Source organism: Xenopus laevis, chromosome 2L, assembly GCF_017654675.1.
Source record: "Xenopus laevis strain J_2021 chromosome 2L, Xenopus_laevis_v10.1, whole genome shotgun sequence".
NCBI classification, from domain to species: domain Eukaryota; kingdom Metazoa; phylum Chordata; class Amphibia; order Anura; family Pipidae; genus Xenopus; species Xenopus laevis.
Window position 1 is genome coordinate 80,700,084 of NC_054373.1, and position 144,179 is coordinate 80,844,262.

General features: G+C 38.9%; 1 protein-coding gene across 1 annotated transcript; it reads left to right on the forward strand.

The window, feature by feature from the left end:
- Positions 1 to 29,361: 29,361 nt before the first annotated feature.
- tspan7.L (tetraspanin 7 L homeolog) lies at positions 29,362 to 98,267 on the forward strand. The gene is given in 8 exon segments (NM_001086823.1): positions 29,362 to 29,465; positions 74,475 to 74,663; positions 75,261 to 75,335; positions 88,435 to 88,530; positions 89,252 to 89,407; positions 90,173 to 90,256; positions 97,032 to 97,104; positions 97,289 to 98,267. Coding segments are annotated over 7 exon segments (750 nt in total). The 5' UTR covers positions 29,362 to 29,384; the 3' UTR covers positions 97,101 to 97,104; positions 97,289 to 98,267.
- The last annotated feature ends 45,912 nt before the right edge of the window (positions 98,268 to 144,179 follow it).

Genomic DNA, 144,179 nt, shown 5'->3' on the forward strand with positions numbered 1-144,179 from the left:
ATGTGCGCTTAAAATTCGGACCGCACCCGACCTTATTGCTCCTCCACCAGCACCCAACCCTAACCTGGCATGTTCCCCTCTTTATGTACCCGTGCCTGCCCCACAAATATATGATGAAACTTGCTAGTTTAAAATGCACGTAAAGCTAAGATATACAGTATATATAATAATGTAATGAATTGTATTTTTCTACAAGATTGGCCCATGTTGTAGCCACTCAAATGCTGTACTTAGAGTTTGTGAAGGTACAATATCATGAGATACAAACAATATCATCAGACAAAAATTATGACTCATAATGGGGAAAAGTGCAAAAAAAGTCCCATGTTTTTGACCAAAATGATCCTGCAACCCTGGGAGTTGCACCTGCCCACTAAGGGGCAGATTTATCAAGGGTCGAAGTGAATTTTTAAAGTAAAAAAATCTGAAATCAAAGTAATTTTTTGGATACTTTGACCATTGAATAGGATACTATGACTTCGAATTTACTTCGAATTCGATTCGAAGTAAAATTCGTTTGAATATTCGACCATTCGATAATCGAAGTACTGTCTCTTTAAAAAAAACTTCGACTTTAATACTTTGCCAAATTAAACCTGCCGAAGTGCTTTGTTAGCCTATGGGGACCTTCTACAACCATTTTCTAAGTCTTTACACATCGAAGTAAAATCGTTCGATCGCAAATTGTTTGATTGAACGATTTTACTTCGATCATTCGATGGACAAATTCGGTGAAAAATACTTCAACTTCGATATTCGAATTCAAAGTATTTTAATTTGATGGTCGAATTTCGAAGTATTTTACACTTCGAAATTCGACCCTTGATAAATCTGCCCCTGGCTCTGTATGCAGTGGTGCTTGCAGCTGCCAGCAATGCATATAAGATTAACTGTGCACGAGTGGAATATGAATGTTCCTTGGATACCTCATGCATATCAAAGAAAAATGTGCCCAGGGACACAAGGTGCTCCAGAGTCCTACCATTACAACTCTTGCTCTGGGCAAACATTACCGATAAGTGCATTTTGCTTGTAAGTGCTGTGCTCTGTACCTCGAGCCAGATGTGTAATTAAAGGCACAACGAGCACAAGAGTGCAGACTGCAAGTCTGTGCCAGCTCAGGAAGCAAGCGCATTTATGCTGCATGTTAATAGTGGTCATTCTGCTCCAGCTGGCACATGAAATAACAAGCTCCATTGCTTTCGTTTGTGCATTTTAATCACAGTTTACCATGTTATTGAAAAAAAAAATCAGTTATATCCTCACTTTTTACTACTAGTTATCCCATATTTGCACATCAGCTTTCTGTAACCACAGAAGTTCTCAAGGTACTCACCATTCTTTTTCATTTATCAAACAGAAACAACAAGGTTGTCATATGCCATTTGCCCTCTCCTTAAACCATCACCCTTTTTTATCTCCACTACAGTAAAACATACATTTTTGTTATTAACACTACACGAATATATTATTTTTTGCTCTGCAGAGTGGAGATTAGAAAACCATCATAAACTGTCTACTTCATACAATAATCATTTTGTGTTTTGTCCATGACAAGGAAAATAAATTCCAAAGTAATTGTTATTTCCATGTCATATAAAGAAAATCTTACATAAACAACATCTCTCTCTCTCTCTCTCTCTCTCTCTCTCTCTCTCTCTCAATCTCTATAGTGTAAGGAAACAGCAGATGGTGGTGCTTTTATTATACTCATATTAAAAATAATGGCATCATACACATCAGCTATTACTTTGTCATGAAGGGCCTGCTATTTTTATCTCATGTACAGGAAATTTGGACACACAAGATGGGGAGAGTTGATGTACCTTCCATCTGCCTATAGCAAATGTTAAGTTCAGGGATCCCCCGTGCCTAATAATGCTGAGCTTTGCATCTTGCACTGGACAGCAGACCCGGACTGGCAATCTGTGATATCGGGCTAATGCCCGAGGGGCCGCTTTGTATTTTGTTCAAGTGGGCCGCTGCAATGTCTCTGCCGCACTATTGACTCGCCCCTTCACTGACACTCGGCACGTAAAGATGGTTTCCTACAGCAAGCGTGACAAGCCCCCCCTTGCAGCCCAGGAGGTGAAGTTGTGAACTGAAGCTGACCCAAGTCGCCCAGGCAGGGAGGGAGGTGCGTGTCTGGCAGCTGCAGAGAGAAGGCAGCCAGGCACGTAACAACAGGGGAGGCAGACGCCGCAACCTCGGGCGGGGAACAAGGGGCTCTATTTTGAAAGGCTCGGGAGAAGTATAGGAGACTTTATACAGGGGTTCCATGTGTTGGGGCGAGCGCCCTCGATCCATCTCCACCCACACGCACAGACGGCACACCGCAAGCTGTGGCAGCGCGTATACTCCGGGACTCAACCATTGGCGCATGCGCAGCCCAGCCTTTCCTGCATCATGCGTGCAAGCTCAGCCCAGCCTCACCTTTTCTACAGACAGCTGCTTCCTTTTTATAAAAAGAAACAAAAAACTTTATTTGGTGTATGGCTACCTAAGACACTGGAATAAACTGATCCAGGTTTATAGCAAAAAATCATATTGAAAAGTTAGTATATAGAATTTTTGCTTTGTTTTGTTATGAAAACGACATCCTAAATTACAGATGTCAGTGGAACATATAACCGTAATGGTAATGACCATATCTTTAAATAACAATAAAACAGACTGAGAGTAAAATAACATTTAAAATAATTACACAAAAAAGAAAAATACAAGAAAATAATTAGCACCTTACTAAAGCACTAGGCAATGTTGGGTTGAAGGTAAGGGCGGGTAGATGGCCTACCTTTCATTTGAGGTTGTTGAGTGATAAAATTCTCAGTTTGCCCACACCTCATCATATTTAGGTCTCGTTATTTTGTTTATTTTATCACTCATGTATTATAAGGGATAATGTACCCCCTACTGTAAATGATAAGAATATTAGAAGTCACTGAGGGGTTCTGTGACCATATAAAGGCACAAGGCTGCAGGCTGAGTTATACAGGGAACTGGGAGTATCACTCATGTATTATAAGGGATAATGTACTCCCTAATGTAAATGATAAGGATATTAGAAGTCACTGAGGGGTTCTGTGACCATATAAAGGCACAAGACTGCAGGCTGGGTTATACAGGGAACTGGGAGTATTACTCATGTATTATAAGGGATAATGTACCCCCTACTGTAAATTATAAGAATATTAGAAGTCACTGAGGGGTTCTGTGACCATATAAAGGCACAAGGCTGCAGGCTGAGTTATACAGGGAACTGGGAGTATCACTCATGTATTATAAGGGATAATGTACTCCCTAATGTAAATGATAAGGATATTAGAAGTCACTGAGGGGTTCTGTGACCATATAAAGGCACAAGGCTGCAGGCTGGGTTATACAGGGAACTCTGAGTATCACTCATGTATTATAAGGGATAATGTACCCCCTACTGTAAATGATAAGGATATTAGAAGTCACTGAGGGGTTGTTCTGTGACCATATAAATGGGTATAGAATATTTAACATATTTTACATGAATTACACTTAAGTGAGAAAGGCAGCTCTTTATGCACATATGTTTTGCAGTTTTACTATATATATATATATATATATATATATATATATATATATATATATATATGAATGGATGAGTACAAGACCATCGCATGTGTACATGTGGGCTGCTTTGATTTTTTTTGGCCGGGCTGCTTTTTTCTCCCAGTCCGGCCCTGCTGGACAGTGCACAACTAATGTTATGGCAAATGATTCCACTAATTGGATCCATATCATTGGTAAATGAGCCTTCTTATATTTAAAGAGATACTGAAACCAAGAAGGTGGGCCAAACGCAATTGGCTGTTATGCTAAAGCATGTTATTTTGCGGTATCCCAGACTAGTACCCAATATGCTTTCTGTACAGTTTTATAAAAGGCTAAATCGCAAAAATTATGATGCCTTTATTTATTTTTATTAAAGAGCAATCAATGGAAGAGCTCAAAGCAGTGAAGTGTGGAGCTGGCCCAATGGAGGGCTTGAAGTACTAGCAGGGGTAGCTTAGTGTAAATGCCAGTTAGAGTGAGATATAGGGACAATGTCTATATTCTCTCCTATATATATTCTGAAAAACCAAGCTTAGAGGAAAATTAGAGTGATATTTTGGGTTGTGTGATGCTTTAGATATTCTTCTAACTAGGGGTGAATGACTGATACACCAGTGTTTTCCTGTGGTACCGTTATTTCCTGAGTGTCGCCCTGACCAAAAATTGGACGTGGAATGAAAAATTGGAAAACGAATAAAGAAAAAAGGTAAAATCTTCATAACAATTAAAAATGAAGTTGGCCTATTAAAAATTGTTTAATCCAAAAGAAATATCATTATATTTAGTAGTAAGTTAAATTGCCACATTGCACTTCGGTGCTAAAAATTCCCAAAAGCATGGAACTCGAAATAGAAAGATATCACCAGAATTTAGCCAATTGCATTTGAGTCAATGGGCATTTTTGCAGTGTTTTTTCTTATGCCAAGCACATTGCATTTAATGCTTATGCATTAATTGGCTATTTCCCCAAAGTGAAAAACACTTTTTTCATTCTATGGTTGGAATGGTTTTCATTCTATAATTTTGTAGAGAAAATGGATTAGTACATTTAATTTGCATTTAAATGCCATTAGCATTTTAGCCTTTGCCACATCTGTGTGTAGCCTAGTTGAATCATTCTTACTGCAGAGTGGTTCTTTTTTCAGTGTCTGATGATGTTTCTTTAAATTATGTCACTGCATCTGTGCAATGATATAACTGATCTACATAACACATCCACTGGGGGGCAGTGCATTCTCAGGCAATAATTCTGTTTTTACTAAATGCATGTTGCTGCAACAAGCAATGGCAGTCAGCAGCAGCAAGTGGTCAGCAAGATACTGTCCCTTTTAAAAAGAAGAGGGAAGGGGCCAGGATAATTCTCCATTTTACTAAGTAATCTTAAATATAAAGTCCATATTTGATCTCATGTAGGGAAAGTTGGCATTATAAAACTAAGGAAATTCAGTGGTTAAGGGGATCTCTTATAACATATAGCTGAGTTGGGATCTTTTTGAAGAGATGCTTAAAGGGCATGTTTAGCCTACATTTTCCTACCATGTATATAAATTGGGCATATCTTCCCCAACCAAGCCACATCATTTGTACTGCATATACCCCCTCCATTTGCCAACACCATCACATTTTCCTAAAACAAATAGCAACTTTAACCCTGGCGGCCATTTTCCCTCTGACACACTATCGGTTACATTGACATGTGCAAAAAGGACATGTATGCTGTAAAGTTCATGCAATGCAGAATGCAGGTTTACACAGAGCTCTGCTGGGGTTGAGCACTGTAATGGTTAAGCTGAGCTCAGGAGAGGTGGTTAGGAGAAAGAAATACCTAGAGTAGCAATGCTATATCTTCATTGGCTGTTAGACTGGAGGGTCTGTTTTGTAATCTGAGCTGAGAAGAACTGAACCAACAGCTAATGTAAATTTCTGAGGGAGGGGGCAGAGTGGGTTAGAAGAGGAGAAGGATTTCTCAGTGATTAAGGGGATTCTGCAACCTTACTGTTAACCTTTTAACAACCAGAGTGGCAGGTATCTAAAGAGTTCAAAGAGGCTGTTCACTAATTAAATTTTTTTGTGGGGGGGTTTACATCTTCTTTAAAAGAGGGGTCTGATGAGGATTAAAGGAGCAGTTTAGTATAAAAGTAAATCTATAAAGGAGTGACTGGATGTGTAACATAATAGCCAGCACAGTATGCAGCTCTCTTGGAGGCAGATTTGCTAAACGGTGAAGTGTATAGCGAAAATTTGCCAAAATGACAATTCGCAAGGGCAATTTACTAAAAGGCGAAGCAGACAATTTTCTATTGAAAAAGCTCAGTGCTACAAAAGTTTTGCGTGGTTTCACCAGGCAAATTTTTGCTCAGGCGTTACTCTGCAAATTTATTTAAGTTTGAACTTTCCAATAAGCTGCTCTTGTTGCCAGTCTGTTTCGCAAGGTTCTACATCCTCATCATTATGTCAGTGACATCATATCCTGTCATGAAGTCATGAAAAAAATTGTGGGATTATGTTTACAAGTTGTAATTTAGGATGAATCTTTTTCACTTTTTTTTTTTTTTTTTACTTTTTTAACTCCATCATGCATGGGCCAACATGGAACATTAATAAATGAAATATTCTAACAATCCCTGAACTGACAATTATCTATAGTACACATGTATCATGCAGTGGACCAGCATAATATATTGACCTTTTTTAACTTGAAGGGGGGGGCTGTCTTGGCCACGAATTAAGTTTTTAAACTTGTAGGGGCGGCCCTGACCACCAATGAAGATTTTTTTTAACTTTTATGGGGGCCCCTGACCACCAATTTACTTTTTTTAACTTGTAGGGGGACCCTGGCCACCAAAGGTTTTTTAACTTGTAGGGGGGCTGGCCACCAGTGAAGTTTTTTAAACTTTTATGGGGCCCTCTGGCCACCAATGGGTTTTTAGCGTTTATGTTTATCACCTATGTTTTTGTGGCTTTTTTACTGTGGTGTGGGGTCTGTACGGGGCCCGTGATTTCTGATGGTGGCCCTATCTTTTAGTAAGAGAGCACAGATGCTTTACAGGTTTCTTGAATTAAAGGGCACATTTCACCAAAAGTGTTTTTTAAAGTGTTACAAATGTATCTAAGCGCAGGTACTGAGTATTCTGGGCTTTCTGCCAATAAGTATCTTTTACTGAAAGGGGTTATTCACCTTTGCAATAACTTTTAGTATGTTATAGAATGTCCAATTCCAAGAAACTTTGCAATTTATCTTCTTTATTTATATGTCTTTCCAGCTTTCAAATGGGGGCTTGCTGACCCCATCTAAAAATAAATGCTCTGTAAAGCTAAAAATGTATTCTTACTGCTACTTTTTAGTAATCATCTTTCTATTCAAGTCCTCTGCTATTCATATTCCAGTCTCTAATTGAAATACAGCTCAAAACCCACTTGCAAATTGTCTCAGAATATCACTCTCTACAAGTCAATTTAAAGGAGAACAACCTCTTCAATTAAGTTTTAGAAAATTTGGGCCAGATTCAATTCAGTGAGAAAAATTTATCTCATGGTTTATCATGTGAAAAGTCATGGACGAGATTCAATATAAGGAGAAAATCAGGACTGTCCCATGAAAAATTGGACAGTTGGGAGGTATGCACATGCATACACCCTAATTTGCAGGGGTGCTTCTCTGATTTGATAACCTCCCCCCCCAGTGGCGGAACTACCGGGGGAGCAGGGGGTGCGAACGGACCAGGGCCCGCACCCCCTCAGGGCCCCCCGGTAGTCCGTGTGCCACTAACAAATGCGGCCAAATGCGGCCGTACGGAGGGGGCGGGGCCCGGCTGAGCGTCACGCACCAGGGCCCGCCCCCCTCTAGGATCGCTACTGCCCCCCCCCAGGTGCTCCCCAGTGCTTACCATTTCTTTGCAAGAGCTGGTCCGAGGGGAGCAGCATCACTAGAAGAGACAAATTTACCAGAAATTTGGCTCTTAAAGTTACCAGGAGCGTCTTTTTGCTGTCCCTGGTAACTGGGGGCAGCTGCTGCCTGTGGTGAATTTCTTAACTTGCTTCATTGCAGCAGCGCCCCTGCTAGTAAGGCTGCCTACACTGGGAACTCCCTCCTGCTTCAGAGGCCAGAGCATTCTATAGGCTTTTATTAAAATAATTATATTGTTTCTACCATCTGGAGTTCAGACTCTGAGGGAAAAAATGTAAAGGTGATAGGTGCCCTATAAATAGGAGGCCCTACTATCAAGTTACATTGTTGTGGGATCATTTCAAATGCATTGTAACCTGTTATTTTATTAGGAAAAAAATAGCTTTCATTTCAGGGCCATTGGTAAATTTGCCCAGGGGCCACCATCAGATATTTCTCTGTTTCCTTTTTTTGTTTGCCCTTACTGTGTTGGAGGCAGTTTTGTAGAAATGAGATCTTTGACCAGGGACCACCAGTACCTTTAAAGGAACAGTTCAGTGTGAAAATAAAAACTGTGTAAATAGATAGGCTGTGCATAATAAAAAATGTTTCTAATATAGTTAGTTAGCCAAAAGTGTAATATATAAAGGCTGGAGTGAACAGATGTCTAATAAAACAGCCAGAATCCAACTTCCTGCTTTTCAGCTCTATAACTCTGAGCTAGTCAGCGACTTGAAGGGGGGCCACATGGTACATTTCTGTTCAGTGAGTTTGTAATTGACCCTCAGCATTCAGCTCAGATTCAAAAGCAACAGATATGACCCATGTGGCCCCCCCTCAAGTCTCTGATTGGTTACTGCCTGGTAGCCAGGGTAACCAGTCAGTGTAAACCAAGAGAGCTGAAAAGCAGGAAGTAGTGTTCTGACTGACATGTTATACATCAAATCACTCCAGCCTTTATACATTACATTTTTGGCTAACTAACTATATTAGAAACATTTTGTATTTTGCACAGCCTGTCTATTTACCCAGTTTTTATTTTTACACTGAACAATTCCTTTAAGCTACCCTGGCTCGTTTACTAATAAGACAAATGTGCAATATGCAAAAATATAAAAATATGTCCACAATTACACCTTGTACCCCCTATTTGTCCCTGTCATGTAACAGATGTGCATGGTTGTTATAGGGGTATTCACATGCATATCCAGTACTAGAGTACCATAAGACACTAGAAGGAGTGTGTGTAGAGACTAGCTGCAGCAGTAATTCTATAGCAGGTAGTAAGGAGCAATAGACCCCCCATTGTTTAACGTGGGTTCAGTGAATAGAGCTGTGGCTGAAACATTATATGGCAATGCTACAGTTTCATAATTTCACTTTGCATTGTAAGTCTGAATGATTCTGAAAATGTTTCAATCAGTTTTTCTTTGTTACGAAAAGCCAGCAAAGATCCACATGTATGTCCATGCCCTTATGGTATCAGCTCCCTTAGGTAGAGACCCTCAGGAAATAATGTTATCAATTAACTCTTTCTATTGCCAAGCAGTGGAATGCATGAAACTAACACACATACACACAGCAAGTTGCTGTTTAACCTCCCATGGGTACGTATCCTAATAAAATAACATTTGCAATACTGATGGAAAATTTTATTACAGAAACTACTTAAGCAACTGTAAAATTAATCATGATTTAACAAATGTCCTTTCCTTAGCACTAAAAATTGATCGCCACAGTCGCAGCCATTATTAATTACACGCCGTTAAACAATTTTAATACGCAGAACAAAATGCTTTCCAGTTAAATGCAGCACAGGTAAGTATCTATCTGAAGGGTGTTTATTTATGACCCTCTATAGTTAAAAATCAGAAATTGTGGAAAATGTCTTTAACACCATTAAGAAACTCAGACTCATGCCAAGATTTTTTCCTGCTTTATTTTAATTAAGGACTGTTAGCTGCCTCTATCAGGGAAGTCATTTGCTTTGAGCTGTGACATTCTTGTGAGCAGTGAGAAGTAGCATCAAAATTCAAAGCATAGCTGTGAAAATAATATACATATACAGAGAAGTGTGCACCACGATGTGGAACCATTAAAAATCTGAGCTTTGACTAAGTTCCAAAAGCCATTATTATTATGTATTTTATTATTTGCATTGATAAAGAACTGATATATATATGTTTGTTTTTACTGTTATGTGTTATCTAAATTATAACTGAAAAATGCCATTGTATCAAAATATTATGTTAATATATATACCTGGAAATAGTGTCATCAGGTCAGTCATTACTGTAAGTCACTTTTTTGTTATTTTATGGGAAAATTTATTTTCAGGAAGTTACTTGACTGTCTCTAAAAAAAGGTTGGAAGTATTGTAACAGCATATGGCAGCTTGGTAGCTAATAACTATAAAATAATCCAAAAACATATTGCAAACACTATTCTAGACAAACAATACTGAGTGACAAAGTGACAAATGACTCTATTACTGCAGACAAATATTGGATGAGTGGCACAGTGTGATGTTTGAAACCAAGTTACTAAGTAACTATGTAGCCAATAACTGTGCTGTATTCAGACATAACATAGGGGTAATTGTTCAGATCATGGATACCCAGAATTAAAGCTTGTTTGGACAGTAGTCCTACAGGACAAGCTATCTCAGAGAAAAGGAAGTTGGTCCAAGTATTTGCCCTCATTGTACTGCAAATGGATCAGGTCATGAGCCACAGAAATTGTCATTAAAGGAGAAGGAAAGGTACTGAAGCAGTTTATTGTCAATAGATTAGCCACAATAGTACAAGCTATAACACTATTTATTCTGTAGAATGATTTACCATACTTGAGTAAACAGCTCTAGAAGCTCTCTGTTTGTTTAGGATAGCAGCTGCCATATTCACTTGGTGTGAAATCACATCTGGCCTGAGTTCCCCTGCTCACTCATAGCTCTGGGCTCAGATTACAGCAGGGAGGGGGTAAAGGGAGGGATAGAAGCAAACTGAGCATGCTCAAGCCCTAGCCCTGAAGGTTTATGCTGAAAACAGGAAGTCTGATAAAGAAGCCCATGTATACACAATAGAAGGAAAGAAATGCTGTGTTTCTTTTGACAGAGGACTCAGAGCAGCATTACTTTGAGAGTTTACTGATGTATTTATATAGACCTTTCTGAGAAAGCTTACTTAATATTAGCCTTTCCTTCTCTTTTAAGAAGAATCCCATTACCTCCAATGTCCTGGTATCAAATCATACTGGTCAGCAATTTGCTTGTTGACAAATAAATCATTACAATTACAAATTAAAGACTCAGATCATCTACCCCTACTACTATTCTTTTTGATACAGAAAATAGAACTAGCTTCCCATCTTCTACAAACAACAAATGCCCTAGTCCCAAGGTTATAGAAAACAGTTGCTCCCCTATGTGTTCCTGAATGGATAAACCTTGTGGAGGATAAGAGGAAAATGGAAGAAATTAGTTTTCAGTTGCATAACAAAATGTCTGTGTTTGGGGTTACTTGGAAACCAAGGTGTGATGCCATAAAAATGTTCAATTGACATTCCGCCCCCCGGTTTTGTATGCCCTCAGCCCTACACAAATAAAATTTCAAGATCATTATGAGTCTCTGATGAATAAACCTAATTTCTGGTCATAACTACTGTATAATTGTAATTATAACTACATGAAAATATCAGGAATTTGTTGTTTACATGCTATATTATTGCTCTCTATACTCCAAATACCTCTCCCACCCCCTTTTTCTATTATGGACCCCTTCCCTTATTTTTCACTTTTTATGAAAAGACAATAAAGATATTGTTTAGATTTAAAAGATTTTGTTTAAAAAAAAGAATCCCATTACCAATGCCTCACAGCACAAATTACAGCATTTTCTATGAGTAATTTTAGTCCGTTTGACCATGGACAACATTCCTGTCCGCTAAACATCCTTCATTTGCTGCATGGGCACAGATCACAATATAATAATGTTTCAGGCCACCAAAACCCCATTGTGTAGATGATGGCCTACACCAGTTATCACCAGTGCCACAATCTTTATGAGATAATTTTAGAGCTAATCATATATATAAACCTTGCTTGTAAGCCACACTGTGGCATAGTGGTTAGTATTGCTGCCTTGTAGCACTGGGGTTTGATTCCAACCATGAAACAACAATTACTATACTATACTAAACAATAACTACGTGTTCTCCCCATTTCTGTAAGGGTTTCCTTTGCCATCTCTGTGAAGAGCTGCAAAATGTGTTAACACTAAAATGAAGGATCAGGTACGTCTGCCACTTTGGGTCCCTATACTGGTTGATCTCTCACCGAGGTACTGACCCAGTAATTCTTGTTGGTGTAACATAGAAATGCTGTATTATCCTTATGTCTATAGTTCTATTATATCATCTCAACTTGGCCCTTGGTCTGGCATTTACTTAAATTTTTCTGGGGCAAAAATAACTCATGTTATGGACACATTTCTACCCTTCTTAGAGGCAGATAACTTTACATAGATCCCTCCCTGGCTATTAATATATTTCCATCTTTCTATTAACATTGTTCTGAACCAGTCTTACTGGTAGTGCCTCTTTGCTGCTCAAAATTAACTAATTATAAAGAACTTTAAAATGATAAATAAATGCATTGGAAACACGTCTTAGTATTTAAAAATACAGACTAATTTAAGAACAGGACAGATTTAATGCTTTAACATGTTTGTTCGTTTTTTTGCAGGGGCCAAATGATCAATCATTGCATGTATTAAAGCAATTTGTATCTGCTGTTAAGTGCATATCTCATATATAAATATGAAATATTGCCTATTTTCCTTTGTTGAAAAAAAGATGCCTCTGCACATCGCCACAATTAGAAAACCAAATGAAGAATTTGCAGTTCTTGCACATTTCAAGTAGATAATACATCCATCAAGCCTAGTGCGCATGCAATTGTCGCATCCGCTACCCTGACTATGAACACATTTTGTTATAGGATGGTGCTACTGAGGAAATACAAAGCCTATTGTGTGAAAGCACTAGGGGCTGTGTGACCATGATGACCTGAATAGTTACTATGTACTGACAGCTTTAGAGGGATTGCAGACAACCGTGCACAAAGGATCAGAATCATTTGTCACTTTGCAGGGCACATGAATGTTGTTTACTTTGTTTTCTATCAGATACTGATTTATGTATGTCATTGCCCATCTATCACTATTTAGGTCAATTCAGCACTAATGCCTTCTTAGTCTTACAGTTTGCAAGTGTTTTATTCAGTATCAGGGAGATCCAGGTTCATTAAAACACTATCTCCAGTGTCAGACAATTCTCCTGTATGTGAATGGGGAAACAAAATGGGGGTTATCTAATAGAAGGCACTAAGTTTGCCCATGAGCAGTAACCCATATCAATCAATCAGCAGGTAGCATTTACTGGTCACCTGTTTAAAAGCAAACATCTTATTGGTCGCTATGGATTACTGCTCCTCGGCAAACTTAGTGCCTTTTATTACATGTCTGATGGCAGGTAGATACTGTTTAGAAATGTACATCTGGTTGTCTTTCAGGTCCACTTAGGGATCCTTAGAATCCTCTGCTCTAATGTGGAAGCTGAATGCCAAAGGGGTCTCCCCAAAAGAAAGAGGGCAGATAAAGGCAGAAGAACATGCCAAGACAATGTTGCATAAGCCTTGTATGTTAAACAATACTGACACGTTCCTTTAAAAATCATAGGAACGTGCCAGTATAAAGTAAATGCGGCACAAGGAATTGTTTCCCTCAAAGTCCCCCCACAAAACTGCTCCCAGCCCCCGCAAAGGAATGTGTCAGAATGTGTCAGTAACTATTAAAAAGTGAATATGCCTAAATGCAATGTAGAGCTTTCTTGCCCAAGCATTACTTAAAACACATCTGAAATCAATGGAACAAAGACTTAATGGGTGTTAATTCAACAGATAAAATATACAGTGTTGGACTGGCCCAGCGGGATACCAGGAAAACTCCCGGTGGGCCCTCCTGCTTTTAAACATTTGGCCTATTTCATGGCCATTCCCTATTTGTATGAGAAAAAGAGGCTAAATAGATGGAATAATAGATTATATTGTGTAAAGAAAAGAGACTAGGAGAGGTTGAGTGAGGAGAGGAGGAATAATAGTACTGAGAGTGGGCCCCAGGTCTAATATTTTTGGGTGGGCCCCCCCTGGTGTCCCAGTCCAATACTGAAAATATATCCCCATACATTACAAAATCTCAACCAAACTCCCATCCCAGATTTTGCCTCATTTATCATTAAAATAACTTAAAGTAATCAGATCAGGAAAAAACTCGATAAAATCTAGCAAAGCCCCGAATTGTATGATTTTTTCAGACTTTTTTCCCGAATTGCTTGATTTTTTTTCTGGATTATCAGCCTAAATTCAGAGCAAACCACAATATCTTCAAATTGGGATTGGGACATCTCCCATTGACTTATACTTGACCTCGACAGGTTTGAGATGGCGGATTTTCATATTCAGGCTTTTTGCAGCATCGGGGTATAATAAATCTTGAAAATTCATGTTTTTGCCCCAAAAAGCCAGACCAGAAAAATTTTAGTTTTAGTAAATAAAATGGTGTGGTGCTACTAGTCGTTTAAGATAGAACTGTGCTGTACTTACACATTTTTTGTGTTGTTCCACCAAATTCCCAAATTAAATTAGAAATAAGGATATACAGTTGAAGACCCAAACAGAAAGATAAGCAATATCCTGCAAGTAGTGTTCCATATTTACTCCTAGAGGGTCACCACTAATAAAGGGTCATTTTATTACATCCCTACACTACTTATGAACAGTTTCCCTTACTGTTTTTTTTTTTACCTCTCAGTGCATGTACCCATGGGAATATTATTGCTTGTGCTTAGGAGTGATCCCAGTTTCCTAGCAACATGCAGTTTTGCTGAGAAATTCTTTCCTTAAAAACACATGAACTGATTTGCATGTGATTGTCCAGAAACCTTTGTTCTTTGATTCTGTTTCAAATATAGTCTGTGGAAGGCATTAAACAAAATTTAAAAGCTTCAGATAGATTTGACTTACGCAGCATTTCACGTTTGAAATGTAATTCTCAGAAAGAAACGGGAATTATCAGATTTCCTTGGGGCCCATATGTTACACACCAATTCCGCTTCAATATTTTTTTACTACCTGATATAATTTATCTAATATAGATATCTTTTCCTAAGGCTTCTTATCCCACAAGCATTTAAAAGTGTGCAGGTGGGCTGCCACTTTCTCTAGGTCATCAGAACACTTTAAAGGAACAGTAACTCCAAAAAAATCAAAGTGTTTTAAAGGAAAGACCATATAATGTTCTGTTGCCCTGCACTGGTGTGTTTGCTTTAGAACAAGTTGCTGTGTAACCATGGGGGCAGCTATTCAAGCACAGGACACATAGCAGATAACAGATCGGTTCTTAAGAACCCCATTGTATACTACACAGTATCTGTGTATCTGTGTATCCTGTGCCTTTTCTCCTTTTCAGCTTTGAATGGCTGCCCCCATGGCTACACCTCAACTTGTATATATAAACTATAGTAGATTTTCTGAAGCAAACATACCAATTGTACCACACATAACAGTGCATTATATTTTCATTACTTTAGGACACTTTTATTTTTTATGTGACTGTTCCTTTAAGAGAACATTAAAGGCACACACAAACCGTGACTTTCAATGATTTAAGGTACTGACAAGCTTATTTTACTGTCCTATCATGTCTCTTATTAATTTTCACATTAATTTAGCATTATCTTAAAAGAAATGTACAAATATATTTTAAAAATTGCTTTACTGAGCACTAGGTGATTAAAATACAAATCTCAGTTATTTTTCAACAAATTCAGTATTTGTATGCACACAAGAGCAGTTGAGGTCCTTGCAGTTTCCCCACAGTCACTTTCAGTGAAGGTATTTGTGTCAAAATGCAATTTTCACACTTATGTATAGTTGCGCTAAGCACCCCTCAGTCCTTCCTGCTTCTGCGCCAAATTGAGCACTGCTGAGCCTATTGAAACAGAGTCACCATGTAGCTACAGCCACCTCCAGACCAGGCAGTACCTCCAGGGTACCCTCGGTGCACTGCATCAATCTCTGCAGTTCATTTGCACCAAAAGAATAGCACGTATGCATCACACCAGAAATGATGCCAGGTAGACTTTGAAAATATTCAGTACAATCAGGGAGTTATTTACTAAACCTTGATCTTTTCTGATCGAGGTTTTTTGGGGAAAAAAACCTCGAATTTCTAGGGGGAAAAAATTTTTAAATCATGCATTAAGACAAAAAAGTCACCATAAGAAAAAAACACCCATTGATTTTAATGCATTAGGACAAAAAAAGTCGCCAAATTTTTGGCAAATCAAAACCAGACAGATTCGCTCATCATCAATTATGTTGACTCAATGGGTAAATGTGATACGAATTGGCAGATAAGTTGGCTCTGATATACGAGATCTGGGTAAGTCTCGGCCCAGGTTTCAACCTATGTCCCCCCATAGGTATGTACACAAAGGGCAGGAATGCCCACATGTTAAATTTAAAGTATTAAAAAAACACCAGGCAAGACCAAGTGAACTCACCCAAAGGGTACTGTTTATTGTTTGCAATGTTTGTACTGTTTATAAAACTGTTTAATTTGTGTTGGTTGCTCAGCCATTCAATCCAAAGGTTTAAGCGTTTACACTTTAATAATGGCTAATCGTACAATTTGCTCCTATAATGTCTGGGAGTTTAATTCACCAAACAAAAGATCACAGATCCTAGCAGAGTTGCATAAGCAAAAGGTAATGATAGCGTTCCTTCAAGAGACTCACTTTAAAATGGGTCACAGACCACAAATATCTAACAGATATTAACAAACTGGTTATTTAGCGACAACCTATACAGCAAAAGCAAAGTGTGGCATTAGCCTTTCACCACCAACTCCCCTACAAGCTGGTAGATACATTAATTGACCCACAGGGAAGATATATTATTGCTAAAATTGAAATATATAAACATACAATTACTGTGGGGAATTGCTATGTCCCAAATACAATCAATCTATATTTGTAGAATCTCAAAACTTTTGCAGAAGGTCACATAGTATTAGGAGGTGACTTGAACATTGCAATTGAGCCAACTCTAAACACCTCCATGGGTAAAGGTGGCCATACACTATAAGATCTGTTAGTTTGGCGACATTGCCAAACGAGCAGATCTTTTCCCCGATATGCCACTAACGGCAGGGCTATATCGGGGGTGAGCTGAACGTTCGCCCCTACCTTCATGTCCAGATATCGAACGGAAAGACCCGTCGGAAGCCTCCATAGAGATTAGCTGTCAAATTGGTCTAAACAACCGATATCAGCAGCATTATCTGCCCGTGTATGGCCACCTTAAGACAAGTTTGCCATATAGAAAATTAAAACACTCCTACATTCAGCCCAAATGATGGACACATGGAGAATATGCCATGCATCAGATAAAGTTTATACCTACAGTACTTCTTACAACTTTATCAGCAATATAGCAAAATTGATGTGGTTATCTCCCATTACACTTTAGATTGGGTACAGGACTGTAATATTGGATTACAATTATTCTCAGATCATGCACCAGTACTCTTACAACTCCCCATACCTTTTATTAGCAAAAGGACATGGAGACTGAATGTTTCTCTGCTCCAAGATAGCGATACTGTACAAGAAATCAAAAAAGAGATACAAGCATACATAAAGAGGATATAACTGAAAGTGGTTCTTAAGGGAATATTAATTAAAAATGGAACCAGGGTTAAAAAAAACTTGGGCAGAATACTTAAAAGGACCAATCACAAATCAATAGAATTGGAAGCAGCAATAAAAACAACTAAATAACAACATACTGCAGGAAATACCTGCTACGCGAGAATTAATCAAAACTGAACTAAACAAAAGAACCATATACTCATTGCAGAAATGTAAAAGTATGTATTACAAACATAGTAATAAACCAGGCAAATTCCTAGCAAGAGCACTGAAACAAAACAGGCAGACTCGTTCATACATGCTATGAAAACTAAGCGGGACAAAATAGTTTTTAAAACCCAGGAAATTGCTGATACACTGCAAAACAAAGCCTAAATAAAGATAGTATAAAATAACAGAAAACCAGAAAGTAAGCACCTGGCCAAAATACACTACCAAATGGGAAAAGAGTTAAGGACTACATATACTGATAAACAATGGGAAACCTGTTTCTGGCTAACCCACAAATTCTCTATAGCATGTAAGGTACAAGAAACCAATTTTAAAGTAGTATCTCGATGGTACAGGTGCCCTGAGATTCTTCCTAATATATACCATACCTCATCTGCCTTGTGTTGGCAGTGTAAGAGGTAGATTGGCTTTATGTTACATATCTGGTGGACCTGTAAAAACCTGGAACCATTCTGGGAAAAGGTGTTCCAGGCAATTAACATGCTGTCTGGGGTGAGCATAACAAGAGAACCATCTATTGGCCTATTATCAATGCTACCGGGAAAAAAATCTAAAATAAAAGAAGTCAATAATAGGTTACTGTCTAGGAGCTGCAAGGTCAGCAATACCGTGGCATTGGAAATCTCCTTTTCCACCAACCTTTGGAGAGTGGGTAACCAAAGTGGAGCAGGTAATGTGCATTGGAAGAGCAGATATCCTATTTACATGATACACAGACAATATTTGTTAAAACCTGGATGGTTTGGGTGCAGTTTTTGGAATCAGGCACCATTAAAAATAATTAACCAGAAAGGAGCATTTCTTAACCAGCAACTCATACTAAATAAGAATAGGAAACTGCATACTATATAAAACAATGAGAACAGCTGAGTTTTCCCATGTTTTGGTTTTTTTTTGCTTTTTGTTACATTTGAAAATGTTTCTTTTTGTCTCCTTACTGTAGTTATCCTCAGCTACTGTTACATCACATTGGAGCCCAAATGCTTATGTAAAATTAGTAAACTCTCTGGATAACAAACCAAAAGACCTTACTCATAACCAAATAATGGCTAACAAATATAACACTGTACAGGTCAATGTAAGTCTCCTGATCTGAGATAAACTAGTAATAGATGAAGGACTGATAACATTAAAGGGACAACAGAACCCACACGAATACTAGAGAAGTGTGAATTGCCTCGGATAGCCCAAGTCCCAAATGAAACTGGATAAATGAATAATAATGACACAGAGATTTTTGTTATTGACTACTGGTGTATTGTCTCTTGAATGCCATTGTATTAAAATATAGAGAATATTTATTATTATAGCAACCAAACTGTGCTAATTGCAAATATCTTGGGGAAGGTTTGTCGGGCCTCTTTTCCTTTTGTGTTCTTCCTTTGACTTGTTTTTTCTTTCCAGTGTCCAGTTAGAAGATGGCATTGGAATAACAGTGTAAGAAACAACTGACTCATTAATATCTACAGTACAGAATAATGGTTAGTAACCAATCTATGATAATAGTTTTGTAATAGTTTTTGTTAAAATGCAGAAATCACTGGGCAGTAAGTAATTGCTTTAAGGTTATATTTGCTCTATGGGTTGATAACCAAACAAAAACAAATGGGCTGGCAGTTTGTTTAAGCGTTATTATTAGTTATGCTCTACTGCAGCATGTGCTAATGGTTGTATATCCACCGATGCTTTTAACACCTTTAGAAAAGAAAAAAAAATGATTTGGGCTTAAAAATGTATAAGTTCTAAGCAACACTAAGAGCTGTAAGAATCTCAAATAGGGTTACAGATTGTGTTCAGAGAAGCCCAGGAGAGCCATATGAGAGAACAGACAGGTATCAACTGATGTGAGTGCTGCATTTTAATGAATTTACTATTGATTTGCACTGGTATAGCAAACCGCCTTAGTGTTCAATAAATAGTGATTTGCTTTAGAGTAAGTGGTTTCCAAAAACATATTTGTGTACAAGTAAAATTAAATTTGTGCATAGTGTAATTTTTAAGTGCTTCATAAAAGTGTCATATATCACTGGTGCATAAATGGCAACTTTTCCAGTAAGGTATTTTACAGATGAAGCCACTTGGATTTGTGAGTTAAATGCGTCATGACTCAGAGTTAATTGAAGAAACTGTGTTATCTAAAGTTATCTTAACTCATTTAATGCATTTAACCTTTTCATTAGCATACCAAAGCACCATTGTTCACAATGGTGAATGCTTTAATTAGATGGGATGTTGTGTCACAGTTTTCTGTGTTAAATGAGATAAATGGGATATCTGTGTTTAGTTATTCTGTGTCAAACAGACAAACCAAAGTGGCTGCATCTGTATGTACACTATACACTGATGGACAGGTCTGTAAATTCTATTTGCAACAAGTAAAAATTATTTGTTTAAATGAAAAGTTGTTGCACGTATTGTTTCCATTAATTACTTTAATGACATTCTCCCATTAGCGTACCCTGAAATATAGCCCCTAATAAAAATAATGTTACGCTAACTAGGGACTGGATATATTAGTTCCTCTGGTATCAGATAATTGTCTCTGCCAATTAATCAATACAAAAATTAGATGTCACTTTTCGAGCTACATTGATTGTATACCTAGCATCAGGATTATGACGAGGCCACTGCAAATAGATCTTCACATTTAAAGGTGCATATCTGCTGTTTTTAACTGGCCTAAATGTATTACCTAAATACCTACAAAATGATGCAGTGTCACTAAACTGTGAGTCATTTTGATTCCAAATGAAAGCACTTTTTTCTGTGACTTTTTTATGACTTTTAGGCAAAACTATGGGGAATGTGATATATTTGTTCCTGGTCTAGTAACCAGATCTCAGGGTTTCACTCCTAAAGGGCTACTATACTCACCTTTTCAGCATAAGTGCAATGAATTTGGTATGTTGAATTTCAGCATAAGTGCATGAGAGGCCTTATAACTAGCATGGCAGCCTTTCTATTATTTAGATCTTTCCTACAGTGCGAATGATCAGAACAGGAGGAAGTGAAAAGGAAATGCTATTCTGCCAACACACTATATACAGTATTGGAAGTTTATACCTGTAAAAATATTTCTTCTGAATATTGTTGCATGCATATTCTGAACACGTAGGTACAAGATCTGTAGGGGTATATACAGGCCAGGTTTTTATTACCTCTTGCTTTCCATATTTGAAAGGATATTCTGTAGTTCTTTACAGAATGTGTATTTATTATACATTTTGTGCGATAGACAGTAACCAGTGTTGTGATTCCACTTTTGTGATGTAATGTCTATAGATTTGAATAAATGCTGAGTTACTTATGCTGCAATATAAATTGGTGTTACATGCATCAGGGGCTATTATATTTTGACTGCTGCTATTTGGACATCAGGTCCCCCATTCTGGTGCAGAAACAAGATTTTGAGATGATGCAAGGCTAGCCTTAATAACATTATCCAAAAATCGCTCCTGCCGGTGCAAAAATCAGATGCAGAGTCCACATTGCGCACATACTGACACGTGAATGTATGGGCTTTGTGGAAAAAAAACATGGATCTTGCTTCTGAAAATGCACTTTGCTCACTGCATCAGAAATGTTGGTGTAATCGTGGGAACATGCCCTCTTTCCTATTTTTGCATGATTACATCAGGGAAGGTATTTGTGAGGTATTTTGTCACTTGTGGGACTTGCCCTAAAGCACAGTGCTTGAAGATACATAAAAGCCCTATATTTAGAAAACTCCAGGTTCCAAACATTCCAGATAATTGATCCCATACCTATACTTTATCATGTTACTGTCCCTTTAACAAGGACATTGTGGTTGCTGGGTAAATAGAGACAGGCAGTGTGTTGTCAACTTGAAGGCTGCAGATGTGAAATCAATCCCTGTCAGGCCATGTTATTCTGTCAGACCTTGTCAAATGTGATTGCTTCATCAGCTTTACCAGAGTCATATGATAACAGAACTACTGTGCTCAGAGTGACTTAACTTCAGAAAGAGGATTTCTGGAAAAAGACACTTTTGGCAAAAAACATTATGGCTTTGTAAGATATGAAATTGATGGTACTGGTTTCCTGGGAGGAATGATTGCAAGAAGGACAAATATTGGCAGATGTTATTGGTATGATGCGTTTGTTTACTACAAGTAGAACATTTTAGATTTGGACAATGCAGTGGCGGAACTACTGGGGGAGCGGGGGGTGCGAGCGGGCACCGCACGCACCAGGGCCCGCCACCCTCTAGTTACGCTACTGGGACAATGCACACAAAATGTTGCCAATATAAAGTAATACATAGGAGCACCATATTCAGTACTTTCAATATTTCTGCTCCAGAGTTTGCTTTATGTCCTCCATGAAAACATTTTTGCAAAGATGAAAATTACTTTATTGGTACGCTCCTTACCAGTATCTGTAACATAATGAACTGTGGAGGACCCTGAATAAAATAGTCTTACCATTGTTTTGGTTCTCCTACACATGAGCCGATGTGTAATTACAGATGAAACAGACCATGCAGCTGCAGGGGGGCCCAGGAGGTATAGGGGCCCCTTGAGGCCCTAATTCATATACAAGCTCAATAAATATTGGCAAAACAAGTCAACCTCTAGACATTTGAGGAGCCTGAAAAAGTTTTTGCTGTGGGGCCCAGTAATATCTAGTTATGCCACTGTCATTGGCAGTTTGTATGGGAATGCATGAGTTAAAGGAGAACTAAATCTAAAAATCAATATGGGGTAGAAATGCCAAATTTATATATTGAACTTTCTGTCTATACAGTGAACTATTCTATCTATACAGTACATAGTGTGTCAAAGTAGTTTTAGGGTAGAACTCCACATGCGATTTTACATGTGATACCTTCTGTTCCGACGCAATGAGGCTAATCGCAGGCATTACGTCATCGGACGTGATGCCTGCAATTAGTCTCATCTCGTCGGAACAGATGGTATCGCAGGTAAAATCGCCCATGGAGTTCTACCCTGAATTGCTATTTTAATATGTTAATTTAATCAATCAATTGGATAGAGACCAGGAATCTCCCATTGTAATCCATTTTCTCAAAAAGTCACAATGTCAGGGCTAGCATGCTTAAAATGGTTGCTAGGGTCATTTGGACCCTAGCAACCAGATTGCTGAAATTGCAAACTGGAGAGCCACTGTATAAAAAGCTAAATAACTCAAAAACAACAATAAAACATGGACACCAATTGTCTCAAAATATCACTCTCTATATCATACTAAAATGTAATTGAAAGGTGAACAATCCCTTTAACAGTGTACTTGAATGCTGAAAATACACTTCTACTGCATCTCAAAATTGCAATCAGATAAATCTTAAAGAATTTTGATCGAGAATCTTCTTAGGAAGGTCTGAGCGAAAAAACATGATCAGTGTTTTTCTTGATCGCAAATAACTCAAATTGTTAATTCTGCAAAGTGTAAGGATTTTAGATGTTTTTCCATGTGCTTGCGTGGGTTTCCTCCCACACTTCAAAAACTTACAGCCAGGTTAATTGGCTCCTGATAATATTCCCAATGCTGTGTGTCAGTGTCATATGGATTTATACTGTAAGCCCCAGCGGGGAACCGACTGATGAATGATGTATAATCTTTGTACAGTGCAGCAGAGTACGTCACTATAAAAGCGCAGATTCTGAACTCGTATTTTTCATCTGTTTACACAAATGAAGAACCAGTAAGTGAAGGTTTCCTTCTTAACACTCCCAATTCTAGTAATACAACTAATGATGCATGGTTCACACAAGAAGAAATTCAAAAGAGACTTGAACAGGTTAAGATTAACAAAGGTCCAGGGCCAGATGGTATTCATCCCAGGGTAATTAGCGAGCTTAGCTCTGTGATTGCCAAACCTCTTTACTTAATTTTTCAGGATTCATTGAGATCTGGTATTGTGCCAAGAGACTGGCGAATTGCTAATGTGGTGCCTCTATTCAAAAAAGGATCCCGTTCTCAGCCTCAAAACTATAGGCCAGTTAGTCTGACGTCAGTATTAGGAAAGCTTTTCGAAGGGTTAATAAAGGATAAGATACTGGACTTCATAGCAAATCATAATACTATGAGTTTGTGCCAGCATGGTTTTATGCGTAATAGATCTTGCCAGACTAACTTAATTTCTTTTTACGAGAATGTAAGTAGAGACCTCGATTCTGGGATGGCAGTGGATGTGATTTACTTAGACTTTGCTAAAGCATTTGATACAGTGCCACACAAAAGGTTACTGGTTAAATTAAGGAATGTTGGCCTGGAACATAGTATTTGTACCTGGATAGCGAACTGGCTAAAAGATAGACTACAAAGAGTGGTGGTAAATGGAACATTTTCTAATTGGACCAGTGTTGTTAGTGGAGTACCACAGGGCTCTGTACTAGGTCCCTTGCTTTTCAACTTGTTTATTAATGACCTGGAGGTGGGCATTGAAAGTACTGTTTCTATTTTTGCAGATGATACTAAATTGTGCAGAACTATAGGTTCCATGCAGGATGCTGCCACTTTGCAAAGTGATCTGTCTAAACTGGAAAACTGGGCAGCAAACTGGAAAATGAGGTTCAATGTTGATAAATGCAAGGTTATGCACTTTGGCAAAAATAATATAAATGCAAGTTATACACTAAATGGCAATGTGTTGGGAGTTTCCTTAAATGAAAAGGATCTAGGGGTCTTTGTAGATAACACGTTGTCTAATTCTGGGCAGTGTCATTCTGTGGCTACTAAAGCAAATAAAGTTCTGTCTTGCATAAAAAAGGGCATTAACTCAAGGGATGAAAACATAATTATGCCTCTTTATAGGTCCCTGGTAAGGCCTCATCTGGAGTATGCAGTTCAGTTTTGGACTCCAGTCCTTAAGAGGGATATAAATGAGCTGGAGAGAGTGCAGAGACGTGCAACTAAATTGGTTAGAGGGACGGAAGACTTAAATTATGAGGGTAGACTGTCAAGGTTGGGGTTGTTTTCTCTGGAAAAAAGGCGCTTGCGAGGGGACATGATTACACTTTACAAGTACATTAGAGGACATTATAGACAAATGGCAGGGGACCTTTTTACCCATAAAGTGGATCACCGTACCAGAGGCCACCCCTTTAGACTAGAAGAAAAGAACTTTCATTTGAAGCAACGTAGAGGGTTCTTCACAGTCAGGACAGTGAGGTTGTGGAATGCACTGCCGGGTGATGTTGTGATGGCTGATTCAGTTAATGCCTTTAAGAATGGCTTGGATGATTTTTTGGACAGACATAATATTAAAGGCTATTGTGATACTAAACTCTATAGTTAATATAGGTATGGGTATATAGAATTTTAATTAAAAGTAGGGAGGGGTGTGTGTATGGATGCTGGGTTTTCATTTGGAGGGGTTGAACTTGATGGACTTTGTCTTTTTTCAACCCAATTTAACTATGTAACTATGTAACTGCTATATAAATAAAGAATAACAATAAAGTGCGACTTTAAAGCTAATGATCCTGATACATTATTTTGATTGTGAATAATAAAGCATTGCAGTACATCAAAGGGAGACCCTGGGTCACACACAGCAGCTCCAGCATAGGATCTGAATGCTGGTTACTATGGGTGGTTACACGTGACCATGTGTGTGCCTGTGTTAGAAAACTCACACCTGTTTATCTCAAACTCATTTGTTCACAGGGTAGTGCAAAAACATCTGCTAGGGTTCAGCAGCTAGTATACTATCAAACTCTATGGCAGAATGTGTGGCAAACTTTGATAGATTCATTCTTACATGTGGCTTGTTGGGATGTTATAGCAAGCAAGCCTACTCTGCATTGCTAATTCTAAAGCATAAAATATTAGATATTTAGCCTAGGTAGAATGAAAATCTGTTTCTTACAGATAATATCATGCCTATTACGTGTTGCTACATACTAGCAGCTGATATACTTATTGACCACTACTTACCTAACATATTTATTACACATTTAATACACATTAAAACATCAATCCATAATATGTTGGAAGGGTACACCCAATTCACTTAGGATGATGCATTACTGTGGATTAAAAGGGGTTGTTCACCTTTAAATTAACTTTTAGTATGCTGTAGACACTGATTTTCTGAGACAATTTGCAATTGGTTTTCATTTTTTGTTATTTGTGGTTTTTCGGTTATTTAGCTTAGATTCCAGTTTGGAATTTCAGCAGCTATCTGGTTGCTAGAGTCTTGTTTTACCTTAGCTACCAGGGATTGGTTTAAATTAGAGATTGGAATATAAATAGACGAAGGTCTGAATAGATAGATAAGGAATAAAAAGTAACAATAATAATAAAATTGTGAGCTCACAGAGCAATTGTTTTTTAGCCCCCGGAGTCCGTGACACTGGAAAGATGTAGAAGAGGAAGCAAATAATTAAAAAACTATAATAAATAAATGATGAAGACTAATTGCAAAGTTGCTAGGAATATGAACTAATTGCAAGTGGAGAAGAAGGACGCAGCGAGTTCAAGATGCCCCCATTTGGACATCTTGAACAGCTAGTAGATGCTGTCCCATTTGGACAGCTCTGGTCTAAAAAGGATTCTCATTTAGTTCTGGTATAAAAAATACTCATTTTGGATACTTCTCATTTGGACAGCTCTGGTCTAAAAGATACTCCTTAGAACTCCTTAGAACATGCTGAGCAATATGACACTTTGTTGAACAGTGCATGTGCCTTACTAACCTAGTAGGGTCCCAGGCATATGGCTAGATCAAAGCTACCAAAGGACTCCACAATGAGCTGAACTTATTGCTAGGCATTGGTAGGGATTGAGAAATAGAGGGATAGTGGGGCTCTGACTATTGTGAGAGACCGCTGAGGTCTAGAAAGTGAGGAGAGCCATAAGAAGTGGCTGATGACTATAAGATAAAAAGAGTAGTCAGCTCCTATAAAGTCAAGGTAAAAAACAGATTGGAAAAGAAGCCTGGGCTTAGGGTGGTCACACAGATAATATAGTACAAAATTAATTTTCGTACGATTTTCGGTGCATGTATGGTAGAAAACAAGCCGACCGATATTGGCAGAAAACTTGGATATCGGGCGGCTTGCCGGACGGGCTGGACAGAAAATTTTGATCGGGTGCCTTCGAAGGCCTCCAAACATCAGCCATTGTTAGTGCTAAATCGTCAGATACAGGTAGAATTCTATTGTTTCCACCTGTTATCTGACAATTCAGCTCCACACGTGTGTATTGAAATGAACGATCTTTCTTGGAAAGAACTTTTCCAAGAAAGATCGTAATTGTTACGTCTATGGCCACCTTAAAGGGGACGCTTCAACCCAAAAAAATATTCAAAATCCTAATTTATCACATTAGTCAAGCAAAATGAACTTTAATGACACAATATAAATTATTTGAATCTTGTTTCCTTCAGTCTGGTAATTCATAATTATAGCAAGCAGGCAGGAGCCATATTGTGGACACTGTTATTAAGGCTAGCCTTGCATTATCTCAGAATCTGGTTTGTGCACCAGAATTGAGGACCTGATGTCCATCCCCATGCACTGGTTACACAATTAAACAGACAATATTTGATTGACAATTGAGATTTTTAAATGATCTTACAACGCTTTAATAAAAATTAGAAATTGGATTTCAGATTTTTATGTCTGGGTGACAGGTCCACTTTAAGTCTGGAACAGCGGGAGCATTAAGAGACAGGTTACACCTTCAATCCAGAGGGAATGGATTGGATTAGGATGGAGGCCCCAGCTGAAACAAATTGGCCTTAGGCTAGGGCCAGGAGTTGCACATCTTGGCCTTTGGAGAAACACAGGGCAATAATCAACTCCTCTGCTGCCACCCAAATACATGCCTTGGCTCTGTGCAGGCAGATGAGATGCAAAGTCTCTAGTTTATGTACCAAAATCCGGCATCTCTGCTTGCACCTGAGCCGAAGTAATGTATTCTGGTGCAGAGCAACAGCAGAGGAGTGGATTCATCATCTGGCACTAGCCTTATGTCTTGTGTCAGTCTCATTCCTCCACTCCACCCCCATCCCCTGTTGCCTGCCCAAGCTGTCTCTGTCAACCCCCGCCAAACCGCTCCTCCCACATTGCCTGATAGAAACACCATTCAGTATGTTCCTCTTGTGTGTCACTGAATCCCAACACTTGTGCCTGCCAGATTAAGCAACCCCCACTCTTCTCAGAATGCTTAACTCTTACTGTTCCAAACCATTGCTCCTGATTTACGGTGCTGATTTTCCCTCGAACTGTTACAAGCTTTATTATTTGACCTGCTTGGATAGCCTAACTATTATAATATTATATTATTATATAAAAGCCTGCTATTATAATAACAGATCAGTTCCCAGTTGCACAAACCCCTTAGATTAATAATTAGATTAATAATTGAAGTACCATGGTGCCTGGTCTCCTAGACATAATAATGTGATCATATATTTACATGAAAATTACTATAATTGGGGAAGAGGGTCTGGAAGTACTCCCTGGCCTGCACCCCCTGAGGGTCCTCCGGGAAGCTCGCAGCACCAAAATTGTGTGTGGAGTGGTGGTGGAGGGCCTGGGTGCACAACCAGCAGGCCCGGACTGGCAATATGTGGGTTCTGGCAAATGCCAGAGGGGCTGCTATAAGATGCCATAGACACTCACTATTTAGTGGGCTGGTGGGGGGCTGTTTGAGCCACTGTGTGGCCTGTTGGGGCTCTGGGTGCCTGAAATGCCAGGGCCTATTTTGAGTCTCAGTCCAGACCTGACAACCAGCACCCGGGAACTACTAGTTTTGTTATTGTAAGGCGATCCTGTTTCTGATAAAAGCTGTGTAACATTAATGTGAAGTAATAAGCACTATGTTTGCCCAGGTGCAATATCCCACAGCAACCAAAGAGATGTTTGTTGTTAACAAAGCGACCAGTAAAACTTCCAGCTGATTGAATGCATATGGTTTACTGCACCTGGGTTAAGTTTGGGCCCTATTTATCATGCTGTGTAAAATCATCACTGGTGGTGTTGCCCATAGCAACCAATCAGGTGCAGTAAACCAAAATGTCTTTTATTACATATTTTTCGGACTAGCAGCAGGGCCGTGCAGTGGCATTATTGCCGGGGTTGTAACCTGCACCCATCAGGGCCTGCTGGAGCCACAATAAAGCATATCATGGGGGGCAAAGCAGGTCAGAGTGGTGGGGTGAGAGTCCACAAGGTGGCTCAGTGGGGAGGGGCCATTAACACCTGGACTCAGTGGTTGCTAGTTAAACTATTGGGGCCATGTTAATTCCTGTCACTTTTGCTACTGGGCCTGACAGGGCCACACTTTAGGGCCAGTATAGCACTGCTTACAGACAATATTAACAAGAAGTACTGTAGATTATAAAGGACAACAATGTACCCTCTACTAATATGTAAAAGGCTATTCGGAATCACAGACAAGATAAGGGCCATCTTTATGAAGCCTAAACAATTCTGGGGGATATCAAACTGACTGCTCGTAGTTAAAATTCTCTTAGCTCGGGTATCTGCTCCAGGGCTGAAAAGAAATTCCTATTAATTACAGTACATCTCTCTACTGCAATGAAAAGTGCCCAGCCCTTGTGTTTCCACAACTGACACTATGAAGAGAATATTTGTCAGGGACAAAACGATTTCACACATAGTTTTTGGAATGTAGAACGCACAGCAGAATGGGAGGGGGTGCTCTCATACACCTTGCTGTGGCATTTCTCCTGGATTCCACCAGTCACCTCGTGCAGCTCTATGGTACTGCCCTGCTGTGGAAGCAGAGGCGTGTCCGGCTCCTGCCTTATCTGCATAAGGGGCGTGGCCTGACGTGTTTGAGAGACAGGCTCTTTTCTTTGCCTATTTTTTCCCACGTCTTGCGGATTGGGGATAAACTGCTGGCAGGAGGGGCTGTGAGCGGCAACAGTAACACCCGGCTACCGGATCTCAGTAGCATGGCATCAAGGAGAATGGAGACCAAGCCAGTTATAACGTGTCTGAAAACGCTGCTCATTATCTACTCTTTCGTCTTCTGGGTGAGTCTGATCCGTGTGTGCCCGCGGGCCATGTTGTCCCAGGCATTGAGAGAAGCAGCAGAGAGCTGACAGACAATTCTTAGATGATAATTAAGAAGCGAATTTGTTGTCCCTCTGTCGGGTCTCCCCTCCCCTTTTTTTCTGTCCAGTGTTTCTGCATCTCCCGAGTCGTGTTTACTGCGCAAAAATAAGAGCTGGGCAGTGTAGGCTGCGGCTGGAAGAGGGGTTTTGGGGGGTGACTAAATCTCGGGATGTCAATTAAAAAGGCTCGGGAAAATCTGGTTGTTTTAAAGGAAAGCAATTTGCAATAAGAGTAGCAGCCCTGCTAATTGCATTTTCCGCTCTCTTGCAAAGATCAGGTGCTGTGGTTGTGCCTGCGGTGCCCACTTTGCCTTTATTTGGGAAATGGCAGGTTAAATAAAAGCGAGGGGGCAACTCAATTATTGTGCCAGTCACGTCTGCGTGTGAGGAGAGCTGGATTAGATGTGTGGGCAGCACCTACCTCTGTGCCCTCCAATACCTTCAATTCACCGGACAAGGAGAAAATACTGAATTGTTATAGTATTATATTGTTATAGGGAGTTCCCGTGTCATTTTGATTTTACTGATCTGATGATGTTCTGCTGGCAAATCTCATTTATATATATATATATATATATATATATATATATATATATATATATATATACCCCAGCCATTATACAATTCATGCCATATATATACCCCAGCCATTATACATTCCATACCATATATATACCCCAGCCATTATACATTCCATACCATATATATACCCCAGCCATTATACAATCCATACCATATATATACCCCAGCTATTATACAATCCATGCCATTTTACAATCCATCCCATACATATACCCCAGCCATTATACAATCCATACCATATATATATATATATATATATTATATATATACCCAGCTATTATACAATCCATACCATATATATACCCCAGCCATTATACAATCCATACCCATGTTATATAAAGTGAATAAAGTACCCCCATCTTGTAAAATATAAGGATATTATAAGTTACAGAGGAGTTTCATGACTGAAGGCCAAGTGTTTTTATACATATATATATCTTCAGGGAGACAGCTTGCGTTTGGGAGCCGGAACGTTGAAATAAACCACTGAATTTTTCACAAAAGACCTGTGAGTGTGGTTCCTTTCTTGGGACCTGGGGTTTTCTGGATAATGGATCTTCTGTAATTTGGATCATACCTTAAGTCTACTTAAAAATCATGTAAACACTAACTAAACCTCCAATAAGGATTAATTATATTTTAGTTGTGATCAAGAACAAGGTACCATTTTATTATTACAGAGAAATACATTTGTGTCCCTTCTGCTAGCATAAATTCCTGTCATTCGGTTCTGAGAGTTGATTCCATTAGCTAAAAAGATGCAGTTGGGATTTCACTATTAAATATATATATATGTGTGTGTGTGCTTAAAGTTTTTACCTGCCCTCTTACAATTTACAAAGATCTGACTTACCGAGTGTCATAAAGGAGACAACTGTACAGTGCCATCTAGCACTGCTATTTGTATTGCTTGTACCCTATGCTATAATCATTCCCCTTTTGCGGACAGTGTTCTGATCAGGCACAGTGATTTTCAGTGGGTGAATGGAAGTGAAATGTGTCTATACCCAAAGCTAGACATTGTAGCTGAGGACCTATTTATTATTAGACCTCTGTGCTGGGCACATATGATATACCGCAAAGGCTTGGCTGTGATGAGTTCTGAAAATGCAGTCTTACAAATATATATGAATGAACATATATACATGATAGTTCATAAAAAAAACTTTTTCTTCCTCTCTTCATCAGTTGGTAAAATGTTTGTGTTTTGTTATAGTTGTGTAATATATATTTTCTTCAGTTTAATAAAATAGCTGGTGTTGTGCAGACGTAGTCTTTCATTTCATCGTTTATAACAGCCATGGTTAAGAGGTTGCAGAGCAGGCAATGAGCGTATTAATAAGATGCAGACTAGTGTATAAGCTATTGACTGTTTAAAGGGGAAATGCTTCACTTAAAAATGTCGGCATAAATATTCATTTGAAGAAAAAAAAAAAAAAAAAAAAAAAAATATATATATATATATATATATATATATATATATATATATATATATATATATATATACACACCGAATCCACTATTCTGGATTCGTCCGAACCCCTGAATCCTTTGCAAAAGATTTGTCAGAATACCAAATCAAATCCTAATCCTAATTTGCATATGCAAATTAGGGGTGGGAAGGGGAAAACATTTTTACTTCCTTGTTTTGTGACATAAAGTCACGCAATTTCAATCCCTGCCCCTAATTTTCATATGCAAATTAAGAGTCGGATTCGGTTCGGCCAGACAGAAGGATTTTTTTTTCTTTTTTATTCATTCCTAGACAAACAGTAGAATTTGGATATGTTAAAGGAAACAAAAGATTGCTGCCCATCTGTTGTAATGGTTAAGGTGAAGATGCCTGCAGCATTTCATGTATAAGAAACGTACGTTCTGTCCCTATTTATGCAAGTACATTATACCTCCACTTAATGCCTTCAGAGCAATGAATTAACTGTTTCTCGCCACTGAGCTAATGATGCTCTGATGTTGGTAAGACATTAACTTACGTATGTAATGAAAGGCATTATGTTTCCCAGGTGCAGTAACCCATAGCAACCAATAAGTTGGTTGCTTTAAAACAGGTGAATTCGTAAATACTTCTGCATATAATTGGTTAGACCAGTAGCAAACATTGCTCCTTTTATTACATTTGCTTACAGTTACAACTCAATATAAAAGGATAGGTAATGTAGTTGCAAAGTTTGCCCAGGTGCATTAATCCATAGAAACCAATACAGGTATGGGACCTGTTATCCAGAATGCTCGGGACTTGGGGTTTTCTGGATAATGGATCTTTTTGTAATTTGGATCTTCATAACTTAAGTCTACTAGAAAATCATGTAAACATTAAATAAACACATTAGGCTGGTTTTGCTTTCAATAAGGATTAATTATACCTTAGCTCGGATCAAGTACAAGCTACTATTTTATTATTACAGAGAAAAAGGAATTGATTTTAAAAATTTGGATTATTTTGGAGTCTATGAGAGACATCCATTCCGTAATTCAGAACTTTCTGGATAACGGGGTTACAGATAACGGATCCCATACCTGTAGTTTTTTGTTATGAGCTACTGCACCTGGGCTAATTTAGGGGCCTAGTTATCATGCTCTGTAAAAACATTGGAGAAAAACATCACCTGAGATGTTGCCCATAGCAAACAATCAGCAATTAGATTTCAACAGTCGCCTGATTCTGGACATGGAATGCCAGTACTTGCAGAATGAGAGGTTACTTTGCTTGTATGTAGGGTTAATTATCTCACTTATGACAAGCTAGGTGATACTTCTCTATTTGCATGCAGTTTTAACTAAATGTATCTATCCATGAGCCAGTATTAACTGATTGATAAGCTTAATACCCACAAGTGGATATTTGGATTTCCACAATATCTATACATGGCCAACTGGTATCCATCTATTTGCTGGGGTGAGGGTCACATCAAGTATATTTGAATCATGGAAGTGAGAGTTTGTTCAGTCTGTAGCCTACTAGTCCACATAGGGGATAGCAGTTGGCCAAACAAAAATTACTTGGCACCATCCCTGGAATTTGTTCCATTCTTGTGTGGTTCTCAAACTTACTTAACATTTCAATGTGACTCACAGGTAAAAAAAAAGTGTGGGGTTCCCTGGTCTAGATGGTTGCCCTCTCCCAATATGTGATAAGAAACAAAGGCCAAAACCAGAGCATTTACATGCAGGGTAAGGTCAATGACACATGAAGCGTTCACCAATGGGAGATCACCTTTTGGACAAAGCATCCAAAAAAAAAAAAAAAAATTAAATGCAGAAGAATGGGGGTTTAACATGTGAAATGCTTTACTTGTGGCGATTGGCTTAGTAGTGGGAAAATGCAAATAGTGTAAAACACCTGACATGCAATGAACTGTCTGTAAAAGTGTTTTACATATGGCAATCCCCATTATTCTGCATTTTCGAAAATGTGGCAGGAGAAAGATTATAATCTTTCAGAAAAAAAAAACTTTTTTAGGTCCATTTTTTTTTTTTGCAAAGTGCAGAAAAGAGAAATTAGTCAGCTGGAAGAGGGAAATTCTAGGCAACAACAATGCTCGAGCACTTCTATGCATGCCTAATCTCTTCATCATTTATTTGCATATCATTCATCCTTACTGACTTCCAGTAATGCAATGCAAATGAATGACTGCTGGGCATCATTCACCATTGCCTTCAATCACTTCATTCTTGCCCCCTTTGCATTAGTGTTGTACCCAGGTATTCGCTAAGCTCTAATTGTAATAAAAATAGCACATAAAAGAGCCTTTTTTTCTTTTCTAGAAAACAGTAACATTGGGTAACATTGAGTCCTGTCACTTTGGGACAACCCTTTTAAGTGGTTTTAAAGTTATTTGTAAATGTAAGTTATATTAAAAGCAATTGTTTATGTTATCTGCACTACTGACTCCTGAAACGATGTTGCCAGTTGATTAAGGGCCCTAACGTGTGCATTTAACTTGACTTTGAAATGCTTGGAAGGCTTTGATGTAACCAGAGAACAGAAAATGATAAAAAATACTGCTTTCATTTGGAATTACATTTTCAAATATTTATATATATATATATATATATATATATATATATATATATATATATATATATATATATATATATATATGGGATCCGTTATCTGAACACCTTTTATCCAGAATTACAGGAAGGGCTTTTCCCATAGCCCCAATTTTATTCAAATAATTCACATTTTATAAAAATGGTTTCCTCGTTTTTCTGTAATAATTACACAATACATTGTGGTTGATCCCAATTACCGGTAAGATATATAATTAAACCTTACTGGAGCAAAACAAGCCTATTGGGTTTATTTAATGTTTACATGTGGTTTCTTTTTTTAGTAGACTTAAGGTATATAGATCCAAATTACGGAAAAATGCCTTATCTGTAAAACTCCAGGTTCCCAGCATTCTGGATAACAAGTCCCTTACCTGTATGTGACCTATATATAATGTGTATTAGGGCTTTGTTTAGGATTACATTTTCATTGTACAAAAACCAAGCAGTGTAGATAACTTTGTTGTAATAGTTATAGATATACACAATGACCTTGAGAATATAAGATGCATGGAATCATATGCCTTGTCTTTCAGAATTCTGAAGAATAATGTGACTGTATTACTCATGTCATAAAATGTTTTAGAGGGAATATCAAATTACCAGTTCTTTACTCTCTGCAGAAAGCTATCATTTGCAGTTGGAAGTAAGCAAGTCAGCAAGACTTGTTTTATTCTCATTGGAAACAACAAAGAAGAGTGTTCTTTGTCAGTCTAGCTTTGTATAGCCGGTACCACGCCAAGCATATCTATATACTTCCTTATGCATAATAGGTAACTTTGTATTCTTTTACCTACAGTGCATCTTGTATTCCTATATGAGTGATTCTGATCTTAATTCTAAATTCTGGACCAGGGCCCATCTGGTTTTTTCCCAGTGTCCCACCAGCCTAGTGTTGACCCTGCTGTCAGGATATGATACTAGGGGGGTTATTTACTTAACTAATTTATCTAATTATTTTATGTAAAAAACTACGACCAAACTCCCATGCCCTATGTGACCTTATTTATTAATTTAAAAACTTGAATTAATTTGAAGAGTGGGAAAAAAATCGATAAAAGCGAAAACCCAGATCGTCAGAATTTTCTCCCGAATCGCTAAATTTTTTTGGTGGTTTTTGCCCGTAAACTCCATAAACCCATCGCAAACCATGATAACTTCAAATTGAGATTGGTGCCTCTCCCATTGACTTATACAAGACCTTGACCGGTCTGAGATGCCGAATTTTCGGATTCAGGCTTTTTGCAGAGTCTGGGTATAATAAATCACGAAAAATTTACTAAACTTAATTTGGCCAAATTCTGCTTTAGTATGTTTAAGTATGAAGTTTTTCAATATTATTGCCTTTTGTTCTCTGTAGCATTTGGCACTGAGCGCCCACCAGCAATATGATTGGTTTTGTGTGACTGTATTCAGTAAAGATGAGAGAGTGTTCTTGTATTCTTGTGCAGTTTCTTTGGTAAAAAGTAAAGGGTTGTGGAGCATGTTGGCTGGAATATTAAATCATACCATCATTTTGGTGTATGTAAAGTCTAAATTTCTGTTGAAAAAGGAGGTGGTTACTTTAACAAAGTATGTAAAAATGTTTTATGGCAGCAAATTTCTTTTCTTGAACCAGGGGATTCGATCACTTCTCTCTTCTAAGGTTGGATGCTAAATACGGACAGGGCAGACCTACATTATGATTTTAAAGCTATAACACTATTATTTAAAGGGGCTACACATGGAAACTTAGCTGTACTTCACCATCCACCCCCAGTGTTTCCCAAGGGATATTTCAGCTGCAATGTTACATGTACAAATGACAAAGTTATTTGCTTGTATCAGAGCTGTGTCCATCAGATTAGTAAAATATATTTGCAATCAAAATTACTGTTTATTCTCAAATCCCTTGCAGGTACACATGGGGACTTTGTAAGAGATTATAACAGGAATTTGGTGAATTTACATGCTGTGGATCCAGTCTATGATATGTTTTTATTATCCTTGTAAGATGACTAGGGGATGGTGTAGAAAGGCTATAAAATCTGTTTATGTATAATTACAAGCAGACTCTAAGCCGCATACAGTTAACTGTGTAAACATAGGGATCCAGGCAAAGTGTCACCATATGTACGTATACCTTTTCTCAAGGTCAATATAAAAAATGATGGCACCCACATCGAGCTCCACGCTTAAGGTTGATTGTACTGCAAATGTTAAAACATGTTCTGGTGTTCTTGAAATAATATATTAGTATCTCTATTTAATGTTCCCTTTCACTTGGAAAATAACTTGTAATATAGAGGTTTGCTCTCAGAAGATATTAATAGAAGTCTCTGTCTTCCATGTTGGAAAAATCAAATGTTTGTCAGAATGTATCTAAAATGGTCAAGAGACATTACATTGCGTTATCTAATCTTTATATGTTTTAAACCTTAATTTTCCTCTGTTTAGTGGGTATTACTATGGGCGCCTAATGGATTTGAAAGCATTTGAACTGTTACAGATATTTGTATAGCCTTCAGGTACATCTTTGACTGAGTAGTATCATTTCTCATTGTGGTTCAGACTCTTTAATCAATATAGCAGACTCCAACAGTAACAAATATTTGACATTCTAAAAACCTATTATAATGTGTGTGTATGTATATATATATATATATATATATATATATATATATATATATATACACATTTGAATACAGGTATGGGATCCATTATCCAGAAACCTGTTATCCAGAAAGCTCTGAATTACAGGAAGGCTGTTTCCCATACACTCCATTTTATCCAAATAATCCAAATTTTTAAAAATGATATCCTTATTTTCTAATAAGAAAACATTACCTTGTATTTGATCCAAACTAAGATATCATTAACCCTTATTGGAGGGAAAACAAGCCTATCAGGTTTATTTAATGTTTAAATTATTTTCTAGTAAACTTAAGGTATCTGGAAAACCCCAGGTCTCAAGCATTCTGAATAATAGGACCCATACCTGTATTATTAGTGTTTTGGAATAAATAACATTATCATGCATGTATAGGGCAAAACAAAAAAAGGTGATTGGTATCCTTTAGGCTCCAGCTCACTAATGCACTAGAGAGGAACTTCTCACTAGTGCAGTTCCTTTGGTCTGTGAAAGGTGCCAAATTGCTTTTTTAGTTTTTCCATGTAAATTTTGGACTTGTGCATTTTGTCTATGTGATTTAATTCTGAATCCAATAGCACTCCATAGAGCTCAATAAATGGATTACTTAATCACAGTTTGTAGAATGTAAAGAAAATGGCATTGTGATGTAAATATTAGTGCTGTTCCAATCTCACCCCAACTGACTTTTTAGTTGAATCCCCCTGAAGTCCCACTGGAGGTGGGCAACCTCAAAGACTGGAAAACACTGATATGGAATAAAAATTGCTAAAACAGCTTAATAATTAAAAATTATTAAAATGTTAAAGTTTTTTTTTTAATGAAAGCTTCTTTAGTTTGTAATGAAAATACTGGGTTGTTTCATCGTCCAGTCTAGTGTGTATAAAACTGCTCCAGGGATTTGACTGGCTTTCATCTGTCTGTTGCCGGATTCAATTTCTTCTGAAGGGACTGAGTATCTCACTCTCTTGTTTAATCTAGGCCAGGGATAAATTGTGAAAGCGTGTTAGATAATCTACCTAGTAACCAGTTATCTGGGGACAGGTCTATGTAATATTTTCCATTTAAGACTGGAAAGATTTTGTTAAAATCAAAGATAAAGCCTATAATTTTGTTTGTTATTAAAGCTGTTTGTGTGTAATTCATTTAATTACACATAAGCCTAGAATTTTATAGAAACCGTACGATTACAAAAGTATCAAATTTGCCTCAGTCTGCAGCTTTTTTGCAGCTTGGAGTCAATAAAATTGCTGGTTTTTTTTATAGTTCTTCTGGTGTGAAAATATAGTTACCATCATGACAGACCTGGGTATTAGGATATATTGTATCAATAAATATCACATCCCAGCAACGCAGTCATGGTGTTTCTTGAAAATATAAAACGAGTCTGCCAGATTTATATTATAATATATGGCTTGACGTTCTAACTACAAAGCAAATGAATATAACAATTGCATTAGAAAAAGTAAAAAAATATGGTAATCATTACACTTCTATATAGTATGCATACACATTATTCAGCTCATTGAGATGGCAATTTTATTCTGTGACACTTCAGTCCCAGATATCCGCATTAGATTTGTCTGTTTTATAATAAGACTTAAAGGGCATTCTAAGGTATGGAAACAGTTGCAAGTGCTTCCCAGTACCAGAGTCGTCAACACTGTGGACCTCTAGTTGTACCTATGCTCCTATAAGGAAGCTGATGAACAACTATAGAGCCGCAGGAACCTCTACCCTAAACTACAAAATTATAAGGCTTATTAATGTATTCATGAAATTTGGAACTTGCACATGGGTATTGTTTCGTTGCAGCACTGGGTTCAATCCCAGCCAGAGCACTTTTGTATATTCTCTTAGTGCTTGCATGGGTTTCCTATAGTTACTTTGGGTTTTCTACCACATGCCAAATACAGGGAAGCTAATTGGTTTCTAAAAAATAGACCTTATTTGTGTTTGTGCAAAATACAGACCTTAGATTGTAAGACAACAGACAATTACTTATTTAATTGTTTTGTAACTTAAGTGTATAAAAAAAGAAAGAAAGTTATTGTTCATATATATTTAAATATTTGATTTTGTGTGCCACTGGGCATCATTCAGTTAAAGCTTACTATAAGCACTTTTAGTTTACAAAAGTATGAAAATTGAACATTTGCTGTGTTAAAGGCAGTCGTGAAAGGCAGTCAATCTAGAAAGACTGACCTAAAGAACAGTATCATGTAACCTCAGGAGACCCAAATGAAGCCTGGTTAGTCGATTTATGGAGTTAGTGTGTAGTAAATTACAGGACCATTTATCTGTGGGCCCGGCCAGAAATGTATCCTTGTAATACACAAGACTGGTAAATATCCTGTAAAATATATCCTCATAAAGTGCTTAGTGATGTCATCAGTTATAATCAATGTTTAGTGATGTAATTTGTTTCACGTGACTCACTAAAATGTGTGTATTACATTACAATGTCCCATGGTGTAGATGCTTCATTACATGTTTGGTGTCTTGTTTTTTTGTGGTCATGTGACTTTTTGGTGATCAAATATACGCATATTCTTTACTGATACTTTCTGATTCAAAATATTTATTGTGCTTGTGTTGGACAAAGTTTTAAATAGCTCTGCACTGTCAGATGACTTGTCCCTTTTACATGTTTATGGAACTTGTCATAAATCATCTTGTTATTATATAGTTTCAGCAAGTTACGTAGTACCTTATAATAATTCTATAACAAACAGGGATCTTACAACAAATGAACAAACAATGCATCCTACTGTTTTATAGTGACTAAAACAGTAGGTAGTCTGTCTAGGCACTAAAATGTTGCAGGCAAATAACCCTGTTTTACATAGTTAATTTAGTACAGTATAAAAAAGACAACTGTTTATCAGGTTTAAAACACCCCCCCCCCCCCACATGTCTTCCAGAATCATTGCATCACTGACCCACATTGGAAAAAAAACACTTAAAACACATTGCAGCCCCAGTGCCGCCACCCCTCCTCTCACCCAGATCACATACTATACTAAAGTGGCTCCATTTTCCTGGATGTCAGGGCCCAATGGGGAGGACGACCATTTTTCTTTCCCAAACCATTCCCCTCCTCTTCACAACAGGCAGGGGTGCAAAAAGTTTAGTGGGAAAGGTCAATCAGTGGGAAAAAGTTTGCCATGAAATTAACTTAGGGGCCAATTTATGAATGATTTTATCGGATTTATAAAGCTTTTTTACACTGAAACTAATCATTCTAGTGTTGAAATATAGCACTTCTCAGTACCAGTAATCTCATTATTCATTTGCATTGTGTTAATTGTAGCACACTTTTTTATACATTTATCAGGATTGTTAATTAGTAGAGCTCTAACACCCAAAAGAATGTGTCAGTTGTTTTTCAGAACAGTTATTAATCAAGCCACAAGGTTTTTATGGTGGGTCACCATGATCCCCTGTAACAATGTTTAAATTTTCCTAGGTCTGTATTAATTTCTTCATTCATTCCCACAATCATTTGCATTTGTGGTAATTTCTGTCCTATCATTATATGCCCATTTCTCTTTGCCTTTTTGTGCCTTGGTGAAGTTTTATATAGTGGACTGTGGTTACTTGCTAAGAGGACATGACTTATGATGATAGCAGCTCAGATGGCACTTCTGGTAATATAAAACAGTGCATTTCTAAATTTGATATATCTGTATTTGCTTAAATTTATGCTACAGGAATATGGTGAACAAGATGTATAAATGACCTTTGGATGCTTGGGGTACTAAACAGAAAAGAAAACATAATTCTCTGCAATCTCTTGCCTTTATTGCTGCCTTGGAAAACGATGCAAGGCCGAATATGTTCCCAAGAAGCTAATATTTGAGTTTTATTGGAGTCCATGTTTCAACATGACTTAACCATAATTTCCAGTTAGCAGTTTAGTAAAAGCTATTTACTGTGTGTATAAATAAAACACAGGTTAGAAAATATTTGTTCATGTCATGTAGGGATTGGATTCCTGCTTATTCTAGTTGATAACCATTTTAAAGTTTTATAGACAAATCTGTACAAAATGTACAATATGTATCCGTCTTTGTAAGATATGTTTGGTGAGGAGGTCACCAAAAGTTTGTTAAAAAAGCATCCTCAAAATGGGTATATTAAAGGCACACTATACCTTCATTTTATAATGTTATATTATAATGAATTCAGGACTAAATGTAGTGCAGCAACATATCCAGAGATTGTCCTGTTTTACCAATATATGTTGGAATTGCTCATTCTTTGGGTCTCATGGGGCCCCATATACCTCCTGGGCCCCCCTGCTTCCTCTGTAGTTATGCCCCTGATGTAGTGAATATAGTCTATGAATGCCTTCCATTAGTTCATGTGCCACCTGCTGTAAGATCTGACCCACCACAGTGTAATATGTTCACAAAAGTGGATGGCCATCTGCAACCACTGGTTGTAGATGTCCATTCAATTTTATGAACATATTACACTGATCAACCATTTGGGACACTGGACCAGAATGTATTTTGGGGGCTAGAGTCCAAATGCCATCAGGCTTTGATACACAAAACAAAACAAATTATGCAATAACATGCTGAGTTGTGTGATCTAACTGAGCCAAAATGACTTGTTTTTAATTTCATTTGCTTACTATATATTGCTTTTTTACAGCTTTTATCTGTGCATCAGAAACAAATGGTTCCTAAAATTATCTGCAAACGACCATGCTATGCTTGGCACCAAATGACTTTTACATCACATGGCATAAGGGACTGAACCCTACTGCAACAAATTTAGTACATGTTTTATTCTGTTAACACTATTTATACAATATGTTTTGATCTATGATTGAAAGTGAAGCAGCTGGGTAAAGGTCCCCATAGACGCAAAGATTTTTCTTGCCGAACGACCGATTTTAGCGAAGTCCGACCAATCATTCGAAATTAATGTGCGGTTAGTGGGATTCGTACATTTTACGATTTATCGGTCGACATCTGTCAGATGATTGATCGGCCAGGTTAAAAAATCTTTATCAGTCCCAGTGCAATCTATCTATGTTTGCAGGGACAAGCCGACAGCTACCCTTTGTTTTCCTGGCAAATGGTCTTTTTAGTTGATGGACAATTCGTACGATTGGACGATCGTTTCGAGATAATAGTGGTCTCACGATGACGATCGGTTCTTTTAAAAATCTTTACAACTATGGCCAGCTTAAGTCTACAAATCAGAAAAGTCCTTGCAAACATTACTTGCAATAGCAGAACATTAGTTAAAGGGGTACTTTTTACTATTTTATGCCGACATCAGCATCTGTCATAGCAGTACTTTTGCCATTCTGCAGCGTGCAGAGATTTTGGGTGTTTTGTTGGATCTTGTGTTTTGCCTCAGAATACAGTAAAGCTGGCCATAGACATGCAGATGTATCCTTATGTCTGACACACAATCGTTGCAATCTCCCTGACCTACCACTAACCATTCAGCATAACTAAAGTAGCATAAAGAACAAATCAGCCGATGTTCTGGCCATTAATTCAAAGACCGTAATCATACGAAAGTTATGTCCAACAAATAGTAGTGACAGTCACCCATTGATATCATGAGATATCATCAGATAGGCAAAACCTGCAGAGATATTATCGTTAGCCAACAGAAATCTTTTAACCTGTCCGATTGACTAAACAACCGATCGTCATGGCACGAAAAATGCTGTTCCACACACGGTCCGAAAATCGTAAGAAACGAAGATTTGCATGACTTTATCTTTGCGTCTATGACCAGCTTTAGGGGTATATTTATGAGTTGTGCAAAAAGTGGAGTGAAGTATTAACGTTGGTAATGCCGCATGTTGATTTATTTTTTTATACATTCACTTGTGCAAATATTGGTCATATAAAAGCAGTATTTTAAACCGAGTAAAGTAGGAACAGGAGCTTAAATATGTATATGCAATGAATGCTTTCCTGTTTTTTAATGTTATCTGGAAATCCATTGAATTACATTTTATGGTCGCCAAATCTACCATTTTAACCGTATCTAGTTCAGGGCACTAAACATTTCCATTACTTTTCCTATCAATGTTATTCTTGACTGGTTAGAATGATAGGTAGGCTGCTGGTTCAATGAGATCACAGTAAGGAGAAGGCCATCATTTAAACATTATTCTCATACTGCAAAACTGTGAAATGCTAAAGATTGCCATAAATGCTATATAGTAGCATGCAATAATAAAGCAGGGAAACAACCCATAGGGGCCCTTCTGCAGAAACCTGCAGGCAGCAGTCTGAGAAGTAGCTGCATATGTAGAGAGAGAGTGTGATCTTTGTAGGATTTTGTACCATGTCTTACCTATAGTGGTGCCTAAAAGTTTGTGAGCCCTTTTGCATTTTCAATATTCTTGCATAAATATTATCTAAAATTTTATCTGTGGACCTCTGTCCTTATTTAAAAGCAGAATTTGGGTTCTTCACTATCCAAGTCTGATCTAACAACAAGTTTGTTATGGCTCGAACAAAAGAGATTTCTAAGGCTTCACTATCAAAATACTGAAGAGCAATGCAGTGCATGCAGCAAGCAGGTTGTCCTACCTTGAGTTCTACATTTTTTAGGGTTCCTATAGTCCATTCTAACCCCATGCAAGGGTAATATATTAATATGGCAGAAATATGGACAAAACCCACAGTGCTTATTAAACTGCGATTCCCTTTATTTGGAACAGACAACACATGTTTTGATCTTGGTCTTGAAATATGTTGCGCTGTCTTGCATGAACAACAGATCTTTATACCTCCCAACTGTCCCATTTTCTGCAGGACAGTCCCGATTTTGACAGCTCACCCCCCAGTCCTGGGTTTCATACTGAAGTGTCCCGACTTTCTCTTTTATCTTCTGCACTGATGCCAGAAAAAGATATAAATTGTCTGAAACCATCAGCTGCACTTGGATACTTTTGTAACAATTTAGGATAAGCAAACAGACAATTGTAACTATTTAAGATAAGCAGGTCTCTTGGCAACCTTTACAACCCGTGAGCAACATTCAGAAGTAACAGGAGTTGGGGAGCAACACAAGCATGAAAAATGTTCCTGGGGTGCCAAAAATGTGCTCTGATTGGTCATTTAGTAGCCCCTATGTGGATTGTCAACCTACATTGAGGCTCTGTTTGGCAGTACACCTGTTTTTTATACAACCAAAACTTGCCACCAAGCCTGGAAATTCAAAAATATGCACCTGCTTTGAGGCCATTGGGAGCAACACCCAAGGGGTTGGAGAGCAACATGTTGCTCACGAGCTACTGTTTGGGGATCACTGGATTAGCAGCTTAAAGGGCAATTCACTTTCTTTATCAAAACTGTTGTAGCACATAAAACATTGCACTAAAACTCCCAGAAATGTGTTTAGACTTTCATAACCTGCCAAATCTAGTAAAATGGACATGGTGTGGCCATACAATGGTCGTGGTCAAAAATGTAGCCACACTATGCACGGCACACAACTTTTTGTCCCTCTTTCCACTTTTTGAATGTTGGGAGGTATGATTTATGCAGCGATATTTAAAATTCAAAAGGGTTCACAAACTTTTTGCACACAGGTGTAATATACCTTAAATATTTCCAAAACTTTTTTGGTTTACATTTATACTTTAGTCCAGTTATGACCAGTGTCAGGAACACTGTATAAAGGTATTTTGCTAGTTGATTGTATAGTACTGTATTTCTCAAAGAGACAACAATGATGGACTCCTTGACTGATTTATTTGGTGGGGAGCAGAGGTTGATTTATATAGTCTGTGGGAAAAGATATACAGATGTTGATATGTTTGGTATTGTGAGAGAAGAGAGATGCAGAGGCTTATTATTGGGGTCAAAAGTAAAAGAAGTATGTGGAGTGAGGAGAGAGGACAGAAACTTTTTCATTTATCAACAGTGGGGAAATTTGCCCATGGGCAGTTACCCATAGCAACCAATCAGTGATTAGCTTGTTAAAGGCAGCTGCATGCATGCATGCAACAATCTGGTTGGTTTGCAAAGTGAATGCAACAATCTGATGGCTGCAATAGTTTACTGCCCATGGGCAAATTTGCCCGGTGTTGATAAATGACTCCCAAATGAGACTATTGTGCAGAGGGAAGACCCTCAATAAAATGCTGTCTAGTTTGTATTTGTATTGTTCTGGTTATGAATTCTTCTATGAAAGTATTCAACAATAATAGGGAAAAAGAAACAAAATGCCTGCAGTTTACAAAACTGGTGGGGGGGATTCTGGGGGCCATGGCCCGGCCCCCCAGTTCCAAGTCCTATGATGACAGATTATGTCAATTTGGTAGTATAAACCATTATTATTTGCCTCGTCAGCAGTGTAATGATCCATTGGGAATCTACAGCTGGCAGTATATGGTGAAAATGCAAAAGGAAGAACTGCTCAAGTAAGCTTAAGTGAAACTAAATTATTATGGCATATTACAGGTATGGGACCTGTTATCCAGAATGCTTGGGGCCTGGTGTTTTCTGGATAAAGGATCTTTCTGTAATTTGGATCTTCATACAAGTCTACTAGTAAATCATGTAAACATTAAATAAACATTAAATAAACTCAGTAGGCTGGTTTTGGTTCCAGTAAGGATATATTAGTTTGGATCAATTACAATGAACCGTTTTATTATTACAGAGAAAAAGGAAATATTTTTTTAAAAATTTAATTATTTGGATAAATTGGAGTCTATGATAGACAACCTTTCTGTAATTCTGGATAACTGGTTTCCACACAATGGATCCCATACCTGTATATGTCCACATATAGCCTTAGACCAGCATTAGATATTAGAGTTGAGTGCACAACTATAGAAACATAAAAGTATAGCACAGATGCAGGGTCCCTGTGACAGTGAAGATCCATTTTATTTGTGTTTATGCCAGGCCCTCTCTCAATAGACCCAATGTTTTCATGGGACAAGAGTGAATGCTATTTGCGTGTAAGTGTAAATTCTGGTAATGTAATATTTAGGTTCAGATGAACTAATGAGGCTTGCAGCATATGAGTATTTTTAGTTGCTGTTTAGGTTAACAGATGTACAGTACACCAAATGCTTTTGCACAGAAGCTATTGCAATTTACATCATGCATTTGAACTAAAAATGTATTAGCTTATTATGTCTGTATAGAAATGCAGAGTCCTACTGACTAATGCAGTGTACTCATTTTCTAGCAGGGTAAACTAACTTGAGAGGAGGCAAACTCTAATTCCCAGGTTGTTAAGCTCTGATCAATCAATATAGTTTATAGTTACACACGAACATGTGTTTGCTATATGCGGGTTGGAATATATATATCATGTTTATGATCTGATGCGGCACTGAACAGAAACCTGCAGCAATATTTTTCTTAAAGAAAGCCCCTGCTCCCCCCCTGCATAGTTCTTTACCCCTGAATACATTGCTCATGCATCGGTGAAGAGTAAGCGCAGCGGAGCTCATGGGAACCATCTTCCAGATCTTCTTCAGGTCCACTTCCTTCTCTTCTGGAAGACTGCTCCAACTGCACATGCGCCAATATGGCACTCCCTTACAGATGAGGACCAAAGATCCGGAAGATAGAGCCCATGCTGCACTTATTCTGCACCGATATGTGAGCAATGTATTGGGGACACTTTCAGGGGATACTATCTAGGGTAGTAGATGGGGGATTTTCTTACTGGGTGGGTTTAGTTCTCCTTTAAGCATATTACAACCAGGCCCATTTGGTAAACTTTGATTCATGATTTTCTGTGCGGATATCACTGAAGTCTTTCCAGTTCTTGCTCTGTTTAATCCAGTTCAACAGCAAGGTACAGTAACAAGTAGTGACACCTCTAGCAACTAGGGCTGCACCAAATCCAGGATTCGGTTGGGGATTCGGCCTTTTTCAGCAGGATTCAGATTTGGCCGAATCCTTCTGCCTGGACGAACCGAATCGAATCCTAATTTGCATATGTATATTAGGGGTGGGGAGGGAAATCATTTGACTTTTTGTCACAAAACAAGGAAGTAAAAAATGTTTTCCCCTTCCCATTTGCATATGCAAATTAGGGTTCGGATTCGGTTCGGTATTCAACCGAATCTTTCGCAAAGGGTTCGGGGGTTCGGCCGAATCCAAAAAAGTGTATTCGGTGCATCCCTTCTAGCAACAACCTTTATCCTCTGTGAACACAGTTGGAGTTGCTAGTAATCCTTAGAGAAAGTCATATCTGAGTAGCATATTCTGAAAGTGTAATAGGGATGCTCAGCAGCAATGCTAATTGTACCATGTGTTTATGTGCAGACAACATAAAAGTCTTTTAAGGTAGTGGCAGAGGAGGAGACTTATCACCTGCGGTTGCACCTGAAAATGCCTTCCTAATCTTCAGATCGCCACAATTTGCTAATTTGTGGTCAAATGCAAAAGAAGGAAATTCCCTGCAAACTTAAATTACATAAAAATTAGAGCATTATAGGAGAAGTTTACCAAATATTAATTAAACAATCTGCTTTACTGTAAATGTTAAATGTGTGTATTTAAAACTTGCTTAAAACAACTTGTTTTTCTTTCACTTGCTGTGCAAACAGCAGTTTTTGTGTAGAAAATAAGCAGAACTTTGCAAAACAACTGGAAAGTTCTATTAACTATAGGTTATATATAAGACATATCAAAGTAGAAAAAGTGCAAACCCAAAATTGTCATTTATCTTGTCATACAGCAGTGATCCCAACCAGTAGCTCATGAGCAACATGTTCCTCTCCAACACCTTGGATGTTGCTCCCAGTGGCCTCAAAGTAGGTGCCTAGTTTGGAATTCCTGACTTGGAGGCAAGTTTTGGTTGCATAAAAAACAGGTATACTGCTATATAGAGTCTCCTGTAGTCTGCCAGTCCACATAGGGGCCACCAAATAGCCAATCACAGCCCTTATTTGGCACCTCAGGAATTTTTTGCATGCCTGTGTTGCTCCCCAATTCTTTTTATTTTTGAATGTGGCTTATGGGTAAAAAAAGGTTGGGGACCCCTGTCATACAGCATATTTTCCCATTGATTTAACCTTCTGGGCTAAGTAATGTTGTTCTGACTCATAATTACAATTAATAATTAGTTTAGAGTCACAATTCTATTGCTACATTAAGAAGCAATTCTGTGTACAATTAATATTCATTATTTTACCTTTAGGGGCAATACAAATCGCATCAGCTTATGTGAAAGGTAATTAGAATTACAAATATAATTTATATGCTTATATTTGTTGGTAGTTTTTTACTACTCAAATGTACTTTCTTAAAGATTTCATTAAATTTTTATATTTTAGTGTTTCATCTCATATCAAAGTTTATTCCATGTCTCATAACTTTGTGCTGACAGTTCTACTGAGATAAGGGGTATCTCTGCCTGCCAGTGTTTTATAGTTATCAGTGATGGGTCTCCTGGGAGATGCCTAGCCACCATTCAAAGCACAGAGATTAGGTGAATGTATCTTTGAAAGTAACAATAATAGTTTTAATTGAAGTGTGCTGCCTATATCCAACACAAAAGTACTGTACATGTGTATCCCAGAAGTGTCCTGGGTCCAATCACAAACAGAAGTAATGGAGCTGATTATACTCATTTCTTGCATGTGGCTGCCCAGGCCTGGATTTGTGGAAAGGCCACCAACGCCCAGGTCTAGGGCGGCAGGATTTTATCTTTTGGCATATATCCAAAGTATAATGTTTGTCAAGTAGTTACGTATTATGTTGCAACATTTACATTTTAAGCCAATGAAACATATAGCAATTTGTTTCCCATGGGAGAATGCCTCTCCCGCGTGTGGCAAAGTGTCCTTTTAATCCAGAAGAATATGCTGCATGTAAAACGCTCTACATTCAGCAAACTCCTTAACTGCGGGAAATAGCATTTTTGGGCACTTTGTTGCCTACAGGTGAGGCAATCGCCTATAGAAACAAAGTTCTGTGTGGGTCATTCCTCTTATATTTGTATGGCTTTCCCACCTTTAAATTACATTTATTCAAGCTGACGCCTTTAAAATTGTGAAGAAGGAATAGGTTAAACAGTGGCAATTGTTATACCTTACCTAATAACTAATGAGCTTTCCATAGCTGTTCATTAATTATAAAATGCATGCTTGACTTATTTGCACCACATTTTGCATTGTTTTATCATTAAAATGATAAGAATTGAAATGAAATGAGGATTTGTGCAGTTTACAGTACAGGTATGGGACCCGTTATGCAGAATGTTCGGGGCCTGGGGTTTTCATATAACAGATCTTTCTGTAATTTGTATCTTCGTACCTTAAAGGAGAAGAAAGGTTAAAACTAAGTAGGACTTATCAGAAATGTCCACCTAAACATACCAGTAAACCCTCAAAGTAATGCTGCTCTGAGTCCTCTGTCAAAAGAAACACAGCATTTCTTTCTTTCTTTTGTGTGCAAATGGGCTTCTGTATCAGACTCCCTGCCTTCAGCTAAAAGCCTCCTTACTCAGTTTGCCCAGAGCTATAAGTGAGCAGGGAGAGACTCGGGCAGGAAGTGATGTCACACGAAGCTAATACTGCAGATGCTATTCTAAACAGAGAGCTTTTTACTCGGGTATGGTAAAACATTCTACAGAATAAATATATAATTTAGCTTGCGCTATTGAATCTAATCTATTGGCAATAAATGCCTCTGTAGCTTTCCTTCTCCTTTAGGTCTACTAGAAAATCATGTAAACATTAAATAGACCCAATAAGCTGATATTGCTTCCAATAAGGATTAAGTATATCTTAGTTTGGATCAAGTACAAGCTACTGTTTTTTTTATTATTACAGAGAAAAAAAAATAATTTAAAAAAAATTGGATTATTTTATTATAATGGAGTTTATGGGAGACTGCCTTTCCGTAATTCAGAGAGGTCTGGATAATTGTTATCCTAAAAGAAAAAAATAGATAAAGATTTATCACTGACTAATTACTGTAGGTTAATGCCTCAGTACATATTAGCCTGGTATTGATATATGAGCCCAGAGGAGTGATAAACACCCCATGCTGACAAATCCAGCTAGTGTACAATAATTGTTATAAATTAGAATAATATTACAGAGCTGCTTACATCAGCTTACAATTTGCACCTGTATCTAGCTGTTAAGACCATTGATGAGGACATTTTGTTCTGCCTAAATTGAAAAATAATGTCTAAAATACATTTCTAAATGAAAAAAACATACATCCATGAAATAGCAATTTGGTCTGCTCTTTAAGTCTACCTTTATGAGTGAATTGAGAAGGATACCTAAAAATGATTTTGCAAGATAGTTAACCATTTCAGTATGCATTTTGTTATTGAAGCCCATAAAGTATTTTCCTGGATTCCCGTGCTCTAATACAGTTATGATTTGGACAAGACCTAGATAAATTATGAAAGCAATCTTGTAGGCTTCTGTGCTCAGAATTGTCTCTGTTGACTTATGGATTTGATGTTTTGGGTACTTGGCAAGGCAAATATTGTCTCATCTCCCAAAAGGCAAAGCATCTGTTGAAAGGTGAATACAATTTAATCTGATGAATTAACTTTTCTCCTTCGAAGATAAAATATGATGCTTTTGCTAGCAGAGACAGTTTGTATCGTGCAGATATTTGTTTCTGAAACAAAATATATTCTTTTGTAATAAAGCATTTCATCCATGCTCATTTTTTATCCGAGTAAATGAATATCTCTTTTCTGTAAACATGAGATCTGAAATGGAGAAACAAGAACAAGATGTTATTCACCTTCATGCAGCCTGCAAAACATGCACTCAATAACCTTGTGAAGCTTTTATTTATTAGCCTTAGAGTTGTGTGCAAGTTGACTTTATTCTACCATTATATTTCCCCCTCCCAACAGTCTATTTTCCATACCCTACTTCGATCTTTACCCTTTGGTTAAATAAAGACAGAGTCAGAGAATATTTCACAACTCTTTCTTTCAAATACAAATAATATAAAATGTTTGTGTGCTGAAATTTTTGAATTTTGAAGTCTTGCTAACTAAAGTCATACGAAAACAGAGATTTGGATTTCTCTCAATCAATCAGAGGCCTACAGCACTCATACGATTTTCTTTTTTTAATACCTCACATCTTTTAAACACCTATACACATTCGTCTAATAAATGTTTGAAAACGTTTTTCACTTTCTTCAAAGATATTTTAAATAAAATTAAACACAGTGCAAGAACTTACCAAACAGATCATGTGTTTTAGATCAGAGCTGCACGTAGAGAGGAATCAAATTTAATGCTCAAAGCAGTCAGATCAGTTCAAATCAGGCAAACTGATCCATAATAAATAGTCTGATTTAAATTTGGCCTAAAATAGATTGTTACACTGCATTATTTGGTGCTTCGCATAGATTCCTTATTTTCCCCCCTGGTGTTCTACTTTTCTATCAATCATTTAGAAAGAAATGTAGGGTTTGGGTAATCAATCAAAGCTGTGCCCTTACAAACGGAAGATCTAGTCTAATATCGGGGTCAAGCTGCTGATTGTCCACCCACCAGATATGGATTGACTTGCATTGTACAATAAAATGTTCAGCGTGTTGCCAGCTCTTCTGAACAGCCTGGTCATACTGCCAGCAGGGTTTAAATATCGGGCTGTCTCTAGTAAGAAAATTGGGGAAATTATATTTAAAGCTACATTTTTTGGGTTGTCAAATGCAGTCACTTGTTCTATACACCATGACCCCATTCATTTTTTTTAACTAATGGGTTACATATACTTTATGCTGTTAAAGTATGGAGATCCTAAATATAGGAAGACCCCTTATATGTAAAACCCCAGGTCCCAAGCATTTTGGATAACAAGTCCCATACCTGTACTTCATTAATGGCTTGCTTTACAAGTTTCTCCAGGTAGCATCAGTAACAGATTTACACCTTGGCATAGTGAAAGATTCAAATAAATCCAAACTCTGTTTTTGTGTTTTTAATGAACAAAAATACATAGACTTTTAAATTAAAGGATGTCCGAATTCAAATATGCTTTCTGTGACTTGTATAAATGTACTTGGCCTGTGTTGCACTGCTTTTATTTGGTTAAGAAATCCCTCACTGGCTTCTAATATCCTTATCCTTAATGGTTTACATTATGAGGTTTATTTATCAGGTTGAGTTTTTAGAGCTTTGTGAGTTTTTTTATACCTCGAATGAACTCACAATTCAAATGGTTCCTGATTTAAGAAAGTACTTGAATGGAAAAAATGTGAATTAATCGAGTTTTCTGTGGAAAAAAACTCAAATCGTTACAATTAATAGAGTTTTCAAGCTAAACCCACCAAAAAAACCTCAAATATTGTAAAAGCTACAAGCATCTTCAAATGGTTGAAGGGACCTCTGCCATTGATTTCTACATAACCTTGACAGGTTTTAGCAGTAGTATTTTCGGATTCAAGGTATTTCCAGGTTCAGGATGTAATAAATCTTGAAAAATTTGAGGAAAAATGTGGGGTTTTTTTATATTCAAAAATGTTAGTTTTGACTGAAAAATGCTCTTAAAAACTTGAATTGTTCGTAAAAATCATATAGACCTTTAATAAATTAAAAAAATAACCCCCTATATAGAATACCCTGAATTTGAAACATGTTTTAGTGTCATGGAGTCCTGAAACTCTTATCAAAAAATTGGAATCTTTTACTGGCATGTGCTTTTTTCTTTGTTGCATATTTTCTGAAATATTTGCTTGAAATGTTTTTGCTTTCATGGTTTTCTGTTTCATAAACACGTTATCTATTCAGCTCTCTGTTTATGAAATACATGAGGTCAAAACCCAAACTCTGTCTATTATAAATGTCATAGATTTTGTACCTGCTTACTGAAAATAGACGTTGAAGCATAGCAAAAATACTTCTTTACCTCCTGTCAGTTATTTCTAACTTTTCTGGTTGAGTTTACATCACAGGTTGTATCTTTGCTTATTACAAACTTTTCCTTGAAACTGTTTCTCAAAAGCTAATGTCATATATAGTGGATTTTGGTGCAGAAACACAAGAGTTTGCACCGAAACACAAGAATTTCAGCATCGATATCCGCTGCATGTGTCTGCATCCATTCCGACATTATGGTTCCGGGTATAGACAGCCCAAACAGACAGATACTGTACAGGTATTGGACCTGTTATCCAGAATGCTCGGGACTTGGGGTTTTCCGAAATACTGATCTTTCCTTAATTTGGATCTACCAGAAAATCATGTAAACGTTAAATAAACCCAATAGGCTGGTATTTATTCCAATAAGGATTAATTATATTTTAGTAAAAATTTGGATTATTTGGATAAAATGGGCTCTATAGGAGATGGCCTTTTTCGTAATTCAGAGATTTCTGGATAACGGGTTTTTCAGATAATGGATCCCCATATATGTACATGTATGGCACCTTTTCACTGTTTCACTTATTTAAGTCAAGCTCCTTTTGACTCACTGCAGATGCACCATGCAAAGGACTACAGTCCATAGTGCATTGGCAGATGAAATGTCCAAGTTTGCAAATTACATTTTCAACTCAAATCCAATTAAAGAACCAACTAATATTCAAACTATGTAGATTATATTCGTTGTGATCATTGGGCCAACCAAAGAGGTGAAAATTGTACAAGACTTTATCGGTAGGTGTATAGCCAGCTTTTCTTATTATACTGTTATTAGCTCGTAATGAAAACTGTGTAGTTCTACATTTTGGCACACAGTGAAATGTTCAATCACTGATTTGCTGCTGCTGCAGTTCAAGTTTGGCTTTCACAGCTGCTTCTAAAGTCATCTCTGCAACATCTGCACAAGGTGTTAGCTGACTTAGAGTCTTCATGTTATTGGAACTCCTATATATGATGTGAAGTGTCACTGCGCCTATAAAAAGGGCCACTTTCCACAGTTGTGTTAAAAATAGATTTTATTAGCATCTGCTTGAGAGTTCCATGTCGGCTGCACACCACATTGATGCCTTTTTCAGGGCTGAGTACATTCAACAGAAAACAGCAGAGCTTTGTATATACTGCAGACTTCACCCTCTCTTAATTCCTTTCAGCCCAAGCCATGGCCAGCCTGTGAAATGTTTCTCTGAAATCCTACACCTCATTACATCCTTTTCACCTTTTGGTAAGATGTTTGTGGTCATGGAGTCTGCAGGATTCAGTTCACAAACAGACGCTTGCATTATTTGGAAAACACGCACATATATTTTATGGCTTATGGAGAATGAATATCTTTAGTTGATGCTTTCTGCCTATTATTAGGTTTGGCAACACAATGTGTTCTTGGTCTTATGAATGAGTAAGGTTCAGTCTGCACTTCTGAGCTGATTCTATGCTTGCTTCTCCAGAAAGATGTCATATGTAATTTTATAACTGAAACCTTTGAAGCCTTTCTCAAGTACGCAGTAGATTTGTCTACACACAAACAAACTGCACATGTGTTTTTTTTAACACTGAAAAAAAATGTGACCTTGATATTTATAAATACCACAAGGAGGAGCACTTCTTTAATTCAGAAAGAAACTTGCCTGGTTGCAAGTAAACTATCCAATGGGCCGCACTCAACAGGTTTTAAAATTTAATTTGATTTAAAAATATATGTATTGTGGCCAATTAGCAGTGTAGATAATAAGTAGGGATGCACCGAATCCAGGATTCGGTTTGGGATTCGACCTTTTTCAGCAGGATTTGCATATGCAAATTAGGGACGGGGAGGGAAATTGTATGACTTTTTGTTACAAAACAAGGCAGTAAAAAATGTTTCCCCCTTCCCACTCCTAATTTGCATATGCAAATTCAGATTTGGTTCATTATTTGGCAGAATCTTTTGCGAAATATTTGGGGGTTCGGCCAAATCCAAAATAGTGTAAAGGAGAATCACAGGGCATGCTCTGGATCTTTCACTGTTATATACAAAAGTTTTTTATTTGAAGATATCTGTAATAAAAAGAGTATATATATAAACATGCATACAAAATAACAAGAAAATGCTTTTTTATTGCTGTTTCTACAACCATGAGTGCATAATTCTTACATGCAGTAGCTGAGCTGTTAAAATTAATAACTGCGTATAATTTTATTTTTTAATTAAGATTGTAATGATTTTGATGTTGTGCAGGTTGGTGGAGCTGGCTCTTGATAGGGTTGTAGCCCCAAAACAAAAGTAAGTTTATTTTAATTGTTCTCCTGAGAATTTTTTTTTTTGTACTGCATTAAAATGCTGCATTTTTACTTACTTGGGTCTTGGTCAGCAGCTGCCCTAGAAGTATGCTCTTTGGATAGCTAAGGGCTCGTTGACATCTGTATGCTGCATGGTTTCATTGGAAACTTCGCTTTTTAATAGTTTTCCCCATAAGGTCAGCTCATAAAGCTGAAAGCCATTTTCTATGGTGCTCTGCACACCAGCAGGGCAGCTTTAACTGTGTTTGTCAGTAGTTTGGCATGTAATCCAAACAGCAAGCATGCCTTCAAAACACAGAACTTGGAGTTAGGAAGGCGACAGAGACTGCAAGAGAGAGAGAAACTTTACCATTTTCCTGCTTATGAGCTCTAAGAAAGTAGCTTTGCTGCCAAGTATCCCACCTGCCTGACTGAATAGTTGCAAGTTAAATTCTAGAGGACTAAGTTCCAGATATTTATAAAACAAACAAGACGTGAATTGTTAGAAGTTCCAAGAACCACAGCTGTTTTTCCCCCCCAAGTATCTAACCCTGTAGGGTCACACTGACCATGACAATGACAAAATGTTTTTACATCCTATGTTGTAAAAAATATTTTGATCCTAGTGAATCAAATTTTTTTTGTTTTTTATTTTTTTACAGATACTCAAATATACAAATATGGCGGACTTATAAACTTACTACAACAATGTCTATCTGCGGTTTCGATTTGTTCTGTATACTCATTATTCATCATGGTTGATTTATTGACTAGGGTGACCCTTTTATTTATTTATTTTTACCTACTTTTTCATGCCTCATTTTAAGCGTCACCAAAATTCATGATTGCAAGAGTAAATGTTACTACAGGTATGGGACCTTTTATCCAGAATGCTTGGGACCTGTGATTTTCCCGATTATGGATCTTTCTGTAATTAAGGCTTCTAGACAATCACGTAAACATTATGTAAACCCAAACTTTTGCTTCCAATAGGGATGAATTATATCTTAGTTTGTATCAAGTACATGGTACTGTTTTATTATAACAGAGAAAAAGGAAATCATTTTTTAAAAAGGTGGAAAAAGGAAATCATTTTTTAAAAAGGTGGATTATTTGGATAGAATGGAGTCTAGGTGAGAAGGCCTTTCTGTAATTTGTAGCTTTCTGGATAATGGGTTTCTGGATAATGGATCCAATACCTGTAGTAAATATTTTAGTAAACAATCATGGATCCAAAGCAGTGTTCCCTCTAAGCTGTGCGCTCGTGCGTGGCCACACACATTATGAGGCCAGCGCATAGAAATTGTGGTGCACACAAAAACTTTTGAGTGAAAACACAAAATGTTGCATTAATTCTGACCTGCGCACAAAATATTTTTTTTTTGCGCGCCGCACATATCTGAGAAGAAATTAGAGGGAACAGTGTCGGACTGGGGGGGTCCTGGCCCACCGGGGTTGCCACAAATCTCGCTCTTCCAGACCTTCTTGCCACCTACCAGTGCTTGTCATTTGTTTGATCAGAAAGGGGGTCTGGAGTGCAGGCAGTCTGTGTGGAGTGGGTCTGGGCCAGCGGGAGCCCACGTGGACTGGCGATCAAAGTCCTCGCTCCAGTCCCCAGTTGTAAATCCAGCTCTGCCCCTCTGCATCCTACCCCACCAGCGTGTACTGGTGTGCGTCAGGCAGGGGGGTGGAGTTTTCAGAGAGCACTCTGTGTGGAGTGGGTCTGGGCCGGCGGGGCCCATCCGGCTTTTTCCCGGTGTCCCACCGGCCCAGCCCGACCCAGCACTAGAACAGAAGCAGATTAGTATTTTAGATATTGGTATAGGTAAGTATAGCAATGTAAGCTATGGCTGCTTTATGTTAATGTAATCTGTTTTATAGATGGTACAAAGATTAAAAAAACAATTGCCCTGAAGCAGTGAAGGATTCTCAGAAGTGCCCATAGGCAGACTTGTTATATCTGCCAGGAATCTTCTAGAAGTTACAGATGGCCAGACTGCATGTACCTGTCACAATAATTTGCTGTACCTTGTAACCAGATCTGGGAATGCAGTTTTATGTGCATTTTTCTCGTGCTTGTTCAGAGTTAGGACAGAAGGGTCAAACAAATTAAAGATGGGCTACCAATATGAAGAAAAGACTGGTAAATCACATTACAGTAAATAATAAATGAAAATCCTGTACTAATGGTTTGAATTTAATAATTGAACCAAAATCTAAACATGAGAGAATGTCTCCCGGATGCTGGAGTGTTATCAAAGCAAAGAACAGGTATTGTTTCCTTGTTTATGAACCAGACAATGCTTATAATTAATCATTGTAGAAAATACCCACCAATTTTATTCTAGTTAATTGCACTTTGTACGTTGATACACTGATAATATGCGCAAGGTCACAGGGTAGTGAGAGTGAGACACCTACTCTCAGTATAGATACGTGGCTGCCATTTCATTCTCACCATTCCATTTCAAGTCAAGCAGTGCTGACCTGTTAAAATGAGAATTCTGTTTTATAATACGTGCTATACTATGTATTGTAGTTTTCTTAAACCCATGTTAAGTATTAAACCTATGTGCTACTTCTGTGGTTAAAAGAAACTAATAATTGAAGGAATCTCAAGTGTTCTCTTTATTTAGTATATAAAATCAGTAATAGTTTCAGCTTCTAAAATTCTGAACAGTTGAGTTTAGCTCCATTTAAACACATAGATGTCCAGCACCCTTTACGGATTTCTATTTTCATAGTGAATCGAACTCTCCCCAATGTAATTATTTTTTTGCTCGGCCTTTGCGTCTCACCGTTCAGTCTGCGTGGCTCAGGTGCACTTGGCCCCAAGCCCTGCACAAATATTTCACCCTCTCACTGGCCTTCTCGTCATTCATTCATTGTTAGAATAAATCTGTTGGCTTACCCGATATGTAGATTGACCCGGGTGTTGCTGTCCTGAGTCTGTCGCTAAGGGAGGCAGTCAAATCACAAAAATCCAAAGAATGTTGCAGCGCACTCCGAAGGTCAAGGATAACTCAATTCAGCTTCAGTTTAAGAATAGTTACCTTTATTATTACATTTGATTGCAGCATCCAAGGTCTAACTCGTTTCGTAACAACGTACTTCAAGTACTTTGTTACAAATAACATAACATAATAGCTAGAACACTACTTCCTGCTTTGCATCTCTCTTGGTTTCCATTAGTTAACAGGCAGTAACCAATCAGTGACTTGAGGGGGGGCCACATGGTTAACGGTTTGCTTTTGAATCTGAGCTGAATGCTGAGGATCAATTGCAAACTCATTGAACAGTTATGTCCCATGTGGTTCCCCTTCAAGTCACTGACTAACCCAGTGTTAGAGAGCTGAAAACCAGGAAGTAGGGACTACTAAATAGCCAATCACAGTCCTTGCTTGGTACATCCAGGAACATTCTGGATGTTTGTGTTGCTCCCCAACTTTTTTTACATTTGAATGTGGCTCATGGGTAAAAAAGGTTGGAGGCCCTCGCTGTATAGGCTTGTTGGTTTCAGTGCAGCCTTATAACCTAAAGACACACATACACACAAAAAAACATAAAATAGAAACAATGCATGCAATATAATAAATAGCACAGTTATATTGGGGTTCCCACCTTTCCTGAAAAATTATAAATACAGGCCTTCATATCTCTGTGTTTCTATAATAATATTGGAATAAAATGCCAGCCATATGGCAAATCTGCTTGCAGGGGAAATTCATGCCATTCTTATCCTGAAAGAAAGTCTACTCACCCCATGCCGCCCTCTCCTATCTCTGCTTTAAACACCCACTGTTGGTTACACCTTCAATAGGCTGATTCTTTTCATGCATAAAAATATACTGTGGAAATAGTTATAGCCACCTAATAATGATTAAACTATATGAGACTTCACTATGAAATAAAAGGGTATTGTGAATTGTGCCACTTTCATTTTACTTTTCCAGGTTTGGCCTCAAATTAAAAAATTTGCTAAAAAATGTTCAAGCCATTTAACTTTGAACCACTTTGACTTTGGTTGTGTAGGGGCAAATCCCAGAATCCTCTGCCATTAGTCTATTTAATGGGGATGGTTATTACGATGTAGGACATTGCAATGAAACATAATCAAATAGTTTTATTCAGACACATGCTTTCCTGTTTGTATTGTTGCTATATTTGCTGCTTATGGATGGATGTTTTGTTTTAAGCTGTGCTTTGAATAATATATTGTAGAGAAAGTAAATGATTATTGTGCAGAGCGATGGCCGCTTACTGCTGGGTTTGCATTCACAATCAAGACTTTTTTATGAATCTTTTTCCCACTTGGCTGCACTGTTTGCCAGCAGTTTGTCAGTATATTATAAATTAAAACTGCTGCACTGATATGGAAGATTGAACTACACATTTGGAAGAAATCCCTGGAGAAGTCCAAGACACAAAGTAATTGTGTTTTTTAAAGCCTCCTCCTGCTTTCTCTTTGATCATAAGGCATTTCACTTCATCACTTCTATATTGTGGTACCAATATTAGATTGCATGAAACAAGACCCCCCATATCTTTATTGATTTTCTACCAGTAGTGGATAAGTGCTAGTGATGATGGTCTTGTAATAAAAAAACTATTACTAAAAGTGCTTGTAATAATGATCTTTATATCTTTATCTTTTTGTTTTTGTCAGCTAACATTCTTAAAGGAACAGTTCAGTATAAAAATAAAAACAGGGTAAATAGGCTGTGCAAAATTAAAAATGTTTCTAATATAGTTAGTAACGGTAGCCAAAAATGTAATCTATAAAGACTGGAATTACTGGATGTCTAACAGAACACTTCTTCCTGCTTTTCAGCTCTCTTGGTTTCCACTGACTAGTTACCCTGGTGACAGGCAGTAACCAATCAGTGACTTGGGGGGGGGCACATGGGACATAACTGTTGCTTTTGAATCTGAGTTGAATGCAGAGGATCAATTGCAATCTCACTGAACAGTTATGTCCCATGTGGCCCCCCTTCAAGTCTCTGACTAACTCAGCGTTAGAGAGCTGAAAAGCAGGAGGTTGGATTCTGGCTATTATATTAGATATCCAGTCACTCCAGCCTTTAGGGTAGAACTACACGCGTGTTTCCATCCGACAGTCGTGCCGTGTCTGATGCACACTGAGGCAACGTCTGACATTTCTTACTTACTTACACGATGCCTGAGCTTCCTCGCGTCCCGTCGGAACGGGAGGTGAAGGATTTCAAAATGCCCATGTAGTTCTACCCTTATTCATTAGATTTTTGCCTAACTAACTATATTAGAAACATTTTTCATTTATTTTTACACTGAACTGTTCCTTAAATCAGTTGCAGGGTGTGGTACTTTGCATTGAAATGGTCCTTATATGAGGTAAACTGCACACCCATGGCTTATAATAAAAGGTCTTCCGTAATGTGCAGCCCAAGTATTCTAGTGCTTTCCATGAGAACTAGTCTCCAGTCCCATGAACATCACCCAAAAAGAAGGCTAGGGCCAGACAGGGCTGAAATCAGCCTGCTGAAATCCAAAGGCCGATTTCATCCCCTTACTGCTAGCAGAATCTCCTTCTCTCTTAGTGTCTGGAAGGCTCTGGCACGAATTTGCTGGTAAAAATGCAAAGTTTCTCATTTATTCACAGAAATCCACAGTGTGTTCGTGCCGGAGCCAACACAAGGCTTCTGAACACGAACGCTGAAGAGGATGATAAGAGGATTTTGCTAGAGGTCGGGGGCTGAAATTGGCCTTCGGGTTTCAGCAGACTGATTTCAGCCCTCTGTGGTAGTGATGTGTGGATCGAGAAAACCTGCATCCGACCTGGACCCACACCCTCCTTCCCTTCTCCATTTATAGACCCATGCCGCCCCACTGATGACTTCATAAAAAGGACAGGGCAGGTGCAATTCTATAAAGCCAGAAATTGGAAGCTGCCCGTGACCCGCAGATGGAATGAGGTCTCTGCTTAAAGAATGCTTGTGCCATTTCAATTTGCTGGAGTTACTTTTCCTTTAAAAAGACCAGTAAACCTATTGCCAAAGATCCAAAAGCTGATATTCAAGGCAGACAGTATTCTGAAAAAGACAGTAGAAAGGAAGGAACATTCCTGATCTAAAAAAGGTGAAGCCTCTTGTTCTTCAAGTGCAAAGAATAGGGCTTATGTTTTTATTTCTTGTGCTAAAAAAGTAAATTTAAGCATCTCCATGTTTGAGCTTGCCAAAGTTGCTAATTAGTCACAACAAAGGTTGATGTGAGGGGTTGTATACTAGTAATCTGTTTTGTTAGCAGGAGTCCATTAAGCAAGGGGATTTTCTGTGCGCTGCTAATCTAATTAGCTACCTCACAAGAACCAAACAAGGAGTAGCTTCAGTTTCCCTATTTGCCTTCTTTCGCTCAAGAGGAAAACCTAGTAATTAAAAAAATAAAATGAACTCTCTGGGGTCTGCGTTTAAAATAATGATGTGTTTGTGGAGGATATTTTAGTGCTGTATTGTACCCTGCGACTGCAGACGTACAATACATTTAAAAATCTGTTCATGACCGATTTAAAATTATTAGTTTTCTTGTAACATAAATTGTTTTGTTCCCAGGAAAATTTTTCAAGGTTAGTGAACACAAACAAAACAAAAGAAGGTTCATTGCAGTGTCCAGTGATGTAGAATAAAAGCCATTGTTAAAATGTTAGGAGCTCTGCGTCAGAAAAATATTTTTTAAGGAACAGAGAAAAATGAAGGTGTTCGATTTCTTTTCAGTTTTTATGGTAAAGTAAGAGAAAGTCTTGTGGCTCTGTTGCCTGCAAGGAAGATAACGTGCCTCAAAAGATGCTTATTAGAAGTGAGGTTGCTTTTATTTAATATTAGCAAAGTATGTTCTCTTCTATTCAACAAATGAACTCTTGTCCTGTTGGTCTTACTGAAATCCTGCCCTAGGCATAATCTGGATCTGTATGTCTCTCGTTATCAATGGTTTATTATCTTCATTCTACTGCTGAACAAAGAAAGAGCATACATTCAGATATCCCTCTCACTGTTCCTACTGGCTAAAGCAAAACAATGGTACAAAATATTTTTGAGCACTACGATTGAACTTCTGCATTTTAATAAGCCACAAGAACAGACTGTAGAAACAAAATAGCTGATGTGTATACATTTGTGGCTAATTTTCAATGACCTAATGCTTTTCTCATTATTGGAGACATGACTTTGGATGGTTTCATTTGTTGTTGCTGACATTTGTTAAGCATATTTCATATTCTTTGACACATTATTAAATTCTGGATTCAATCTGGAAAACTATACTTCTGAACAATGTTGGTCTCTATAAAAATCACATAAAACAGCTGATATGTAAAAGACTGCTTAATCTAAAAAATGAACTATTTTCGGAAAGTATGTGCCACTGGGTAATCCTAAATTAGGTATGGACTGCATCCAGGATTCGGTTCGGGATTCATCCTTTTTCAGCCTGGCAGAATCCGAATTTGCAAATGCAAACTAGGGGCGGGAGGGAAATTGCGTGACTTTTTGGCACAAAACAAGGAGGTGAAAAATGTTTTCTCCTTCCCACCCCTAATTTGCATATGCAAATTATGATTCGGTTCAGTATTCAGCTGAATCTTTCGCAAAGGATTCGGGGGTTCGGCCGAATACAAAATAGTGGATTCGGTGCATCCCTATCCTAAATAGAAAATTGCCATGTAAGCCTTTCGACACCCCTTTGTCGGTGTTACACTCCACGTGTGGTGCTTACCTGATGGCACGGGACAAACCTGAGCCACTCCGCAGTGGTATGGGAAGAGACTGGGTACCTGGTACTTACTAGCGCAGTGCCTCCACCTAGTGGGATCCGGAATGCACCTACGGGTGGCCCCACTAGGAAAACAGTAATAACACACACACAGTATTGGTTAAATTGAATAACGGTTTATCTAAAATAAATGAGCACCTAATACATGCAGCACTCCTAATTGGTGGCAATAGGGCCTCACTATCTAACTTGCTAGTGCAATCTGTCTATCTAACTAAAAGAAACAAAGTCTCTTAATGTCCTTTCAATAACAGTCTCTTTATTTTCAAGCGCTTCTTTAGGGTACTGTCCCTTTAAACAGGATAGCTCTCTGGCCTCTTTCACCATGCAGTTTTCTATGCCAGGCTTTCTTCTTTTGCCAGTATCTGTGAATTCCTTTTCCTGCCAGCCAGTCAATAGCTTCTGTGTCACTTCCTACTGCTCTGAACAGTTGGTTGCTAGGTAACAGCTTACAGCACACAGACACAGGCTCTGTGTTTGATCTCTGCTTACAGGGATAAGTGCAAGGGTTTTGCACTAATTCCCTACAGCCATTTTAAGTATTAAGAGCTGCCTCCTGGGACCATACAATTACTGTAACAGTGCACACAAACAAACCAAGGACAAACGTACATGTTAATTCACGAGACAATTAATGGACAACGTTCTGTCTTTTACTACTACACTTCGTCCCAGCCAACTTCTGCACTGAAATCCATTTTTCAAAAGACCAAACTAATTTTTTTTTATATTTAAATTTTGAAATCTGACATGGGGCTAGACATATTGTTAGTTTCTCAGTTGCCCCAGTCATGAGACTGCTACACTGCAAGTTGGAGTGATATCACTGTCCCTCCCTTAATCCCCCCCCCCACCCCCCAGGCAGACTAACAACAGAACAATGGCAAGGTAATCAGATAATAGTTTCCTGGTAGATATTAAAACAACAATCAATAGTAAAAACTCATATCCCACTGTTACCCCATTCAGTTAAATAGAGTAGGAGAAACACTAGTCAAAACAGAAAGCAGTTCCATAGTGCAGCACTGGCTGTTTCTGAAAGCACATCACCAGGCAAAATGACCTGAGATGGCAGAATACAAAGCAATATTACAACTGAAAAAAATACTAGTGTTGGATTAGGAATTTAATTTTATATGCAGAGTGAATTATTTGCAGTGTAAACAGTGTAATTTAGGAATAAAAAATACACCATAAAGATCATGACCGTATCCCTTTAACTTGCTAACAATGCAGTGCTGAAGGGAGAGGTGGCATCAGCCAATAGGGTATGTGCGTCGGTAACCCCTCTGTGTGAAGGTCCTCTCATAGATAGAAGTCAAGCAACATTAGCGGTGAATATCTTCACCAATTTCTATTTCTACTAATGGATGCAAATTGATATTTGCTCCAGGTAATGCTTTAAATGTAAAGAAGGCTGATTTTATCACTGCGAACTACCCCTTTAATGGGAACCAGTCACCTTAGGCATAGAGGCAGGACAGGTAATTACTTTCACTTTATATTCTGCACTTCCTAGATGTCACTGTACTTCTCAAATTCCCTTCCCTCCTTCACTATCTAATTTTGTAGCCAGTGCATGGGCATAGGAATCAGGTGCCTCATTCTGGCATAAAAAAGGGTTTTTGCATGATGCAATGCTTGCCTTAACAATAGTGTCCACAAAATGGCTCCTCCCTGCTTGCTGTGTTTGCGACTGGGCAGCAAAAAAAATGTAATCAATTTAATACATGGTAAGTAAAGTTTATTTTGCTTGACTAACATCATAAAATAAGATTTGGAATTAAGCCGTGATCATTCTATCCCAGGGGCTTCCACCTGTTCACACATGGATTGGCTCTTCTAGCCCCCAATCCTGTGCACCTTAACTTACTTCTGCTGCAATCTGGGTAGGGAGGACAGATGGTGAAGTGATGGAGGAGGGCAGGCAGGGATCGAGTCTTGGTTGGCAGGGCCCACTGTGTTTTTTCCCACTGGCCCAATTCAACTGGCCTAATAAAACTCTGGGAATTCCAGTTGTTGTAATTTTGGATGTGTGTCACATGCATTCATATTTTCTTTGCCTATGTAGGGTTAAACCTTCCAATACAATTAATATATAATTTATTTTTATAGTAAAGGACTAGCACCTAACAGTACTAGTGTCTGCCCTAGGCTGAGCATTTCCTATTTATTTCAGTGGGAAACAACTGCAGGGAAGGGGGACAGGTGCCCATGGCATTGGAGTAAGAATTCCTGTGATGAATGAATGTATGCTGTGCCTGATGTAGTAAGCAATTTTGTGTATTCACATACAGTCTGTGCTGTTTCTATTAAAGGTTTGGTTAATAGATGGGAAATTATTAGTAGTTACTCAAAATATCCTGAAATGTTTTATGTGGCAAGAATTCTGCACTTTTTTGTAGGTTTGAATAGGAATATAATATTACTGTATAGAACAATTCATAGTTTCTGTAGCCTGCACCTGCTGCTACTCAGCATTCTTTAAAAGCCTAATGTGTTGTGTGTTGGACAAGAAGTTTTATTTCTTCTTATTTTATTAAGCCTTCATCAGATATAAGCGAGTGCATAATTGTGCTCACTGTAAACTGGCACAAAGATCTGCATCGGATTGTTTATGGAACTGCATACATTTGGGTCAAGTTGCACCTGCTATTTAAAGGAAAACTATACCCCCAAATAATGTAGGTCTCTATACAAAGATATTGCATAAAACAGCTCATATGTAAAACCCTGCTTCATGTAAATAAACCATTTTCATAATAATATACTTTTTAAGTAGTATGTGCTATTGGGTAATCATAAATAGAAGATTGCCATTTTGAAAAATAAGGGCAGCCCCCTGGGATCATAAGATTCACTGTGCACACAAACATGCCAAACAAACAAATTTTACTTGTTAGGTCACATGAGCCAAATAACAGACAGAGTTCTGTCTTTTGCTTCAACACTTCTTCCTATTACAGTTAGAGCTGTAGTATTTCTGGTCAGGTGATCTCTGAGGCATACCTCCCAACATTTCGGAAGTAAAAAGAGGGAAAAATTTTTTTTTCCACAATTAGCGGAGTGAATTTTTACCATGCCCCTTTCTGTGGCCACGCCCCCTAATTACCATGTTCATTTTACAAAATTTGGCAGATTATGAAAGTTTGAAAATAATTCTCCTTATCTAAAAATTTTTTTTGTGTCTCAAAATTGTTACAAAGTATCTTATTTGCACCTGTTAGCTGTTTTATATTCTCTGCTGAAAGCCAATTAAGTTATAAACTTTGTTTCTTTTTGTGGCTGTTCAGTGCAGAGAGAATACAGACTTTTGAGTACAAATGAGGGACTGCAGGTTGAGCTATCAAAAGAGGGGCTGTCCCTCCGAAAATTGACAGTTGGGAGGTATGCTCTGAAGCAGCACAAAGACCATCACGAAATGGTGGTTTAAGGCAAGAGATGTAAAAGGACAATATTTTCTTTAGTATATATATCAGTTTGGTAAGATTCTTTAATATGTCACTTAATATGATATAAACTATCTGTTGCTTAAGTATTCATTTTGTGGGTATAGTTTTCCTTTAAGGAGTAGCACTTGATTAGGACACCATCTAAATTATATGCGATTCAAATGGCATGATATTGACCACCTATAAGGGCAGGCAGAGGCAGGTATTAAATAGAGGGCAACCTTGCCTTGGACTTTGCATTTCATAAACTAAGGTCGCTCATTTCTGATGCAAATTTGGATGGAGTGAGTTCACAAACATTGCATACCATTGTCATTTATGGTGCATGAAAGTAGCAACCTAGGGGACCCCATGGGTTCCCTCTATGGACTACAGCTTCCTCTTCTATTCTAAAAACATAAAGATAATAATAATCAGCAGAAAGTTCAAAATTACAGAAAGGTTGTCTCCCATACCCTCCCATTTTATCTAAATCCAAATTTTTAAAAATTATTTCCTTTTTCTCCAATAGTAAAACAGTACCTTGCACTTGATCCAAACTAAGATATAATTAACCCTTACTAGAGGCAAAACAATCCTATTGGGTTTAATTAATGTTTATATGACTTTAAGTAGACTTAATGTTTGGAGATCAAAATTACTGAAAGATTCATTATCTAATGGGTCCCATACCTACACAAATAGCTACTGTATGTTCACAATCTGTGTTCTATAACATTGAATGGAAATTTTATCTGCAGCTAACTCTGATAAAATCATAATGATAAAAGTAAATATGTTAGTACCTGTAAATTATAATTGTAATTTCCGAGCATTTAAAAAAAAAAAAAATCATTGCCCATAATATAGGTCTGACTGTGGCCGATTTAGTGAACAGCAGTATATCTTTAGTAATAGCAGAAAATGAGGAGGATGGGGATTAGAGGATCAGGTTAATCCCTATTTGGGCAGGATTTCTTATATTGTAAATACTGCTGTGTAAACACAGTGTGTTTGTCAGATAGGATTTATACTGCATCAGATTGTAATGACACATACATCATCGAATATAAAATAATTTCTGCATATAGTGGATCGGGAAATAAAAGAAGTTGACCCAGAAATTTATTTTTAGGCTAATGTCTCAAAGAGATGTATTATCAATGGCAATGCACATTTAAGGAAGAATATGGCCTGATGTCCTGCACAATTGCCCAATGCACATTGCCATTGTTTTCAAAATGACTTAAAGGGGACCTGTCATCTGAAAAAAATTGTTAAATTAATAATTAAACTATATAAATTATTTGAATCTTGTTTCCTTCGGTCTGGGAATTCATAATTATAGCAAGCAGCCAGAAGCCATTTTGTGGACGCTGTTAAGACAAGCCTTGTATCTACTCAAAATCTAGTTTGTGCACCATAATGGGAGACCATCCCCGTGATGTCCATTCCCATGTACTCCTCTGTACTCCGCATAGGTGGAAGACTCTGTTACACAGTTACACAATTAAATGGTAAAGAGAGAGGGGGAGTGCAGCGACCTCTAGTAAGTGCCGAATGGAAAGTGAAAGTAATTGCCTGCCACACCTCTATGCCTAAAGGTGGCCATAGACGTGCAGATTTTACCTTCATATCGGCCGAACGTTCGGTGCCCTTTCCCGACCTGCCACTTACCATTCAGATAAAATAAAGCAGCAAAGAGAACAAACCAGCCAATGTCCAGCCCGTCACAGCAATCGTGCAAAAGTATGGCTGACAAATTCTACTGGGAAGCTCACATATCACATATCGTCAGATCGGCAATGAAATCAGAGATATTATCGTCAACCGACAAATCTTTTAACCTGCCTGATCAGCCTAATGACCAATCTCCATGGGACGAAAAATGTCGGTACTCTCCACACATGGGCCGAAAATCATACGAATCGAGGATTCGTACGATTGGATCTTTGTGTCTGTGGCCAGCTTAAGGCATAGAAGAGGGGCAGACAATATTTGATTGACAGCTGAGACTTTGCATTTGCATTTACAACAGCTATTAATGCTTTAATAAAAAAAAGAATTTGGATTTCATGTTTAATTTGAATAGGACTTTTATTATACAGATTTTTATGTCTGGGTGACAGGTCCACTTTAAGCCCCCATGGTAGGTGGAAATCATTGACAAAACTTACCAGTTCCTAGCTTATGGAGATACACACTCATTAGAAGACATGTCACTAGGAATCAGGCAATGCTGTTCAGTCTGGCAAAACTTGTTACTTTTAAGCGAACTCTGAGTGTAGTTGTTTTATTGGGAGGATCTGATGCAATTTATTTTTTAGATCCCAATCCCAATACAGAATTTTGTACCGTAAGAATCCTTTTAGCATTGCTGTGTTTTCTGAATTTGTGTATTTGTCTATTCAGCACCTTGTAGACCGCTAACAAGTGGTTAAAGTCAGAATTAAATACATTTAGCAAATGTGGCATGTTAACCAAACTCATTTTACAATGTAGACCTATTTTTCTTTTAATAACCACAGATATTTCCCTGTCTGAGGCTTCAGACTTTTGCCGTCCTTTTGGTCAGCTGCAAGTTGGACAGGTTTCTGTTAGACAAAACATAATAAAAACCTTAAGTAGTATTAATATGGGACGCTTAAGGTACTGGCTTCAATTATATACGATTTTAGGTAGTGTCTGATTAAAGTTATATTTTAATTAAGAATTCCCCACAAATATGTCTTAAGTCTCACTCCATATAAGTTTTAAGATTTTGAGTGGCAGCCAGCGTCAAGTTAAAGACCGCTTTTGAAAGAGTTTGAGAATTTAAAAATTCATTTGAATCACTTAATCACGTGAAAATACAAACATCATTTTATCATGAGATCAGGCAGTTTGCAATAAATGGGGATTTTCAGGGGTGCTTTGTTGGAGTGGGCAGGGCACGCAGGAGTATATGAAGAAGCACAAACCCCCATCGCTTGTGGGACTTGGCATGGATTAGTTGTGGGAGTGGGCAAGTGGCTGTGAATTAGACCCACCTCTGGGTGCAAAACCCACAGGTTTCTGGCCTACCCACACATCCATGCAGCTTCTGCAGAAAATTGTCCAGTGGGGGGCAGGTAAGCTAATATCACATAGGGTAGCATGAAGATTAACTTTTCGTGACAATACAGTAGAGTACCTAATTATGCATAATATGGTAATAAATGAATACACTCCTAGCTCAATTCATTTTCATTTAGGAAAACATTTACAACTGTTATTGTTATTTAGTGCTAATCCTCTGTACTCTGCATAGGTGGAAGTTTTAGTTAAAAACTGATCTTCACATAATTCAGTTATCAGGAACATCCTAAGCCCTTCTACTAACATGGCAACAGCCAGTGAACACTACCTACTACCTGCATGTACTTAACTCAGCCAATCGTCTGCAAATGCTACAGGTAAGCTGCTGCTTACCAATTAACTTTATTACTGGAACTTCAGGCTTCCCTTCAAATCCTCCTTAGTCCCTTCTGATATCCCTGTGTGAGTAAAATATGTTACGTTTTGCCTTGGGGTAAGTATAAAAAACATTTTGTGTTGGTGGGAATCAAATTTACAAACAATTTTTTGGAACTAGTTGAAGAAGTCAGGGTGGGGCCACGGCCCCTTTTGCCCCTTTCTGCAGACACCCATGTGCACATCACTAGTCAGTGTTCCTTTGTGGAGAAAAGAATACACTGCCCTAGTGTATATCTTCCCATGCATCACTTTGGATTTTAGTATATCTCACAAAACTGTTTTAGAGGCAGCTAGGAAGCACAGTAAGATGGTCTCGCAATGCTGCTGTTGAAATTTGATTCACGCATTTTTGCAGAGGAGCACCCATCCAGGAAATAAACGTAGTAATTGAATTCACGGGGGGGGCAGTCGAACATATTGGCATAAAGTGAATTCTGCTTTCCTTGTCCTTTAAATCCAAGTGTTACAAAGACTTCATAGTCTAACCCCTAATTCAAGGATTTAGAGATGTTCTGTTTGTTTTTCATTAGGATATAATTGTTATCTTTATTTAAATTAGCAGTGCCACAGAACCATTCACTATTGCTACATAAACTGTTTAATCATTTGCTTTATTCCCTGTCCCAGTTGAGTTTACAATCTGATTTTCATACCACTTTTTCGAAAGATCATTTAGGATAGGGATTTTAATCTTAGGACTTCTTCGCGGCTGACTAGCTCAAACTATTGCAGATAGGTGTTTACAAGTGATGGAGGGCTGCAGGTTTGATTTCAGTGAATTAGAATGTCTCCCCAGCTTTATTTAAAGCTTGTATTTCATTTGTAAATTATTCATACCCAGTAAAAGCTTTTACCACGTTGTTCACCCTTAGCAGACAATACAGCATTCCCTACATTAGCACTAAGTCTCTTCAGATAAAATCAGTGAATGTGTATCCATTAATAATAGTGCACATAATACATACAAAGTATTCGCTAAATGTTTTTACAAAAACAAAGTCTTAGCAATCTCTATTTTGATTTTGGTATATATATTAAGATAAAGATGCTACAGGTATGTGATCCATTATCTGGAAACCCGTTATCCAGAAAGCTTGGAATTACAGAAAGGCTCCCATAGACTCCAATTAATCCAAATAATCCAAATTTTTAAAATTGATTTCCTTTTTCTCTGTTATAAAACAGTACATTGTACATGATCCAAACTAAGATATAATCAATCCTTATTGTAACCAAAACCAGCCTATTGGGTATATTTAATGTTTACATGATTTTCTAGTAGATTTAAGGTGTGAAGATCCAAATCACGGAAAGATCCTTTATATGGAAAACCCCAGGTCCTGAACATTCTGCATGACAAGTCCCATACCTGAAGTTTGGAATACAGTATAGTATAGTAATAACTTGAAATATTTCAAGGATGTAATAGTTGTTTCCTACATTTAGTGCATTAACTCAAGGGATGAAAACATAATTATGCCTCTTTATAGGTCCCTGGTAAGGCCTCATCTGGTGTATGCAGTGCAGTTTTGGACTCCAGCCCTTAAGAGGGATATAAATGAGCTGGAGAGAGTGCAGAGACGTGCAACTTAACTAGTTAGAGGGATGGAAGACTTAAATTATGAGGGTAGACTGTCAAGGTTGGGGTTGTTTTCTCTGGAAAAAAGGTGCTTGCGAGGGGACATGATTACACTTTACAAGTACATTAGAGGACATTATAGACAAATAGCAGGGGACCTTTTTACCCATAAAGTGGATCACCGTACCAGAGGCCACCCCTTTAGACTAGAAGAAAAGAACTTTCAGCAACGTAGGGGGTTCTTCACAGTCAGGACAGTGAGGTTGTGGAATGCACTGCCGGGTGATGTTGTGATGGCTGATTCAGTTAATGCCTTTAAGAATGGCTTGGATGATTTTTTGGACATACATAATATCAAAGGCTATTGTGATACTAAGTTCTATAGTTAGTATAAGTATGGATATATAGAATTTAATTAATAGTAGGGAGGGGTGTGTGTATAGATGCTGGGTTTTCATTTGGAGGGGTTGAACTTGATGGACTTTGTCTTTTTTTCAACCCAATTTAAATATGTAACTATGTACACAGACTGATCTAGATGTCAGCTTATTGACTGTGTATGGGCCCCCTGCTGGGCCTGACTGACCAATATCTGCCTGGAAATTAGCTAATTATCATTTGGACAGGTTTAAAAATCCCATTGGACAAAGAGCACATTGGAGTGTTGCTGTGGCCCTTGACTGGCAGACTAATGATTGCATTCGTTAACTTGGTTCTAAGCATGGGTGGCATTCAGTTGATATATTTCTTATCTTCGTCCCTGCTGAGCAGAATCCCTAAGTTTTATTAAAGGCAACTGTTAGAATTGATACAATAGTTGCTAATACTCCAGAGATACCACTGCATTTTGCTAAATGTAGCAAAATTGTAACGGTTTATAGGCTGCCCCTGAATTACTGAGCTGCAATATTGAAACACCAGAGACAGGTACATTCAACTTTATATTTAGACTTTGGAAAAACAGTAAAAAAAATAAAAATGGAAAACAATTGAAAAAAGTCTTTACAGTATTTCTGAAAACAACTCAACTGAAAAATTGATTGGAAGGTAAACAACCCCTTTAAAATTAGCTTGGTGTCAGTTGATGACTTCCCCATGAAAACAGAAATATCTCTATAACAGTAAATGAAAACATTTTAAAGGATGAAAACATTTTAAAGGATGAATAACAATTTACTTAAGGTCGAATATCGAGGGTTAATTAACCCTCGATATTCGACTGTCGAAGTTAAATCCTTCGACTTCGAATATCCATCGATATTTTAATCCATCGATCGAACGATTTTAATCCATCGATCAAAGGATTTTTGTTCGACCAAAAAAAAAAAAAAAAAGAAAGCCTATGGGGACCTTCCCCATAGGCTAACATTGACTTCGGTAACTTTTAGGTGGCGAACTAGGGGGGTCAAAGTTTTTTCTTAAAGAGACAGTACTTCGACTGTAGAATGGTCGAATAGTCAAATGATTTTTAGTTCGAAACGTTCAAATCGTAGTCGAACGTCGAAGTAGTCCATTCGATGGTCGAAGTAGCCAAAAAGAACTTTCGAAATTCGAAGTTTTTTTTCTTCTATTCCTTCACTTGAACTAAGTAAATGGGCCCCATAATAACAGAAATCACTACGAAATGGAGTACTGGTCTATGTGAAGATATATGTATGTTTGTGTGTATATATATTTATATATATATATATATAAGTTCTGAGAGTGCGGACCTTATTGGATTTGGATTGGATAAATATGTGGGATACTGCACCCAGGCATGTGAACCGAGTGTGCTGGCAACATGGAGGTTGTGTGTGTGTATATATATATATATATATATATATATATATATATATATATATATATATATATATACACAACCTCCATGTTATATGTGTGTATTATGTATGTGTGTATATATATATATATATATATATATATATATATATATACATATACATACATACACACATACAAAAAAATGCAGATCATGCCCAAATTTCAGTTAAAACTAGTTGGGTGCACAAAGTATAGCCAACCAGAACCTAATTGTTGCACACTTGAGACACTTTTAGTTACATGATTGTTACAAAGTATTTCGTAAGCTGACCACGGAGGTGTCCACGTGTCAATCCTAACTGTTATAAAAGACAGTATTTTGCTTGGGGGGAGAAAGGCCATACCTACCGAATAAAGAGAAAAGAAAAAAAATGTTGTTTTTTTTTTACATTTATGTTTGTATATGTCCAACCAGCACCAACAAATAAAGTACCATTTGGCAACAAATGTCCATATATCTTAAATGAGAAATAGTTTTATTCTGTAATTCTATGCAGAACCATGAATGACCTTTGACCCTGTTTTATCCCCTGGTTAAGTACTTGAACATTTGTATTCTACAGATTTTATTTGTAATTTGCTGTGGAAGTGTGTGCCCTCTCGCCCTATTACCAATTCAGTGGTTGAACCCACATCTACACAACAGGTTATAAGCTATAATCTAACAAACAGTTTGTAGTAGTGTAAGGTAATTTTTTTGTGATATTGATCCTTTTAGTATTTCCAGATGTGTTTTTTTTTTTTTAAAAAAAAATTGGCCTTGATGGAATATACTAATATACTATTTTATACTATGCTTGCTTAAGCAATTGTTTTTTTTGTATTTTTATTTAAGAATTTTCCAGTAAAAGTCTGTATGACTGTGGTTTGGAACATTTGGACAGTTCATCTCAGAATCCAGACATCTGAGTTTTGGCAGGGCAATTATCATAGACTTTGTACAGTGGAAAACTTTAAAATATTGTTCTGAGTAGAGCCATATACAAACACAGAGATTGCAAGTTACAGTGTTTTGTTTCGCTCTAAATGTAGCAAAAGTATAATCTTTCACACCACTACTCATCCATAAAATTATTGGGTCTGGGTGCCATGGCCCAGGACCAGTAACTTGGGGTGAGTTAATGCACGCTCACAGAACTCCAGAAAAAGATGCTTTATTCAGCAGAAAACAAGTAGTCCGACACATTTGCAAACTTAATCAGAATTACGGATTGCTAGACTGGATTGTGAGCTTGCATAGTTTTGCTCTTTAGCAGCAAAACCAGCATGCTTTTTTCTCGCCTTAAATCCCCTGTAAGTGTTTAGTTCATTATATCAAGAGTATACCTGTATGTGTACCAGGCTTGTACCTGACTTCTTTCTCATTAGTTTTATAATTTGCTTTCTTTTAGATCACAGGAGTTATCCTTCTATCAGTCGGTGTTTGGGGAAAGCTCACCTTAGGCACCTATATATCCCTCATTGCTGAAAACACTACAAATGCTCCTTATGTCCTTATTGGAACTGGAACAACAATCATCGTCTTTGGCCTTTTTGGGTGCTTTGCTACCTGTCGTGGGAGCCCATGGATGCTAAAACTGGTATGAACAATTTTCTTCCTTCAAATGAAAAACTGCATGGTAACCTGCCATACTGGAAGCACTAAATGCAATGCTAATTACCATTTAAAAGAAAAAGATTAAAGGAAATATTACAGTGATATATTTAATCTCATATAGGGGTCAGTACAAGTAGGATCAAAATGGTTTTTCAAAATGGTAAAGCCAGATTTTCATAATTGTGAGCATTTTGTCATCCAAACATTCTGTTGCTGCATCGGGACTTAAAAATAATGCTTAAAATCTTCTCCCATTCAAAATGAAGTGGAATTCCTGATAAGCACAGTGCTACATTTTCAGACCATATCAGCCTGTCATTTGTTAGGATTGTGCATTTTATGATGCTTTTTATTCACTTCGAATGGCGATTTAGAGTGCTTTGTTCTCCTCCCACAGAGCTAAAAAAAAGGTGGTTATCAAAACCTGTCTGTTTTTTTTTTTTTTTTTTTGGATTATTTTTATTCAACATTTTGTAAAAAGCTTTTGTTAAAAAAAATTATTGCTTTAAACTTGTGAACTGTTCCACACATGGAATTTATAATAGACTTTTAATGTAACATTTTTTAATCTATTTTGCAGTATGCAATGTTTTTATCCCTGGTGTTCTTGGCTGAGTTGATTGCTGGCATCTCTGGTTTTGTGTTTCGCCATGAGGTAAGTGAAAAAGCTTGGAGATTCTTGGTATTGAAAGATAATCTAAGTGACAAGTGTATGTTTCTTAATGCTTTGGATAAAAAACTCTTAAGCACTCTTTTACAATAGCTTTTTTTATGGGTTTTTAATCCCATTAAAATGCAGTGCACAGTGAGTTTGTCCATAGTTTGTCTGCACTATGCTGTGCATATATTCCTTTGCACTTCTTGCCCACAATGAACTTAAGTACGAGTAAACCTGAACCCAAGACCTGACCAACCGGTATGCGTAGGACTCTATGTACAACAAGAAAAAGAAAAAAAAAAAGAGTATGAAAGGTATGTGTATAAGTTAGGTTCCCTGGATGGGCTACTTACTCCCCCCAGAATCACCCCAATACTGTCCTGTTTGCTTACCTGTTCAGAAAAAGCAGAGTAATGCAGCAAGGTTGGTGAGCATGTTGAAGCCTGGTCCAGACCAGACCAGGCTGCGCAGGCTCTACATTCCTTGGAAGAGAAGATTAAGCTGTAGAAAATGTCACTCACCAACCCCACAGTGGAGTTCTCGGTTGGGAGGCCTGTCCACAGCTACTAACTTATTTACATAGTTCTATACATAAATAGGATGTAGAAGTTGATGTGGGTGGTATCAAAAGACATTGGCTCCAAGAGAAACAAATAACATATATATATTGTAGAGTTGTAGTGAGGTGCAAAGGAATAAAGGGCTTTAAGAGTTAGTAGATGGTTTTTGTTATCCTTAAGTTAAAGTTATCCTTTGCTTGACAGGGAGCATGATAATAATTTGAACAGGGGAGGGGCAAGTTCTATCATAGGGGAGAGCAGGACAATTCTAGCAGACTGTGAGACCAGTTAATAGTAAGCTCTCGTAGTCTAGGCCACATGGGATGAGCGCATAGAAGAAAAATAGACAGATATTTGGAATAGTATGTAGGAAAAGCTACAGGTTGCCAGTGATATTAATACAGTTAGAGAAGGAAAAGGGAAGAGTAAGATTAGCATTAAACAACATGTGACTTAAAAGGGTTAATGAACATGAAGTCCTTACAAATCGTAAAATGGAGATACAACGCCAGTTTTTGTTGGAAAGATCAGTCCTGTTTTAGTTAGGTTCATTTTGAGGTGATTTTGATTAATTCAGGAGAAAATGACTCAAGGCAGGTAGGAAACTAATTCTGGGAAGGTTTTACAAATTCTGGATATCATCAGAGCCAAGTACAGTTGTAGAATTGTGCTGGTTGAAAGCCTGGTTAATGGTGTAAGAAAGTTAGTAATAGAGGATAACAAGATGTTAGGATAACAGGGTGTATGAGGTTATAGGGTCAGGTGGGGTCGAAGTGTTGCCTTTTTAATAAACAAACTTGACACAGGCCTGTTTAAATGAAGAGAAGAGAGCAACCCTTTTACAAAAGAATATTGTTTATATTCCCATCCGAATAAGACCTATTCCAGAATTGATTACTTATTTTGCTCACAACAACTGGCTATGAACATGCAAAAAGTTACCATAACTTATTGCTCATGGTCTGATCATTCCCAGGTAAGAACAACTTTTAAAAGCTTATCCAGTGGCGTAACTACCGGGGGAGCAGGGGGTGCGATTGGGCCAGGGCCCGCACCCCCTCAGGGCCCCCCCGGCAGCTTGCGCACCACTGTGTTTTTACCTAATGCGGCTGTAAATACAGCAGTTTCAGGGTGTATGGAGGGGGGCAGGGCCCGGCTGCACGTCCCGCGCCAGGGCCCGCCCCCCTCTAGTTACGCTGCTGAGCTTATCTGTACAAACTGGCAAAAACTATGGAGATTTAATGAATCTTTGCTTAACATACCAAATATAGTATCTGAACTTGAAACTGAATTGAACAATGTAATTGAACAAATGTAACAAACGAGGTTGAAATGTCAGTAATATGGGAAGCACATAAAGCCTACATGAGAGGTATAATATTGAAAGTAGGAAGCTCAAGGAAAAAACAAAGGGGAAAATTAATAACGGATCTTACAAACTAAATTCGCTCCCTAGAGCAAATCAATATAAACAACCCTTCGCTATTGAACACAAAAAATTAAAACAAAAGACACCAAACTAAATATGTGTCTAATGAATGAAGCAGAAAAGAAACTTAGTTGGACTAAACAAACATTTTATCAAAAGGATAATAAGGCCAACACTCCTGGCTAACAAACTGAAGGGTAAGACAGGATTTATACCTATACAAAAATGTATAAACTTAGAAGGCAACCCCGCTGCACACCCACAAGATATAGTAAATAGATTTCAGGTATTTTACCAAAAGTTTTATGAACAAACACAAACAATCTCAAACAAAGTGTAGAACATACCTACAACAATTAGCCCTCACACCACTAACAATGGGCCAACAAGAATACATGGCAAAATCAATTACAATTGATGAAATACAAACCGCAATAAAAAACTTTAAAAACTCTAAAGCACCAGGCCCAGATGGCCTAAGTGCAAAATACTACAAAACCTTTATAAAGATATTAGCACCTCCGTTATGCTCTCATTTTGCTGGTATAGGAAAAAAGGACAATTTCTGCCCGGATACATTAAGTGCTTATATTTCTGCTATCCCTAAACCAACAAAGGATCCTACCAATAGGCCAATGTCACTTCTTAATCTTGATCTAAAAATTCTTGCTAAGATATATGCAACTAGAATATATAATTTCATAACAAGTATTATACATAAAGATCAAGTTGGCTTTATGCCTACCAGTCAAGCTAGTGACAATGTGCGGAGGGTAGTGAATTTATTATGTACGGCCAGGGAAAGGGGCACACAGATGGTGTCCCTTTCACTGGACCTAGAGAAAGCATTCAATTCCATTTCTTGGCTTTACCTAAAAGAAATTCTGATACAATATCAATTTCCTATGAGCTTCCTAAATCATGTGTTTGTTATGTACTGTAATACATGTGCTAAAATTAAATATATGAATTTCACATCGGAACCTATTCCTATACAAAGGGGTACAAGACAGGGCTGTCCCCTCTCCCCACTTTTATTTGCCCTATGTATTGAGCCTCACAGTCAAGCTATCAGACAGTGTATTGATATCTCAGGCCTAACTGTTGGTAATATTGAATATAAATGCTGCCAATATGAAGTTGACATACTACTAACAATAACAAAACCAATGGCCTCTCTACCCAACTTATATGGAGTTCAAGACCTATTTAGTAAAAATTCTGGACTTTCTGGTAATCCAGCTAAATCTACAGCATTGGGAAGCAATCTACCACCACCTTTAAATACCTCTTAAAAGATCTTGAAACCTGGGGTAAATAATATATCATGGTTTGGCAAGGCCTCATCTTAAAAAACGGCAATCTTACCACACCTACAAATCCTATATTTGTTCCAAACTGTGCCAAGCTCTCCACCACCGTCATTGATTGACAAATTACAAAAAGTGAGTCAGAAGTTCCTCTGGGGTAAAATCAAACCAAGGACTGCAAAAGCAATTGTATTTCGACATTGAATACAAGGTGAACTGGGAGTCACAAACTACACCAACTTCTTCCACACCACAGTACTATACAACTAACTAAATGGCACATACTGGAAAATCCTCCAGTGTGGGTGGAGATAGAAAATGCACTTTACTCATCATTAAACCTACAACATGTTTTATGGATGGACAAAAATTCCCGACCCCCTACAAATCATCAGTAATACAATTCTCTCTAAAATCCTGGGACAAGATTACATATAAACACAAGCTTATATCACCACATACCCCAGCTTCTCCACTTTTTTGCAATCCTAAATTTCCACCTGGTATGTCCGCACTGCAATTTAAATGGTGGATTGACAATGGATTTACTAAGATTTATCATCTAATACAAGACAACTTTACTGACTGGCATACCTTTCAACAAAAACACCGGGTTCCAGATATAGAACAATTTTGATTCTGCCAAATAAGTCACTATATAAAGTAACTGGATATGGACCTACTTACACGATCCAACACACTATATGAAACATACTGTTTAAAATATCCCTCATCTAGGAGATTGATTGGGCCATTGTATATCTACCTAACCAATACTATACCTATAATGGAACTCAAATATATCCAAGATTGGACACAGGAACTCCAACTAGATATGGAAAAAACTTACTGGATACAAACAATAGAACAAACCAATTATAGGTTTCTCAACATATACGCCAAGGAAACCAGCTACAAGGTACTAAGTAGATGGTATATGGTAGCTGCCCGTAAAGCACAATGGGATCTCAATATCAATCCACATTGCTTTAGAGCAGTGATCCCCAACCAGTAGCTCGTGAGCAACATGTTGCTCTCCAACCCCCTGGATGTTGCTCCCAGTGGCCTCAAAGCAGGGGCTTATTTTTGAATTCCAGGCTTGGAGACAAGTTTTGGTTGCATAAAAACCAGGTGTACTGCCAAACAGAGCCTCAATGTAGGTGTCAGGGCCCGAAGGCTCTGTTGTAGTGTGGACCAAGGAGGAGACAACAACACCAAGTTCGCGGTACAAAAGGATTTATCAGAAGAATAGTCGTAATCAGGCAAATGGTCAGTACAGGCAGCAAGGATCAGAATCGATGAAAACAGGCAAGAAGTCGGTACACGAATAAGCAGAATATCAAGAATCACACCCAGGAACTATACAAGATAGACCTATAATTGGGCAAGGACAGAAAGGGCAATTGGAAATAAATAGTCCAAAATTGGCGCCAAAACTTGATGCAGTGACGTCATGACGCCGACGCCGGCGTCCTCCCGTTGACGTCCTGACGCCGACGCACATTCTGACGCCGGCGTCCAATCCTGGGGCGACACGTTTCTGACGCAGTCATATTACGACCAGGAAGAGCCGCATGGTGGAGCAGGAGGTCGTCATCTTGGATGTCCCGTGGGGTAAGTTCTTCACTTTCCATTACAGTACCCCCCTCCTTAGGGGGGGCCTCAGGACCACCGAGGCTAGGGGAAGAAGGAAAAAGTCTGTGGAACTTACGAACCAGGACAGGTGCATGTACGTCCGAGCTTTTCACCCAAGAACACTCCTCTGGACCGAACCCCTTCCACTCGATAAGATATTGAAGAGAGCCCCTGGAAATACGAGAGTCCAAGATTCTTTTGACTTCAAATTCCTTGTGATCGTCAACCAAAACAGGAGCTGGAGAGGAAGAAGAAGAGGGGCAAGACATAGCAGGTTTAAGCAGGGAAAAATGAAAAACATTAGGTATCCGCAGCTCAGGAGGAAGTTGAAGACGAACAGCCACAGGGTTGATGATTTCGATGATAGGGAAGGGGCCGATGAATTTAGGACCAAGCTTGGGTGTAGGAATCTTGAGACGAATGTTGCGAGTGGAAAGAAAAACTTTATCACCAGGACTGTATGGAGGGGAAGAAATCCTTCTTTTATCAGCAAACTTTTTCTGCACCAGGGAACTCTTCTCTAAGTTTGCTGCAGTAGCATGCCAAATAGCCAACATGTGAGCAGCTTGGTCATTGGCCGCAGGCACATTGGTAAGAAGAAAATCTTGGGAAAAAGCCAAAGGATTGAGACCATAAACACAGAAGAAAGGAGACTTTTGGGAAGAAGAATGCAGAGCGTTGTTGTGGGCAAATTCAGCCCAGGGAAGAAGATCCGACCAATCATCCTGGCACAAGGACACATGACAACGAAGAAACTGTTCCAAAGCCTGATTGACCCGTTCTGCGGCTCCATTAGACTGTGGGTGGTAGGCAGAAGAAAATTGAAGGGAAATGTTAAGAGCTTTGCAAAGAGATCTCCAGAACTTGGAAATAAACTGGGAACCCCGATCAGACACAATCTCGGCAGGAAACCCGTGGAGACGAAATATATGTTTGATGAAAAGTTCAGAGAGTTCGGGAGCAGAAGGCAGTTTCCGAAGAGGCGTGAAGTGAGCCATTTTGCTGAATCTGTCGATCACCACCCAGATGACAGTGTGACCAGACGAAACAGGGAGATCGACAATGAAATCCTTTGCCAGGTGAGTCCAAGGTCGAGATGGAATGGGAAGTGGCAAGAGTAAACCCTTGGGGGGGAATGTCCGGACTTGGAAACAGCACAAGTGGAACAGGACAAAACAAAGTCTTTGACATCTTTCCTTAGGGACGGCCACCAGACCAGACGAGACAGAAGCTCGGTTGTCTTCTTAATCCCTGGATGACCGGCCTGTTTGGAACTGTGAGATTGGGATAAAATGGCATGACGAAATTCCGGAGGGACAAAGGCAACACCAAGAGGAGTCTCTACAGGAGCCGAAGACTGAGCAGAAAGTAACTGAGAGGCACAGGAGGGAAACAAGGCAGCAATAATCTTGGTAGAGGGCACAATGGGTACAGGATCTTCGGGGCAGGAATCTTCAGGAGCAAATCTTCTGGACAGAGCGTCAGCCTTCCTGTTTCTGGAGCCAGGACGAAATGTGATAATAAAATTAAAACGAGAAAAGAAAAGTGCCCACCTGGCTTGCTGGGGATTGAGGCGCTTGAGGGATTGAATAAATTCAAGGTTCTTGTGGTCGGTAAAGATTGTCACCGGAATAGAAGAACCCTCAAGCAAATGTCTCCATTCTTCCAAGGCCAAATTAACGGCAAGTAGCTCCCGATTGCCTACATCATAGTTCTGCTCAGGGGAAGAAAAATTTTTGGAGAAAAAGGCACAAGGGTGGAGTTTACTGTCAGAAGAAGATCTTTGAGATAGAACTGCTCCAGCTCCTACATCAGAGGCATCGACTTCAATGAAGAAGGGTTGAAGGGGTTCAGGGTGTCTAAGAATTGGAGCAGAAGAAAAGGCTTCCTTGAGGGTCTTGAAGGCTTCGAGAGCTTGAGGGGGCCAGCGTTGAGGTTTATTCCCTTTACGGATCAGAGCAAGGATTGGATGGATCTTGGAAGAAAAGTTTTTGATGAATTGTCTATAACAGTTGGCGAAGCCAATAAATCTCTGAACTGCCTTGATGCTGGTAGGAAGGGGCCAATCCAGAATTGCAGAAACTTTGGCGGGATCCATCTTAAAACCTTGTGGAGAAATGATGTAGCCAAGAAAAGGAATGGAAGAAACTTCGAAGGTGCATTTTTCCAATTTGGCAAAGAGATTGTTTTTCCTCAACCTGGAAAGAACTTCACGCACTTGGCAACGATGATCAGAAAGGTTTTTGGAAAAAATAAGAATGTCGTCTAAGTACACGACCACACACTGTCCCAAAAGATCACGAAAAATGTCATTGACCAATTCTTGGAAGACCGCAGGAGCATTGCAAAGACCGAAAGGCATGACGAGATACTCGTAATGGCCATCACGAGTATTAAAAGCGGTCTTCCATTCGTCTCCCTCACGAATCCGAATAAGATTGTAGGCCCCTCGTAGATCCAACTTAGTAAAGAAACTAGCCCCCTTGAGCTGATCAAAAAGTTCAGAGATGAGAGGAAGAGGATATCTGTTCTTTACGGTGATTTCATTTAACCCCCTGTAGTCAATGCAGGGCCGCAGACTACCGTCTTTCTTTTCAACAAAGAAGAACCCTGCTCCGGCAGGGGCGGTAGAAGGACGAATAAAACCTCTCTGAAGATTCTCCTGGATATAAGACTTCATAGCAGAAGTTTCGGAGGGAGAAAGCGGATAAGTGCGACCTCGGGGAGGCATGGAGCCGGGTAAAAGTTCGATAGGACAATCATAGGGACGATGAGGTGGGAGAGTCTCAGCGGACTTCTTATCAAAGACATCGGAAAAGGCTTGGTACACAGGAGGGAGAGAAGAACTTGAAGAAACTTTGACAACAGGAACAGCAGGTAAACAGTTGTGTACACAAAATGGACTCCAACGGGAAATTTGAGAAAAGGACCAGTCAATGACCGGATTATGAACACACAGCCAAGGCAATCCCAGGACAACGGGAGTTGAAGGGCAATCGATAAGAAGAAAAGACAGTCTTTCCAAATGCATAGTGCCCACCTTGAAGGAGAGTTCCTGAGTAGACTGCGAGATGATGGCAGAAGAAAGGGGACGATCATCAATCGCCAGGACTCGAACAGGGGTTGCCAAGGGTTGGAGCGGAATGGCATGGTTATCAGCAAAGGCACGATCCATGAAGTTGCCAGCAGCACCAGAATCGAGGAAAGCCTGAGAAGGGATCTTCTTGGAGCCGAACTGGATTTGAACAGGAAGAAGAAAGCGTTGAGCAGAGGAATGGGGAGGAGAACAAATTCCACCCAGGTAAGTCTCCCCAAGCTTACCTAGGTTTTGGAGTTTCCCGGCTTCACTGGGCATTCCTGGGCGAAGTGGGCTTTTCCCCCACAGTAGAGGCATAACCCAGCGGCCCTTCTTCGGAGCTTCTCCTGTTCGTAAAGGCGTGCCCGCCCGATCTGCATTGGTTCTTCAGGTGGTAAAGAAGAAGTAGCAGGTGCCGCAGGAGGAGGAGGAGAAAGGTTGGAAGCCGGACTGGGAAGTAAGGGTCTTTGGAAGCGTGGAGCCAGGGTGGGTTGGTAGCTGGAAAACTTCCTAGCACGCTCCCTGTCAAGTTCGACTTGGAACTCCCTCTGTCGGGTGTCAACCTTCACAGCCAACGCAACAAGGTCCTCCCATCGAGAAGGAATCTCACGAGATACAAGATCGTTCTTGATGCGCATCGCCAGGCCATTGTAGAAGGCAGCATGGTATCCATCATTATTCCACGAAGTTTCTGCCACGAGAGTTCGGAATTCGATGGCATATTCCGGAACAGAACGAGTCCCTTGCTGCAGCTGGAATAAACGAGCCGAGGCAGAAGTAGCCCGACCTGGAGCATCGAACACCGTGCAAAGGTCCCGGATGAAGGCCTTGGCATCGTCGATTACCGGATCTTCCTTCTCCCAAAGAGGAGAAGCCCACTCCAGAGCTTTCCCTTGCAGGCGGGTGATAATATAGCCCACTTTAGCTCGCTCCGAGACAAACTGACCTGGAAGCAGGGTGAATTGGATCTCACACTGGTTGATGAAACCACGGCATGATTCCGGATCACCGCTATACAGAGGAGGTGCAGGGATGCGAGGTTCGGAAACCTGGAGCGGAGTAGCAGGAACCGGCATAGGGACTGGAGCCACAGGAGATAAAGCAGATAATTTCTCCAGGATTGCTTCAAGTGCCTGGCCGAAGTGGGTTTGCTGGGCTTCATAGGTGTGCATACGGGAAGCCAATCCACGAACGGCTCTGCCGACATCAGTAGGAACTTGGGGCTCCTCAGAGGGGTCCATGGCCCAATTATACTGTCAGGGCCCGAAGGCTCTGTTGTAGTGTGGACCAAGGAGGAGACAACAACACCAAGTTCGCGGTACAAAAGGATTTATCAGAAGAATAGTCGTAATCAGGCAAATGGTCAGTACAGGCAGCAAGGATCAGAATCGATGAAAACAGGCAAGAAGTCGGTATACGAATAAGCAGAATATCAAGAATCACACCCAGGAACTATACAAGATAGACCTATAATTGGGCAAGGACAGAAAGGGCAATTGGAAATAAATAGTCCAAAGTTGGCGCCAAAACTTGACGCAGTGACGTCATGACGCCGACGCCGGCGTCCTCCCGTTGACGTCCTGACGCCGACGCACATTCTGACGCCGGCGTCCATTCAGTCGCCGGCGACCAATCCTGGGGTGACACGTTTCTGACGCAGTCATATTACGACAAGGAAGAGCCGCATGGTGGAGCAGGAGGTCGCCATCTTGGATGTCCCGTGGGGTAAGTTCTTCACTTTCCATTACAGTAGGTTGACAATCCACATAGGGGCTACCAAATGGCCAATCACAGCACTTATTTGGCACCTGAGAACATTTTTTATGCTTGTGTTGCTCCCAATCTCCTTTTACTTCTGAATGTTGCTCACGGGTTCAAAAGGTTGGGGACCCCTGCTTTAGAGGCTGCTCTGATATGGGCACCATGAGTCATATTTGTTGTTGTAATCTGTTATGGTTTGTTTACTTACCAAAAATACTTATATTCCCATAATGCAGATACAACTTGGTTATATTATGACATAATGAGCAACCAGATTTGGCTGGTTACCCATGTGGAAAAAAACAAATTTATTAAAAAAGGGAAAAAATAGGAAAAAAAGAGTCTAAAACTTGGATTATAGAGAACTTTATTTAATACAATGTAATTGAAATGAAAATGTGCAGTAAAACATTTCATGCAATACATGTATAAAGGTAAATTAAGACATAATTGGGATAATATACCATGTAAGCTGACAATACTCAATAAAAAAACAAATGTTATAAAAAAAATCATTCTAAACAGATTACTGCTTTACATTGAAATAATTTTTACAGATGTACTTGTGGATTATGGAAAGGAACGGGAGATATTGCTGATGTCTGCAGTATAATAATAAAAAAAATGGGTTCGCCATTTAAATATATGGGATGTTCTTAGGAATATGAGTGTGTTTGCCATCTCCTTGTTCTCATGAGGAAACTCTACTCTTGACAAAGCCCACAGTGACTATGAAAAATTGAGAAACAAATTGGCAAAACCGTTCGATAAGGCTGTAAACGATCGCCATACTTAATCCTATATGTTGAATATATAATGAGAGAAGAAAGAAAATGATCAAGGATTCAAGATTTGTAGAAAGAAAATCAACAGCCTTCAATATGCTAATAATGCCCTTGAATACCCTTTAAAAGAAAGTGTAAAGGAAAAGACAGACAATTTTAGAGTTGATGGAGAAGATGAACATATAAAACCGGCATGATTGGAAGAAGAGGATCAAGGATTCAAGATCTGTGGAAGGAATATCAACAGTGTTCTTTCTGTATGCTAATATTACACTTGAAGACCCTTATAAGGAAAGTTTAAAGATAAGAAAGACAATTGTAGAATTGACAATGAAGACATAAAAGCTGTTAGCCATCATTCATCAGTTGTATAAAACAAAGAATCTGGCAGTTAAATAGTATGACAGAATGCCAGTACTGATATTTCCACAGAATCAAATATCAGGGCTGCTCTGTGGTATTTTCTTTGAACATTTGTGGGTGTGGAAGCTGGACAGTGAAGTTTTATGACAGGAAACATATTGATGCTTTTAAATATTGGTGTTGGTAAAGACATCTAAGAATACAGAGGATAACAAGAAATGTATACATGACCATATAATACCTGACCCAAAGCTGTCTCTTATTAGATGTTTTATGAAATATCTCTTGCTGAACTAGTGTTCAGAGTGAAGTACCCCCTTACACTCTTTATTTTTACATTTTTATTTGGTATCCTCTCTTAGCTGGTGATACTGAAGAAATAGTTTCCATGCTGGCTGTTTCCATTTTTCAGAGCGATTTGACTAAACTGGGGAACTTGGCAGCAAACTGGCAAATGAGGCTCAAATTTAATTTGTAATAACTAGTCGTTCCACTCCTGCCTGTCTTCTACTTGGGCAAAATAAAAAGAGAAAGAGATCACAGAGGACCAAAATGTAGATGCATTTGCGAACGCCAGCTTGCTGTGCGAATGTGCGAACGGCAGCGTGATGCACCACATCATGTTTTTCTTTTAGGGCTGGCCCGATCGAGGGAGTGGGTCTGGGCCGGCTGGGGCCCACCAGATTTTTTCTCACTATCTCGTCGAGTCCGACCCTGTGTAGAGACACTCACCAAGTAGAAATAGTGGAATCCTTTGGTGTGCCTGATGCGTCTATTGTCTTCGATTTGGATCATTCTGCTCTTCCTATCTCCCACATACTGACTAAACCCCTCCAGATTCAATGCTGACATCCTAACTCTGCCCTGTGACATCACTCTTTGCCCATTTACATCACAACCTTCCCCCTTGTAGACCCAGTAACATTCTTTTTAGAAGATTGCCCAAATTAACCCTGTATAAGTTAGCTAGGCAGTGGCTAATATGTGCTTTAAAGGACAAGGAAAGTCTGATTCACTGGAGGATGCCAAAATGTTAGGCTCATATAGGTAGATTGAATCTAAATCGATCTAATTTAAATATTGCTATACTTCCCAACCCTATGCTAAATGTCCCTGAAATAGGTGGTAGAAGTAAGATGGTACTGTGGCACTTCCTTTGCAAGATTTTTTTTTTTAAACAAGCACCAGTCCAGAGAAAGTACCTTGAATTAAATTCACTAGGGGGTTGCCGCCCACCATCAATTACATTGGCTGTTCCTTTTCCTTTTAGCTACTTCTACAGTTTGTAGAGTTTGTACAGTAGTTTAGATTTTGCTTCACTGTATCTAAGAACATATATGTGTTGTAGGGTTCATCTTGAATGTAGTGTATGTATCAGATGTTTCCTGTGATCGGCTGTTTCTCTTTTACAGAAGAGCATATTAGAGATTACAAAGTAATCTGTGTACCGAAATTACTTGCAAATTACAGCTCAAGTGCTGTGACGTATTACATCTAACTTGTGTCACAAATTATTTTTAATATGAGGATGTCTTCCTACCCACTGGATTGTCCAGGGCCTCCCGATACAAACATTTTTATGCTCAGCAATAATATTTGCTTTTTTTCACTTCTTGCACACTGCTCCATCTAGTGGAGGAATGGCTTTATGCTATGAGACATATGGCACTGTGCAAGACTATAGCGCTCCCTTCAGGTTATCATTCACTACCTATTTTGTCCTTCCTTATACATTACCTTAATATAATTAACATGGACTAAAATGTGTGTAGAATATGAGCACATGTAATGAGATCATAGTGAAAAATGTTATATTCAATCATTTTTAAAAATTCAGCAGGGTTCTGAATCTTTTATAAAATATACAGAACATACATAAATGTATTACAACGTATGTGATTCCAGCTGTGCTACATATACAGTAAATCCAACATACAGGTAAATATTGTTTTATAGTTATGGCAAAAAGACCATTATTGACAGGGTTGCAAACCCGTATATTTCAGCACTGAAACACAATTAAAGGAGATTCAATTCCTTTTGCAAATCAGATCTGAACTATTAAAAGATCAGGATTGAGGATGCTCACAGACCTGTGCATTTTGTTCTGTTAATCTTTCGGTATTTAGGAATAGCAATGCAAGCTAATCTCAACCTATTCCCATGTTATTTTCTAGATCAAGGACACTTTCCTGCGGACATACACTGAAGCCATACAGAACTACAATGGCAATGATGAAAGGAGTAATGCTGTTGATGATGTGCAGCGCAATGTAAGTAATCTCAGATTCCCGAAGGTTCTTTTTCACTTGATATTCTATTCTTACAGGCAAATGTGAAATAAATATATATATATGTGTGTGTGTGTGTGTGTGTGTGTTTTAGTTGATCAAAGGACTAGTCAAGGCAAATTCAATGGCAGTGTTAGGCACCCCCCAGTATATATAATCAGTTACCTTCCACAGCACTCTAAGGCAGTAGGGTGTATACATCAAATATACAAAATGTGCTGTACTTAGTAGAGTTTACAGTCGAGCTTTTCACTCCACTCCCAACAACCCAGTAGCGCTACATTTTACCATCCTGGGGCAAATCAGGGGCAACATGTACCCTGATTATAATTACCAAAGCAACTATAAAACTCTTAGCTGATATAAATACTTGTCCAGTCAACTCAGCTTCAAGAAAGTCATAAAGCCCAATAAAACTCCCCATCCTTTTGCAAGCCCCCTTCCCTCTCCGTAAAACCCCACAGGAATGATTTTGTGCTTTCCCATGGGTGCTCTCAGCAATGGTCAGATGCCCAGAGCAGCAGGGGCTTATATTGACTTGTACAATCATGTGATTACTGACAGGAGAGCACTGGCCAGTGGGGTCACCTACAGAATTCTAATAGGTCTTATCTGTATTTTATGAAACTGGAACATGCTAGTTAAATCATGGATAGTTTTTTAAATATCTTTTTTCACATTTATAATTCTTTCTTTCTCTTAGTTGAGGTGCTGTGGGGTTCAGTATTATACAAACTGGACCTCCAGTCTGTACTGGCATGATCATGGTTTCCCACCCAGCTGCTGTGCTAATAATAGTGATTGCAACCCAGAAGATCTGCGCAACATGACTATTAATTTCACTAAAGTAAACCAGAGGGTATGTATCTCCGCTACAGATGGTTGCCCTCAAGTGACCTTTGCTATGTATTACACTTCTTTTTCCAACCTGTGTGGTACAGAGTACCAGAATTTTTCTGGTCTTCATTTTTTATTCTTAATTGTTTTAAAATGACTTAGAATTTTTGTTTGTTTAGGATCCCTACAGTTTGGAATTTTAACTATCTGGTTGCTAGTGTCCTATTTACCCTAGCAACCAGGCAGTCGATTGGATAAGAAACTGCAAAATGAATAGGAGAGGGCCTAAACACAAAGAGACAAAATAAAAAGTAACAATAACATATAGAATAAATGAAGACCAATTGAAAGGTTGCTAAGTATAAGACATTCTATATCTATAACATGCTAATATTTAACTTACTGGTGAACTACTCCTTTAACTGCTGACATGGAATAGAGTTCCATAAAAGAGTGCATTCCTCTATTTGATAAACATTCTTGAAAATGTATGTAGTTTCTGTGCAAGGACAATGCAAAGTGAACACATTTACTATACATTTGTGCTTTTTAAGCCTGCAATCATACTAAATCATAAACCTGCTGATCCCTTAGACTTCAAAACTGCACCTTGTTAAACACAGATATATCACCTTGTAAGCAATTACTTTAAGTTAAGTTAGCCATAGAGCTGGTCTTCTGCTATAGCTTGATACTTACAACGTGAAATCTTCAGCTGTTTAAATAAGCTTTAAGCGATCTTCTCAGCTTCCAGATGCTCTTTGTAATTATTTTTTCCACCCCATAGGGCTGCTATGAATTAGTGACAAGCTTTATGGAGACTAACATGGGAATTATAGCTGGTGTGGCTTTTGGAATAGCATTCTCACAGGTATGTATCTGGTAAATAGGTTTGACTGATTAAATAAATCAGCAAATGCTTATACACACTGGTGTTTTAATCATGTCATTATATTCAGGCTCAAAACCTGATGCTACTACTTATTCCTGTAGTGCCCTTCTTAGTCATGCTCGATCAGCCTGCTCTCCCTTAAAGGGGCAGTATACCCCCTTGTTCAACATGAACATGTTTATGTTTCATTCCCATATAGAGGATGAGAGTAGAGGGGACTCTGACTGCGACTCTGACTCCTAATAATTTTAAATACAAGCACTGAAAATAATAAATCAGATTTAAGAGCTGATAGAAGCAATTCTGTTTCTAAGAACAATACTTTAGTTAATTTTAGATTGTATTTAAAAGCTATTCTACAGCTATATGCCATGTTCAATTAATGTATAAGTTGTTTTAGGTTTTCCACTTGTTTTTTTATATAGTTTGACTTTGGTTTAGAATTACCAAAGGATGTGGTTTACAATTTTGAGCTTTGGCAGTGATAGAAATGCCTTGGTCATGGTCGAAGGATTTATGTACCGACTCCACAGCCCTCACATTAAAATATATCACAGTTACATTAAAGCACCAATATGGACCACCCACTGACTGATGGCAGGTCTTTTAAAAACCTCGGGTGGGAGTTTCACTGAAAATTTTTAATGAATATAAGTTGGACAGTTCCTTAAAAATGCAATTTTGTTTATATAAATAAGCTGCTGTGTAGCCATGGAGGCAGCCATTCAAAGGAGAAAAGGCTCATGTTACACAGCAGAAAGCAGATAAGCTCTGTAGAACCAAATGGTATTATCTGCTATCCATTATTTAACCTCTGCCATATAGCCTTTTTCCAGTTTCTGCCATTGCTACACAGCAGCTTGTTTATATGAACTATAGTAGTGTTTCTGAAGCAAACAGATCAGTTTTACCAGTGCAGGGCAACAGTACATTTATTTTCATTACTTTCATTTTTTGGTGGTACTGTTTCTTTAAAGGATATGGCAGCAAATTGATGGAGCCTAGGATATGGAACTTCTCACAGTACATTAATTACAGATTCACGTGCCTGTTTATGGTTAATTAACTGGCTTACTGATTGTACTGCATGCAAGACTGACTTAACTTAACTACATCAGTCCAATGTAAGCTGGAAGTGTTGTGCAGCTAAATTACCTCAAATATCTTATATGGCTTCACTTTCACTTATTATTCATGTGATTTCTTCTCTCATTTTGCAGCACTGCTGTTAGTGATGGTGCAGTAAGTTAAATGTGGTTGATTCAAATTGCTCATCTCCTGCTATTTAACCAGACTGTTTGCCCAAATTTTCAGCTAAAATCAATACCAGGCTATTTAAATCACTGAGGCAAAACTTTACATATCAGCTTCACAGGCAGAGCAAGCAAAATGTTAATCATCCACTAGAATGCTTCACTGCCTAGACAATTTACATGATTATAAAAAAGGTTAAGTGAACCTCAGCACTTGAAGCTGCAGTGGACTTTTTTCATTCTGCAGGACTTCCACAGAGCAGGTCTGTCTTGCTGGCAACAAGGTAACTGTTCAAATATATCAGGTTGTATCCAAGGACAAACTTTGGTTTCCCCACAGTTCAGCACTTGCAGGTCCTCCTCCACCTGTTTGAGACGATCTCCAAGTACAGAAAATAAAGTGCTAGAATCCTCAAAAATTCATTGAGGAGGGGGATTTAACAGAAAGAATAAAATATAGTATAGTATTTTTTTAAAAAATTTTTTTGTTTTTTGTTTTTTTTAAAAAATTGTTAACACCCACCGTGATTATTAACAGTGATAATAGTGTTCTTTTATTTAACTTAGAAGAAGAGAGCCCAAAAAAGTGAAAGTTGTGAATTTTAGATGAAAATAACAAAAAAAGAATAAAAAATAAAAATAAAATTAAAAAATTAAAAAATTAAAAAAAGTGAAAAAGTGAATAATTCAGTGAATTAATAGATACCAATTAAATATTCCTTAATTACATTAATATTCACCTATTGCACAATTGAATGTGTTTTAAGTAACAAATAACACTGCATTCACTATCACTTGGAGAGAAATCGTTGGTATCTATTAATTCACTGAATTATTCACTTTTTCACTTTTTTAATTTTTTAATTTTATTTTTATTTTTTATTTTTTATTCTTTTTTTGTTATTTTTCATCTAAAATTCACAACTTTCACTTTTTTGGGCTCTCTTCTTCTAAGTTAAATAAAAGAACACTATTATCACTGTTAATAATCACGGTGGGTGTTAACAATTTTTTAAAAAAAACAAAAAACAAAAAAAAATTTTAAAAAAATACTATACTATATTTTATTCTTTCTGTTAAATCCCCCTCCTCAATGAATTTTTGAGGATTCTAGCACTTTATTTTCTGTAACAAGGTAACTGTTGCCAACAAGACCGTAACTTCAGGAATAAATATTCTTGTTTAAATTTCAATTGGGTATCTCTCTGGAGGATTGTTTTGCTACCAACATGGATTAATGTAGCTTAGTTACCATCAAATGTAATTTTTGTCATACAAGTGCTCGAAAAAGGCAATCGGAGAGCAGGCTTATCATTGTTGCTTGGTTCCACAAGATGCATTAAATCTGCTCTCCCCCTTGCCTTTTTTGAGCACTCAGATGATTTTAATCATTGTAAATAAAGTTTGATCAATCAATATTAAGGTTTTTCTTTATACAAAATCCCCAATAAAGTGGATTTCCTATGGTGAGTGCCACTTTGCCTGAAGATTTGTCTATTTATCCAATGTCAGAACGCCATTGTGGACAGCTGGGACTTTTGAACTAATGGCAGGTTAAGTGTCTTGTGATTACATGCTTCCTGGATAATGGGGTTTCAGATAATAGATCTCATACCTATATTATTATATATACAGTGTTTATATATATATAGAGAGAGAGAGAGAGAGAGAGAGAGAGAGAGAGAGAGAGAGAGAGAGAGAGAGAGAGAGAGAGAGAGAGAGAGAGAGAGAGAGAGCGCTTTTGTTCATCGTACACATCCCTTTATTCATATGAGTGATGCTTCCTTGTTCCTTATACATGAAGAAAACTCAAATAGTGGCCAGTATCCTGAAAATGACACTAACTGCAACACCCTTCAGCAGCATAACTTCAATGCTTTTTTATCTGCCTTTGCCAGGAACACACATTGCGAGATTCCCACAGAAGAGGACAGAACCCAGTAATATAGATTCTATGGTGCCTGGTATCAACGCTGTACATCTTATGACTTCTGGCAGTTAACTATTATTTCCTTTATCCCGGTGCTTGTACTTGATCCCTTCTACTGTTTTGAGCTTACTGATTACTTTGTACAAAAAGATACAGATTTAATATCACATATAAAGGACAAAGTCTAAAAGAGACACCTGTTGCAGAGTTCGGCTCATCAAAATCCTGTTTTGGTGCACCGAAAGTCTTTATAGTTATTTATGGGTGTATGAGATAATTGGGCTCCTACCTGCTTGTTTCACTATTACAGAGATCATTTATAATAACATCAACAGAGAGGATTCCGCAAGACTGCAGAGAAACCATAATTTTCTCAATTAGACCTGTTATGTATTGATCACTGACCTCAGCGCCAATACCTTTCTGTATTAGACACGAGTGCCACTTATCATGTGACCTATTGCACCGCATTTCTAAAAACTCATTTGGAAGTGTGAAATCCAAGCAGGCAGGCTGTATTTCTTGTTTCTGCATATATGGTGTCGTTTTTGAAATATACTGTTTGGGTGTTATTTCTGCTAAATACCAGCCAATTTTCAGTCTCTTTCAGTTTAAGGGCGTTTCCTGAAACTTTTTATTCGCATTTATCTAAGAAAACTATATATTGTTTTTTAAGGGCAACATCAGCTTTCTAAATATCGAATTCAACGCAAACATAGTTGTTTTTTTTTTTAAGTTGAAGGCAGTGCCAAATATGTGGAGTTCTGTGGAGATTCCTGACCCTCAATGTATTTTGTAGACTAACCTCTGTATTCAGAACCCTGTTATATCAATTAATAGAACATGAATTTATCTGTTTACATAATTGATAATGAACTTGTATTTGATTAATGAGTAATTTATTATACATGAATTGTTATAACTATCAAATTTGTATTTAATGTGGTACATACATGAAATTGGTGGTTGGTAATTAATTAAGGAGATTTGTATTGAGTAAAATTTAATGAACTGAGAATTATCTACATGAGTGCGACTTGAAATTCTTGTTCAAAAATATTAATAGAACTAGTTATATTTCACTAGTTACTGTGTATGTATGTATATGCAGCACTATATCTCTCACACATACTTTTGTTAAAAAGTCGAAATTCTAGAATATAAAAGCTAGAGAACTTAATGCAAATTAGTATCACATATGCTTACTATATTAGTGATGCATATTTATTGGATTTTCATTGCTGCCATAGGCCCTACAAATGCAACACCAAGCCTGTCCTATATTTTGTAAAAGTTCCTAAACGGTAAATTAACCCAAGAGAATCTCAACAACCAAACTGCAAACCTTTACTAAATGTATCAATATTTCAAAAACATCCCAAATATTTTCTAAAATATGTGCAAGACATTCCAGAACTCTGTTAAAAATGTACATCATTCAGCATTTTATCTCCGACAGGTTTTGGGTACAAAGAAAGAACTTCATAATCATGAATGCCACAGGTATTCTAAATATCAACATATGCATATGATTTCCCAACCATGTAGCATGTAGAAATGCTAAAATGTAAAATCACACCTGAATTGACTGCATTTAGGAGCATTGTTGCTCGATTAAGGATGCAGTTGTCACATTAAGACTCCATGACTTCTTGTACACTCCATTACTGGGGTGAAACGAGTCTTGCAAATGAAGTGGTGATGTAGTTAAAGCTTGGGTTATAATCAGGGCCGCCATCAGGGGGGGACTGGGGGGACACTTGTCCCGGGCCCGGTGCTTTTTGGGCTTTGGGGGGGGCCCCTGCCGCTGTCAGAGAGCCGCACAATCTGGTAGGAAGGTCGGAGCTGTACTGCCTGCATGTAGCTTATGGGCAGATTTTCAATAAGGCTAGGAAGGCTAACTAAGCCTCCCCAAACCTATGTGACACAAAAGAAAATGTAAAACAAAAAAAAAAACCCTGCTCTCTTGATGACTGCGCGCTCCTTTAAACAGGGAAGGAAAGCTCCAGTTCTGCCTCCAGGCTCTGTGCTGTGGAGGTCAGTTGAACTCTGATTGGATATTTCTGCCACCATTTTATCCAATCAGAGCACAGCTATATTTACAGACCGTAACATTTACCAATCAGGGGATTAAATAGGCGGGGCTGGCTAAACTATTGCCTGAAGGTATCGACAGAAGTCAGACTGGCAGGAAGGAGCTGAAATATTTACTCCTATTTAATGGAGAGTGCTTGCAGCCAAATCCATTCCACTCTGGAAAGGTACTACATACATTCTGAGGGCTAAGGGTAACTTACTGAAATAAAAGTTGTTGTTTTTTGCTGCCATTAGTCTGAATGTGTTATCCCTGCATATTCCTTTTAAAAATGTGCTTTAAGAATGTTTTAAATACATTTTCTATTTTTTTTTTTTTTTTTTTTTTTACTTATTACTGTTTTGGGGTAATTCAGGTGGAGCCTCATAAAGTGCAATATCCTGATATATGTGATCAGGATTTTGTACATTAAATTGGTTTTGAGTTTAACCTAGCATTTTACCCGAGATTATATGTCAGATTAGCACTTCATTTATCTTAAAGTAACTTTAACTTGTAAGGGGAGCCCTGGCGCCAATGCTTTTTTAACCTGTAGGGGGGCCCTGACCACCAATTTTTAAAAAAAAACTTTTATGAGGGGCCCGGGCACCAGTCTTTTTAACTTATAAGAGAGCCCTGACTATCAATAGCTTTTTATAACTTGTGTATGAGGGGGTTTACCGTATTTAGCGCTGATGTCTGTGTTGTCACTTTAACTGTGGTGTGAAGTGGGCGGGACCTGGGGTGGGCGGGGCCCAGGGGCCCCCAAAAATTCTGTTGTATGGGGCCCCGTGATTTCTAATGGTGGCACTGGTTATAATTGCAATAATTCCTAATCTAGACAGAAGAATTTTGTTATGTGAAGTACAATATTGTTGGTACAGTTGGGGAGTGTCTGGCTGGTAACTAAGCTGCAAGCTCTCAGGGTTCATTAGAACATCATACATAATGTGAAGCTGAAGGATAAAAGTAGTACAAAATAAAGTGTTAAGACTTGTTTTTTATTACACATAAATTTAGAGATTGAAAAAATTTTCAGTTTTAGTTTGTTGTTTTCCAGTTATTTTTTTGGAGCCATTCTATATTTTTTTTAAAATGTTATTGATCGTACAGGGCACTATAAATACAAGTGAAGTCTACTACATAAACAAAAGTTACACTTCATATAAAAACTTGCTTTCCACTGGGAAGAACCACTTTCAGTTCCTCACCCATTCCACCCAACCATGTTCCACATTCTCTTAACCCACTCCCCAATCCAGCTCTTAAAGAGAGAGTCTCCTGTCAAATATAGAACAGTGGGAAGATTTGACTATAGCTGAATTACCTGTATTATCTGTAAAGCTTTCATTTTAAACATGAGGTCCAGTGCTGTTTACAGAGCTCTGCCTATTCTGTATCAGATACCTACAGAATAAAAAGCGACTGTGCATGGAAGACTAAAAAAAAGTGTTTTTTGTGAGTAGTAGCCTAATATGTCTTTATTTTGTATTGCAGCTGATTGGAATGTTGTTGGCTTGCTGTCTTTCTCGATTTATCACTGCAAATCAGTATGAGATGGTGTAACAAGGTAAATTATTTCATTATATAAAAGCACACCTAGCAGTACATATTGAGATTTAAATAAAAAATTTTAAAGGGGAACTATTGTGAAATAGTGAATTTGCCCCCATAATTCTACCAGATCAGTGATGTTTTTTTCTAGCCTTGATTCAATGCTTTATTTCTTACTGTTGCAATTGTTTTTTCTATAGGGGGTGCTGGTCTGCAGAGCAAAAGAAAGGAATTGGAGGATTATTGACGAATGTTAGAGAACTCATTCACCTAGCACTCTGTGTTCCCTACTATATACCATTTTGTAGTGTATCCATCCACTGACACACAAATGTGCCATGACAAGTAGCCTATGTAGTGTCTCACCACACTCTTCCTCATGGAAGGCTTTTCGTATGATGGCACTGGACTGTGTTCTGAATCATGCAGTTTTAGTATTTGATAATTCATTAACTGCCTCGACTTGGCTGTGCATGCAGTGGCTGCAAAAAGGGACAAACACTCCCTTACCAATGGTTTATTAAATGTCTCACACATTTATATAAATCACATACACAAGGAAACAAATATATAAAATTTTTATATATGTATATTTATTTACAAGGCATATGTAACACTTTCTTTCTTTACCACTTGCTGTTTTCATGTAAGAAAAAATCTGTGATACGACAATACTTGAAGAGTAATGTTCTAAATATGTTGTGCTTTTCACAGGATCCATGCTGCCTAATATTAGACTGCAGCATGGACGCTCCTCCTGTGCTGTTTGCCTATTGCTTCTATCATTGTCTAGTAGTGGATTTGGCATCAGAATCAAAACCTGTGTTTCACTGTTACAGAATTGTTGTTGCTTGCTGTGCGGCCATTGTAATAATGCTTCTTTTTATCCTTAGTGTACATCTAATCTGAATTGTGCTGTAATGCTGTTTATTTGGTCTTTGTTCCTTTTTCTTCCCTTTCTTTGCTTTGGAAGTGCAACAACCAAATAATACTTTGAGATAAGTGTGAAACCAGCATAGGGAAGGACAGAAGGCTGAAAAACTGAAAACTTTTTAAAGACAAAGAAAAATTGATTTTTTTTTTATAATGTCTCCAACTAGCATGCTGGGAAAAAAACTATGCTTTGATATTGTGAGCATTTGTGATATACATATTAATAAACTGAATTATGACCGCTAATTGCATTTCTGGGTTTTTACTCACAGACCTGCACATTAGGATAATTGGTTGAAAGCAGATAACACATTATAAAAAGTATAAATACTGTATATGCTCGAGTATAAGCCGAGCTTTTCAGTATCCAAAATGTGCTGAAAAGGTCTACCTCAGCTTATACTTGAGTCAGTGGGCAGTAGCTGAGATTGCAGTCACTTTTAATCATTCCTATACCAACAGTTCACTTGGGGAGAGACTGCAATATAACACAGCACCCTCTGTTGGTTATATGAAAGAACAGTGACTGCAATATCAAACAGCGCCATCTGTTGGTTATATGAAAGATTAAATGACTGCAATATCACACAGCGCCCTCTGTTGGTTATATGAAGGATAAACAGTGATGGCAATATCACACAGCGCCCTCTGTTGGTTATATGAAGGATTAACAGTGATGGCAATATCACACAGCGCCCTCTGTTGGTTATATTAAGGATTAACAGTGATGGCAATATCACACAGCACCCTCTGTTGGTTATATGAAGGATTAACAGTGATGGCAATATCACACAGCACCCTCTGCACATGGTAGTGGGACAGTGGGACAATGCACACAGTAATCAGTTTGGCAATTCTCTGTCACCATCAACTTTGCAAAGAAGTCCGTTTGATCGCTGGGGGGGGTCGATTTGGCGGAATGTGCGCTGCTGGGAGACAGGGCTGTAGTTGTGTCTAGGCTTATACTTGAGTCAATAAGTTTTCCCAGTTTTCGTAGGTAAAATTAGGTACCTCGGCTTATACTCGGGTCGGCTTATACTCGATATATATTTACGGTAGCTAAATTTACAGCATGGCCTTTGATTGTATAAGCTTAACAAGGATGATGTTGGAGCCACTAACCTTTACCAAATCACTGGTACAGATATGGGATACGTTATCTGGGAACCCATTATCCAGAAAGCTCTAAATTATGGGAAGGCCATCTCCTATAGACTCCATTTTAATCAAATAATCAAAATGTTTTAAAATTATTTCATTTTTCTCTGCACTTGTACTTGATTATAGCCTTATCAGAGGCAAAGCAATCCATTTTAATCAATGTTAAATATTTTTTTAGTACACTTAAAGGGATGGTTCACTTTAAGTCAACTTTTAGTTTGTTATAGAGTGGAAAAATCAATGTAGAGGAACGGAGCACCGCAGAGCCAGAATAATATGTTAAAAAAGTCAAAATTTATTATAAATCCATTAAAAATTACAGCAGCATCTCTCCTGTGGGGATGCCCGCAGTGAGTCACGAAACGTGTTAAGCGGGCAGCCCCACAGGAGAGATGCTTCTTTAATCTTTAATAGATTTAAAATAAATTTTGACTTTTTTAACATATTATTCTGGCTCTGTGGTGCTCCGTTCCTCTACATTGATTTTGCCCTGAATTGCTGTTTGGAATAGCAATCTGGACGTTGCAGCATGCAGAAGCTTGGCTGTGTACCGGTAAGTGCTCCCACTATCACTTTGTTGCTGGACTGCATATTTGTTATAGAGTGGCTAGTTCTAAACAACTTTTCAATTGGTCTTCATTGTTTATTTTTTTTTTTAGTTATTTGCATTTTCCAGCTTTCAAATGGGGGTACCGGACCCCCATCTAAAAAGCAAATGCACTGTAAATTCTACAAATGTATTGTTATTGCTACTTTTTATTAATTGTCTTTCTATTCAGGCCCTCTCCTATTAATATTCCAGTCTTTTATTCATATCAATAACTGGTTGCTAGGGTAATTTGGACCCTAGCAACCAGAGTGCTGAAATTACAAACTGGAGAGTTGCTGAATAAAAAGCTAAATAATTCAAGAACCACAAAGAATAAAAAAAAGTAAGATCATTTGCAACTTGTCTCAGAATATCGCGCTCTGCATAATACTAAAAGGTAATTCAACGGTGAACAACTCCTTTAAAGGAGAAACAAACCCTCTTGCTATTAAAAATCTCTACCCCCTACCCTACATAACCCCCCTCTCTGCTCCCCCCCCAGCCTAGGTGGTACCTCCTATAATTGCCCCTAATTCTTTACTTAACTCTCCTTGCAGAGTCAGCAGAGTTCACGGGCGTATCGGCGCATGCGCAGTTGGAGCAGTTCCCTTCCCAAGATCCCTTATCTGGACAACCCCAGGTCCCATGCATTCTAGATAACAGGTCCCATACCTGTATACCATACTGAGGCTTTCTGTACTAAAACTGAGAGCTTCATGATTGTTGATAGACATCATACCTCAATACTAGTGATGTGCGGGTCTGGTTTTACCCGACCCTAACCCGCCCTCCCTCAACCCACGCCCGCCCATGACACAACGCATATGCAAATTAGGGGCGGGAGGGAAATTGTGTGACTTTTTTTCACAAAACAAGGAAGTTAAAAAGGTATTCCCCTTCCCACCCCTAATTTTCGGTTCGGCCTAATCTTTCGTGAAGGATTCGGGATTTGGCAGAATCCAAAATAGTGTATTTGGTGCATCCCTAAACTAAACCATTCCAAAGCAGAGCTTATAGTCTTTCCACCAAAGGCCACCCCATCTCCAACTTTTACTACTGACAAAATGCTCACTAACCTGTTGATTCGGCATGCTCACTGGGGGTAATCTTTTACTGTTTGAGCCTATCCATTTCATATATTGCTCACATATCAAATCACCTATAACACCTTTTACTCCATAGTATCAGCCAGTAACTGCCAAAATACTGCATCACACTCATTGCCACTGTCTTTCTACACCACTCACTGCCACCTCTTGTGTTTTAAACTTTAGATCTTGATGCGCAATACCATTCTGGAATTCTTCCATAAAGAACACGCTCTTAACTTCTTCAAAAAGAAACTTGGGTCCTGCATATTGGAGCACAATATAAAACAATATTTGACCCAGTCTTGGCAGCTAGACCTTTGTGCAAAGCAGCAGTTTTACGCTTCTATTTGTGCCTGTACGCAAATTACCCCCTATCCTTGTCCCCATTTCCTGCTACAGTGAAGTGCTGAGCAGGGTGCGGATGTGATTCTTTTAAGCAGGGGGGTTTGACAGTACCCCCGCACTAAGGGGGGGCTTGTAGCTTCTAGCTCTCCAGTCTTTGTTGTGCCCTAGGCATGTGCCTCTTATGCCTTCCTTTAGTTCTGATCCTGTGCCTGTATGTTGAATTCCAAGCTCCATGGGACTAGGTCGGACTTCCAGCGCTGCCAACATCTTGGCCTGGATTGGGTTATGTGCAGCACAGAAGAAGCTGGAAAACCGAGTGAATGAGACAACATGATGGTATACGTTGGGGGGGGGGGCTGTCGGTTGAGTGAAAAAATCAGATAACCCTTTGGAAAATGGGGGGGGGGTTACTTTGAGTACATTTACCCAGTTTGACCCACACCCGATACATGGTTGTCCAAACACACTCAACCTGGGGATCTGACGGGTTGAGTACTCCAATAGTTGTTGTACCTTTATATGGTCATGCAATCCTGCACTGATTTATAATATCCTAAAATAATAATAATATATATATATATTGTTAATAGAGGGTTCATTAACTTTTATATTACCCTAGGCTTATCTAATGCAGATTTTTGCACCAGTGCCATTAGTTCCACCTGAAGATTCACAGCTGAGAAATAATCAATAACAAAATATTGCATTACAGATTATGACCATTTAACCCACTTAAGAGCAGGCAGATTGTGTTTTTATTGCACATTCCCAGCTTGTCTCATTAGGAGCCGTGCCCTCATTTTCATCTATTTCACATTCTGTTATCATTAGGAAAGCTTTTGGCGAAGTCAGGAGGCACAGAGCAGCAAATGAGTCGCAATATCATTAGAATCTTGTTTTTTTTTTTTTTACAAATATGTAAATGTTTCCCTGGTCAGAACCTCAAGCAAATTATCTTATAAAAGATTGATGGGACTAGACGAGCCGCTGTCATTAGAATACGGTAGATCTATAAACACGTGTCAAAATAAATGCAGTGTGTTTAGTAAGGCTGAGATAAGGATGGCAGTTATGCAATGATATAAAAAATGGATGAATGTAGCATAAATTGCAGGATCGGTGAGATGCGTTCGCTCTGACAGTCACGGTTTCGCCTGCTAACCATCATTGCCATAAATAGAGTCAATCCAAATTGCTAATATAAAAAAAGTACAGAATAGAGACCTGAACAACAGTGTGCGAGACCCCCCCCCCTCCAAAAAATTTTTTTAAAGGGGCCAGGCACACAGCAGCCCCTACCCAGTTCCTCCCACCACCTGCCCATCTGCTCTTGACACTGCTCCCCAGCCGAAGAAGTTAAGAAAGGGGCTGGGGTGAGGGGATTTATTAGAACTATGGAGGAAGGTGACCCCTCCCCTGCATCCATGGGGTCTGCTTCCTCTACAGTTACGCCACTGCATAAAGTATAGAGCACTGACATAAAAATACCATCATGCTGTTGAGTCTATGGCAGGGGGCACTTATTTTACCGCAACAGCTTTTACAGTTTAAAGGAGAAACAAACCCCTTATTAAAAAAACCCTACCACCACCCCACATAGACCCCCTCCCTCCTCCCCCCAGCATAGCTGCCTAACTTTTAATTTACTCCTCAGTGCAGATTCAGAGATTGGAGTTCACAGCAGCCATCTTCTGGGTCTTTGGAATCTGAAAATGAGGCCGACGGAGCGGCACATGCACAGTTGGAGCAATTTTCCAGCCTGCAACAACTGCACATGCGCCGAAATGGATGGATATTGTCAAAGCACTGGAAGAAGACACGAAGACCCAGAAGACGCCTGCTGTGAACTCCTATCCCTGAATCTGCACCAAGGGGTAAGTAAAAAGTTAGGGACATTTGCCCGGGGTAGCAGCTAGGCTGGGGTGAGGAGGGAGGGGGGTCTATGTGGGGTGGGGGAGGGGGAGGCTTTTTTTTAATAAGGGGTTTGTTTCTCCTTTAAGGGGCAGATTTATCAAAATGTGAGGTTGAAGCTCATAACAGAAAAACTCACCCACTTTCTATTCATTCATCTCGGAATTTTAGAAACTTATTTAGCAATGAGTGACAGGGTTCACCACTTGATAAATACACTTCTAAAAATCTCATAGCAATAAATAGAAAGTGTTTTTTTGTGGTAAACTCTGCCTCTAAATGTTGCAGGCAAAGGCAAGAAAACTACAAACTGCTTGCAATATTCTGGGTAAAAACTACCAAACTTCTACCGAAACTCTGCAGCTTCAGAACTTGTACAGTATATAAGCAGGGCCACCATCAGTAAACTTGGGACCCTCTTATGTGTTGTCTGACCCACCCATGAACACAAGTGCATAGGGAATAAAATGTTTGGCCAAACCCTGTGTATGCGCTACACATGAGTAACATTCAGACATAAAAAGACTTGGGGGGGCAATACAAGCATGAAAATAGTTCCTGGGTGATGCAAAATACATTCTATGATTGGTCATTTGGTAGCCCCTATGTCTATTGGCAGACTACAGGAGGCTCTGTTTTTCAGTGTTTTTTATGCCTCCAAACCAAAAGATTGCAAACCAAAGATTCAAAAATAACCACCTGCCACTGGGAGCAACATCCAAGGGAGCCACTGGTTGGGGTTCACTGCACTATATGAAATATCTCTAGTAGTTTTCTAGAACAAAAGATTGTGCTTTTCAACCACAGCTGCTATGAAATAAACCCACAAATAATTGAGGTGAAAAGCAGGGGTGTACCTATAGAGCAGTGATCCCCAACCAGTAGCTCGTGAGCAACATGTTGCTCTCCAACCCTTTGGATATTGCTCCCAGTGACCTCAAAGCAGGAGATTATTTTTGAATTCCAGGCTTGGAGGCAAGTTTTGGTTGTATAAAAACCAGATGTACTGCCAAACAGAGCCTCAATGTAGGTTGACAATTCATATAGGAGCTACCAAATGGCCAATCACAGCACTTATTTGGCACCCCAACAACATTTTTCATGCTTGTGTTGCTCCCCAACTCCTTTTACTTCTGAATGTTGCTCACGGCTTCAAAAGGTTGGGGATCCCTGCTATAGAGGAAACAGACCCTGCAACCAGGGCTGGCCTTAGGCAGATTGAACTGATTTGGTGCAACTGGGCCCCGCTATGGGGGCCCCTCACCAGGGGAAATAATTCCCCCAGCAAATGCACATGCCTCCCAACTGTCCCTGCTACTCATAGCTCACAGTTGCAGATCGGCAGCTGAAATATCCCACTTCTGAGCAGTGCCAAAGTCAAAGGATCAGGACTCCTTGTTGCCAGGTGGTGGATGGGACTTAACTGGCATGAGTGAGCTTGACAAGATTGTGCAGGACGGGGAAGAGAAGTTGCTGAACGCTGGAGGATTGAATTACATTCAGACAAGAAAAGCTGGTAATGGCAGTGCTACTAATGCAGAATGTTTATTTTTGCTACCCCTAAATAATCAGCGCTGTCCTTCTGTCCAGTTTCTTGCTCCTGCCCTACTGTTTTTTTCCTTGCCTGCTTCCCTCTCCACTCCCTTATCAACACATAACCTTGCAGTACATTTTGGCTCCTGCTCTCAGATTGCTACTAAATATAAAGTAGACCTTTTTCACCTAACCAGCCCACCTATTTTTATTAACTTTTAAATATGGGTCCCAATAAACATTTGATATACAGTATGCATCAATCTTGCCAGTAGAAAGGAGCTTGGGCAGCCTATTTCTAAAATGTATATTTCGGTAAGAATACACAAGTTTGTAAGAGCACTGTGAAGCTAACTCATTTATTTGTTATGATAGTGCCACACTGAGTTTGTCATGAAATGCTTGTGGATTTCTTACTGTAACTGTCTTAAAATGCAGTTGCCACAGTGCGTCATAGAATGCATAGGGACACAATATGTCATGAAATGGTGGATATTCATTGTAAGTAGATGTGTCCAAATGTTTTCACATATTTTTAGACCTCCTTGTAACTGGCAAATGTTTTCATACAGCTGTTCAGCCTGCCCCTAACCCCAATCAGTCCAGCACACTCCAATTGCCCCAGTCAGCCCCCTGTGTGCCTTTATTTCTTCTCTTGTGCCTGTGATTGTTGTGTCAGTAACCATTAGGGATGTAGCGAACTGCCGTTTATGTGTTCGCGAACGCCGTTCGCGAACACCGGCAAAAAATGCGAACAGTTCGCGAACTGTTCGCGAACTTCGAACATCCGAAAATCGTTCGATTCGAACGATCGAAGGATTTTAATCGTTCGATCGAAGGATTTTCGTTCGAATCGAACGATCGAAGCCATTCGATCGAATGATTTCATTCAATCCAATGGCTTTGATCGTTCGATTCGAACTAAAATCCTTCGATTTTAGCGATCGAAGGAATCGAATGGTCGAATGGTCGAACGATTTTTGACGCGAACGCCTATTGGCGAACGTCGCGCGACGTTCGCGAACATTCGGCGGACGCGAACAGTCGAAGTTCGCGCGAACTAGTTCGCCGGCGAACAGTTCGCTACATCCCTAGTAACCATTGCTTGGGGACACATTGTGCCATGAAATGTTGGGGTCCAATGGGACAAGAAGGAGAGAGGTAAAAAGGTAGGGCAATATTTGCCTACCCAGCCCTGGAACCTTGTGCCAGCCAGCAATACTTTGTTGAGGGGACCCTGCCAGAATGGTCCCAATGGAGCCCCACAGTTCATAAGACCATCCCGACCTGCAACTTTTGGGGACCCGGATCTATTTGGGCCCAGTCAGACTTTGACTGATAAGCAGCTACAATATATGTGTATGGAAACAACTAGCCATTCCATTGCTGAAAAGTAAGTTAGTAGTCTTGTTAGTGTCTTACAGGTATACTTATTACATTTTACAGTTCTCCAAGGAAACTATCATAAAGTATATTCTACACATGTAACACCATCAGTATACAAATATTGAAAAACATAATATTATTCTTTAACATGTCAAAGTATTACTTTGTATACAGTCATGTAGAGGTGTGTTCCCTTCCATCTGGCAATATTCAGTCCACCTGTCCGGTTTTGACCCAGACATCCCAGTTTTTGTGAGGGCTGTTTCGGGGCAAAAACTACCTGCCCGGTCTTCCTTATTTGGAAAACCGGGCACAATTCCCTAAAATTTATGCGGTAATCGCCCAATCGCCACGTCATAGCTCAGCCAACCCACCCACAACGTCACCGCCCCATGATGTCATTGGCCCACTCCCCACCTGGAGTTCCCAGCGGGTAAGTTGGCAACCCAAAATGCTACACAGTGGCTCCCAGAGAGGCTGGATGTTTCAGGAGTAAAGGTGGGGAGGGGTGCACTGCTTTATGAAACACTGTTAAACATAGAATTTGGGGATTTCATCATCTACAGTACATTCTCTACATTCACAGAATGTAGAGAAATGTCTGTACGTAGCTATGGCTGAAAGTCAGTATCAAATGCTACGATCTTTGTGCCCTCCGACAGCACTGCATTAGAAACAGACATGATTTGGTAATGGAAATCACTGCATGGGCTCAGGAATACTTCAGAAAACCATTGTTTATGAACACAGTTTGATGCTGCATCCACAAATGTAAGTTACAATTCCACCGTGCAAAGAAGAAACCATTTATAAACATGAACCAGAAACACTGGCACTTTCTCTGGGCCCAACGCTCATTTAAAGATGAACTGAGACAAATAAGTGAAAATGGACTGTAGTGTCCTGTGGTCTGACTAATCAAAATTCAAAATTCCTTTTGTAAATCATGGATGCCATGTCCTTCAGATGAAACTGAAAAAGGAGCATCCAGCTTATTATCAGCACAAAGCACAATAACCAGCATCTGGGGGGGTGATTTTATGCACTTGGTATGGGGAGCTTGCACATTTCAGAAGGTACCATTAAAGGGGAAGTAAAGTCTAAAATAGAATAAGGCTAGAAATACTGTATTTTGTATACTAAACATAAACATGAACTTACTGCACCACAAGCCTAATCAAACAATTCATGCTTTCAAAATTGGCCACAGGGGGTCACCATCTTGTAACTTTGTTAAACATCTTTGCAAGACCAAGACTGTGCACATCATCAGTGTGGTCTGGGCTGCTTAGGGATCGTCATCAATCAAAACAGCACAAGTCAAATAATATCTGCCAGAAGCCAATACAACAAGACTGATTAATAATCAGAATAGGCAGTCTGCACTGGGTCCTGTGCTGTCATAATGTAATGTGGATTTTATAGTTTTTGTATTGTTTAATACAAATTTTCTCCAACTCTGCAAAACCAGTGGCTGCAGCAAAATAATCCACCAAATAGAATCCCAGTTTATCTGTTTAAATCTGGCTCCATGATCTTTGTCCCTGCAGCTGGAGTTAAAAACAGTAAAGGGGATGTAAAACCAAAATAAAATCCAATACAAAACTCTACACAGTCGCCGACTGCTGTATAGGAAAACAAACAAAGCTGCTTGAGTTCTGCATGGCTGGGAAGTAAGGCGGGGGCTCTCCCTGCTGTATGTTTGTTTCCCTGCCAAGCAGTTAGGGACTGTCTGACAATTCCAATCTAGAGCAGCAAATGAAGGGAGAATTTCCCTGCATACAGTCAGGTACACATTTTTTAATTAAAGTATTTTGGAGATAGTAAAGTATATTGGAGTTTCTTTTTCATTAAAGAAAGTAAAAATTGGATTTTATTTTTTTTCTTTACATGCCCTTTAAAGGTGTTGTTCAGCTTTCGATTAACTTTTAAACTGTAATGTAGAGAATGATATTCTGAGACAATTTGCAATTTGCAATTGGTCTTAATTTTTTATTATGTAGGATTTAGAATTATTTAGCTTTTTGTTCAGCAGCTCTCCAGTTTGGATTTTCAGCAGCGATCTGGTTGACTCATTACCCTAGCAACCAAGCAGTAGTGTGAATGACAGGCTTGAATATGAAAAGTAGAGGACCTGAATATAAAAATAAGTAATGCAAAATAATAATTGTATTATACTATAATTTTTAATATTTTGATATCAAAATATTAATATAAGTATTTTAATATTTTTCAGAGAGCAATAGATGATTTGTTGCCGGGGTCAGTAAAGAATCAGAAAAAGAAGACAAATAATTCTCTCTTACTTTGACTTTATGATTTACGGCTGCCTCACATTTGTCTCTTCACATTTTAGTACTTTTTTTTAGTACTTTTAGCACTTTTTAGTCCTCCTATACTTGTGCTTTTTCAGAGAGGGAGATATTCACCACAGGCTAATGCAATAATAGGTCTCTTAATTATTTTTCTTTAACATGTACAGATAGAACAAATATCCCCACATATTAGAGGAGGTAACTTCTCAAACAGGAAGCAAAATAGATTTTGTTTTTGGAAACCAGACAACCACTGGGCATGAACTTAAAGTACAATGTCTCCTGTTTTGTATAAACTTTATCCAAATATCATCTCTATTCATTAAGTCACCCAATATTTATTTCTATACTTTCTGTATATCAACCCATTAGACACTTCTCAAAATGTTTTAACCTAATATATTTGTAACTGTGTATATGTAATATGTAATCTAGGATGGTCCAACCAAATTTGTAAAAGTGTTCTGGATTGGCCATCCTATGCATAATTCCAATAGGTCCTTCACAATTGTCCACGTTGGGATTGGCTGTTTGGGAAGTGCCTCTCATTGGTCTTTTCATTTAAATATGACTGTTTGTAAATTTGTTGATTAGCCTATGACTAAGTACCTACAAGGCACTAAACGCGTAAGGTGTTTTTTTGATGTTTTTTGTCTAAATAAATACTTTTTTAACTGCTTCTATTAATGGAGTGTGATCTGGTTTGTGCCAGCCTATCCCAAATATTTGCATAATGTTTTACAAGGCTTGTTTGCCTGATGTGGAAGGTGTTTTCTGTATTGTGAATGGGGTTGGTGCACTTATGCCTATATGCTGTACTGTTTAGAGATGTAAATCTGAGAGTGGTGACCAGAGCCGGGCCAACCCGGCCAGGCACCCTAGGCAACCTGACGGGCCACGGCGCCGGCTCAGTGCGCGCTCTAATGTGTATGCGACAAACTTCGCTCCAGCGCGCATGCACGAAATGTGTGAGTGCATACGCAGAAGCTCATTTACGCGAAAGACACCAGCGGCAGTCGGGGAGAGACAGGACCGGACACGGGGTAGGCGACAGAGTAGGTACTCTGCCTACCCCTAGTTCCGGCCCTGGGGTTGACCATGGCCAACAGAGACCGTGACATCTGAGCTTTTCCAATTTGGATTATTAAAGAGATGGGGATCATTATATGGTAACCTGTAGAGACAGTCTTGTCATCGCCAAAGTATATATGTGTACTTGTACTGTATTGCATTCTGTGTACAATGCAAGTCATGTAATACATGGCGCAGAGTTTAATATATGTCTAATCCTTATAATAAGGTAACATTTACTGGCCACCCATTTAAAAGCAAATATTTTTTTTGGTTGCTATGGGTTAATGTACCTTGGCAAACTTTGAGCCTTACACATGGGGGAAGAGTCAATCCCATATGCTCACACCTATATATCTGTTTATTAAATAAATGCTCCATATGCTCACACCTATATATCTGTTTATTGCACTCTTCTGTTGCCCACTGATACTAATGCATTGTTTTCAAGGCAACAGGTGTGGGGTCAGATATATTGCTTAGTAATTGCCATAGCTGATTATTGGAGACACTGTTCTTTACCCAGACATAAGGAAAATATAACTTCCTTTGTATTTATAATAAAAGTTTTTAGAGCAATGATCAGAGCGAAAATCAGATGGATGTGGTCCAAATAAGACATATGCGCTGTTGTTCTAACCAATCTTGCCACAAGGTGTCTCTCTCAACCAAGCAACAGAAAATAGCATGGGGAAACAAGAATCCAGACAATGACAGATGCAAGATGTTTTAGAAATCAGCTGACTGTTCGATTTATTTGCAGGGCAATGAGAGATTTTATTGGCAGCCTTGGCAATGGCACAGTCAGCATTACAGAAAATACAGACACAAACAGTAACCTTGCAACTATGCATAAGACTGTACACTCACACATCATATACGTGCATTTTTTTGGTTTTGATTGTAACACATGTATATGCACAAATAAAGACAAATGCAGCCACAATGTCTTTGTATATTGCATACAATTTTACATTGATTTAGAAAATGTGTCAAACAACCGAAGATTCTACATATTTGGTTAAAAAATTTAATAGATTCAGTACATAAGGAACATTTCTTCCTGGAAAGAGTGCATAGAGCGACCAAAGCAGCACCATGGAATTCTCTAGAAACTGATGTAGGGAAGTATTACTTGACCTTTTCCTAAATCCCTAAATGTATAACCCATCTGGGACTACCAGAAACATGGCCTCTGCTTGTACTGTGGTGAGACAGTATTCATCCACAGGCTGGCCAATCAGCAAGAAGGACATGCTTCTGACCTTGTGGAAGCCTTCTCCTACACTAGCAATCCAAGCTCTGTATGGATTAAAGCTGCCAGACTGCTCCCCTCCTGCATCTGCTCTGCCAGGATTCACAGGATTTATTCCTTTTTCATTTCCACTGGGAGTTGATGAGACCTTTACTTTACACCCCGGGGTGCATCAATCTGGTTTTGCAACACATACCTCTGATCATACTACTTGGGTATACACCAGCAGACCCATCGTGTGCACACTCAGCATTCTTAAAGTTACAGTGGACATTTTCATACAAGCGGTGACCCAGTGTTCAGTTGACACTGGGCACTGGGAGGGCAGGAGATTTGTTTTTAGGGGGAAGTTTTTATTTTTGTTAAAAACCTGCATGTTTTTTTCAGCAGCAGAAATGCAAAGCAGAAAGCTCAAGTGAGTTCAAGAACTGAATGGCAGTTTCTGCAATTGTTTGCCACAGCCCAGATGCACAAAGATTCATAAATGTGCCCCTTCATGTAGAATACACCTTAATTTTGCCAAAGATATCTTCAGGCTGTCTGCATACTATTTTATTAGCTTCCCATAGCCCTCTTGACATAATAAAATGCACATTCAAGTAACTGACATGGTCTAGTAACAAAGTAACATTGTCTATAGTGATTGGGACATAGTTAGTCAAACAGCGTTAAAAGAGGAATCCATATCAGGGACAAATCCCTTCGTAATAGCCTGTGCAAACAGAAAACAAGTAATACCACCTTATATATTCCCCCTAACGTAAAAAGGGTATTATATTTTAAAGGCATAAAAATTAGGGCTCACTGCGACTTTACCAGAGCACCATAGATTTCAGTGTGTTTGAACTGACCCACATAGTTTCCCAAAAGTTTCCCAAAGATTGTAAATGTGCTGAAATAGTAGATAACCTACTTATACAGGAGAATTGCACCACCTACCACCTAATGCCATATATAAAATTCAGAGACAAAATAGAAGCAGCATATTGAAGTGTTGGAACATACTAGGCCCTGCTTGGGGCACATGTAAAGTCCCTCTATTATCTTAACCCCATGAATGCTTCATAAATATTTAGGAGTAGCAGCTGGTAGGCTTATTTCCATTGGTACATAATGGAGTTTGATCCTCACCTCAGTGTAAGGAGCAGTTTTTGTACTGAACAAGGAGTGGCTGAAAATCAAAAACAGAATAGACAGGAGCAGGATGAAACAGGCATAATGACCAGAAATAGAGCCAGATGGACCGAGTGAAGAAACAGGAACAGGATTGAGCAGGAACAGGCAAGAGAGGCGACAGCGAGAAGAGCAAAAGCTATGGGCAAGCTACAATGCTTAAGCTACATAGGCTAATGCATAGGAAACTTGTTATGTGGGAGATTGGCTTATATAGGAGTGTAAGATTTGATATAGTATTATTCATCCCCTTTACTAGGGTTACAGGTCTTTGGAGCATACAGACACAGAATCCACACCAATAAGTGTATATTTAAGTGATTATATACTGAGTGATAAACCAAGTGATTGGTATTAAATTATTATAGCCTATATTACCCATACACTCTGTATAAATAATGTAAAACCCAAGATGGCAATTTCTTACAGGAGGGGGGATTTTAAACACATTTTAATGCAACCTCACAGTCCGGGCTCCAGCCAAGGTCTGCTTCCTCTGTAGTTACACCACTGGCTTCAATCCAGGTTAACACTAACTTTCATAGTGCAAAAGCCTTTTCTTCAGTTACAGTAAACTTGGATATTATGGGTCATGTTTAGGGGCCATTGGAAATGTCATCTACCTTTAAATTTGAAGCTACACATCAGTCAGGATCCCCACTAGGCCCCCTATATATCTGAATCTCCCAGATGATGGTCTGCTGTATTGTATTCTGGACCCTGTATTGGACTTAAAGGAGAAGGAAACCCCCTGGGCGCAAAACCCCTCCCCCGTGTTGCCCCCCTCCTTCCTCCCCCCTGGCCTACCTGTCCCCCTGGGCAAATGCCCCTAACTTGTTACTCACCCCTCTGCGCAGGTCCAGTCCAAGGAGTTCACAGTTGCCATCTTCTCCCACGCGCGTCTTCTTCCTGCTTTGCCCGGCGTCTTCTGGCGCATGCGCAGTAGGAACAGTTACTGGTACGGTTATACTGCGCATGCGACGAATGTCACGAAGTGAAATCGGAAAACTTTGTGACATTCGGCGCATGCGCAGTAGAACCGCAGTAGAACAGAGGGATGAGTAACAAGTTAGGGGCATTTGCCCAGGGGGACAGGTAGGCCAGGGGGGAGGAGGGAGGGAGGTCAACACGGGGAGGGGTTTTGTGCCCAGGGGGTTTCCTTCTCCTTTAAGAGGCTCACAGACAATGTTTCCTCTAATTCCATCTTGGCTATGTGTGCAAATAAATTATTTTGTACACACATTTTAAACGTGTGTGCATTTTTTTAAAAAAAGTGTGTTCAGGTCAGAATAAATCTCACAGCAATTGTCAATACATTACATGCGGTTTATATTACAGGGAGTCCTCTAGTTACACCCAACTTACATACAACTCACACTGACAAACTGGGGCTATTACACTAGCATACTATGGCTTTCTTTACTTTTATTAGCATTTAGCTTTAATAAACCACCTGCCCCAATTCCCTCTGGTGTGTGTTGTCTACTGCGGAGCACAGAACGATAAAAATACATACTTTTTGCATTTAATAAGCAAATGTATATGTTTCAACTTAAATACAAATTCAACTTAAGATCAAACCTACAGACCCTATCTTGTACGTAACCCGGGGACTCCCTGTATTTTGGCCCTGGTCCTCTTCTTCTTCAGCAGTATGAGTTAAATTCAAGACAAATAGCACTCCGAAATAGTTCCTGTTATAGCATCAATAATAAACAAAATCTACTTGCAAAAGTTTTCATTTATTTCATTATTATTACTACTTTATACAGGCATCAATAATCATATAAATGATTTATGTGCCACAAAGCAGTTAGAAATATTTTCAAGCAATATGTCTAGGGATAACGTGGGTTTGAATGAATGAGATTAGACTAAAATTAATTGTTGTCATTTTTATTCTAAGAATAGACATTTTTGGCACATGTTCCTCTGTTCCAAAGATCTTTGCTTTTAAAATCTGTAAGTAAATCAGTTGGTTTTATAGAAATTCCATCCTGACTTTATCATTTATTTGCTTAAGCTTTCATTTGTTTTTTATAGATTCTAGACAATATACTAATTATTTCCAAACGTGGAATACATACAATGTTTTTTGCTTTGTGTTTATAATAATAATCACACTAAATTCTGCCTGAATTTAGTAAAGCTGTAGAACCCCCATTTTACATTTTGCAGGAGACCAGGAAAAATTGTGTAAAATGCAGGAAAATGTAAAATTGGGGAAAAATGTTAAAGCAATGTATACTTCAAGTACTTAAATCATATATCACAGAAGTCCATTTTTCTTTAAAATACAATATTTAGTGTGTTAATGACAGGGGTTAAGCATTGCAGCGTTCATGTTATCAATTCTGACACTCTTATTCATTTCTATGGGATTTTGAAAGGCATATTTATCAAAGGGGGAATTTTCACTTTCACCCATTGATAAATACTCTTTTAAAAATCCCATAGAAGTGAAAGTGGCAGAATTTCACTCAAGCGGACTGCAGCCATCTATAACTTCACTCTTTGATAAATATACCCCAAAGCCTTTTTGGAACATCAGGACAAAATTTTGTTGTAACATCTGGGAAAACATGATGTCAAATCAGGGAAAAGCACCCATTGAAATTGAAATGCATTATAAATTGGCAGGATCATAAAAAAAAGTGTAACACATTGTAAAACTTAAAATCAGGATATTCAAAATTGAGGTTTGACTGTATATTTTATGTAGTTTATTGCTGTTGCTTCCAATGACAAGATGGCACCCTGGGTCAGGGAGTTCCTCTAGATGAATGTTCTAGAAGTCAGCATCTGTCCCTTTGGATACAAGGGAAGAGCTTGCCTTTGAAAGACCATAAAAGGAAGAGAGTATTGGCCCAAGCCTCTTTGGCTGATGAAAGAAGTGAGGTCCATTACATCAGATAAATGCCTAGGTGAGAGTCTTCATCATCTAACATCATTTAACTAGTGTTAGGCTGCTTCTGTTGTGCTCACGTTAAAGGGGTGGTTCACCTTCCAACACTTTTTTTCAATTCAGTTCGTTTCAGGCAGTTCAACAGAAATAAAGACTTTTTCCATTTTTTTATTATTCTTTCCTTCCCTGTGCTTTAAAGGTTCAACAATGTTTCAGTCTGGTGATTAAGGGGCCATGGCAGGTGTTTTTGAAACATACTTGACTATGCATATTAGTGTATATGGGGCCTTTATCATCCTGGAATATGAAAACATGACAAAGGAACCATAATTACTAACAATGAGCAAATTCTGGGCACTTGCTTTATGTAAATGTTCCCCAAACCACAAAATTTGCAAAAATGCACCTGAGTCAATGAGAAGGCAAAATGACATTGCTTTTAAGATGATTTTAGTTTTGCAATAGCATATACATTACCTATATATGAACCAGACACCTGCAGTGATACTTACAGCAATGTATTTATTAATTCAAATTTAAAAACCAATCCTCAGTCTCTTAACTTTATAATATCAATGAATAAATAAAACAGGTAGCATTACCAAAACAGATATCACACTCTGACATAGGTATACAACAGACTATCCCTTCAGTGAATGTATAGCAGTAGAGACAGTTAATACATTCAAAACACACAAATCAGAGGTAACAGACCATAATATTACTCCATGTCTGTAGTCAATTTGAAGTAACTGGTATAACCCCAGTACATATTGTTCCGTGCAGGTTCACAGAACCATTCAGTTTAACTGCAGTGAAACAGATTTATAGTGCATGAGACGTTAAGCTGTGCAAGAACATGGCTAGGTACAGGTACGGGACCAGTTATTCTGAATGCTCAGGACCTGGGATTTTCTGGATAAGGGATCTTTCTATAATTTGGATCTTCATACTTGAGTCTACTAAGCAACCATTTAAACATGAATTAAACACACTAAGATTGTTTTGCCTCCCATAAGGATTACATATAAGTTAAATATATTAAATGTAAGTAGAAGGTTCTGTATAATTATAACAAAGAAAAGGGAAATAATGCTTAACATTTTTTATTTATTTGATTAAAATTAACAATGGTCTTCCCGTAATTCAGAGCATTCGAGATATAGCATCCAACAACCATATAAAAATACAGATTCCTATTTATTAACCTTATAAAAGCAGATACAAATTAGAAACTTACCACTCCAGTCTGTACATCCATCCTGTTGAACATACATGTAAAGTATAGGCTAGTAGTCTTATATTCTGTGCCACCATACCTTTCAGTAATAATGTGAGAGTGTAGCATTTGGGATAGAATGACCAATGTGATTATAAAATGTAGTAATTTACATTAGATTTACATTTAATTAATGGGGGGCACGAAGTACCCCTCAGTGATTACAGTGGCTTATCAGCTAAACTGGGTTGGTGCTCCCCTTCTTCTAAGAACACACCAAGCCTGGGTACTGCAGGGTGCTGCATCACCATCTTTTGATGGTCTCCCAGGCCCCCATCCACCAGGCTTGCAAGAATGCACTTGCCTATAATTCGACAGAGCAGGCATCCACATGTTAGGACTCAAAGGAGAACTAAACCCCCGTTAATCAAAAATCCCCATCCCTTTTCCTCCATTGGCCTCCCTCCCTGCTTTCTCTCTCCATAGTACTTTGCTTGAAAAAGGGTCCCTGGAATTAACGTTGGCATATTCATGCAGAGTAGCGCAGAGGAGCTCTTAGGTCTCATTTTCAGTATCTTCGGTTTACTCGCAGAAGCGCAGACACTGAGTTTTTTTTTTCTCACATGTGCAGTTGGGGCCAGTCCAGTGTCGGAATGGAACACCAGGGGTCCATCCAAAAACCTTAGGCCAGGGGCCCACCAAAAACCTTAGAGCAGGGGCCCACTCTCAGTACTATTATTCTTCCTTTCCTCACTCAACCTCTATTCTCCTAGTCTCTTTTCTTTACATACTATAATCCATTATTCCACCTATATAGCCTCTTTTTCTCATAGAAATAGGGAATGACCATGAAATAGGCCAAATGTTTAGCAGCATGAGGGCCCACTGACACCTGGGCCCACCAGGACTTCTCCTGGTATTCCGGTAGGCCTGTCCAACACTGAGCCAGTCTGGTATTCGTGCCTACTACGCATGTGCCGGAAAGCTCAGAAGATAGCCGAAGGAAAAGAAGAAGATCCGAAGATACTGAAGATGGCACCCAAGAGCTCCACTGCACTACTCTGCATGAAAGAAAGAAGGGGGCCAATAGAGGAGAGGGGATGGGGGTTTTAGATTAACGGGTTTAGTTCTCTTTTAAGTACCAATCAATCAAAACATCAGTTTAATGTGCATTTTAGTATTTTCCACTTGGGAAGGCATTTGTATATAAGCCATTTTATGTGTAGATTAAAAATTCTTAGACTTGCAATCCAGGATGACATGCTTGGACTTTTAGAGCTGCAGAAAAACAAAGCCTAATGGGAGATGTCTGAGAATTGCAAGCTGAAACCCACAAGAACTGGGTCAGCATCTTTTTGTTATAAATATATCCTTTGATCTGAGGTTTTTTTTTGGTTTTATTGAAGGTCTCTGTTTCTCTCGTCACATTTTTTTTGTCTGTTGTATAAAATGTACTGTCGTTGGCAACTAAGTCATCTTCTGCTCCGCTACTGACAAAATCAATGGCGCTCACCCATAGCAATTTGTTTTTAATGACTAGGAAGGTTATTGTTGGTTTATTTTGCAATGATTAAATTGCTCCCGTGCTCTCGGCAGAAGTAACGCCATCCCTCACTCCTAGTTCATTTGAGAGACGTTATTATGTTCCACTTCTGGCACAGGGCTGAATGAGAATGTATATAAGCACCTGCAAGCACAAAGATGCCAACATCATTTAATAACTTAATTAATGAGGAAAAATTAGCTGTAGGGAAAGATTGGGGACCCTCGGGTGCTTGGCTTTCCCATCTAGGAACTGGAGGTGGGAAATGAGCAGCTGTTAGAAAAAGAGAAAAATGGAGGGCACTCTAATTGAGTTAAGATATGTAAATTGAAATAAGGTACAAAGAGCCCCAAAACACCCCATAAGGTAATTTCAGGAATAATATTTTGCTATTAAAGGCTTGCTCACTTAAAAAAATATATACAGATAAAGGTAGTACAACAAAAGAAGTCTCTTTATAGAAAATTTGTGAATTATACAAAAATATGTGTTTCATACAATTAGTGCATATCAAAGACAAATCAGATAAATAATGATATTCAAATACATACCACCAAATTGTAACCAGAAAATACAAGCAATACAAAGAAGCAGATACCCTTGCCAGAAAATGAGAATTACCCAGATGGTTTGGCATAAAGCCTTTCGCAGTGGGAATTATTACTTAATATATTGATAATGGGTTGAGTGGAGTGGACCTTGTATTTGTCTGTATGAATTTTGTGGTCACAGCCTCATTGCACCCCCGCTTAATGTTTTAAAAAATTGGTGGTGAGCACAACTTTCCCTTGTTTATTATAATTTATACAGGAGTGAGGGCCCACTGGGATTTTTCCCTGGTGTCCCGGCGGGCCAATCTGATGCTGATGGTCAGAGGTTATTTTTCATATTTCAATTGAAAGCAAACCTGAAAGCTGCAGCATACAATGGTCTTCACGACAATGCCATGCTGACTACCATGTGGCAACAGTTTGAAAAAGTTTATTTTCCTGTTTTAGCACAATAATGCCAAATGAACAGAGCCCTGATCTCAGCCCAAATGTCAGAACCTTGACATATTTGGGATGCATGGTGTTGGTAAATCTGAGCAATTGACCTTGACAAGGTCAAGGTAAACTTCCATGGAGAATCCATCTTAAAGGGATTTTGTCATGATTTTTATTTCTAAATTGCACAGTTTAAATTCACTCTACCATTTAAAATGTTATAAAATGTATTTTTTTTAGATGTATTATTAGTGTTGAGGCAGCCTTCTAAGTGCATTGTTCCTGATTCTGAACTTTAAGAAGGAGCTGGCATATTGTTCCAAGGACCCATATATGATGGGATTGTCCAAAAGCACAAAGCTTTGGATAAAGACCTATATATATATGATCAAATTTTTTTGAATTAGACAGAAAAATTACTCTCTAAGCTGCACTGTATAAATCCAGAAAAGGAGATCGGATATAAGTTTAGCTTGTGGACACCTATGCCAGCAAACACTGTGGAACAAGTTTGTTAGATATCCATTTAGTTAAATCTAAAGTGTACAACATAAACTTAATGAAAAAAACAGGTGCAATTGTCAATGACACATTTATTAATTTTATTTTAATAAAAGATGGGGTCATGAATGGTATATAGTGGCTCAAACCATTGTTTCATCCATCTCTCCCTGCCCCCTCCCTTCTCTCTCTAGATGCTAAAATGGCACCGAAGACTCTAGATGAAGCTTTACTAAGGCTTTTTGATACTGTAATTTTTTTGGTCATTCTGCACAGTACCACATGATGGCAAAAGAGAGCCATTGTTGCTTATGTGTTGTGTATTTGTTCAGAAGTCTAAAATCCAAATTAGATTGCGCTATTTATAGACCTTCATAAAACTCTATGAGCAGTGACATTCAAGAAAATCGGCTTGAGGTTCATGGGCATATGAAACCACGCAAAACAATTCATACATTGTATTGTATGGGCAACGTCTCTTGTTTAACAAAGACACAGTCCTTGATGATGTATTTAATACTAGGTGAATGAGTTCACTTGTTAGTGTCACCCTGTGCCTCTGTCATTTATTTGAAATAAGATATCAGTTAAACCCTATTGGCACTGAAAGCAGGACAGTCAAATATTTAAGAATATTTAAAAAATAAATAGTAAATTCAAATGATCAGAGTGGCTCTGGAATGAGCACTTGTCTCAGGATAATAAAATAAACAGAGGTACGTGGCAGGGAGAGGTTACGTAAAGTAAGTGAGAATGAAGAGAGAAGGGGCATGGCACACTGAAAGATATTCATGAGAAGGGCAGACACAGCAGGCTAAGTATATATTAAGGGATTAGAAATGACATTCAGGAGGCGCCGCTAGGTTTGGAAAGAAGAGAATCATCAATACAGAATGTGTGCCTGGAGCTTTAAAGTGATAGTGTTAATAAAATTAAAGCCTTCTCCCAAGGGCTCATTTGTTCTGGTGATTGCAAGCAGGCATGATACTTAATGCAAAAACAATTGTGCATTATATCTTTCAATATTGTTTAACTACATTTCCCAGAACCCCACTGTGTAGATTTCTAATTGACATAGCAAAATTTTTCAATTCCTTTTCTTATGAGGTTAACTTTAGCTACTGAATTCTGTGAAGTTTTTTGGTGGCTAGTGGTATGAATAAGCTAAGTGCAGTCAGTATAAATGGGCTTGTCCAGACGCTCTTGTGATTTATGTTATTATAAAACTCACACAAGACAAATCATTTGTGTTAGGAAGTTCTGCCAAAATTCACCTGCAAAATGTTAATAAATCATGCCCTAAATGAATAAAAACTGTCATTTTTATTTCTGTAACCAAATAGTTAAAAGAGAAGGTGCCCATTCTAAAAAGCCTCCACAGAAATTCCACATACAGTGACTGCAGGAGCAATACATAAAGTATAAGAGGGTCACAAATACAAAGTCTGCTGTCCAGGGTGCTGATTCGTAGCAATCTCTTCACCTGACAAGTATACACCATACTGTATATATACAGTATGGTATATACAGTACTTGTAATATACCATGTACTGTATATACTGTGTAGTCCAGGTGTGTATCCACACTCTGACACAAATGGGTGCTGTATAAAAATGTGATGAATAGCGAAGAAGAAGATAAGCACTCCGATATTTCTGATTAATAATTATTTATTCCACTGTGCATACCAACATTTCGGTCCACATTTGGACCTTTATCAAGTGAGAAATTATGTCCAAATGTGGACCGAAACGTTGGTATGCACAGTAGAATAAATAATTATTAATCAGAAATATCGGAGTGCATAGGCGGATCTTCATTAAGGCTTAGGGAGGCTTAGCCTCCCCAAATGTGCCTGGCAGCTCAAAAACTAAAAACTGACGTTGAAGAAATTTTTCTCACCTCTATCGGCAGCTTGTTATACTTTAGCAGCATACAGCAGGCTTTAGGACCGCTCCTCCAGCCTATCTCCCACCATGGCTCCGCCCCTCCCACTCCTGTGTTCTCGTGCTGCTGCAGCCGGTGCTGTGCTGTGTGAGTGTTTCTAGTCCAGGCCCTTGTCTCCTAACTACCCAACGCTGTCCTGCTACTGCCCCATAGGCAATTCACATGCAAAAGCACCTGTTCCTGCGCTCACCAGGTACATCTTGTAACAAGAAGAAAATAAGACTTGTTTGATTTTTGAAGGCTTAACTATAAATCCATTGTATAGATTTATTTAAGTTCAGAGGTTCTCAGGGGTAGTAAATTGTGCAGCAAGATATACTTGTGCATTGTGTTCATACAAATATATTTTCTGCACTATAATAGAAACTGTGGGGATGATTTATTAGTTTTCAGCTAAGGGGACTGGTTATACCAATGTTATAAAATGCAGCCATCTTTTTCACCTTAAAAAAAGAGAAATCTTGCTGTGAGCAAGTGGCTGAGGACAACACGGGGTGGGGTGAGGGGCAACCCTTATACATGGTACACTTTAATCTATGCCTTAGGGTAAGCATTGCAAAAGTTGCAGTGGATACTACCCTGGAGAGTGTTTTACAATGCAGATTACATCACTATCCTCATTGATTTTAAAAAGGATTGCTGTGTTTGGGATACTTGTTATTGTGTCGTACGATAGATGGCCCATTATTTTTATCAAGGTAGATCTCCTGATGGGGGGCAGGTGTCGAGAATAGATCTCAGGGTAACAAAGTCTAGGCACCCCTGTCTTAGCCAATCAGTTATTCACAGTAGCTGCTTATCAAAAGTTCCAGGAACAGTCGATAGGGGTGAGCAAAATTCTGTTAGCCTCTGAGTGAAGTGTAATTATTTAACCTATGCACAGTCTCCCAGAGTGTTTCTTTCAATGAAGGTACTGCCAGTGCTGTAATTCTTCAAGTCAGGAGGGTCAAAGGATCCCCCACCTTTAACTAATCATAAAGTGGCTTATGGCTAGCATCCTTGTGAAAAGAGGCGCTCTGACTATTGTCTGCAAAATAAGGCTATATAATGGCAAACTGAGTCACATTTTTCACTCCTCCAGCTAGAACTACATCTTTCTTGAATGAAAAAAAAGATAACTGTTTAACTACATAACTCCACACCCATAATGGTTAATGTAATTCATAACCAGCTGCCCTCTGTCTTTGCTGTAATCCTGTCTCTATGGCCAAATGTATTAACCCCATGGTGCCTCTATTCTTGCTCTTTGTTAGCTCCTGATTTATCTATCATGTTGTTATTCCCCTTTTAATATATGATATCTTGACAAAATTTTCCCTTAGTGAAAAGGAGTAAATTTAGTATGATTACAAAACCAAAGAGAAAAGTCAATTGGCAGGATAACCACACAGTAATGCAGCTATAAGCACTTGTGCATCAAGCACATTTTAAAGAGTGGAAAAGCTCCCCACCCCAACTGCGTTGTTGTGTAGTTTCCATTGAAGTAAAAAAACAAAACACAGGTGGTAGTTGAGGGGGGCTATTTAAACACCGGTGAAAAATTTACTATATGTGACATTAGCTTTAGGTTAACCCTTGTATAACTATCTTTAGCCTCCCCAAACAAAAAAAACACCCTCCGCCTATGTCGGAGTGCTTATCTTCTTCATCGATATATATATATATATATATATATATATATATATATTGCCAAGTATATATATGGTAACTAGAATAACATGGTACCGCATTCAAATCAAAATTTACAGAAAATTCTGATGTTTCTGACAGGGTTCAGAAAAGCCTGAATGTGAAGGGATCTTTTTACATTGAGGATTTATTAGGTATACAGTTTATTCTGCTTCCCATATACCTTTATGTATGTATTCCAATACATTTCAATCTCTGTTCTTTAGGTGAGAGGTAATAGAACACATAAAGAAACCCTACAACAAATATATGTGAAATTAAGCCACCTTAAAAAAAAGGACAGAAGAATGATTGGATCTACATTGAAAAGGATACATATGGGCCAGGAGCAGTAGCTCATAAAAACAATCAGCAAATAGCATTTACAGGTCACCTGTTTAAAAGGAAACATCTTATTGGCTGCTTTTAGTCAATGCTCCTGGGCAAACTTACTGCCCTTTTTTTTTTTTAAATATGGGGATTAGTGTTCTATAATATGATTAGTTACCTACCAGACTGAATGCAAATTTTTAGATCTACTTTTAATATAAATACATATTCATGTGTAAGTAGGGTCTTTGGACAACCTAAAAAAAAGTTTCTGATGGATTTGCTCCCTTATGAAGCAATATATGTTAAACACATTTTGTACCCTTATATTGTTCTTCAACATTGTGTTTAATGCAAGGGAATACCTATATTGTTTAAACATGACAAAAATCATATTAATGTCCCTGTTCAGCTCTCCACATACTTAATGGTATAAGCCAGAGCCCTAGACAATTAGGCCATGCCCATTTCTGGCTTCTTGATTTTGTGGTATACCAGCTCGTCAAGGGAGAGACTGGTCACATTTTCTGAAGAGAAACAGAACAGAAGTCCTAGTCACAAGTCTATGTAGCTTACCCATTTCAATAACTAGTGATCCAGAGACAGAAAAATAGAACTGATCATAAGGAAAGTTACAAGGGGAAAACATTAACATCAAACTTAATATCACACTTACCTAAATTTTATTTTCCTGGCCATCCTCTTCGTCAACATAGAAAGACAATGACTGATGGGTATCCCATGCTAGTTCCCAGCCTGGACAGAAGAAATGGTTAATTTTGGAGCCTATAAAGCTCACCTCTTCCTGAATACCAATTAGTCTTTTCAGCACCCCAGGCAACCCGGCCGGCCACGTGTGCTCCCTGTGGCTGCGCAAACTGTGAATGAAAGGACAGCATCCGCTTTTTCAGTAGCTGACTAGGGGAAGGCTTCTTATGAGGTATGTCCCTGGCACCCTAGGCATGAGCCTCTTCTGCTTATCCCTAGTTCCGGCCCTGAGTCTATTTATAAAGTCACAAAAACAGGGTGGGTATGTTGACGTGGAGGGTGTCCAGGAAAAGAAAATTTCAGTAAGTATGATTTCTATTTTCCTGGTCAGTGTAGAAACACAATGAGGCTCATTTATTAACGCAGCGCATAATTGGACGCAAAATTTGACTGCGCCATCACAAGCGACACCGCAAATATATTTGCGTGTTATTGCGCTTATCACTTAGCTTTTGTGATGCCTTTTTTTATTCGCTTTGCGCAAAAGATTGGGCATTTATGTTGAAAATGATGCCGTGTTTGAGAGGGGCGTGTCTGGGGGCGTGGCTACAATGCGCTTGTACTGCGGCCGTCACAGAGTTGCATCTATATATTCGCACATTTGCACCCATGCAACAGCACCACAATTTTTACGACAGCCTCTTGGTGGCGTAATAGTAACGTTCTTCAAAATAGCTGCGCTAGTTTGTTCGCATTTTTGCGATTCAAGTTGATTGAATGTCAATTTTACTTATGTGTGCAGGGCAATACTGCTAAATTGGGATCTGGCAATTAGTGTCTGCTGCCTGTTGGTGGGGATGTTTGTTTTTCATATGACAAATGCTGTGTCTATTACTCCAGTTTCTATTGAAAGCCTAACCTTTTCATATCTGAATCTATTACTGAAATCAATGCATGTTTGCTAGGGTAATTTGGACCCTAGCAAACACATTGCTAAAACTGCAAACAAGAGAACTGCTAAATAAAAAGCTAATTAAAACAAACTCTACAACTAATGGAAAATGGTAACCACTAACCAAATGTTAAACTAAAAGATAACTCAAAGGAGAACAAGCAACCAGGTCTCGCCCCCAACATTTTAAAAGAGACCAAGGTTCCTTTAAGAGTTCCAGGATGCCGAAAAACCTTTGGAAGCAAAGAAATATTTGCGTAAAAATAAACGCAGGTGGGGCACATTGAACGCAATATGCGCAATAGGTAGCGCAACTAAAATAAGATGTGCATTCATACATGCGCACAACTAAGCCTTACCTTTGCGGACTTCCAGAGCGCACAATTTATTATAAGCATTGCGACAACTGAGACGCAGTTCTGCGCCGTCTCAACTGCCTGCGTCTACAACAGCGCACAATCGCACTTTTTAAGGTATCTTGCAGGGTTGTGCGTAACATTAATAAATACTCGCATGCTCTGGGCAAATATCAGACCTCTGCGCTCTTTTTAGCGCTGCGCTGCGTTAATAAATGAGCCTCAATGACTGATGGGTTGGTTAGATCCAAGCAATGAATCAGGGAGGGAAGACACAAATACTTATTTCTTTAAATAAAGGGGTGGTTCAGCTTTAAGTTAACTTTTAGTATGTTAGAGAATGGAAATTCTATGCAACTTTTCAACTGGCCATCGTGTTTTTTTTTTTTTTTATAGTTTTTGAATTATTTGCCTTTTTCTTCTGACTCTTTCCAGTTTTGACAGTTGTGACTGACCCCATTTAAATACAAATGCTCCGTAAGGCTACAAATTTATTGTTAATGCTGATTTTTGTTACCCACCTTTCTAATGGGGCCCTCTCCTATTCATTTCACAGTCTCTTATTCAAATCAATGCATGGTTGCTATGGTAATTTGGACCCTAGCAACCAGATTGCTGAAATTGCAAACTGGAGAACTGCTGAGTAAAAAGCTGAATACACAAACCACAAACAATAAAAAATGAAAACCAATTGAAAATGGTCTTAGAATGTCACTCTCTACATCATATCAAAAGTTAACTCAAAGGTGAACAACCCTTTTAACAGACATGGCAGAAGAAAGAATAAATTGCCCAAACTGAGATCTGGAGAAAACAGGAATCTGAGATCTGATGATCCAGGAATTTAAGGTACTTATAGAAGCAGATTCTCCCTTCCATTTCCCTGCAGTAATAATAAATAACATTCTAGATCTCCTTAGTTTTGCTAATGTAGACTTCCAGACACTTTCTAACATTAGTTTTTAGTTTCTAACAAAGTTTTTAGGTCATCCTGACAAGGTGTAGACTGTTCAAAAGAAGGTAGAATGATTGGCTCATTGACATGAAATTCTGAAGTTCTGAGCATAATCAGAACTGGCATCAGAACTACCTTCCCTTGATGGAAGACTGTGTAAGTAGGATCCACAGATAGAGTTTGAAGTTCACAGACTCACCAAGCCAAAGTAAGAGCTCACAGAAAGACCATCTTCAGTAGCCACAATGAAACTTCATGCAAAGGATCAAAAGGAGCTGAAGACACAGATTTTAGCACCAGTGGAAGATTCCATGCTGGACAGGTTTTGTTGGAGGGCGAATCCTAAGTACTGCTTGAAAGAACCTTTCTATCAGAGGATCCTTGGAACATCTCTTCTCCAGGAGAGCTTATACCGCTGATACTTCACCTTTAAGGGTATTCTGGCTCAGGGCCGGATTTACATAGCAGGCTCCCCTAGTCTCACTGTCATTTGTTGCCCCATCCTTTTATTCAATTAAATGTTCATCATCAGGACCAGAGCAATGGGGATTGGTATACAGGGAATTTTAAAAACTATTGTGTCTCCTGTGCTTCCCCAGTGTTTCTGAACCAATGTGGGTGTGGTTGGGCAGCATGCCGCCCCCTAAAATCCTGCCATCCTAGGCCCGGGCCTTGGTGACCTCTCCACAAATCTGGGCTTGTTCAGGCTCAGCCCATTGTCAAGCCTGTCTTGGAGGAAATACAAAATATCTACAACAGATGGAGATAAAGTATTTAGTGATCTCTATTGAGCCCAGGAAGAAAATGAATCCCAAGATTTAAGGTATTTGGATATAGTACTTCTCTTCCTGTCTTTAATAAACATATCAATAACAGGTTCAGAATACCCCAGATTTTTCAAATCCTCCTTTCAATTTCCAAGCCATTAATTTGAGGTTCATTGGATCCAGATGCATCAATTTGCCCTGAAGTAGGAGATCCCTGGTCTGGGGAAGTGATAATGGGCAAGAGATCCTGAATAACGGGTACCATGGTTTTCTTGGCCAGTTTGGAAGTATGGCAATCACCACCATTCTGGTCAAATTTATTTTCTGCAGAACCTTCAAGATTATTGGGATTGGAGGAAAAAGATAAGCAAATAGATCCTCCCAATTCTGAGAGACGGCATCCACTGCTGCTGCTTCTGGACAAGGAGTTCTGTCAAAGAATATCGGAATTGAAATGTATTGCCATCAACTCCACCTCCAGGCAACCCCAAATGGATGTTATCCAGGCAAAGATCTCAGGATACAGTCCCCATTCTCCCTTGGTTTGGAGATAATCTGCCTTCACATTCTGAACTCCTGGAATGAACTGAGCCGTTAGATAGAGAAGTTGGTATTGTGCACAATCCATGATTGGAACAGTCTCCCTGAATAATGACTTGCTCCTTGCTCCCCTTGTCCTCTGATGTAAGCTGCAATGGCTGCGGTGTCTGTTTTAATCTTCACTGCAGATTCAAGAAGACATCTTGGATGAGATGAGGGTCTGAAAGATAGCTCTAAGATGCATAATATTGGAAAGAAATCTGGAAATATCCTGTGGCCATCTCCTCTGAGCAGAGAGATCCAGGAGATGAGCTCTCAAACCTGTGCCTGAAGCATTAGTATACAACTCCACATATGCTGGTTACTCGAGAGGAAGTCCTCCCCGAAGATTTGCTAGCACAGTCCACCAAGCTACGTGCCTCTTGCTCTTCTGAGTAATTCTGAGTAATTGTTTGGAACCAATCCTGTCTTGTTGAATCCCATTGATTCAGAAAGGAGAGCTTAACTGTCCTTATACTTCATTTGGCCCACCTGACAAGGTCTATAGTTGATGACGGATCATCTCTTGATGAAGGGAGACAAGCCCCAGAAGAGTATCTATATGAGCCCCCAGGTAACCCATCCTCTGTGATAGACTGACTTGGCTCTTCTCCATATTTATGATTCAACCAAATTTCTTTATGACTTCCTTGGTTCTGTTGAGGTTGGAATGCAAATAGCGGGATCCCTGGCCACCAAGAGGTGGTCGTCTAAATAGTAGTAAATCTCTATTGTTCTGCTTTTTCAACTTGGCTATGACCACCACCAACAACCTGGTGAAGGTCCTGGTAAAAGTTGATAATCCGGAAGAAAGCGGATTTGAAAGTGCTGACCTTGAAGTGAAAAGCAAGATATCTCTGATGTCCTGGGGTGATTGGGACATGTAAGTATGCATCTTTTAAATCCAGAGATGCCAGCCAATCTCCAGGACAAATAACAGCCTTTATGGTCACAAGAGTTTCCATCTTGAAAGTCAACTTTTCGAGGACCCAGGATGGGGCACAGGTTGCCTGTAACCTTAGTTACCAGAAAAAGAGGGGAATAAAAATTGCTTCTTTCCTCATGAGGAGGAACTGGATAAATTTCCTGTTTCAGAAGTAACTGATTGAGTTACTGGTACAAGACTTGTCTTCGAGGCTGTATGAACAAAATGATATGAATCAGACTTTTGAAAAAAACTCTAGTCAATAACCTCTTTGAATTGTAGCGACCACCCAGGTGTCATAAATCTCTGAAGTCTCCTTAAAAGCAAGTAGCCTTGCTTCCACTGGAGGATGGACAGGGTGCCTATCATTGGGCTTTAGGAGATGGCTTGGGAGATCTAGAGGTCTTCACCCTTGTTGGATAAATATTCAGAAAAACAGTCACCATAGATTCTCTTATCTTTTAATGCAGGTTTAAGACATGCTTTGCAGCACCTCTCCACCTCTTGCCTATCCCTCTTGCAAGAAGTTCTTTAGCAAGGGCAGTACTGAAACAGAAGCGACAGAATACTGTCATAGGAGTTTTTTTTTTCGAAGAGACAGATAAGGATCACACTCACTCAGAAGAGCTGGGAGTGGCTCTCTTTGAAGCAGCTGGATCCACCATCACATCAACAGGCAGCAAATAGGGCAATAGCAGATCAGCGTGAAATCTTTTTAATCTTGCAGGAAGTAACACATAATGACATCACCATGTGAAACCCTGAAGAGCACAGGAGCTGCAACAGCATGAAGCCTTGGCCTCATTGACTCCCCTTCCTAGCAACACCGTTGCCATACAAGGACAGTGACTATGGGCGAAGAGAACTCCAAAACTGTGACAGTGATTACAATGAGTGAATTCAACCTGCAAGAAACACAAAAGTAGCATATCATACTAAAATACCAAGGCTGTGACAGAAGAAAAAAGTCCAATAGGTATTCAGGAAGGGGTGGGCTTTATAGGCTCAAAAAAATAACCAGAACCAGCAGGGGAAACCCAATAGTCATTGTTTTTCTATGTTGACAGAGGATGGCCAGGAAATGTTAATACCTTTGTAAATTAATACAAGGTTGTCAGGATAAATCACAGTTGGGGGACTGGAAGGTAGGTAGCCTTTGTTCTAAGTATATAGATTAGGAGTTTGATGAGCACCTAGAGTAGGGGTCCCCAACCTTACCTTTACCATGAGCCACATTCAAATGTAAAAATAGTTGGGGAGCAACACAAGCATGAAATGGTCCCTGGGGTGCCATATAAGGGTAGGCAATCAGATGAAACCATGACTACAAACAGAAGTAAGAGGCAAAGCTGGAAGGTAAGTTTATAAAAGACCAATTGTAGACGCAGGCTCAGACAATAACACGTATTAGGCAGGTAAGAGATCGGGCATGCAGCAGACAATAGTAAGCCCATATAAAAATCAAGGGTAAGAAACAGAATAAGGACACAAATCAGAATTCCCTTGAACAGGGGCTAAATCACCATGAAAAACACATTGATCCTGCACTGAGAGGAGACGGAGGCAATTAAATAACCCCTTAATTGGGCAATTGACTGCAGCTGGACCTATGTCTGTAGCTGTGAGCAATGACGAGCAAACAAGCAAAGGGGAAGAAAAACATCATAAAATATCAAAGCCAATTGTAGACCTGTCAGCAGAGGTCTCTGGTTATAAACCTGACAGGCCTTGACATGCAAATAAGGTGGCACTATGAGCATAGTTTGAACTTTTCTTGACTAGAATGTGCAGTTTCACTGTTGTTTTCATAAACCATAAAAATGCTAAATAAAACAACACCAAAAAATGTTCTGGTCCAATTTCCACAGATTCTTTTACCTGCAATAAACAACCAAAATGCATAGAATTAAGAAATAGGACAAAATTTATAAATGCTCAAGGGAGACATTACACAAAAAAGAGAAGAATGAAGAGATTAAAATGCTGATATGATGGAAGTATCAAGGGACAAATGAATAACAGGAGAAATGTTACCAAAGGGAAAACCAATGGTGTGATATGAGAATTAGAAAGCAATGCAGGTGAGTTTTATTATGAATTACATACAAACACACTGTATCAGTAACTGCAACTGGAAACTGCACCTGACCAAACATGAAAAGAATTTATCAGCTGGAAACACAGAGATGATAAAAGGCAGTAACTACCAAGAGACTTCATGTGGAAGTGTGAGCTCTATGTCTCGCATGCCAGACCCAATTGCTTTCTTTATTTCTCAAGAGCTTCAACAGCATTATAGACCCCTCAGAGGAATGCTAGGAAGGGAGCGGTAGATCTTGAATAGGCATGTTACATTTTGAGCTCAGACTGATTTCTATAAAAAGAAATGGAAATAAATTCTATGATACAGAGTTGTTTATAAGATATTTTCAACTCACTTTTGTACAGAGGGGCATATTAAAGGAGAACTAAAGCTGAAATGCTGCAATTAGGCTAAAAATACTTCATCTTATATTCTAGACTTCTGTGCCAGGCTAAGGCCACCAAAGCCATTTAGCAGTACAGATCGGTGATGTGCCCCCAGCAGCTCATCTTCTCTTCTGCTGATTCCCAGCATATGCTCGGGGCTGCTGCCAGTTATCTGAGCTTATCGAAGTGACTCACAATATACATTATCTATTCTATACAATATAAAATTCATGAAGTGAAGCTGATTAGTCATTCAGATTCAGTTTACCTTGCAGAACAGAAACCAGATCTTCAGGGCCAGAACTAGGGGTTGGAAGAACAAGCATGTGCTTAGGGCTTAATGGGGGGGGGGCACTAGTAAGTTACAACTTCTGCCTAGTGATGTGCGGGTCAGGAAGGACACAACCTGCACCTGACCCTAACCTGCAAAACCTTAACCCGCACCCGACCATAACCTGCAAAATGTTGCCATTGTAGTACCCATGCCCAACTCATTACCGCATCTACTTGCTCTGTATGGTACTTCTGTGCACTCCTCTAGTTCAAAGGAAATTTTTCAGAGATGGGTGTACTTCCCCAGTATGGCCTGTACCCAACCCTTACCTGTAATGATCACCCAAATTTTTTACTCAAACCCAACTGGTGGTCGACTGGGGGGCACCTGTGGGTCAGCCAGCACATCACTTATTCTGCCTGTGTTCCCCTAGTTCTTGCCATTCTGTAACTTTGGAGGCAGCTGTCTAAGAGAGCACAGGAATTTTTCTGTACTCCATAGTGACAAGTGGAGTGTCATGATGTCATCCCCACACTCATCACATCGCACGGAGGGAGGAGGTCTATCAAGTACAGGAAATTTGTGTCACTCCAAATATGGCCTTACTAAAGCTGTGAGCTGTGGACAACTTTGTAGGCATGATTCAGGGCTGCTGAAGCACTGGATAGAGTCCTATGCAGGTCTTATTTTTATAGACCCCACCCAGACCAGAGGAAGGACCCTTGAGGTCCGAAACATGTAGTGTGTCAATAAAAAACATATTTATTCACACTGAAAGGCTCTCCAGTTTTCTTCATTACCTATGATACTGCTGTGGAGATGGCTACTGTAATAGAGTCCACTCACCCTGGTGGTCTAGTGGGGGGACGGCAGGGACGCCCGCCGCGCCGAACTGTTCCACCGCAATCGCCGGTCTCTTAGGGCGCATGCACCTCTTCCTGGTTTTCTTTTACACAGTGCCCTGGTTAGGAGTTTGTTCCTGGTGCTTCTGAGCATTTGCTATTCTGTTTTTGAACCTGTTTTGATTCCTGTTGTGACCCCTGCCTGGCTTTTGACTTTTCTTACTTCTGGATCCTGAACCCTGTCTGAATACCGACTACCTCTTCTGCTTAACCCTTCTGATTGACTTCCTGGTTTGACCCTTGCCTGCCTGCCTATGTTTATTCTCTGCCTGCCCTGACCCGGCTTGATCTGACTACTCTATTGCCTAACACCTTGTACTGCGACCTTCTGCCCAAAGACTCTAGCTAACAGTCTTGCCCCTCTGCCTATCCAGAACATCTAGCCTTGCTCCTCTAGTTTAAGTCCTGGTGGCATCCAAGTAGCTGAGGGCTCCTCTTGAGGCCAAAGACGGTCACACTACAGGTGAAGCACGAGCCGAGACCAGGGTGCTTGGCATTTGTTCTGGTGTTGGGTGCCGACCGTGACAGCTATTCTACTAAGCTGTTGATGAGCCTGACCATAAGTCATCTGGAGGATCGGCTGGGAATTAATTGAATATACCCCACCCAGACCAACTACCTGCAACCCGCACTAGGACCCACAAACTGCAGTTTTACCCACTTAGACCCACGACCTGACCTGCAACTGCCTTAACTACGACCAGCTGACCACCATTAAATAGGAAGTGCCGTTTGACATCATCAAAAGTGGATAAGGCAGAAAATAACATTTAATAAACATGTAAAGGAGTAAAAACTTGCTATAGTTAAGACCCGCAAAAAAGACCTGCAACCGGAAAACACACCAACCCACATAAATATCCTTGCATTTGAATGTCCTATCTACAACCTGCAGGTTACCTGCTTTTTGTGGTCAGGTCACCACCTCCCTATATAGACCATAGGGGTTTGTGACCCTTTAATTTAATTTGGGGATACCAAAGAGATACAAGAAATATACTGGTGCCACCAGATAAATGTTATTCAATAAAAAGTTTTTTTTTAATTCCCTTTACATAAAAAGTTAAAAACAGAAATTAATTCTTAAAAAGAGCTGGCTGGCCAGTATATTAGATCAAAATCTACAGCTTAATTCATAATATATAGCAACACATTCAATAGTTAAATAAAAAGTAAATGGTGGCTTAATTCATTAGAATATGTATATACCACACATATTCATCAGAATAGTTCATACAGTTCCATCAGCAGGTATTTCACTCAGCTGCTTTACAAGAAACCTGTACATTAATCTCTGCATTAAACTATTTATAGTTAGTAAATGCCTTTTGTTTCTATGCTCTTTACGTAACCACAAGCATTCAATGCTCATGTATTGGAAACATACTTTGGTGCAGCGTTTCCAGCAATAATGTGTGTATTCAACCTTTATTTTAAAAGGAAACAAAAGTGTAAGGATCCTTTGTTGCTACTCTTTTTATGTGTGCCCCTTACCTACTCTTATGCCTTTTCTGTTTGTGAAGCAATTGCTAACAACGCAAACATGCTGTATTTGCCAACAATTCCTATGTACAATGTAACAATCTGGATTTACTTTTTCATAATTACACCAACAGTTCAGTATAATGTGACAAGAAGGGAAACTGATCAATACATTGAAGCTTTTTGTAATGTAACTTAGCATGTTACTAAAATATAATTGCAGCACAAGCCTCCTGGTGTAATGTACTTTTATGAAATGACATGCACAAAGCACAACAGAAAGGCAGTAACAGCACCAAGATGTTAGCCAATCACACTTTTTGTTGAACATTGAAGACATGGTGCAATAACAGAAACAAAGCGCAATCCTTGCTGTACTAGTATCATCTAATCCTGGGGTCCTCCACTTTTTTTCCTATGCAACCAAAATAAAACCAGGAATTCAAAAATAAGCACCTGCTTTGAGGTCACTGGGAGTAACATCCAACCAAGGGGTTGGTAAGCAACATGTTGCTCATGAACCACTGGTTGTGACCCCACCCTAAAATGATACCAGCCCACAAAACAAGCACCTTTAGTTATGAAGGGGCTTTTGGAGGACTATGAGAAAAGGCATTTCTCTGCATAGATGGGTCATCACAGGTATTACATGTAAAATTGTACATGTAAAATTCTGAATTACATCTATTACTCCACCAACACTGATATTTTCTTAAAGGAACCAGAAAACAAACACATCGAAAAATAGGAACTGTGGATAATAGCGTTACCTGTTTTTTTTTACTTCAGTCTTATGCTTTTATCTGGTTATTTTATTAGTAACAAGAGACCTAGTTATTATTTCAATTTAATTGGTTTAGGGTTTTAATGTATTTATCCTAAATTCTTCTATATCTTTTCTGAACAAATCACTTTAATATCTTCCTTATATCACATTTTTATGCCTTGACATTTTAAAAAATTACTAGTACATAGATAATTAAATGTTTTGCTATGGTTGATTGTCACATGAACTCTTAAGCTGGCCATAGATGTTGAGATTTTTATAAGATCCGATCCTCATCGTGAGACCACGATTTTCTCGGAACGATCGTACGATCGAACGAATTGACCATCAACTAAAAAGGCCAATTTTCTAGGAAAACAAAGGGGAGCTGCCTACTTGGCCCTGCAAACATAGATAGATTGCACTGGGACCTACAAAGATTTTTTAACCTGGCCGATCAATTTCCTGACAGATGTCGGCCGAAAAATTTTAAAATGTACGATTGTTCGAATCCCACTAACCGCAGGATAATTTCGAAGGATTGGTCGGACTTCGCTAAAATCTGTCGTTTGGCAAGAAGAATCGTTGCATCTATGGGGAGCTTTAGGGCCTTGGAAGGGGGGTACATCATAGCAGGCAGAAAATATCCTCTCCCCCTACAATAGCTGCCCCTTTACATTAGTTGGAAGTACCCATGTAAAGCACATTTCATGCGGTGAGCCTAGGTAATAGCTTTAAAATTCAGAAGAAGACATTTTTAAGTGATTATATAGGATCACTAAATGTAATGCATTTTACTTGCAGTAATTCCAACTAATGTAAGGGGCAGGTATTGTTGGGAGCTTTATTGCCCAAGGGGATGTCCTGCCGGTGAAGAGCCAGCACCTTAATCTCTTTCTCAATTGCCTACCGTGTGTTTAAGTTGTGTGGTTTGGATCACCAGCATTCTGCATGGAGCAACCAATGGAAACAGCATACATTGCCTTTCTGTGATGATCTTAATTTATAAATTATATACTCCCTGTGCAAGTAAATGGTCTTTCCTGCACAATGTTTTGTGATCTATATAGAGTAATTATAGGACTGCTAGTTTAAATAAAAGCCAGTAGTACAGTTTAGTGTCTCACAGGATGATGTTAAAATTACTTGTATATAAACCACATGAATTTTCATTTACCAACATGTATCCCCCTTTTATAGTTCATCTTTGGAAAGGACCAAACCTTGTTAGACCTTTGACCACTATTTCAGTATCTATTTTTGCTTATAGAGGTCCCATTTGCTAGGGAGTGGCAATTAGACAAACTATATGTCCTTCCTTGGCATGATCCATATCTCTGGTGAACTTGAAACAAGTCCACAAAAATCAAAGTGGGTATTATTAATGCAACAGGCCTCTGCCCCTAAAGGCAAACTACATTATAAATGTATCAACAATTGCATGACACCCACAGGGGAAAAACTCCTTGGTAAAGTAGGTAAATTAATAATAACGCTTCCAGCTGATTCCAGTCATGGAGAGCAATGAACAGTATATGTATAGAATAAAACTACTTTTAAAAAAATTATTTAAAATATTTAATATGGTTATGTTAGATACACAAGGACACAATCATTATAGAATATATCCATTCAAGAGCATTACCAATACATCTTCTGTATGTGAAAATGTGGTGTAATATATGGGATTTACATGTACATATATGCCATTTAAATGTTCTGTATTGCCATTTAATTTCATCCAAAGCTCAATTAATTATCTGTTCTGTTATGTGATAGAAGAGATCAGATTTTTGACACAATGCTGAATACATTCATCCGAGCACAGAAAAATGTAGAATGGCGGCTATATGGCCTTCCGTCTACATTTCAGTGTTGTTGGTTTTATCTGAATATATATAGGCATCCTATACAAATATCTAACTCAGCTGCAAGGCATAGAGCTAACAGTAGACATGGACATTACCTTAGACACCCCTTACCTTTGCATTATTTACAAGGCACTCCTATGCATAAGTCAAAAGCTACTTTGCAACTTGCTCACGGATCCCCTTTCTTTGCACAGAATGCACAATAGATGCAGAGTGACAAATTTCTCTGAACTAGACTTAAGCATTATATGTATTAAGCCAGTCAACTCCCATAGTGAATGTACTCACTAATAGAACATGATTCCTAGCATTTGTTTATTATACAGTATTAATTAAAAGGTATATGTTAGCATATCTCCCAATTCGACCCTTCGACTCCAATCTGGTGTAATAATATTTTCGGGAGGCTGTCTGAAATGGCACCACTAAGTTATTGGTTAAGGTGCAGAATTGTAATGATCAAAGATGTTTGAGACAAAGGGTTATGATCCCAGAAGCCAGTATCTGTTACCAGCACCACAGTGGTTATTATATGCCAGGTTGCAAAGGTCTCTTACAAATGCACACAAGCAAACCCCCCTCATCATTCCACTGTTGTCCAGGGAAATGTGTTGGGTCCCTTCTGCACACTCTCTGAGCCTGTCCTAAGCTACATCAACACTGATCAGAAATCCTGGACTCTATAGCAAAAGCGATAGGTATGGAGGTCAAAATGAAACCCCATACTATGTGTCTTTTGGGTGTTGATACAATGTCTAAGCTCCATTCTGACAATAGGCTATTCTTAATAATAGTTTTATTCCAGGCCATTAGGCTCGTCATGCTTTATAATTCCTATGCATCCTGGTCAGACGCCATTAATGGGGCATGCAGGATTGAACATTATGCATATAAAAGAAGGGGTAAACTCACATTCTTTTTCATGTATGGGGTGGGTGGCTATCCAAATTAATATAACCTGCTTATACAGTAAGAGTAACCATAAAGCAGGTATAGGGGTCCACTGTCCAGTATAACCTAAATATTTTCTTTGACAGTTATGCATATGCTTTGCTGTAATGTACTTTGTTCCTGTAATAAAAAAACCTATTGAGCAAGTAATGGCAACACTGTATATTTATTATATGTATTCAGTTACTCTGTGTAAATACTAAATAAACACCTGAAAAAAAAATATATGTTAGGAAACAGAAATCACCTCTGCATTATATTTCTCTTATTCTCTTTAGTACATACATGTCTAAATACAGAGTGAATGTTTCTGAGCAGAACATCAGTCTTTAGGGTCACACTGCCAGAACATTAATTAGAAGGTAATTTTTTAGTGACCTCCACTGTCTGTTTAAAGAGATTAATATTCTCTTACTGCAGAGGCAATAATCCTCTCTTCCTCCCAGAAGAACTTAAAGTGCAGTGATCCTAGCGTGCCATATGTCTGTATGATCAATAGATCTTTCCATCTGGACAGAATGTGAAAACTCACTGCTGTTATTATGACAGTAATAGTCTGGGAAGCAAATGGAAGTCCGACAGCAGCAGAAATCTTTTTAGCAAACCAAGTTTGATGCTGGAGTTAAAGATGGCCTGTACTTTTGTTTTCACTTGAGATGTAATCACTGCAAATTGATTTAAACCCCACCACAAAGGCTGCTAAATGATGATTAGTTCTTTACTACACACTCATTATAAATGTTCTTCTAGGGGGACAATCCTGAGCCCTCTATATCCCTGGGCCCAAAAGGAGCTGCATGGTCTACTGTATTTTGTTATGCCCTCAAGTCAAATAGTGTATGTCTTGTTTGTTTGCCACAATGTGTATATTTGTGACCTTTCCTTTAAGGCTTATCCCCTAAGAATTAGCTGGGTACTGGAAAGCTGCTCTTACAAGGAATAATACTCAGAAGGAATTTTACAAGACAGTGTTCTACAGATCCACTGCAGGCAGTTTACTGATTTCCAAAGATGCGTAATTACATTATTAGAAGAAGTTGACATAGTTACAACACCATACCTGGTTAACACTTTGCATCTCAGAACTACTTCTAGAGAAGGGGTTGGTTATGAGCTCTATTGAGAAGGGCCCATATTTAGATTGTAAATGTTTTAAATGTTGATGTTTATGTTGGTGTTTTCACCAGTGTTGGGGTAGAACTCCACAACTGTTGCCTGCCGATAACGCCCACCGACAAAACTCCCTCGACAAGTCGGATGGGGACGCAGGTGTCAAAATTCTAATTGGACTGAAAGAAAAGTTGCAGGTAAAAATTACATTACATTTGACGTGACATGACTGTCGGATGTGGACGCAGAACGCAGTGTTTTCATTTGACAGTTGGATTGTGTAGTAGTTGCCAGCCAAGCTGCATTGAACTTTTAAAGGTGGAGTCAGACTCCATTTCTGTGCTTAAACTGTGCCGTGGTTATGGTCTCCGCTAACCTGAATGTCAAAGTATGTAATCTGTACGTCTAATGTATACATTGATCTGTTGTTTTGTGGACTATGTTGGTGCTATATAAATACACATTAAAGGGACACTTGCATTTTTATTCTGAATATGCTCCTTATCTATTCTATTAACTAGGAAATATGTATGGGCTTTATTTCTTGTTCCAAACAGGACCATTTTTGAAAATGAAATGTCTTGACCCCAAATAACAAAGTAAAAAAAACAGCAGCTCACTGAGCAGCCTCTGTATAAGTAGTGACCCTCTATGTATAAAAAACAAGCTATAGCTGAGGCAAAGGAGGGGTTTATTTATACAGAGGCTTCTCAGTGGGCTGCTGCTTTGTTTGAATTTGCCTGAAGGTACAGAGACAAGGTAAGGTGAAAAACTAGTCAAATACTTTCTATGAGGTGAGCAGGAACTTGAACTGCTTGGCTGCAATAAATGTGGTCTACTTGGATTATTAGTAATGATGTGTGCACATGGATAGAAAACTGGCAAAGCATTGTGTACAGAGGGTGGTACACCTCCCTTCTCTCTCTACTCGGAGAAGGGATCTTAGTAGTAGGTGTGTAACTACAGAGGAAGCATGATAAGAGGGTCTGGTGGGGAGTGCACTGGTGGGGCTAGGGGTCACTGTGCTGCGATCACCTTTGAAAGGGCTCAGAACACACTAATTACACCACTGCTTAGTAGGGTGGCCAAGGGTTCTGTATTGGGCCCACTTTTTTTCTCAATGTTTTAGTGACTCAGGGGAGGGTATTGTAACAATGTATCAGTGTTTGCCACATTACTAAGTTATTAATGTAAAAAAATATTATAACCGTTTTTTACCACTAACATCAGGTTTGCCCCTCAGCAGCTATCATTCAGAGTTTCTGTCAGTGGCCCTTGGCCATAACACTTAACAAATACATTTTTATAAAAAAAAAGGCCATTTACACAATCCACACCAGACATACTCAGCTACATTCCTGGTCCTCCTGAAAACCTGATCACCTTCTAGTTATTCCTGACTTTTTTGTGCTCTGTAATTCATGACTATATCACCTAAATCAGAACCACTGGAACATATGCAAGCATTTACTGTATATGCGAGTCTATAATGAGATGCAGCGCTGCATATACATACTTTGCCTCCTTGGAATTTTATAGATGTATAGCAGCCATAAATGACAGCTACTCAGTCCAATTTTCCAATTTTAAAAAGACCCTGCACATGATAATAGCAAAGAGGGATGCAGGTGCAGGTCCAGTGCTACCCTAGGCACCAGACCTCAATGCAGGCCTTAGTCCAAGCTAAACTGTCAGATTTAGTTACAAATGTCAAGCCGAAGGTTGGGGGTCATTTTCTTTGTAGTGTAGTTACTTACCTCTCAACATGTAAAAATAAAATAGAAAGAGGGACAAAAAGATCTGCCAAGCTCAGCGCAGCAAATATTTTTTTGAAAATGCCCACTTTGTGGCCACGCTCCTAAATACCACACCCATTTTACCAAAACATACCCTGGATATGTTAGTAAAATTACTACAGAAAATGGATAATGAGCATATTAACCTTAAAAGTGCCAGTATAATCAGTAAATAAGAGGAATGACAGGAATATTAACCCCAGAGGTGCTGGTATATTTACTACAGAAAATGGATAATCAGTATATTAACTCCAGATGTGCCAGTATAATCACTGTAGAAATTGCCAATGAGCACTCCACTAACCCTAGACAAGTCAGTTAGATAACTGAAAAATGGGCAATTAGTGAAATTTTTTCACCAAGCATGGATTCTGCATTTAACTAGCTGCAAATATTTTTGTGAAACTGTTGCAAAATTTCAAAATTCGAAAAAAACGATTCCAATGTATTTTGCACCAATAAAAAATTGCTACAAAAAACACCTATTGACTCCAGTTATAAGATCTTGCCTGGAGTTGAACAAGTGACCTGGGGTTTTCATGCTGTCTGCACTGCAGTTACACTATATGAGCAGACAGCTAAGGTCCTGGTTCACTGCTATTGCTTTCCTTGTATTTGCAGTTGTGCATAGCTTGTTTCACCTGTTTCTAATCTGGCCACATGTGATAAATGTAAGCCATTAGTCTGCCTATCAGGGCCGGAACTAGGGGTAGGCAGAGCAGGCACATGCATAGGGCGCAAAGTTGGGGGGCGCCAGGCACGCGCTTTCTCTGCTTCTCCTACCCCCTAGTCCGGTCCCCGCTTGCAGATGAATCTGGCGTGTGCTTTTTAGGACATGCGCACTGCGTTGGCTTTTCGCGCATGCGGGCATCCGGTATTTCTGCGCATGCGCACATTTGGTATTTCTGCACATGCGCGTCTGTGGAGCGCTCTGTCCGGCCAGGCAGCCTAGGGCGCCTGCCCGGGTTGGCCCGGCGCTGCTGCCTATATAACCCCCTACTCTGCACTGACTCATTGGCCAACGTCGGTCTATTCTGGGATAGTTCCTGGGTGCACTCTTGATCTGATTTACTGTTCCTGACGCTTGCCTGTCCTTGACCATTGCTGATTCACTGCCTGAACCGACCTTGGAAAAAAAGATCTGGATGGACTTTTTTCACTGTGACTGTCTTCACAGTCACTGTGACTACTTTTTTTCTCAAAATACATTATGCTAAATCAGGGGTGTCCAAACTTTTTGCAACAAGGGCCAGATTTGGTGAGGTGAAAATGTGTGGGGGACGACCATTCAACCTGACATTCTTTGAACCATTAACATAATTTAATTAATTTAAACAAGGAATCGCGTAGCCGTAGCAGTAATATTTGGGCACATTAGTGAAATGATCTGCCACTTGGTCTATACTGCTGTCTGTGTGCTGAAGGTGTTATAGACATGTACTGGCACGTAGTGACGCCATACTTCTTTAGTTTACTGTACTGGCACGTCAGTACGTCTATTGACACCTTCAGCCCTAAAGAAGTATGTGAGAGCGGTGTGTCACTATGTGCCAGTACGTGTCTATTGCTAACACCTTCAGCACACAGGCAGCAGTATAGTCCAAGTGGCAGATCATTTCACTAATGTGCCCGAATATTACTGCTACGGCTATGCGATTCCTGATTAAACTGTGCTGGCGGGCCACATTATTATTAATTTCATGATGGAGGCTGAGGGCCGGTGTAAATTTGAAAACGGGCCGCATTTGACCCCCGGGCCTGACTTTGGACATGCCTGTGCTAAATGGTATATTGCCCCTGCATTTTTTTTCAATTTTATAATGGTGTCAAAAAATATTTGCCAATGATCAGTGGCATAGTACAACAAATGATTTTTCAGGCCCCCAAAATGTCTGGAGGTTGAGCTATTTTACTAATATTTATTGAAATTGTATATGAATTAGGTCCTTCTGGGCCCCCTGCAGCTACATGGTCTGCTTCTTCAGTAGTTATGCCACTGCTGAAAATCTGGAATTTAACACAAAACCATGCATGTTACTATAGTGGCACCTCTTGGGTTAATATGCTGAGTAACCATTTTCTTTTTTTTTTACTTTTTTTAACTAGTGCTATAACAATGTTTTTATTTAATTTTTATATAACTGGCCAGGGATAACTGGATGGGATGGGTACAGAGGGAGGGAAGGGGTAGCTTGATTATCCATTTTCTCTTGAATTGTAGGGACCCACAGGGTTAATGTGCCCCAATGGCTTTAAATCCATACAATTCCTGATCTCCCTAGTTGCTGGGCAGGTGCCCATGTAGCTAGTTGTAATTTGCATAGTTGTATTATTGGCCAGGAGGTGTTGTGACCATATCCTGTCACACTTTGGTATAGTGAGTTAGAAGGGTTAATTCTTACTCCTTGGCTCCTGGTGTCTGACCCATCTGGATGCTTCCAGGGAGCCTGTGTACACCAAGGCCCAGTTAAGCCAGTTTGCCCTAGAGGGACATGAACCTCTAGTGTGGAAGTCAAGGAGCACGGGCCGGAGTGGCAGGAATATAATTGTTATAGACTCTCTAGGAGAGTAAGACAGGGAGGGAAGATAGAAAAAGCAGCTTTGTGGTCCATCAAGGAAGTGTAGCAGAGGGTAGCTTCCCAGGCTGTAAGATTTGCCTACAATGATTTGACCACAGTGGATAGGGCATCAGGCTTTAGGTTCGCCTCCCACTCCACTGGGTAAGATCCAGAACATGTGAGGAATTTCTGCCTAGAGGGACGTTGTACTGCCTTGACTAAACTACAGGGAAGGCATCTGCATCTACCTCTGATATACTGTCTGAGCTGTGTGCCTGTATATTTTGCAAACGCCTCTTTGCTGATGTAAGTAACAGGTGGATCATTTGTCTCTGACAAATAAAAGTTTGTTCTGTTTGACTGTAAGAACCACCTGGCGCCCATTTCTTTATTGGTTAAAGCACAGTAGCCTGTGGGAGTTGTAGCAACACTACACCGCACCTTCATTTCTTTCACTTCACGAAGGCCCTAGTGTAACCCATGCTCTAGTATAATAGCTGGTTGTTAACCCTGTTGGCCTGGATAGTCCAGATATGTGTTACATAATTATACCGGCATGACAAGTTAATATGTTGATTTTTTTTCTGCAGTAATCAAATTGGCAAGTCTTGGGTTAATATGCCGATTATCCATTTTTATAGTAATTATACTGGGGTTAATATGCTGATTTTACAGTTTCTGTCATGTCTGGGGTTGACAATGCCTTTTTTTCCTGTAATAAATATACTGGCACATATTGGGTTAATTGGTGACTATTCATTTTCTGTACTAATTATACTGGCACTTAATATCCTTATTATTCATTTGGGTATCTCTCCCAAGTCGGTGAGAGACCAAAACACTAGCAGTATAATGTTAGTCATCATAGGGTTAATCACCATTGGCAACTCTCCTCCTCACCTCCCCCATCTCCTTTGTATGCTTCCATGTCCTTTCCATTCAGGCATACAACCCACGTGACTCTATTTTTGGCAGCCGTCCTGTTACCAGGGACGCCTAGAAGACTAGAGAAAAGGCGTATATGTAGTGCTTATGGGGTGGAGTTAACATTCACTGATTCACTGACATTTTGAGAGACTGTGTGACGTTAGAGAATGTTATTGGCCAAGGCAGGGGTATGCCAGTGGGGTGATTCCGGGACTGGCTATTAATAGATGGTGTAAGAGAAGGAGTGTGCCTGAGTTGTGAGAACGTTGTGATAGAGAGGTGATGGGTGCGTGGTGATAGGGAGCAGTAATCTGCTCTTTGGATGCTATAGGAACACTCTCGTAGTGAAGGCTTATCTGCGGTAAAGCAGACAGAGAATAAACAGAAGCTCTGTAGGAAACCAAAGTGCACTTTTCCACATTGTGGAATCAGGTTTAGACAGGATCAGGATGCATAAGCTGTTAGCATATGCTGAACAGTTGTTAAACAAATATTGCATCTTTGCCTCTATTGCTGCTACCTGTTATGTACAAAAAAATAAATATCTCCCTATGACTTTAGCTTTCTTCTCAAATAACAGTGGCTTCAAGGATCATTTTTACTTGACACCTTTTATTACGCAGGGCTCAATATGATACTCCTGCACAGAACAGATCTAAGGGATTTGTTGGAGCTGTATACAAACAAACAAAAAAGTATACACCAGTATGTGTTTACAGGCCCCCTTTTGAAACAGGTCCTTATGGGAGCCATTGAATCACAGGGCTCCATACATCTAATTTAGCAGGGCCCTCCGTCTCCATAGGGCCCAAATTATTGGTCAATTGGTTAATTGGTTATTTGGGGATTCTTAACAAATACAATAAGGGACCTAATGAAAA